The sequence below is a fragment of the Pholis gunnellus genome (genome assembly GCF_910591455.1).
Source record: "Pholis gunnellus genome assembly, chromosome: 3".
NCBI classification, from domain to species: Eukaryota; Metazoa; Chordata; class Actinopteri; order Perciformes; family Pholidae; genus Pholis; species Pholis gunnellus.
Window position 1 is genome coordinate 18,898,212 of NC_136529.1, and position 144,179 is coordinate 19,042,390.

A 144,179-nucleotide genomic window follows, 5' to 3' on the forward strand; every position below is an offset into this window, starting at 1 on the left:
TTATGGTGAGGATTGGTTGTTCACAACTGTGGCATCAATCCCAGGTCTAAGTTGCACCACACCTGTTGTAAATTCTTCTGTAAGCCTACAATGACTATTAAAAGTTAAGTATTCTTCTCCATCTTGATGACCGTAAGGAGGTTACCGATTGTGCATGCCAAAATACCCTTCTCAAGGCAGATGTTTTTACTTGTCAAAGCAGGAAAAGTGTGTAAACAATAGAACTAGCGTTTCCATAAACGATGTCAGTGAGTGGTCATGCACAATACCAAATCCCTGGAACTGGCTCACCTAATTGGAAAGCAGCCATCGTCGTGCTTTTCTTGCTTTGTCAAGTCAAAATGTCTGCTGTGACAACTGTCTATGGGAGTCCCCCTAACGCTCACATCAGGGTTAACAATCCTGTAGGATAATTATGCTGGGAGAGACGTTTATTGGCACTGACATTGTAGATTTTCTCTCATACAGCAGCTGTTTCTGCATTAAACTGTAATTGTTACTTCTATTTGGTATTTTACTATAATTGACTTATTTAAAGGAAGAGCTTGTCATTTTGGGATATACGCTTATTTGTTTTTTTGGCTGAGAGTTAGGTGAGAGGATGGATAACGTTACCACTCATGTTTCTAAATAGCTGGCAAAAGCAACAAGTTAGCTTAGCATAAAGACTTGAAACGGGGACCCAGCTAGCCTGGGTCTGTCCAGATGTAACAAAATCTGCCTATCAGCACCTCTGAAGCTCATTGATTTACACATTTTACAAAAGTAGGATGACCATTCTGTGTATTATTGTTGTTTATGGCCTGAACTGTTTCTTGGCCGGGGGCAGTAACTTCCTGGAGTCTCCGCTGGTTCCTGAAATAAGGTCTGTGGTTAACACAAGTGGTGGACTGTGGTCGAGTAGATACCCCTTTGGGGAATTTTTAAGCTTTAAATATCTTTAAAAAGACAGTGGTTAACAAGTGTCTTAACAAGACTACAAAATGTCATCACATCGTCTAGTCCACCTTTGCTGCTTGGTTGCATATTGTGAGTTTGTGACCATGGAGTACTTCATTCATAGACAAATGTTAGGTTGTAATCCTTCCACTTGCATTCACGCTTCAGAAATCATAAAAGTGTGTTCATTTGTTACGATTAGCTGCAATATTCCAAAATCCAATGTAACAATTCCTGTGAATTCTTGTAGAGGGAACCAGTGCGATGCTAACTTCATGCACACACACACACACACACACACACACACACACACACACACACCAGAGTAAAAACGTCTGAATATGAAGATTTTAGTAACAATGTTAGTCAATTGTAAAGTAAAAGTAGGCTACTTCTTAAAATGTCGTTAAATAAAAAGTAGAAAGTTAAACTGCAGGCCAGCACTGAGTAAACAGCTGTGTAACATTCTTTTTTTTTGAAAAGGTGGAAAAACTGCTGTGAGATCCCTCCGCCTAATTGACTCTCAGAGAAAGCCGCTGCACCTGCCTCCACGCTGCTTCTCCCTCCGCCTCTGCTGGCCGCATCATCTGCTCCCGCAGAGCCGAGTGGAGCAGCAGCAGCGTCTCTCCCCTCCAGCTCCAGATAAGATCAAGATAAAGATGATAAAGAGGTTTTTATTGTCATTGTAGTGATACAACGAAATTTCGTTTGGTAGCCCTCAGCCAGCCAGCAGCAGCGAACAACAACAACGATAAACAATAGACAAGATAAAAATACACAAAAATAATGTAAAAAAAACGTTACTAAAGATAATACAAAATATACAAAAGGAATGAAAACTTTACTAAAGTAATAATACAATAACATGTATTATGTCTGTGACGGCTGCTCTGTGCCGGCGGGACCAAAGTGAACTCAGCAGACACTCAGATCTCCGTGGTCAACTCAGCAGACACTTGAATTTTAGTGCACATATATGCTGAAATTCACGGTAAACGCATTCAAACGGAACAGATCGGGAGCAAGCGAAGGACTTTGACAAGTTAGCGGAGGGATTAACGTGAGACAACATCCGGCTTTCAAAATAAAATGTCAACAAAGCGAGAAAGATTTACGTGAGACAACATCCGGTTTCCATAATACGATGTCAACTAAGCGTATATACAAATTTCATTATGTGGAAATAAGATTAAATTAATTATATTTACATTAAGTATAAAACGTGTTACCTGCATCTCGTGAGTTAAAGGGAAAATACAACTAAATTGTGGATGAAGTGTCTTTATTCCTTGATTTGGGGCGACCTTGGCTAAGTGGAGAGCAGGGCCGCCCTTCAATCAGTGGATCGGCGGTTTGAAGACCGGCTCTGCCAGTGGCATGTGTCGATGTGTCCTTGAGCAAGACACTTAATCCCAAAAATTGGTCCCGTAGCTGTGCCATACGGTGTATGAAGTATCTGAATTGTAAGTCGCTTTGGATAAAAGCGTCGGCTAAATGACTGTAATGTAATTTGAGGGTTGCTGGAAAGATAATTAAATGACTAATATCTGACTGACTGATATGTATGTGTTCAGGACATTTCTGACCACATCCAAACAAAAATCAAACATGTTAACTGTACCAATTAAAATATTTTATGACGTAAAAAACTGAACTGAAATTGTACCTTCAAATAGATACATTTTGAAATGTTTAAGGTGCTATAAAGTATTCTTGTCAATATTTCCATACAATGACTGATTTATGTCTTCAAGATTTCGTTGACTCAACCCATACTGAAAATCAGACATTTTTACTGTACCAATCATGAGATATTTCTAAGTAAAAGTTATACATCTGTCCCGAGAAAATATCTAATAAGTGAATATTTAAAGTGTCAAATGAGATTTTAGAGTAAATGGTGCATCGTTACAAAATAATTTCACAACAGGCTAATATATATATATCATTCAATTCATAATCTTTCCAGCAACCCTCAAATCAAAGAATAAAGACACAATTTAGTTGTATTTTCCCTTTAACTCATGAGATGCAGGTAACATGTTTTATACTTAACGATAATATAATTCATTTAATCTTACTTCCACAAATGCAATTTGTATATACGCTTAGTTGACATATTATTTTGGAAACCGGATGTTGCCTGACGGTAATCTTTCCCATTTATTTGACATCTTATTCTGAAAACCGGATGTTGTCTCACGTTATTCTTTCCGCTAACTTTACAAAATCCTTCGCTCGCTCCCGATCTGTGCCGTTTGAATGCCTTTACCGTGAATTTCAGCATATAGGCGCACTACAATTTAAGTATCTGCTGGGTTGACCACGGAGATCCGAGTGTCTGCTAATTTGACCGCAGTCCGGCGGGGATATTTTATCGATGCTCCTCAGCTAATGTGACAATTTTCATACAACCGCTTTAAACACCAGCTGAAGCAATGGGAGCCTTTGGAGTGATGATAAGGATTTTACAATACGTGGGACTTTATATTCAACTTAACGCGGCTCTCAACGTCGGACAAGGCGAGGTGGATAATCGCATCTCTGGAAATGGTTAAGTTGTTTTATGTCCGTTTGTTGGTGGTTTACTGGAAGAAGAACTCCACAATATTAATTATTGAAGAGGATTGACTGGGTGGGGTTCAGAGAACAGTGGTTGTTATTTGAAAGTGTATTCCTGTTGTTCTGAAGATAGATGTAGACTATTATTGCAGACTTGCTGTTGTATGTGATTATCTTTATAAGGTAATGGTTCGGGGTAAATAAAACGTATGAAGATCCCACTTTTATCATCTTTTATCTGTCCACGTGAAAGTGGAATATAACCTAGTGCAAGTTCCGGAAGCATTTTTTAAATTTAAGTGATTAGGAAAGATCACTTTTACTAACTTATAAAGAGCTGGGCACAAGCCACATTCAACCCCTACATTCAAATTGATTAAGAATTAGTTTCAACACAACCTATTTTGTTGGACAAAATCAGGTAGGCCTACAGCATATATATCCTTTGTCCATGAGGCTGTTTCAGCATCAGTTAAAACTAACTGCTGACCAAAATGCCTTCAAGGTTATGTTGTGTTTAATTATTTCTGCAGAAAATCCTTTATGAAAAACAATTGCTGTATATCTGTGATATAATAGTTAATACAACTCATTCCACATAACCGCAACATCACAGGTTCAATTTCGGCGATTGCAATGGCCTAAATGTCAGCGCAAAATAAACAAGTTTGATAGTATAATAATGTCACTATAAAATAACCAAACTGTGCATTCCCAACACATATTAAAGTGGTGTTTTTGACATGGATCGTGACTGGTATAGTGGGATCAGGACGGATGGGTTTACCTGAATGAGCTGAGGGGGTGGTGAGGTAGAATAAGCTTTGTGTTAGCTACACTGCCATCCTGGCTTGGCACTCGTCCTGGAAAATGTACAGTAAAATTAGTATTTTGTGTATGGCCGGCTGATCAGTTTCATTTATGCATTTCTAAGAATTGAATAGTTAACACTCAACTCAGCCACATCAGAGATTTGAACCCTCAACCTCCCTGGCGCAGACATTCTGCTCTGACCTGAACCCCCCTCAATCTTTATGACCCAATAACAGCAACGATAAATGCTTTTCATTCATGTCTCCCAGTAGCAACAGACGGTAGAGAACGGCAGGCAGGGAACCTGAGAAAAGAGCGAAGATGATGTTCATAAACCTTTCTCATAAGCAGATTGTTAATATTGTGTTTACATGGTATCTGCCTGAGACCGCTAGGATACAGGCATCGAAACATTCTATCTCCTATTGCTACTGTTTTACCTCTGGGCACTGCTAGGTGAAATAATACATCATTAGGTATTGCATGCAAGTAAAATAGTGTGTTTGGTAAAACAAATACTAGTTCAAGTCAGTTGTTTCAGGGCAAACATCCACTATAAACCAAAACCAGAGCAATAGTTCAGTGTGACTACGTGTCCAATTTAACACAGTGATCAGATTAATCAGATTCATTTCTGATAACAAACATTAAGCCCAGGTTTGGCTGAAGGTTTTGGCTGATGGACACAAAGTTGCGAGCCAAGGTGAACCATAAAAAGCAAAAACGAAGAAGCCAAGGGTGTGTGCCTTCATCGTTCTTGAGACAAATTACAGCTCCTGAAGGCACCCAAAGGAGAGAGGGGATCTGCTTTTAATGGAGGTGGGGAGGCTTGGGATGCCCTGTTACTGCACTGTAGCGCCTTTACCATGTTTAATATTCGGTGTGTTCGGTGCCTCTTGTTCTAACAAAAATCCTGGGGTGAGTTTATTATTTTTCAATACTCCTCAGGGGTTGGTACATGACCGCATACTACATTTGACTTCTTGTGACTCTGATTGGTTTGTGATGATCTATATTGGTGGCTGATCTATCGCATCAAAAGCCTTTCATTATTTTCAGTGTTTTTCCCCGCTGATGACTGACTAAAATAGTTAGTGATACCTGCTGTGAGATAGTGTTTAAGCTTTTAATTAAGAAAAGGGGGACCAGCTAAAACGAGCAGTAGAGCTATCTGGATGAAATGATTGTGTGTACAGTGGTATTAACAGGATTCAGACCCAATTACACTACAGTAATGCCGACCTCAAACTTCTAATTAGTGTCTAATTGTGTTTTATGGACTTTCTTGAAACCACTTGTTTTAAGTATATATTTTTGCCTGACCGATTCCACAGTTGCATGCTGTAGGTGATGGCATCCTTAAATATGTTTTTATTTGGTAAGATATAGCATCCAGTCAGCTGCTAAAACAACTTTATTACTGCTCCCAAGTGTTTCATTTTCAGCCAGTAATACATTTTCTGTTACTTTTCTCACTGTCAGCTCTTTTAAGCGTCATTGGCATTGTTTTTCCCTACGAGCAGTCCCTTTCTCCAGCATCTCCAGACATAGATTTACTGTTGTCTAATTAAATTGTGTGATAACCACTTCATCACAGTGTCAACGGTTGTCCCTTGAGCCCTCTCTGCTTAGCATGTTAGCTTTAGCTCGATCGTCATAAATGAATGCAGCGCTCAGCGGTTCCAAATGGATTGGATGTGTTGGACAGGTTGGAAAATCAATTAGTAGCATTTCTCCCCGAGGAGTTAACTAAAAGTGGCTGTAATCGTTGTGTTCTCTTTCCCACTCAGACTGGCCGTAAAGAAGTAAATGCCTCAGGGTGTTGACTCTTTTTAACAAGGGTGAAAACTCTTTTGTTCAGGTTTTTAAAAAGTTGATACAGAAATAAAAAGAAAAGCCTTCCCTTTTCACACTAGGTCCAGCAGCAGAAGCAGTTTTTGTGGTTAAGTAATCCTCAGGAGATTTGTTTTTGTTTTTTGTGTTCTTTCAAATCGGGCTCTTTGATAAATTGCCCAAGCAGAGAGGAGCTGAGCCCTCATGCAGAGCAGAGAGACCGGATGTACTGTTCTGGAGAGTGCTTGTTAGATTCAGCCCCGACTTATTTGTTCCAGATAAGTGCATCTGGCTGGGGCCCCGGTCGGCCCCAGCGCTGAAGTGTAGATTAAATCACCTGCGAAGCAAAATAATATGTTTTGTGGGAAGTCAAGCGACCAGGTCACGTGGATCACTGCCTTCACCGCATCGGGGGCCACATTGTGTCAAAGTGTCAGCGACTCACCTGCCATACGCTCCCAGGGTCGAGTCTCACCAGCGAAGATGGAGGAGTGAGCGGTGTGTTTGTGTGAGTCTTTGTTCATGTAGACGCCGCTCAACACAAAGTGTTGGACAGTGTTCGTGCTGTATGGCAGCGTTGATCCTGTTATCCATCGTGAGCGTACTACTTTCACAGTCTGGGGGCGTGTACCAATTCATTAGGCTTCCAAAGTGTCTGGGATTCTCTGCCAGTCCTCTGCTTGGTGTCCTCTTAATGAGGATGGCCAGCCCCGGCAGTTTGCGTTGGCTTTCAATTTAATGGAGCTCCGACTGTGCGTGGAGGGCAACAGATTGTACAGTCATGCTGTCACAGCGGAGGACGCTGGCGGAGGCCCGGTAGGAGACAGCAGGAGAGTGACAGTATGGTTGAAACAATGCTCACCTCGAGGAGGCATGAGTACATTTTAACATGCTGCAACTTGAAGGGGCCGCTGCTTCCTCTGGTGACGCAGTAATCCCTGGCGTGATGTAATAATATTTGTCATGACCGGCAGTTAAAAGAGTTTGTCTGGGCTACTTTTTTGAAATCATTAATGAAAATGACATTCTCCACAGACAGAAATTGGGATTTTAAAATTAGACAGTAAAAACACTCATACATAGTATTTTCCATTTTTGGCTCAATGCAGAAAAGTGGTGTCAGCCCTGTACATGCGAAAGGCTTTTGCAGCTGCTGCTCATACCAAATCTTCCGCCCTTTAACAACCGAATACTGGTCTTGGATACTAAAATCTGACCGTCTGAAGGCCATACAGTAGGGAGCGAATTTACAAAAATATTGCGCTGATTGTGCGGCAGTTAAACCTGTGCAATAAATTGTGTATTTCTCAAAACATCTGCAAAGGGAGAAATGCACCCCTAACTGCTGCTGCCAAGCAAATAGCATCAGCTGCATCTGTGCTACTTGCACGTATCTAAATGTGTTTAATATGCATACATTAAGTTGAAGCATTGACTCGAAGCTCATATATACTTTACCATGTGGATAATTGCAATCGGACACTAAAAGAGGGCAAATTGCACTCAGCTGCAAAACGTTATGGCCGTGCTTGTGTGGTAATATCATTAGCACAATATCTCTTGTGAAACAGACCTTGAGACAGGGCAGATAGTGGTTGCAAACAATGTGCAATTCATGGCGCTGTCAGTGGCCGCAATACGTTCTTGTTCATGTTATTGGTGGCGATGTGACCCCCCGTCCCTACCAGCGATTACAAACTAGCAAATAACAGCAGGATCAGCTCTTCAAATCTGTTCTGAACCGCCAGAGAGAAGTTAGCAGTGAGCCTGAGAGATTTAGTTTTGTGTTGTGGACCCTTCTCAGCTCTGGTTAAGACGGTCAGCTCTGCTCAGTGAAATGTGCAGCGGTAGTAAATTAGTTTTTTTTAATTGAGAGGATGGAGAATATACTCTACAGGAAATTTGTGACGATGACCTGGTTGTAAAAGCTCACTAAGACTCACTCTTAATTGAAAGTTAAGATTTAATTTCATTTACTTCAATCAAGGTGAAACTGCTTCAACGTTAATTTCGCTTCGTTTAACACGTCGTTCCTATCAGAGTGCTGTAAGCAGCATGGTCACCGCTGTGCTCCACTGTCGCGTCGCGTGAAAACACAGACACCATCGCTTAAAGGTTATCAAGGGCAACATACTCAAGCAGAACATAATGTTGTCAGAAATAGCCTCCGAGTCTTGTGTCCCGTGGGCTATAAAAAAATTCACTCTGGAGTAACGACGGCAACAGGCAGACAGCTGCTGGCTTGATTACCGGCTCCGTTCTTATTTCATTGTTTTACCTTCCACCTTGAATGAAGGCTGAAGGTCTCGCGGCAAGCGATTATTTCCCCAAGGAGACTCCTGTCTGTTTGCACCGCCGCTGATTGTGAACCAAATACAGCATTATTGACTTTTACGTAAATTCCCAGGCTGCTTATTTTTGTTCCTCAGTGTTATTATGGGTTTTTTTCCACAGTCGGTAATCAGTTGTCACTCCAGCCTACAGCTACTGCCGGCTACTTCTAACGGCGGTACAGAAATGTCTTTGCACAGTGAGACAGGGTGATAGTAGTATTCACAACTGCAGGTATAACGTTTGACTCATCTTTGACTATAAGTGGTAGATGATAAGAATACAATACCTTAATAAAACTGCCAAGCAATATATTTGTATCGGTAGCTTCTAAACCAGCACAAAGTGCTGTAACCCTTCAAGGCTTTTCCCATATTCTCTACCCAAACATCACTCCTTCCTCGAGCTGATTATCATGCAGGCAGGATTAAAGCTTTTAAAGATCAAGATGAATTTCTGCAGCAGTTCTCTGTAATACAGGAGCTTCTTGTTATTTCATCCCTGATTATTAAAGCCATTCATCAAGTTAGTGAAATACCTCTTCCCAGAGGGATTCTGTTTACGGGCTATTTACATTCACCTTGGTAATGTTAAGCTGGATTTTTATGTCTTGGTATTTACTGTGGCTGATTTCTCCTCAATTAATCATTTCTGCTCTTCGGTGCCCTACGGATGTGACTCAAATGGAAGCATTAAGTTAATGACCCTGATTTTACTTGCTGTCCCCGGAAGGTGGTAACTTTTTTAAGGTGAAAAATGTTTGCACTTAACCTAGAGAATGGATTTCTACAATTCTTCCAGCTACCAAATGTCTCTTTTTTGTCCTATTCCGACGTCCTAAAACTTTTACATAACAGTTTGGTACAGTTGTGTGCCGACATTCCCACATATCCTGATTTCATGCATGGTGATACAGCTATACTTTGAACTAGTGGAACCCTGTCCAGGCTTACTTCCTGTCCTGTAGAGAACGTTTTTCCTCGTGGAATCAATGCCGACAAGCTAACGTTACTGTGCGGCAGCAGTTGTGTTTTATGTCAACAAACGGTGCAATTAAGGTCCATCCTCCGCTGGAGTTCAAGGAGGATTTAGAATTTTAACAGATGATTGCAAATCAAATATATATGTTTTGTTTCACCAGGTTCAATGGTCGTTAGAATTTTGAATAAAAAGTAGCCAAATCTTGATACATCCTATTCCTCTGTGCCAGAGAGCTCCGTTGTTGTACAAACACTTTTAAAACAAGTCAACGGGCCACATTGATGCAGTGGGTGGCATTTCATTACCATGACACAGGTATTGTTTATTTTAAGTCACTCCCACATATACCATGCTGGTGCTGTATGTACTCAAATAGCATACTAACGCCACAAACTAAATGAACTAAATACTACAGTGCCCAGCTGATTTAGGAAATGATTCAGCTTGTTTTAAAGAATGGAACTTCTGCATATAGTTGTGATTGGTTAGTTAAGATTTCAGTTGTAATGATTGGACTTGAAAGTGATGAGAGACGGAGAAACACAATGTTGGTTTTGGCCTTTTCATGTGATATGTTCAAAATAAGTAAACACTATTGAATAACATGAGCCTTGTCCCTAAATGATTTGGCAAAGAAAAACAAAAACATTGGGTTGGTGCAGTCTTAAACTGCGAGCTTCTGTCTCCGGCTCACAAACAAGCACACACACACACACACACACACACACACGGACCTGCAAAGATACGGTGTCACACTTGCTTCTCGTCCATGCTAATTAGCCCTCTTTAATTTAGTCATCGTCAAACAGCTCAAGCTCACTCCGAAGCAGGAAGGGAGACGTAGAGAGAGAGCGAGAGGATCGATGGATTGACCTCACTCTGGCTCTCAGGCTGGATTTATCCTTCTCATTTTGCCTTGGACCTGCAGTGAGAAATATTTAAGAGTGGTCTCTTTGGGGCTGGAGCAGTGTACATGCATTCGTTCATATATTTATGTCCTCCACCACATTGCTTTTCTTTCATTATTTGCTCTCCTTTTCCTTTTTTAATGAGCCTTTGGTGGATAGCATGCAGACGCCTCTGTGTTCTCGTGGCCTCACTTCTATATTGCTTTCTGAGCAATATAGAAGTAAAGTTAAAAATGCATGTACCGTACTTGCATCTTCAAACAGGGGTCCCCTGCCTCTACTAGAGGGCAGTCCTGACGGTACTGCCGTTATGAAAATCTATACATAGAAAGAGCCAAGCAAAGCAAACTCTTTCTGTGGCATTATAAATGAGACAACCCAGTGTGCTTGAGATTTACCTGGAAGTCAATATTCACGTCAGAAGTACATGAGCTCACACTTGACCGTGAAAATGTACCATTGGCGTCAGCTTTTCTGTTGATTTAGCATTCTACCAAGGCTATGTGATTGATTTCTGGTGACGCTAATGTGATTAAAGGCAGGGAACTTTTGGATGTCTGCAGAGCAGGCTTGTCAGGGCCTGACGTCGCCACAGCGGTCTGTTTGTCAACAAGTCGTGTTTCACAGGCAGGTTGAAGAGGGCGTCTGCATAGCAAACCAAAAGGCAATTTGACAACTGTCTGATCGATAATGCCGAGAGGAGGAGGAGGAGGAGGAGGAGGAAGAAGGACAAGGGAGGCAAGATGGTGAGGCATTAGTTTGGGCACAGCGTGATTTAGTGGTGCTAATGATTAAGGATGTATTTATAGAACTCTAGGAGCGTATCTGTCACGACTGTCACAAAATGTTTGCATTTGCATTACTAGGAATGCTCCAATCAGCAGATTAGGGCAGGGCAACCGTTCTGTGTTATTGCTGATCAAAATTCTCTTGAATCCAAGCAAACTGTGCTTAGTGAAATAAATCTCTGTTTTTATCACAGTCTCTCTGTCCCCTCCTCTCCCTATTCCTCAGGCCCCTTCGTTTCCATGTTGCATCCATCCACCAGGTGCACTGGCACTTTTCCTCCTTTACTTATCACCTGACTGCCTCTACACACATTTTACTTCTTTATGTTCATTATGTTGTATGTTCATTCTCACATTTTAGTGCAACTTGTCACAGTTCACAACCACATGTCAAATTTAGCTCAGAGGTGCAATATCTTATTTTGTCCGATCAACAGTCCCAAATCCCCAGATCTTCGATTTGCAATCAATAATTTAAATCAGGAAAATCATCAAATGCTCAGATAATGTTTGATTCTCTCTTCTCCATCTGGTAAAGGAGTTCATACCGTTGATCCCTGGAATTGCTCTGATATCGTGTGTTTGTGCGTGTGTGTGTGTGCCTTTACAGCTTTGTGGGGACCCATTTAGAGAGATGTTGCGACCAGTCCTCTCTTCAGGGCAGACCTTCAATTGCCTGTTTGTGGGTTCAGACTTGGTTTTAAGGTTCAGCTTAGAATAAGGATTAGGTTTATGGGCTAGGGAATGCATTTTGCCAATGATTTTCCTCACAGAAATAGAAGTGCAAGGTTGTGTGTGTGTGAGAGAGAGAGAGAGAGATGTTACAAAAGGATAATTGGAAAGGTTCTTTTCTGCCTCACATCCATTCCTTTCTTTCATCTACGCTTGCATAAAACATGCAACAGAAACACACAGTAGCACCATTATATGTGACATGCATTTCAAATCCGCACAGCTCCATCTACACACATACACTGTATGCTGACTACAAGCCACAGGGCACCGCACACAGTGAGAGACACGCACAGGGTAAGTCTCCCAGGATGCTGAACACCTGCCAGAGCCAGTGGGCAAGGCTCCAGGAGATGTAGTGAGCTACTCTGAGAGTTGGAAGCATCTCTTTATACCACACACCAGAGAGCCAACAGACACAGATTGCCCACTCAGCGAGAGGGCCACAGAGAGGAGGAAAAAGTGTGGAGGGGAACTGAATTAAAGGAGGAAGGAAGGGGAGAGTACAGAATAGGATTGAGTGGCAGAAGGAACCTCTAATAGGTAGAATGTAAGAATGAAAGGGCAATAGAAAAGGGAGAGAGAATAGTAGCAGTGTCCACAACAAGAGGGGGAGATTTGTGGGAGATGTTACTGAGCTGGAGAGAGAGAGAGAGAGAGCTAAGAAAGAGAAAGAAAGAGGTGGAAAATTGAGAAAAATCTTGCGTTTGCAAAATTGGGGTCTTATTGGTTGGCGGGGGAAATGGGAAAGTGCAGGAATTACCTTGCTGCTATAAGCCTGTTTAGGACTCCCCGTGCAGCTATCTCCTTGACTTGACTTTGACTTCATACACTGGTTTCAAATGACTTTGGCGACTCAGCTAGCGTCATTAATTTTTCACCAGTTCTCTTTTATACTCTACTTTGGTTGAAAGTTGTAGACTAGTATTGTTTCTTACATTCAAAAGGGTATTAAGGGTTGATTTTAGGAGAATCATTTTACAAACAATCATGGTTGGGCTTACGCTTAAGTGGAAAAAACACGAACATTTACGTTTAGGCAACAAATCCACAAACGTTTAGGTTTAGGCAACAAATCTATTACCATCAAATCCTAGTTGACAGTCCCGCCATTTGGACCTATCCACCTCCCCTACCACCCGCCCTTAATCGTCCTTTTTTGGAAATTATTAAGTGCGACTGTTGCTTAGTCACATGCATGCATTTAATACGTGTCTACATCACAAATAACGCTCCTAATTGACTTTCCATTGGTGTTGTTTTCGTGCTGAGCATCACAAAAAAACACAAAATAGCAAGAAAAAGACAAAGCAACATAAATGCAGACACAGCTAAAAACACAAGACACACAAAAGACAAAAGCAAGTCTTAACAATTGGGTCTTGAGCTGCTTTTCAAAAGTGTCCACAGTGGGAGAGAGCACCAAAAAGCACAGTCTCTTTTTGTTTGGAGCCTGGAGTGAACCAACAAACCCCGATCAGAGGACCTTAAGGACCTCCTGCTGCTGGAGTAGCTCTTTAATGAAGGCAGGTGCTTGACCACACACGTTTGTTATCCTGATCACAAGGACAAGTGGATTCAAAATGTGATGGGAAGCCAGTATAAAGCAATCAAAATGGGAGTAACATGAGACCCTTTGGAGGACTTGGTCAAAAGCTTGGCAGCAGCATTTTGAACCACTTGTCGGCGATTTAGGGAAGTCTTGCTAAGGCAGGTTAAAAGAGAATAATATAATCAATTAACTTTGGTCAATTAAGATTAAGAATTGACAAATAAGATAAGATAAGAATATTTTTTTCTGATTTCTTTCCATCATTCTTTTTCTGCTCGCTTGTTTTTGTGTCTTTTACTGTGTGTCCCACGAAGAGCTTTGTGTTTGTAGGAACGCAGCCTGTTCAAAGTGACAGATGCTGCTGTCTGTGCTCTGCCGCTAGCTGTTGATACTGTATCTTCAGGACCAAAAAAAAGGTGCCAGCGCCTGCATCGAAATCTAAGAAAACTCAGATGATTGAAATGCCACCCTCTGTTGTTTTTCTCATATACTTTATGCACAGTGAGGCTCTCTGCTATTCCGGGCTTCAGCTCTGGCACCATATGTTCAAAACACATTATTACAAGGCATTGTGATAGGTTTTGTCATATGCTCTCCATCGGGCATCCAAGAGTGACAGTCTTGAATAATAAGATCTATAGAGGAAGAAAAAAGATGAAAGAAATAATAGAAAAGAATATATCTGAATAAAAAGCCTACATTTTGTACTCATACTGCACCTCTTCAAACACTCTAACAAAGTGCTTTTTCAAACATAAAGTTAGTACTGTTACAGAAACCATCATTATCATTCTTTGTCCTATCAAAGAAATGTGGTAATTAATTGATTCAATTAAGAGTCACCAAGTATTGATTCAGCCTTACTAAAAAATAATTCAATTCCAGAAATAATTGTCTGCGTAAGAATTGTAACATACAGTGCATCTGTTTCTAAAATAACTGCTACTGTGAGCTCCTTCCTTATTTTAAAGGTCACATTACAGTTTTATTTCTGCATCCTTTAACTTTCTTATAATCAGAGCTTTTCCTCAGATGCTATTTCTGAATCTCTTGGACGTGTTCAGTTCAGATTGGGTTGCTTTGTTATCCTGAAAGATTTTCCTTCCATCAGGAAACACATGCATCATCAGATGAAAGTGAGTCATCATGCCGGCTGTGATTACAGTCTACAATGGCGTCGAAGGAACAGTTAGCGCTACAGGAAATTGTCCCAGAAAATATTTCCCACTGTGCAGCAGAATCACAAGACGCTTTTCACAGACCAGCTCAGACATTGCAAATCGTACTCAGAAAAACAAGATAGATATCAAGATATTGAAGCAGATACATGTTTTCCTGTTTTCATTTGTCTTTGTATGTGGTGATAGTTTGAAAATGTCAAAAGAAAACAGTCTGTCAAATCTGTAAAATGCCTAGTTTCTATTTGTACACTCCAGTAGAAGAATTAGACAAGAGATTCTGGCAAGAAGTTTGTTGGTGCATTCATATAAATACACTTAATTCAATAAAATAATGATATATTGAATCTTCAGCACTCTACTGTGGGTAACATGTAAAAGATGAGGCCAGTCTTCCCTGTCACCATCTATATGTGCATATCTGGCACATAACTAAAGATGGGAAAATTAATAAATGAAAGATTTCTTTAGAATTAACTCTGCAGTTAAGTGCACTTATCTGCAGTGTTTTTTTGATTGAACTAAATACCTTTTCTATGTGTTTCATTATCAATCCTTTTTTGTGAATCTTTGTTTCATTAACAAGCCAATAAAGCTCGAACGATACTATTTTTTGAGAGTAAAAAAAATCTGTTATACTCAGAATTTTGGAATACTTATCAGCCTAAATGTACATTGTCTATTACTGATATATATCCAATGTGCTAATATATGCCAATATATCTTTCGGCCTTGCCCTACATTCAAATACCTCTTATGGCATGAATTGATTTGGTCAAACAGCTTTTTTTGGGAGGGGGGTTTAATATAGTTTTCACTTTGATCGCAGCATCATCTTTTGTATTGTTGCATACCATAACTTCAGGCTGTTGTATAGCACACTTCTCTGGACCCGCTTGTAGCTGACAGGTCTGTCTGAATTGTGCGCTCTCTGTTCAGCTGCCTCCTGACATGAGCTTCAGAAACCAGCGAGAGAGTATGTTCTCTGCCCTCGCGTCTGTCAGCGTCTTAGTAAGGACTCGTGCTGTAAGATGGAGATGGAACGGGGCTGGAGAGGTACACTGAGTTTGACTGAAATGTATCCTTATCTCACCTGTTATTTTTCAATCTCAGGAGAATTTGCATGATAGAGGAGAGCTGGAGAGAAAAGTAAAAGAACGAGTTATCATCACGCTGTCTGCTCATACGTAATGGACCTCCATGTTGCCACGACAAAAACGCATGTACATTAGTTTGACACTTTACATAATGAAGGTGACATTTCAAGTAAACAGTATGGACACATTTAGTTTAGTGGTCTATAATTTGTCTTTCTGCTGAAGAATGAGTCATTTAATGCTGTTGTGACTTTTAATAGATGACTTCGTACCTTGCCCGGGGTGTAAAGTGCACTGGTTTGTGAGTACTCTGAATATAGCTGAAGCTTTTAGCAGAGCCCAAACTGGGAGAACATTAACTTAAGTATGTGGTGTGTGTATGGTGAACAATGTTAAGTGCACTTTACATCTCCATATGTCATTCCTTTACAAACAGTTATTTCTAACACTCCTATTTCCTTCGTATCACTGTGTGTGTGTGTGTGTCTGTGGGTGTGTGTGGATCCGGTGTCTCTACTTTACAGCTCCTCTCCCTGCATTTCCTATCACTTTTCCCCACTTTTCCATCCATCAGCTCTTCTCAACACTCTCGCCTCAGTTCACCTCTGTCCTTGTCCTTCTTTTCTCTCTTTTCCTCTCTTTCCTCTTCCTCCACCCTTCTTGGCCCCAGTATGGCTCCATCCCTCCAGTACGTCTCCTCTTGACAAATGAGGACACTGCCTGGCCGCAAGCAGTGGTGCATCAAGGGCACGACAATTACAGAGACGGCGTCGGACTTCTCTCTTCACTAACCTGGTCTAGACATGCTCAGTCCGTGTGTCTCCCTGAAACAGCACTGTTCTGTAGCTCAGAGGTTGAATCCATAGGTAGAACAGACGAGAGATTATTGTCTCATCCCACTTCATGCATGAAACTTTCCACTGTTTCACTAAAGAGACACATTTCAAATCTCCAGAGTGAGTAGATAATAATACTATTTGAGCACACCTGATGCAGATGTAACATTGTGCATTTCTTAAAAATACCTTAAAAAACTAAAAATCTATTTAAAAGATGAGGAATAGCTACTTACAAAATAGACCAATAAAGACAGAAAAACTGAAAAGAATACATTAGCTACATGATGGCTACTCCTGTCTTCTTTATTTAAATATGGAAAACACTCACAGCAAATGTATTCCTGTAATATTTCTTAAATAGTCTTATTTAAAATCAATGCAATCAGTGAGACTAAGAGAGAGGATGTCAGCGACACATGAGTAGGGAGTGTAAATGAGGTGGGTGTGAAAACAAGACTTGATTGGGTGTGATACTGTAAATTTGTATTAAATCAATGCACAGCTCCTCGGATGGTGTGTGTACATTATACTTTCACTATGCAGTATATTAACTATATTATAATTAGAAGGGTCGATACTGTATGAATATTGCCTGCACTTCATTTAACTGACTATGATGAGTTTATATTTAATTTTATATAACCTTAGCGTGGTGTTTGTATTGAATTTTTGTGTAGAACTTAAGACTTCATTTCTGTTTTCAATATCTTTGGATTTTATGTTTATATACCAGCCTTATATATGGTATTGCCGATGTAAATGTATAGTTTTCACTCATATCAATTTGTTCTGAGCACCTAAAATCCTGCTTTTGTGGTCAATTAAATCTCAAACAACGAACATATGTGGTGATGTGGAACTTATGTGGGGTATAAAAGGTTTCGAAAGAAGATCCCTCTTTAATTTAGTTGTAGTTTCATCCATTAACCTCCTGGGTCATGCTTTGATTCATTCTTTCTCTTTGTTTTCAGGTTAGTGGGGTTAACTATGAATTTTTACAATGTGTTTTAATAAAGCTTAAGTTGCATTTAGGTCATTTTGCTTCTTCATCCATAGACAAGAAGGATCACAAAGTGTCCTCCCACACACAAACTGCATTCTGAGTCAGATGATATATGATGGAAAATGTAGTCTTACTTTGAATTATTGACCATTACGGGAAGCCGAAGAGAGAAAAGAGAGAATGATGTTCTCTGTGTAGGTGGTATTACATTATGTGTGCGTGGGATTGAAGTGTTATGACACATCCAAATTACTATATCGGTACAATGTTCAGCTCAGCTTGGGCTGCTGAACCATCGAAAGAAGGATTATATTGTTAAAATATATGAATAGCATATTATCACAGTCTTGACACTTGAGCTTGCAAATACAGCTGTGTGAAACATGCAGAACACTGCAGATAATTGCACTGTAGATTGAGCAACGCTTTCATCTAGCAATTGCCACTGGTTTGTTGAGTCGATACCTTCTCTCTGAATTTCTCGTTGCTATATTTACTTGGCTACCAACACCTTGTACCCGCGTGTCACAATTTCTTCCCTTACTGAAGTGTGATGCAGTAACGTCGCCAGTGAAATGTTGTCACTGAGCTCCCTGAGAAATAGAAATCGTGAGGATTTGTCCTTCTGTCATTTCAGGGATGTCTTAAGCCCGTCATTTCCCCTAAACTTTTGTCTTTTTTTTTAATGCTCTTGCAGCTCTCTTTACAGAGGTGCCACATGACATCACGACGCAGAGCGGTGAGGATGTAGAGATGGCTTGTTCCTTCCGTGGGGCGGGCTCTCCCTCCTACTCGCTGGAGATCCAGTGGTGGTACATCAGAGACTGGCAACAGAAGCCTGCTCAGATCGCTGATAATGTAAGACGCAAAGAAAGCATTTTGTTTGATGTGTGCAGTGAGTAAAAGAGTTTCTATTTGAGCAAATCCATATATTTGTGATAAACATCTAAATAGGATTGCAAACTGGTGTGATGGGATCTTTGATGGGAAATTTACAATAAAGAGCTAACTGCTCTTATACTAGGAACACACATTTGAGCCCCGATTCAATTGTATGAAAAAAAAGAGGTAACAATATTTTAGATAGTGAATTATGATAAGTAACATGCCATTCATGATCCTTTCATGAGAAGAACATATTATGGGTGATGCCGATGAAGGGGTGCATAGGTCAACCAAATAGGGCTGCGAGCCTACAACAGACAAAAAATAGGTTGGGACTAAATGTATTAGTGTAGACTACGGTAAGAAGACTGAGTGCATAAGGTGCTTATAAGACACCACTGTACTGTATATTATACATCATAAATACGGCAAGACGGCCAGAGATACACGTACAAATCACAAGAAAAACAACAATAACATTGTCTGTATATCTTAACTATATAATTTCAGGTAGTGTGTATATATACATATACACTAAGTAGAGGAAGAAGAGCAAGACATTCAACGAGCCCAACAATTATCCTAAAAAACAGCTTCCTCATCTCCCATCTCCCAGGCCTATGGTTCACTAAAGAGTTGATGTGTTGCCTATGGTTTAAAAGAATCAATTTCAGTTTTTATCTTACAAAACAACATGTGGGGTTTCCAGTAAAAGAGGACAATAGAAAACCAAATGGGACTAATTTCCCTTTATCTTTGAGATTCATATGGTTAGTGCTTGAAAGCAGAAAACATCATCTGTGAGAGCTATTTTCTCATACATGAGGGCTATTATTTAACTCAGCGACTCAAGGTTAAACATGTCTTTTTATATCTGTTCAGTAGAGTCACAAAGTCCATTTTCTGTATCACTATTTCAGTCTTTGCAATTCAATTTATTTGGACAGAACTGCTCGGACTGAACCTAAAGCTCACTATATAACAGGCAGGGGGAAATGCAATGTTAGCCACGGCAGAAACCCTCTGGCACGGAAACGAAGGGATAATTGCTGATTAGCATTTGCCAGCACTGGGGGAACAGGTTGACTCTCTCCCGTCACGGGGGAACTCAGGCTCCCCTGTTGTGCCTCTAGACACTATAATTGGCACTGAGAAAGAAATAGATTTTCAAAATATCTGTCTGCTCCATGCATAATTCATACCTATGCCCATAAGAATACCTCTGTGCCTCTGCATACACATCCACACACACTCTCCTGCTCAGAGGCTGACGTGCTTAGGGTTGTAGAGTGTGTGCTCATACACACACACACACACAAACACACACACACACACACACACACATTTAAACATGCACATATATGCATGCCTACCCACGTACATCAAGCTCAACCACCAGAGAGAAAATGGTAACTACAAGGGGGGGAAAAAAATGCTGAAAACATCAGACACTGCAATGTTTTGCTTTTGTGAGATGTTTTTAGAAATGTGCATCTGTTGCTAATGCATCATCCATATTTCTGTGCAGGTTGCAGCCCTGGAGGAAACTTCCAAAGACGCCACCAAAATTAGTGTGAGTTTGATTCTGCGCCAACTGTCAACAAGCACAAACAAGGAAGACGATATCAAAGAAAACTATTTTCTTTCATTATAATGAAGATGAAAGACATCCAAGCTTTTGCTAGATCTATTTCTATTATCCATTTTACCCATATCCATAATTAAGGAGTTTAGAATGATATAGACATGCTTCAAATAAGAATACATAATGTTTTGTCCCCATCAGGTGGTAAAAGTAGCCGGCAGCAACATCTCCCACAAGCTCCGTCTCTCCAGCGTCAAGCCGGCAGACGAGGGCACGTACGAGTGTCGTGTCATTGACTTCAGCGGCACCGTGGCGCAGCAACACCGCGTTCGGGCCTACCTCCAGGTGGAGCCTGAGAGGAGTCAGGGGCCGGATGACTTCAAGCTGCAGGAGCCGGGGCAGCGGTCGCAGGGGAACCACCCTCACGCCCGCCACCAGACAGAGGGCAGGGAACTGAAGAGGAGATCGGCTAGCAGCACCACTGACTGTACTGAGAGCTGCGTGCTTTAGAGTCGGCAGCCTGCCCGTCTGTCTGCATGTCCATGACTTATCTCTAAAGAGGGACTGTCATCAACATACACGTCGCCGCAGAGTCGAGGTGTGGGACGTAACTGGAACGCTTTGTGTTTCACGGTGTGTTTGTCTATCTCTAATATTGCTGTTTGGATGCCAATGCTGTTGAACGCCAATGAAGGGCACAATTTTGTTGAGTGCACACATGATTGTTTTGTTTTTGCTTTGTTTTGTTGTCTCTGTGCTTTCTTCCTATTGTATTAGGTTGATGTTAATGTGACAGTTAGGCTGTATTCACAGATAACTTGTTTTGTTTATTTTTTGTCTGAGCAGGACTTGTTCAATGGCCAAAACTTCAGGCAGTGGAGAGTCAGAATTATCATTGAAATCATGAATACTAAACAAACCATTTCCTTTGCAATGTGCCAGTTTTACTGTCTTTTACCAAAACATGTGCAAAAAGCTGCAGTATTTTAATGCTTTCTAAGGAATTAAGAATAAATTAAGCTTTTTTCATTCATCTGAGAACTTTTCAAATTGCATTTTATTTATGTAATATTTGTTCTAACACTATAACACCACAATGTTTGTCACAATAAAAATGTATGCCTTCATCACATCAAGATAATATAAAATCTTATGTATATTCATGTTTGGCACTGTAGACTTTTGCTGTTATCATTAAGTTGACTCTGTGCATCTTAACCAAATGACTCAAGAAACACAACTAGTACATTAATCACTCCAAACTTTTGTCATCATTTTCTCAACCACAGTATATCTTATATACCTGAATCACATTCTCCTCTTGACTGTGTTTGTTCTAAGTGCTGCTGTTTGGTATCTGTTCTGTTCAATACATCCGTTTGAAATGACTTGGGTCTTTTTTCATTATTCTGGTATTCAGTGTTGTATTTTATTACTATTGTCGGCACAAACTAATGGGTTTGAAGATTCTTCATTTGAACTGTGAGGTAAAAATCACACTTTATTTATTTTAACCTATTACATCTTACGGATTGGAGGAAGACATTTTCTGCGTACCTTTCAAACATGGTTTATTTTTTTTTTTATCTACTATAGGGCTGTAAATGGATAAGTTATTCAGTTTTGTGTATCTTGTTAAAAATGATCTTAACAGTTGAATGGCTGTGTGTTACTCCACCACAGAAACAATGCCTTATACAGAAGCTCTCCAGCCTCGTTTTTAATACTCGCAACTACTGTTTGTGGCCAGAAGAGAGCAGCACTTCCTCTAACTTTAGGAAAAGGCCACAAGAACCAGCAGTACCAACTGCACAGAGTAGCACTGCAGTTTGCCATGACCAAGACTCATTACCTAAAGACATCCACAGGCTTTTCAAATGATGTGTGTCCCAGGTACAAGGAGAGAAGTTAACAGTTTGAATTGAATACAGTATGTCACCCACATGTAGGGTGGAATGTGGTAAAAAAAAACTAAGACCAGCTCTTTTGATCATAGTTGTTTGGCTACAGCTGTCTAAATTGATCTCTTCAGTAAATAATATATTCATGATTGAAACAACTTCACAAACACCACGCGAGATGCCTCATCACCTTTGCTGTTGGCAGATTGTGCAAAAGGTAGATTGTTGCACTAATTTTAAATAAAAGATGTACACGTTGCATTTGTGCTCTCAGTCGAACACATTTTGTCCAACAAGGTCAAAGATTGTGTGAAAAGTCTGACTGGTTGAAACATTATCACAAAATATGTGTAACAACTCTTTTAATCGTGGCACTTAAAAAGTAGAAAAATAGTACATAGTACCTAAAATGCTAACCATCACTTCAGATCACAACACATATTCTGTTAAAAGTTGTGCATGCACAGATTTGATTAGCCTTAATAAGTACAAAGCGTTCACATTAACATATCTATGGTTCTCAGTAAAAATAGATATACATGAAGCAATCAGGATATACAGTGAGATTCTAAAGTATTTGAATAGAAAAGCATTTTATGTATTAAACAAAAGCATTCGCTTCTCTATAGATGGCTAAACGGTTAACAATTCTGACTTGCGAGTAACAGTACTGCCGTCTATTTAACTGTAAAGGTTGAAAGGCTTCATTTTCCGATGATGACATTTCTGTATCCCTTGACGTGACACAACTTGTTGCTGTCGAAGTCGACCACCAGCTTTCTCATCCCAGAGTGGGTGGGTGTGAAGTAAATTTTCACTTTGGCATCTTCCCCAGGTCCCACCGAGGAGCCAAGCCTGTAAGGTAAATATTGAAATATTAAGTTTGTGTCACACACTCGGAGGGATTTATTACAGTCTTCTGATTGCATAAATATTTACATCATCAATTACCACTGAGATAGGACTCAGTTTTTGCCTATTTATAGAGACGATACGAATGAAGCTTCAGTGTTTAAACTCAGCAGAGGACTAAAGGTTATAAAAAACAAGTACAGTTTCACTATTTTCTTCTTTTTTTTTTACACACATTTACACACATTTTACACACATATACAAATTAAATCATAGAGAGATTATTGTTGAGCAACAAGCCATCTCACTGGTATTTCAATGTTTTCTGTCCAGATCTTCTTTCTGCTCCAGTAAACCTCTGTACTGTATTTTTTACTGTAACATCTTGTGATGTTTAGTTAGGCCACAGTAACACATATGTGTAACACATATGATATGTGTAACACAGTAACACACATCTGTGGAAGTCAAACACTTCCATTACACAAATGTGATGATTTATACAACCTCTCAGAGATGACCTGTCCTGCAGTGAGGTTGGCCCCCTCGATGCTGAAGCAGCAGTTCTCCAGCGGCTCAGGCAGAGGGTTTTGGATGGTGATCTCTGCAGCCAGCTTTCGATTCAACTTCGGTTCACCCAGGATCTGCAGAGCGCCGTCACATCCAGGTGTTAGTTAATGAAAGTATCACAGTAAGTATATGTTACAGTTTTGCTTGGGTCAAGCTTTGTTCATGCGTACTGTGGGAATAGGTGTTGGTGTTTCATTACTGTAATCGTGTACCAACGTAACCATGGTATGGCTGATATAAGCTTTTAAGATCAACCTCAGACTTGACCCTTATCATGGTATTAGTGAGTAGCTGGCCTTTTTTCACTTTTCTTTACATTTTCAGGGCTTGTTTTGACTTTGAAATTGCATTTATTTGGACATTATGTAAATGTTTTGGCATCATTAGTTAAAAATAAAAATACCCTAGGTTTTACTTCATAGTACTCACTCTGACTTTGATTTCAGGATTATCCAGGACAATGTTTCTCACTGCCAGTGTTGCATCTCTAGTGGAGTAGTCCATCAACAGAGCTGCCAGACGGATTAAGTTGTCCTCAGTGAGTAGGCCACCATACTTAGAGTAGTTCAGCCTGAGTGGAACTCGCCTCTCTAGAAGAACACATACAACATATTAAATACTCACAGTGAAAGGTGGAGAGCATAAAGCATTCACATATTACATTACAGTCATTCAGCAGACGCTTTTATCCGAAGCGACTTACAATAAGTGTATTCAACATCGGTTTTCAAGAGAACTACTAGTCACCAGAAGTCATAAGTGCATCTCCTTTTTTCAAACAAGCATCTAAGAGCATAAACCAGAGCCAAAGTACAGTGCAGAAACAAACGAATACAATAAGTGCAACACACTAGTATGAATACAATAAATGCTAAGTAAGTGCTAAGTGGAAGGCTCAGGCATAAACGCCACACTGCGACTTGGCTCACCTGCTCCTGGTGAGAGTTCAACATTGAGCAGATCTTTAAAACCACAATTCTCTCCCAGATAGCCAGTGTAGGACACGGCGCAGGATCCAAACACCAGGCGGCACTTCTTCTCGCTTTGAGTGTTGTTCGTAACCACAGCAAATACGTCAAAGTCGCAGCCCTTCCTCATGTCCGATGTCACCTTGATAGTGAGGTGTAGGCCTTGATTTTGCTGCTGCTGGAGCAGCTTGTTTTGGTGGTTAGCCTTCTTGAAAGCCTCCCGCTCTTCATCAGAGCCTGGAAATATAGAAGCAACAGAATCCCACAGTAAACAACTGTAGCTTCTAAAGAATTTGCCATCCAAAAATATTTCTCTATATTTAACATGACAAATTGCCTGTATAAGTAAAGGACCTTAAACCTGACCTCCTGCATTAGGGTAACACAAATACTGACAGGGAATGTAAGAATGTACACAGCAAGTGACCTTGATGTGACCTGCTGGTAGAGGAGGAGGTTTGCATATAGTTTTAGTAATAATATATACTATTTCATATTGATAAGACCAGCTCTTGTGATGTTTAATTAGGTTTATCTACATGTGCCGTGTATCCAGCAGTGCTCGCTACCTTCGGGGTACTTGTACAAATGAGTGATGTCCTCTCTGGCGTCACTGCCGACACTCTTTGTGCTGATCTTCTGGCCCACCACTGTAGTGCTAGTAACTTTCGATGTGCTGCCGTCTTTTTTCTTCATGATGGTGATGACATCAGCGTTGACCTCAGCAAAGACAAACGGGGCGTCATACTTGGACGTGAGCTCGCCCTCCTTGATGGCCCTGACAGGGGTAGGGCCGCAGCAGTACACTCCTAAAAAAAAAACCTCTGTGAGGATATGCCTTGATCAAAAAAACGCCTCATGGGTTCATTGATGCAGCATGTTTGTTACCTTCGCTTTTTTCCTGAGGTGTAGGGTCACTGGCCTGCCAGCCATTAAAATCAGACTTGAAGTCAGGCCGGGTCATCCAGCTCTCCACCCAGCAGTGATAGTTCCTACAGATACACACCATCAGTTGGAGTCATACACTTGATACACTTTCTGTTTTTTCAATAAAGACATCTCATCACTGGACTTGTTCTGAAGACATTACCAAAACTGATTTTTCTCTACTGTGTAAATTTCCACTATCAAGGTTAAAATGTCAAAAATTTCCACTGTAAACTGTATGGAAAAATCATAGTGAATATTTATTCCATAAGAAATATTTCATTTAATATGTGGTCACATTGCCATATTGAGGTAAGGGCAAGATAATACAGTCTCAAATTTCTTACTCTCACTGTCAAATAATTCCCAGAAGCCCTGACAATCTCCTAATTGTACACAGATATCTCTCCTCGTAATGTATCTTAATACACCTTTTATCTTCAGAGTATGCATTGTTAAAACATTTAAAGTACATTGATAGTACAGAGCCCTGTCTCCTACTGTGATGTTAGACACTGTACATAAAAAGTGTTCCTACCAGATCATTTCTTTGGACTGAGTGAGTTCTCCATTTTCGTTGATGTAGCGTTCAATCACCAGGTCGCTGTTGTTGTCGTGGGCTGACAGGAAGTTGGTGACGACTCGGCAGGGGATGCCAAGGGCTCTGAAAACTAACGGTATAAAAACAACATACATGAGTTTTGCGATACAAAGAGGATGAGCAAAATGTCATAACTGTGTCTACATTTATCGTGTTATGTTGTGTCTGTTTGAGACAAATCCAATGTGTTTTCCAGTGATAGGCCACCAAGCTCCACTGCTTCCTATCTTACTTGAACAGGCCACTGCAGCAAACACCCAGCACTGTCCGTAGCGAACGGGCTGACAGGCTTGTGTGTCCCAATTGCGCAGAATCTCCACACTGCCCCTCCAGAACATGGGGCTGACACCTCCTTCATAGCCATCTGTCCATTTTCCCAGCAACACCCCTTTGTCATCATTACAATTCACCTACCAGGCAAAGGAAAGGAGTGTAAAACATTTATTTTTCATTTGAAATCCAAGCTTTTATATGTTTAGTTTGAAATTAAATCATCGGTATTGCACACACATAAACCTATTTATGCAAATAAAAACAGTGAAGAGAAAATGAATATCACTTGCCATGGCACTAAGCACTCTGGAAACATAAATGGGATTTCTTCTCCCTGAGCAGTCCTTGCCAGGATTCTTCAGACATTTAGGATTCATATCCAAAATCCTCAGACAGATGTCCAGGATTCCACTTTCAAACTGTACACAAATACTGCTGATTAGGTTTTGTCACTGATACAAGTATAGAGATGGAACATAATCAAAAGAGAGATTCAAGGTTAGACATGTCCTCTTCTAAACAAGAAAAACAGGTGCAAACACGTAGTGAATTAGATGTGTAACTCTACCATGCTGTAAAGCTCAATAGCTGCACAAGTATTGCACTGCTAATGCCAAACTAATCAAACTGTATATCAGATGTCAAAGAACAGGCTGGAAATTATAACACTCCTCACACTTCATCACACAGACTGTGTACTGTCAGATATAAATATCTCTGTTAATTTCAGTGCCAAATGGTCAGAAATGATTGCCCGTATGCACTTATGTAGCTCGTCATGATTCACTTGCTAAGTGGATCTTTTCCTGTTATCAGAATAAGAGTCTTTCATACTCCTTCCCGACACAGTGGGTGTAAGATGAAGTGAGGCGGACGGCGTCAGTGTTGGTGTTGGTACCTGGCCAAAGTTCCAGGGAGTTGATGTGGGATGTTTGTAGCTGCCTCGATAGATGATTCCATCCTGAGACAAGACATACTCTGCCAAACTCCGCTCATTGTCCATATACACTACATCTCCTGTTGCCAAGAGAAATTGCGATAAAATTGATACCTCTCCTCCTAAGTAGAACATGGCTGGTAAAGTATCAGCCTTCATTTCTTGGAAATAAATAAACACATATTTTCTTCTCACCCTGTAGTTGATGGAGTTTGTTTTCATAGAATTTTAAACTTCCACTTAAAAGAATAGTTTGTCATTTTGGAAAATACACTTATTCGCTACCGTGCCAAGAGTTATATGAGAAAATCAGTATCACTCTCTTATCTGTACATTCAATATTAAACTGCATCCAGAAGCTTGTTAGCCTAGCTTAGCATAAAGACTGGAAGCGTGAAGAGACTTCTAACCGTGCTTTGTCCAAAAAACAGCCTAACGACATCTGTACTGTAAGTTCACTATTTGCTCACAGTGATGAAGAGACTTCAGGAAGTGACTACTCTCGGCCAAGAAATAGTCTGACAAATGACTCTACGTTTGTCGTTTTTATACATCTCTGTATCTGCTGTTTCCCTCTGTTTCCATTCTTTATGCTAAGCTCAACTAACTGCCTGTGACAGTGGTACCGTATAGATTGGCAAAAGAAAATCTATGATCATATTTCCAGAAATTCTGAAATATTGCTTAAACATCTGATTATTATTAAATCAAACTACTACCATTCACGTATATAGGCTAATCTCTGCAGCACTGTTCCTAAATAGCTGCTGTCAAAAGCCCACTCTGGAATGAAACATGATCCTCAAAGCACTCTGTAGCCTATGATCACTACACTCCACTACATGACAGCTTGACTTATGGTCTGTTTACCCACCTGTGCACCATGGGTTGAAGAGCAGGATAAATTCGATCCGCCCTGATCGCCCCAGGGTCAGTGTGTAGCGGCCGATAGGTGCATCAGGGGGAGAACAGACGGACAAGGCCACCATGTCCCCGGGGGGACTGATGACAGCGGCGCTCCAGCAGGAAGTGTCAATGTTGGCAGACAGACCAAAGGAGGCCCTGGTGCCATACTGCTCAGAGGGTTGAGGACCTACATGTGAAAGAGAATATGGGAAAAGTCCTGAGATTAGATGTGGGGAAAAGCCTAGGGATCTTGGTGAAACATTTGTGTCTGGGGAATGGAAACTTGCAGGGTACATTTATACTATTTTCCTAACCCTGCTTCAATTCAGTTCAAACATCTCTGGAATTTCGTCTCATGCATGGGCAGCATAACTGTGTAATGGCATTTAATTATGACCAGAGTTGTTTGGGACTCAAGTCTTTCTGTGTGACCTCAATTCAGAATTGAACTCCGGTATATTACGTAGAATCCAAACAGTCAATTCCTTCACATCTTCCACCCGGTACAGCCAACTAAACCAAAGGAAGGCTGCTTCCTTCTCATGGGGTGGGATTGAGGGTCCGACTTCGAACTATTAAAACATATTTGTCTTTCAAAGGCTGATAATGTTATCTATGATTATACACATGCATTCCTGTTGGCAAGCAGAACTTCCTGTTTTGGAAGTTCATACTCTGCATGGGAAGATTATCCAAATATGAACTGAGGGGAAGAGGCAGATAGTTTTCAGTGTTTATAGGGTTTACAGCAAATTCATGGTCATACAGTATCTGGGGCTCCCAACAATAACAGCTAAATTCACTAACACCCGCAGAACAATAAGGGAGGAGGTGAAGATAACAATGGAAAACCCAGAAGAACATCTTACAGCTACTGAAAATGTGCTCCTGGTAAAAGCCAGTAGTGGTGTCACTGAAAGCCTAACAAGGGAAAATAACTTCCTTTTCCTTTCCACCAACGTTACCGCTCCCTTCCCCTCTAATCTCTGAAACCACAATAGGTAGCAGAGGAAACAATGTCAGCAGAAACACACAGTGGGTTCAAATGGAACCTCCGAAATCGGAGGAAAGTTTTAGTAATTTACTGCACATTTCCAAATGTCCTGATGCAGTGCAAATGACTGACAGATATATTAACAGAAACCTACATAACATCCAAAAGAACTAAGAAAATTAGTTCTAAAATAGCTCTACCTGTCTCCGCAATGCAGTCAAGAGAGCTGACTCCAGGTTGGTAGCTTCCGGAGCGAAGGTACAGGCTGATTGTGAACAGTTGGCCTCTCCTCACTATCAGACGATCCGCACCGTTAAGATCAGTGCTATGGTCCATGTTGTTGAACTCACACTCCAGGTTCCAGCGATCAATGTCCAGAGCTTGAAAGAAGAGAGACCATTGAAAAAGCACATTAAAACTTAACACACAGCCCTGTCAACGAGGTGTTTATTACACATCTCTGAAATGTACAACATAGACGTAGAGTAATAATTACTGAGTATTTATAACTTACTATCATTTTAATAACACATAACAAACACTTTCAAAACTTCTAGTCAAAACGGACTTTGATTTTGTTCAAGAATTGTTTTAGTTTTTTACAACAAATGTATGAAATCCTACATAGCAATTAAAGGGTGTCTCTTTATATTCAATAGAAAAGTGCATATACATCTATTTTTAGCACTCTTTAAGAAATATTCTTTGATCTTATTTGAATTTAGTAGGAGGATAGTGTATATGTTTATGGTGCACTTTAAATGCCACAACATAGTCTTGATGAAGTGCAAATTGTAACACATAGCTGTGTATAGGATGAGGGATATTTAATTGAATTCACAAGGCCCAACAATTACAAATAACTCATTTATAGCAGACTTGGGGTGAATTAACCAGAAAATGGTGGTTAACTAGAGGCTGGATTTCTTCATGTGGCCAGGTATGTGCTTTTATATATTAGACTGCTTTCCAAGCTACAAACTACAAACTTCTCGGTTGATTTATTGTTTGTAAAGGTTTATTATTATATCCTCAAAGATATTGCAAATTCGGTGGAAACGGCAGGACACTTGCAGCCATTTATGGTCAGATACTTTCTTTCTGTAAGGTTTTATCAAGAGGTAAACACAGACAGAGAGTCACTCCTTGTGAAATGTGTAAACACACAGCCACTCCTTCTCTCCAGGGCGCCTTGTGACTAATAGAAGCCCACCCTTTGATTTCCTGTTGGTAGGAAAAGTACGGGTCCACCTCCTGCTCCATGACATGTCAGGAGGTTAACCTCTCCCCATATATTATTCCTTGGTGTTAAGAAAAGCCCTGAAAACAGGTTCTAGTGTCACAGCTAGACTATACTTGGGTAAACAAAGACTAAGTTGTAAAGACTTCCTGCTGTTTTACATCAGGAAATCCATCATTCCTCCGTATTTCTCATGGCTCTGATGTTTTACTGATCTCCACCTTGGTTCAGGTCATAATTGAAGACATGTTACTATAACTAATTGGGGCAATTGCCAACGCTATGTATTCTAGTACAGCTGGAGATTGTAGACAGTGGATCATGAGGGCTTTGCGGCTTAGCCTGTGTACATTCTCAAGTCCTTTAGCTTACATTTGCTCTGCACAAAATTCAAAGAAATATCAGGATTTGAACAGAGATGAACAGATTGAGGAACCATCTGAAGAAAGAATTACAGTATCTCTCTTGGGTACAATACATTTGTCCTCACTTTTTCCTTTTGAAGAGAGAAGAGTTTTATTGTACTTGCACCTCATGGCAAGAGACTCCAATAAAACAGATCCTCAGCTTACAAAATGTGAAATCTATTACAAAGAATAATAACACATGAAAGTCTGAGACACAAAACCTTGAGCACTAATGGTGCTATAAGTAAACTGACGTCATGCTTTCTGTAGTGATTTTGGAGGCCTTTTGCGGCTTTGTAATCGGTATAAAAGAAACTTACTTTGAATTTGTTCCCAAACCGCATTGCATGTGGCATTGAAGGTAAAGCAGTTGTGGTAGCAGATGGTGTACATGCGTGATGTAAAGCCAAACTGAATGCATTTTATTGCAGCTTGCAGTTTATTCTGTTGGGTTACACAACTTGTAGCAGCACAATGCTCTAAAGCACGGGCAAAAGATTCCTCAGTGTTGACCCTGTACAATGTTGGACACGCCCACGCCTCGGTCCCACTTGACCAACTATGACCCACACACAGAGGGACTGTCTCAGTAAGCAGCACTGAGGCCAGCATAAGCCTTTTAAGGAAATTAAAACAACATCTAGCTGGTGTTAACTGGGAGCATATTTATTTTTCCAGGATTCAAATAGTGTTTACTGTACCAGTGAAATGAATGGATTTCTCAGTCTTGTAGGTAACACCCATGCTGACTTCAGAGCTCCATCACAGACACTTTCAATTTCAAACTATATGCTTTGTTAATACATTTCCACGAAATGCTTTGTAAACTTCCTATATGGAAAACAGGTGATCACTGAACACAGATTTATCACTATGCTGTTTATTCTACAACTCATATTCTTTTTTGTGTGTAGCACATTGACGCTCCAATAGACATCTTCCTCACATCCTGCGACCATGAAGATTAAATATTGCAGATGGCAAAAGCATTTCTTTCATGACTTCAGACTAGCCTGTTCCAGTTCAGTGGGTTTTTTCTGTTAAATACGCACCCTCAAAGTGAAAATTGTATGCCTTTTCTGCCATGTAATGTCCAACAAACCTCAGAAATTTCCGGCATGCTGCACATTTTGCCTACACACACGGGTCAAAGAGATATTTACAATCCTTGGAGGTGATTCTGAGCCACCTGGAGGTTTGACTACTTTCTTGTTTGGGGACTTTTGAATGTCTTTACAAGCTTTTAAGGAGAAAATATTTGTAGGGTGGTGTGTGTGTGTGTGCCTGTAAAGTGAGCAGCAGTTGACTGGTGGTGGCTGCAGCTGCTGTGAGGTGCTATTATAAGGGTCCCAGCAGGGCAACAACAATCATCTGCTCAAACAGGAGAGTGAAACATTTTTCAGATGCTTTGGCTAATAGATCTCTGATAAACGGCTGCTTAACAGAGTTACTCCTGCAGCTTTGAAACCAGCTTACACAGGTTGATAATATGTGCAGGCTGTGATAACTTTACATGTTTACCATTTGTTATTCTCAGACATCATGTCTACAGCATGCTCACAGACAAGACTTACTAAAAACTGAGCATCAAAATACACTGCAAGTGAGATAGACTTGAAGTTGCATTAAAACAAACTATTCCCATATTAGGAAATATCAAAGCAAAGTCCTTGGGGGACTGACCTCTGGGATAAATATGGATTATGTCAAAACGAATCAACATGTGGCCCATGTATTTTTAACTATCTAGTAATAAACTACCACCCAACTTATTTTTAAATGGCAAATACTTTTGCCAAATGTGACCGTGAGTTTGTCTGCTAAAGATACAAGTAGTCCGGATCCAACTTACCTTGAGCCATGACTGCTGCTGTGTTCCGTGTTGTCAGTGAATCTCGGAGGGGAATAGTCTGTCACTTCTCGCCGTTATCTCGGTTTTATTTCTGGGTCTTATTTGTAGGTCTGATAGTGGGCGTGACGCGACGCTTCGCCACACAGAACGCACCCCTTCGCGAGTGTACTCACACTCACGCCAGCGCGTTGTAGCCTCCGTACATCCTCCGCTGATTCATTGTAGACGGTAAAGTTACGTCAGTACGGATATTTTGTATAATTGCATGGTTAGCAAAGAAAAAGTCTCTGAACGTTTTGACCCAGAATAATAGTGCAAAGGCTGTAATGCTTTTTTTATATGGAGCTAATGTTGTCCAAAAACTCATCAAAACGCATACATGAGCGGTTGACATGTTCCATCACATGAACATGGAAGCTGTAGTTGATTTAAACCCACACAGTCATAAATGCTGTCATGAATATTCACTAGCACTTATTAGTTCATTAGTCTTAAAACTATTTGCTCCTGTTGCAGTAAACTACAGCCCCCAGCTGTTATATAAAATACCTTCACTTTACTCATTTAGAAAAATATTTTTAAGCCTTTTTTAAAAGATTTACCATCATCAGTAGGAATTAATACACATTATTAGTTTTGATCTTTTCATTGTATTTTTTGACAATGAAATGAAATATAGAATTATACCAGCATTTACTTTTATGAAGGGGTTACATCTATAGGTCTTTTCAGCTCTCAATCCCAGGTGATGCACCACAAAGAAAATGTGCACTGGTATAGGCTACATGATGAGGGGGTGAGGGAGGTATATATATAGATCCAAGTGCACAAAAGGACATTGTTTAAACGGCTTCTAAAGTCACTGCTAAAGTTTTGTTGTGTCTTCTTATACACATGAAGAAAAAAAATCAATATCAACTTCCCTTTTTCCACTATAACATTTTAAGTAACAATTATGCATCAAAAGTAAAGTGAATAATGAATTATAATTGTAACAATATCAATAGAAATAGAGGATGAAGCCCGCCGTGTGGTTTGAAGCGTTCTGGGCAGACTGGTATTAACTGTAAACATGAGTCCTGGCTCTGGAGTTGGGCATTACATCAGGAAAGGGAATTCAGGGATTATCAGAAGTGAAACCAAAGCCTGAGCTCTGTCCAAACCCACAGAGTGGAAATGGCTGAATGCCCTCGCCAAGGCAGGCTGGGCTACTTCCAAGAGACTGTGGTATTCATCACCTGGACTCACTTCCAGACTGGCGGGCTCTTTGAAACTTGTACTTCCAAAGAACGTTCCACAAAAATGGTTAAATGTAATTGTGACTTTTTCTATATTGCAGAAATGATGGACTTGGATGTAAAGGAAGGTATCTTTTAAGAGCAATTTTGTATATGATTTCCTTTTTAAATACTATTGTGAGTAGCTGGTAATGTCTGTGATGCAGAAAATTGTGGCTTTGTGGCCACAGTGTTTAATTTTCTTCATTGCATTTTTTAAAAAGTTACTATTTGTGTTTTTGGTCTTATATATGTGAAATACTCTCAGAACACTTGGATGATATGATGTTCTGATGGCTCATTTGCTTTCATTTAATCAAGGAGTTCCATTAGTATTACGTATTCCAGCATATATTACATCCATATTATATACTGTATTACATGCTCAAGTATATCAATGCCTCACCTGACAATCGTGCTAGTAATGGAGCTATGTAGCAAATGTAAATTAATATTTGACCTTAGAAATGTCAGTCTGACTGTTAGCATGTTGGGTTGAGTTTATTGCAAAAGTAAATAGTTGTGGTGCAAATAAAAACACAGATAAAGCGCCAAAACATTCATCATCACGGCAAATGTTCTGTATTTCGTATAAAAAAAAATACAGTTGTTACATATCTCGATTCCAGTACAATATGACTTTATACAAAATTGTTATTCAAAAGAAAGGACAGAGTGAATGTGTTTTACTTTCAAGGAAATAAGTAAGACACATACATATGTTGTGATTAGGTTTGATAAATCTGCACAAAAGGCAACTTTGGGACATAAAAGATGGCATTATGGCATTTACTGCCTTTGTGACACAATTCTTTAGAGACCTCCACAAGATTTTATCAAATTGCTCTGGGATCAGGATGGTGCCTGCTTATTAACAGTCTGAGTATTTCACCAGGATTATTTAGCCACATTCATTGACTACTGTAACGTTTAGTTTATTTATGTTATAAATAGCATGTAAGCACCGACTCAAAGACCGCAGCAACTCTATGAACCTTTGCATGAGCTATGAAACTAGACTGAGTAGACTACAGTGCACTATGCAAAGCCATGCCAGTTCAAAATGTATCACCGTTTCAGTACAGTACATTAACAGACATTTTTCTGACCTATTGTTTTAGTGGTGCGATTATAAAACAACATGTATTTACAGAGTGGTAATGGATTACAGTAACAGCTGGTATAAAAGGATGTCTGTTTAAATAGTTTCATCTTCAACGCTGACACCAACAGACGGCTTTTCTAGGGTTGCCTCCAAATCTGTAGAAAAAAAGAGAAACATAACTTTTCCTTTCCACAGCAGAACAGTTTATAATGAATATACATGTAACAGTAGTCGTATTATATACAAGTTTAAGAAAGATGGGTACTGTATAATAGCGCTACACTCACCTTGTAGCGTATCACAGGTCAAACCTCAGTGGATTTTCCAACACTAGTGTTCTGGACCTGTGACATTCATAAAAACATTGTTAATTTAAAATGAATAACAACAGATTAATCAATGGCATAATAAAACTCACCGAGCATGCAGAAAGAAATAGAATTTTCAGTGTAAAGAGTTTTTTTTCGAGTGAGTGATTTACTTTGAGGTTGAATTAGTTATTTTGCATTTAATGTTTTTAACCACATGAACAATTAACAAACCACTGGTTATGAGCTTTGTACTGCACCTTGTCACAGAGCAGATCCTTGGCCTGGTGTTGTGGTGTGGTCGTTGGCTTGTGGGCAACTGGTGGTTGGGTTTTTTCTGGGGATCCTGCCAGAGCATTTGGTTTGTGGAAGACTGCAGAGGCTTCAGTCCCGGGAGGAACCGCTGCCTCCTGAACAGTGATCATGGAGGCAGAGACCAAGGAGGTGTCCTCCACCTCTCCTCCAATAGCAGAGTGGTAGCTGTGACTGGAACTGCTGAAGCCACTCACACTCTCTCCGGATGACTCCGAGCTGTCCACTGGAACAAAAAGAGGACTTGATTATACACATGATCAATGGATGGATGTATGGATGGGTGATTCCAAGCTAAAATGTAATTACATGAAAAGCCACGGTTCAAACACTGTGTTAGCAATCAAAGTCCTTTCTGACATGTCCTTGGACACATTTAAAAATAATTGAGCCAGACCTCTGACCTCTGACCCTGTTGGAGTGGAATAAAACTGAAAAAAGGCTCGAAACAAAATACCCAGCAGCCTCAGTGAAGCTGTTCAGGGGCCATTAATAACACACTGTCAGAGCAGTGGGAGGTTCCTGGGTGTACCAATGCATCTGATCTCCCAGTCCATTTGCAATAAATCATAAGCCACATTTAGGTCATACATGATCATTTTACACACTCAACTCACACAATAAGTTGTGACTCCCACTCTCATGGTCCAGGTCATCCTCTTCCAGAGCTCCAGGAGGTGGTACGTATCCTCCAAGGCCCCCACCAACCCCCCTCCGCTTTGGCCTACACATGTATCCCACAGGGGACAGGGAACCTCTTCCGGAGGAAGAGGAGGAAGACGAACTACATCCTGAACCAACAGATTTTGGACGATCCCCGGGAAGCCTTTCCTGTGAATCACTTTGTCCTATACAGGACAGCACCCTGTTTTCTGCACAGACCAGGAGAAAATCATGTTTATGAGAGGGAGCATGACAAGCCAACGAGTGCTAGAAAGATATCACAATGTTTTCTGACAAAAGTTGATGTAATAATCAACTAAACACGTTTTACGGGCAGTGTTTGCTCACCTCTTCCCATATAGTTGACGGCTCTGTCATTGATAGCTGCATCACTGGGCTTGATGTCCATGAAGGGCTTGTTTCCAATACCCATGAACACTCTCTCCTGCATACGGACCTCTTAAAAAACATATGAAATCATAGTTTAAAAACATTTTGTATTTAAGAAATGACATTTTCATACAAGATATTGTTGTCTCTATACTGCATCATGTCTGCTGGTTTTTTCTTTTTCATTACACACAGTAATCCAAAAGTGAGCACTGTTACTGTTCATCCCATTATTACCAATATTGAGCCAAATATATTAATATCTTTACACATTGGCAGTACAAATGTTATTATATCATGAACAAACCAGGCTCTGCTGTATCAATTTGCCACTATCACATTAACCGGACACATGCCAGTGTGTTTATGCATTTTTGTGCATTTGTTGGTACCTCTGTTGTGTATTGCCTGCTCCCACAGGATCCGCTCCAGGTCCTTGGTCCAGGCATCCTTCACCTCCCGGCTGACTGCTTGAAGTGTGTACGTGTCTTGGGTTTTCCTCTTCCTGAACCAGATCTCAAAACACAGCCCACTGTCACCGCTGTTTTGGGTCATTCCCACATCTGACGTCTAAATTTAAACAAAGACAAACCGATTATGTAAGACAGTAATTTAAAATACGGCAATCAGTTTGACAAGACTTCAATACTATTGTAATTGGACTTTTGGAGTGTTATGCAGTGTTTTAGAAGGGAAAGGAAAGGACACAATAAAATGAATGTTGTGTAAGTGTTGGGCAAAGAATGAATCTCTTAGTCAGGGGCAGACCGACCATCTGGAGTACAGAGAATTTTCACAAATGGGGCCAAAGCAACAGTGCCACTTTAATGTAATGCTCTCTCTCTCTCTCTATATATATATATATAGAGAGCATTACATTAAATTGGCTAAAAGTGATTTGGAAATTCTTCCCAAATTGTGACTTATAATGGAAACCAAATTGTATGTGTAAATGATAAGTCACTTATTGAGTGACTGATGAAAGTAATTATCATTTTCAGCATGTGTACGTGTAAGTTTCAATCTTGTACGTGATTCGTGTGAAAGAGGAAGTGGGAACAACACTGAGGCCTTCTTTTTCTGATATTGCATAATTATTGCTCATTTCACTGGTATTTCTTGAACACATTTGACGTGTGAATTTGGGTGTGAAACAATATGTGTACCTTGAACGACTGTTTGTAGATATATGTCTCATTTCCTACGTCCGTCTTCCTGGTTTTGCTAAAGAGAATGAGCTCTTGGAAGAGGAATATGTGGCGTAAACATTTTTTCTTCCTGAATGTTACCAAGAACTCATCCTGGCGTATCAGCTGCCCCTGCTCCTTCAGATTTACCTGCAGAAAGAGATTCTGGGGGTCATGTACTGTAGTCAGCAATAATGAACCAGAAAAAAGAAAGTCCTTATTGTAACTGTTCAATTTAGCAATAGAATATTCAAGCAGCCTTAGCTTCTAAATTCAGCTAATGAAGATTTAGTCAAACAAACCGACTGAACACTGAGTATAATGGCAGATTTAGAATAATTTACTCACACAATTACAGTGAAACATCAATACAAAACGGTATGAACTTTCCCATTATTTCTGACTTTCCTATTATTTCTAACAGAGATCATAAAGTTCATAAGTTAACCAACAAAAACGAATGAATCCAACTCCATTCCCTCTATCTCTGCTCCCCAACTAACGGAGCTCCAGACCATCATCCCCCACACAACACCTCCCTTTACATTCCATGGAAAGGACGAAAAAACTATCATCCTTTCCCTGTAATCTCGTCATCCATCTCATTACTACCATCCCAGATTACTCAATGCCAGTGGCATTGCACAAATCAAAATCACAATGATGAATGGTTTCATCACTCCTCCACATGCATCATTCCTAATGGCTGTAGTCCTGCCTGTACTTGTTTCTCTACTGTGCTTTCCACATTACAGTAGAGTTTCCGATGACTGTTGCTCAACGCTGAATGAGAGAGTGATAAGTCATTCTTATCACAGTATAGTACGCACTATGTTTGCACAGTATCCCTGTATATGCATGTACTGTATATAAGTCATGGAAATCCAACGTTCTAATAATCTTGCTTGACATTACCAAGAAACAAACTGTCTTACGTCACAGTGGTGGATGGCGTCCATGGCCAGCAGGTTGTTGCCGTGGTGGAGCTGGAAGTGGATGACCTCCAGGGCAGCCTTAACCTCGGCCATCTCTCTGGTTTGTCCGGGGCCACACTCCCTCATCATGTCCTGCAGCAGCAGACTGTACTTACTGATCCGCTGCACGGGCTTCAGCAGGTACGACCACAGGTCCATCTTATCGCCCAGCTTCAGCTGCTTTTGCTGGAGTGTGAGGAGAGGACGGCAAAAGCTATCAGGATAACGTCAAAGCTGAGTTGGAGAACACGCTAACATTAAGTGGGTGGGAAGACATCCATCAAGACTAAAATAATGTTTAGAGATGTGCTGCACATTTGTTTTCGGCCTTTTCTTTTTATTAGCCGTACTAGGCTGTATATTAGCATGCTAATGTTAGGGTTAGTTGAAAGCACTGCTATTCCTACATACAGCCAAGTTGTTCGCAGAGACTATGATCTTGCTAAAATACACCAAATATCCAACAACATAAGAGAAGGAAGAGCAACAGGACACTGGCAGTGGTTCTCACCTTGAAGAAAGCCTGTCCATGATTGATGAGAAGACTATCAGATTGCGGTTTGTTCTTGCTGTAAAGGGCGTACAAAGCAAAGCTCTCTCTCTAAAATAAAAGGAAGAAATAAAGACCATTAGTCACTAAAATGCAGCCTAAGCAGTTCACAGCTGTGTGAGCTATGTACTCCTTATTTCAAATGATTGTGTTCAATGGTATCAATACGAAAGCAGTTGATTCCATGGAAGCTAAAGACAGTCTACAGCTGGGACTCATCTGGAAGGGCGTTTGTTACTTAATCAGCCATATTTTGGTTCAAAACAGGAAACTACTCTTTGACATTATGCAGACTCACATCTGCCCAAACCTGGTTGCGTCATGGAAACGACAATAACTCAGGTGCACCCCACAGACTGTCAAAGTTAATACTTTTGTACTTTTGTGTCATTAATACTCGTGGCACCTACATGTCGTAGGAAACAGCGTCCCACTCTGACGGGTTCATTCACGCAGCTCTCCAACTCATTCAGGAAATGATGATGGTGGAAGTCGTGGAGTTTCTCTAAGTTGCCGAAGACGCTCCCCCTCTGGCCCCTGAGGTCCTGAGGAACGTCGGGCCTCTCCAGCTCAGAGAAGTAGTGCTCTCGAACGTAACCCAGAGCCTTCACGTACTCCCTCTCTGTGGACAGCAGCTCCTCCATGATCATCCGCAGTTTCCTGTTCCACACAGGAAATGAAAACACATAACCGAGATGAGCTTGGGATCATACTCAGTTTTACATTAGTTATTAGAGGGTATGATAGTGTTGTTTAACTGGAGAACAATTGTGCCATTCATGGAAATAACCTATGTAATTTGCTGTAATGTCCTGGACACCATCTCACTGAGCGTTAGATTACAGCTAAAAGGAGAGAGGTATTACTTACAAAACATTGCTGCCATTGTTTTCCGTTGGTGTGAGTAATGTCTCTGGGGTCCTTAAATCTTTAGGGCCCTGGGTGGAGACTGTGCATCCTCCACCCTCCTCTTCATTGCTGTCTCTTTTTGACTCGCAGCTCAGGTTTCCTGACCGTAAACTCTCGTTATGGGAAATGGGCAGATTTTGGACGGGCTGCAGATTTTGTTCCAGTGGCTGTGTTATGCTCTGACAGTGTTTGTGTCTTACGTTCAAAGGTGAAAAGCCAGAGATGATAGTCAAACGAGAGCATACACTAGAGCCCTCGCTCAGGGACCGACCCAAAGGTTGGTGCAATGGAAAATCGGCGCCCCCTTCAACTGAGTGTGTGCTCCTCAGTTCTACCTCACTGTGGTGCTCTCTTGGCCTCGGCTTGGTTTCTGGATAACAGTCAATGTTTTGTGGAAAATAATTTGCAATTTTCTCAGTTATAACTGCTGCTTCAGATAATTCCTGCACTTGAGATTCTCCTTTCAAGTCAGGTTTTAAATGATGGTTAAAGCATTCCGCAGTGGTGCTTTCTCCCTCACTTTCTGAGATATTGACTGCCTCTTTCTGAGAGGTCGGCTGCTGGGTCAAGGAGCATTCATCCTCCCCCACCTCACTCCTTTTCTCCTCCTCCTCCATTCCTCCATCTTCCCCTTGAGGGTTTGCAGCTGTGATCTGCTGGATCTGGTTCTTATCTACTCCTTTCTCTTTCTTTTGCATCTCCTTCAGACGCTGCCCAACTTCTTGGCACTGGAACCAGGCTGCATTCCACACTCTCATCACCCCCGAGGCCCCTGATCCCACGGCACAGGCCTTAGCTTTCAGAGCCTGGAAGTGTGGGGTGGAGAATTCGCCACCTAATCTTTCTTCATACATCTGGAGTGTTCTCAGGGTCTGAGCTGGGTAACACCCCTGCTCTACCTGCTCCAAAAAATGACTGCATTCCTTGGCAAGGGCTGACGCCTGGAGAGAAAGAAAGAGAAGGGTATTTTAAATGTAAAGGTCAACACAAATCAGTTAGAAATATGTTGACAAAGGGCAAGGAAAGAAAGAAATAGAGTTAAATTAGAAATGTCAGATTGGTGAAATTCCCGGAGCAATGACAAAACACAAACCTGTTCACAGAAGCGGTGCACATACACCAGTGTGTCCAGTTCTTTGTGCCTTTGTTCTGCCCGCAACATAAAGTCATCCATATTGGATTTGAAGGTGCTGACCAGAGTACGAAAAACATCTGTTGCAGGACTGGGATCGCTTGTGCCAACAACTGCCTTTGCCTCCATCACTAGGCTCAAGGCGCACTGTTGTTTGTCCTGGAACAAATGATAAGATGTCATGTGGAACTTATTATTTCCTTCCCCCTCTAATCTACTAATCACTGTTGTTAACAGTATGGTAATCTTAAATATTTTTCAACTCAACATCAAAGAAAACTAGAGAGACACACATACAGCCAAATAAGGTAGCTTGTCTTTTTTTGTTATGTGACTTCATTGTTATACCTTAGTCTGAGCGAGAAACACATCAAAGTGCTGCCAGGCCTTTTCAGTGCACACAAGGGTGTCGTCTGTTGTGTAAGAGTCCTTCAGTCTCTGTTCGCCTTCTGCATTAAACCATATCCCAGCCTGCAAAGCGTAATTTAGAACTGAGTGTCAACTGAGTGTCATACAAGGGTCTTATTTTTGAGATACAGCCAAAATAATGAAAATGTTCGAAAGGAGACAAACTTCTATCTTCCTTTGGAAAAAAAAAAACATGTTAATGAATGTCAGCTGTTTCAACACATAATGTAGATTTTAAAGTTGTGTTGTATTACCGTGCTAACTTTGCCCTCCATCTCTCTGAGCCGGAAGAGGAACTCGAGGTGCTGCAGTGACTCATTTGATCTCATCACCAGAATGTGAAGCTTCTCCTCCACCTGGTTGTACAGACTTGTCACCGACTCCAGAGCATCTCTGGACAACAAAGTCACACAAACAAATTGTTATACATAGTCATGCGACAGCATGTAATACCCAGCACGTAATACCCAGCATAATCTAACACCTAATTAGAGGTATAATCGCAAATGTGGTGGTGAGAAAAGTTAAATACTGAAAGTGTTTAGCTAAGATAATACAATTAGTCATGGTAGATGCAAGAAAATACAGGTAAAATGGTATTTAAATGCTGAGCAATGTTGCTGTGATGTATGCCTTACAGTGTGCGGATTGGGACAAGAAGAGAACATAAGTGGATTTAGATATTATCTGATACCTGTAGTCCTCAGACTGTGGAAATCTGAACTCCTCTCTCCTCATTCTGGCCAGAACGGCCCCTCCTTCTCTCTGCAGAGTAACCAGTCGAGTGTCTTCCAGCACCTCTTTCATTGAGGCCTTCTGTTCCTGAATGCACTGCTGCACTTCCTGTAGCAGCCACGGCAAAAAAAGCAAAGTCAACACGTCTGCCCTGCTTCAGAATGTGCGGCGCACCAATCACATAACGTCACACCATGAACATCTATATTCTACCTCGGTGGAGTCTGTCTTCTTGCTGCCATCCACTTTCCTGATGGCCTTCTGCAACAAGCTGTCTGCCCCTCGCAGCTCAACCAAGAAGGAAACCAGTCTCTGAAATGAATTAAAGTTAAGACTTAGTGGGAGTTCAACAATGATACATCGTGATGAACCCAAGAGCTTTCAGTTGAAGAAACACTACATTTCTGCCATCTGCTGCCTACAGAGAGCACCACAGACAGCGGCATGCTGACACTGGAACAGCTGCTGTACATAACAAACTTAAGCTGCTTCCCTCTGACCTGCAGTTTATTAATGCCCTAATGTGAAAAAAGTTAGAGAAAATACATACAGACTCTGAGTCTGTCATAAAGTTTTGATTCAAATGATGCCGACATATTCCTATGACATTCTGCTGTATATTTCGTATGACCGTTCTTGTCACATAATAAACTTTACTGATCAGTGTTGCATGACCAGCATAACATATCTTCTTAACGGTCAGTAATTTATACCATAATGAATAATCTAATGAATCATTTAGATACGGCTTTGCACTTTGTATGTGTGACCTCCTCCCTCCACTCAAAGTTAAATGTGGCATTAAAGAACAACAGAGATAATGAATGTTTGGTGTGGGTGTGTGGATAATGAGTCATCCCCAGTGGGTGAACAGCAGTCTCCTCTGAATCTACGGGAAACTCCACTGTTTATCAAAGTCACTGTGGGATGTGAGTGAATATTCAGTACCTGATGGAACTGCAGCCAGTCGGTATGACTGTAAGTAAAGGTGCCTCCCAGGTCAGAGGTCAGCTGCGAAGCTTCAACTGTCTTGTTCAGGGCTTTCATAGAAGTCACCATGTCCATCTTATGGACAAACACAAAGACAAGGTTAGGCAGGAAGGACAAGTACCACTCATCTCTAGCGCAAATCAAGGGAACAAAGGAAAACATGGAAACTCTGATTTCATTTCTGACCTGTAACCCCGGCTGCTTTTCAGGTCGAGGACAAGTGTCTTTATCCACCAGCGTCACGATACTGTGGACAGCATGGAGAGCTTGCTCCTGTAGCAGATAGTCAGTAAGTTAAAAATGTCCTGCATTTTAATAAATACGATGCAATAGTTCCTCTGATCATTTAGATATGAGATGGAACTGTACTCTATCACTGACCTTCTTTCACAATTGACAAGAATGTGTGCAATAGGCCTACAGTTTGTGTTACTGTGTCTTTGATAAAAAAAATAGAGATTCCGGTGCATTTCTTTATTGCTAAAAAATCAGAAACTTGCACAAACTTGAAATGAACTTGTGTTACTCAGTATTTGTGTATTGTATATTCAAACACACAATGACAAATCCATCAGTTTCCTAATCAGCGAATCAAGGAATTTGACATCTGGCAGCATCTGGTGACTGCATGTGTGAGGGGTTTAGTGGGTGAGTGCACGCATTGCTGATTCTGACTGGAGCATGCAGGTTTGTTGTTTTAACCTGGGCCATCAGCAGAGCTTTGTAGAGGTGAAGTGAAGGAGACTTCTTCCTGGCATTGATGACCAAAGTCATTCCCAGCTCTCGAACCTCTTTCCTACAAACACATTGGATCATGTTAGGGCACATTCAAACATTATTACCTTATCACAGTGGTCTTTATTTCATAAGAGGCTTTTAGGCTTATTTACTTATTCCACTTCTCAAATCTCTATCTTTTTATCTCTCTCTGACAGACACACACACACACACACACACCCTCTTCTTCACACATACTATTCCACACGTTGACACCTTAACACACCCATCACAATGGCCTCTTCTTGGGTTACAGCTGTGTGAGCCTACAGAATACATGGCTGCTAATTCTAGCAAGGCGCTGCATACCAGACAGTTGGCAGCCAGCCTGGCCAGAGACTGTTGTGGTGTGTCTCTTTAGTGGGGACAGAGGAAGGCCAAGCTATCGACTAGAATGGCTTTTTGAACTTCAAAAGACTCCGTTAAACCCGGTGTAAACAAAAAACACCTTTAAAGTGATCACTGGTAAACCTTTCAGTGGGAGTATTTACAATGCTTTGGCAGAGGGTCAGCAGAGGTCAATGTTACTGCCAGCTAATCTTACAGTACTACATATAACTCAGAAATATTCAGAGATACTGCCTAAAATATAGTGTTTTCTTAGTTGTAAAACAGCCGCTATACAAAGGGTTGACCCATAAGGGAGAGTCTGGATGTAAGTGCATGCATCATATTATTCAAAGCCCGCAATGGACACTTGAGATATTCATATGGTATCTGTTGCCCTCTTGTGGTCAGACCTTTTGTTACACACCATCATACATGGGAGATTCCCAATAAGCGTTTCTCTGCTGAGCAACTGAGGAGCTAACCAACCAATATTGGCCCTCTCAATTACAAATGATCAGTCTTTTTTGGGACAGAAGTATCTAATAGTCATTGTTTTCAGTACCTTGGTATGGAGTGTAAGTAGAGCAGTAGTTCACAGACACTCTGGACTGACACTAAAGAGGACGTCCACTCCTTTCTGCCACCATGGACCTCAACGACTGCCCTGCCTGTCCTGTCCCTGCTGCCTAAGGGTAGGGCAGAAAAAAAAGTTAGGGATGTATCATCTGTTTTTTCAAAAAGGTGCAAAGAGTGACTGTAAGTAAATGTTTTAATGGCAAATGCTGTGAGAGTAGAGAAGAACATGATCTGGAGAGTGACTTTTTGAGATACAGAAATCATACAGACAACGTTATTTGAGTGAATGCTCACACATCAAGTACCTGGCAAACAAATAATGCCCAGTTCAAGCATCCCACCAATGCCTCTGTAACCTGATGCCTCGGTTTGTGGAGGCTGTGGAGAGTCAGAACTTGCAGATAGAAGTTGAACTTGTGCAGGAGATGACTTTTCTATCTTTGAGTTATGGAGTTTAGAGTCTGGTCCATCTGCGGTGGAGGGAGTTTCACTCCTACTTGACTGGGAGTCTGCATGACAGTACACACAAACATAATTATATTCACACAAAAAAGCATAGAAAAACAAAGAAATTATACAAAAGTACAAAGTATATTGCAAGAACAAGTGTGTGTATTTTGTTTCTCATAATCTGTTATTTTTTATTGTATTTAATCCATCACAATCAAGACAATATTTCTTAGTGGACAAATCAACTTTTGTCAACTTTCTATTCAGTCCGACAACCTTTTCCCTTTTATACTAACAGTAATTATTCTGTGCTTCATTCATAAATCTAAACAGTCCTCCTTCAACATGGACCCAGCTGCACAGCTGTGTACAGACAGCCTTTAAACATTGGACATGGTCTCCGTAACAAAACACTGCAGTGGCCTGGCTACTAAGCCTGGCTTTGATTTCAGACATCCTAATTGGCTTCTCCTTAGGGCCAACAAAGCCTCGCCTGTGTTCTCTCTCTTTGCTGATTTAATAGTCTATGACAAGCATGTCTCCAGTCAAGATCTCAACATGCCCCTCTGAGGGCATGAGGGTGCATGCCAGCGGGTGAAGGGACAGAAACCTCCTTCTTGCATGTCATGCTGTCTCTCTGCATTAGAGGAATGCTCTGCTCTTTCTTTTTGGGTTCAGGCTCTCCCTTTCATTGGGGTGCAGCATGCTATTTCCGTTCACTCCCTCGGTAATGGGAATAACGCGAATGTAGCCGAAGCACCCAGACAGCAGTGGGAGAAGACCGTACTCTAGCCCGATCTTTGACCTTTAAACCTTCTTTGTGAAGAGCCTTTATGATCTCAGTGGAGCGCATTCCCTCAAGCACGCGAGGTCACGGTCGAGTTTCAAATCAGTCTGTTTGGTGTGAATGTTCAGTGGCCCTTCAAGCACTGAGCAACAGATCATAACAGAAGGCTTTGTGTGCAGTAATAACAAAGTATAAACTTTGTGCGCGGAGATTAAAACAAAAAAAAGAGGAGAGAAAAGAGAATGAAAGTAGTCTGAACGTTCAGCCTTACTCGCTTACCTTTTTTAGGGGACTTCAGTCTTTCCAGCTTTAAAGTCACCTGATCCAACAGATCGGCTTTCTTACACTGCATTATGCTGGTGATTGTTTCAGGGCAGATATCACTGTGGCTCCTGTTGTTGACTTTATAGAGAAGTGGACTCCCTTTAGAAGTCTCTGACACAGTGGACAGAGACCTAACTTTGACTTTGTGTTTCCCTGATGGTTTCACAACCTCCACCTTCTGAGGTGGTTTAATGTCGCCATCTGACCCTGGATGCACACCAGCATTTTGTCCTGGTTGGTGGGAAATAAGTTTCATTTGAACCTTGTGACTCTGGCTCAAACCAGGCGTTGATTTCAAAATCATCGGTGATTCCTTCATGAGGTTTTCTGATTGAGAACTCGTAGGAAGGTCTTTGAGGTGAGATACAAAGCTTTCCGGTGTTGGTTCACAGCAGTGTCTGTATTGGCAGAGCTCGTTTCTTATCACAGGTTTATTACAGTGGTTACAAAAGTTTCCAAGTTTGTCTCTTTGAGCTTCAAATGCACCCTTGGCTCTTAACTCTCCGTCCTCACAAAGGGGGACCTCCTCCAGGGCAGTCAGGAGATCTACACTGCCCCTCTCAAAAGCGACTGGGTTTCTCAGTGCTGCCACGTACGAGTCTCTGTACCTACACTTCAAGTCTTGATCAGTGGGCTCATGCTCCAGACTTCTCTGGCTGCATGGTGTGCACGGCTCCTCTGCAAACTGAAGGGTGTGTCCACAGGGAACACTATTCCCAAGTGGTACCGGTGGCGGTGGTCTGACGGGTTTGAACAAAACTGAATTCGGTGGATGTGGATGTGGATGGCTGCTTCTCTGTTTATCCACAAACTCCTTGCCTGTGGCAATATCCACCAGGTCTACATAATCACCCTCAATATCCCGATAGTTACGACTGTCCCAGGTATTAGGAGAAACCCAACCAACAGGTTTGATTAAAGGTCTGGAGCATGATTTGGAGGTTCGTCTTTCATGATCCATTTTGACAAGTTTAGAGGAGTAGTCCACAGATCTCAAAGATGCTGGCAACCTGTCTTTTGCAGGACCTAAAATGGCTTCCATCGGCAGGGTGGAGGAGTTAAAACGGGAGGGAACTGAGATCTGTTTTGGCTCGGGAGGAGCTTCCCGATAAGTAGGCATGATCTTGGGCTTGTTTAAAAACTCTGGGATGGCAATTTTAGCCCAGGGCAACTTGATTACTCCTTGATCTGTGCAAAGCAAGCAGCGTGACAGAGGTGTCCCTTGGCGCCCTTCATTGATGTCCTGCAGCCATTCCTCAGTGAAGATGCAAGGGTAGGAAGTCTCAGGGACGGGTGTCTCCTCCACTTCTCGACAACCCTCCTCCAGAAGACTTTTGAGGACAACGCGAGCCGCTTGGTCCCCGAAAGGCTCCACCTGTAGATAGAAGTCTCCAGGACGCAGCAGCAAAGGGTTCACGGGTGCTAACTGGATGACGGTTTTGTCATGGAGACACAGAGGCCAGCCCTCACAGCGGAAAACCACATCAGAGTATCCAGCCTAGAAAAAAACGAAGTTTTCAATGTCATTTTGGTTACATTTGCTCTACTTTCTCGATGTTTCATTGATGCATTTGTTTCTGATTTCTAGAGTTTTCTTGCCTCCTATTTCAAAATCTCAGTAATCTGTAAACTTTTATCTGAAGATACTGTTAAATTAGATTTATTACCAGTATAATTTGAAACATGTATGATTTCAGGGACATTTAAAACAGCACAAGAAGAGCTGAGTTATCTCAGTTGCATTTCTGTATAAACTGTAGTATACTGCACAAACAATATAAACAAGCTAAACTGTATATCTTATAAAAGTACCATGGTTTCATATAAACATTATGTATGGGATGCACACAGCTAACCCACCACCCCAAACTGTATATTAATGGATAGAGGCGAGTGTCAGTGCTTCAGTATAAGAACAATGTCAAATTTAGTAATTAAAAAAATAAAATATTGATATGAAAAAAAGTTAATGTTAATGTAGCATGCCACTCTCATTATTCTTTGTTTAAGTCCTATTTGGGGGACAATAATGCTTGTTTTGGAACAACATCATTTTAAGCTATAAGCTTATTCACCCTTATATGTACAGACAATTATCACTGGATTACTTTGATGCTGAAGAAAACTTAAAAGCGCGATGACTCTAAGGGAAGTTCTGTAGCGTTTTCTTACTGGGATTTGTAAAATGCACGTTTATTTGCAATGGACATGAAAGATAGTGATCTCTCGAAAGCGTAATTCACACCTAATCTACATATAAGTGTAACATGATTCATGTCTGTGTGTTTTATTATTGCAACAAGGAAAAAGAGCTCGAGTTCAGATGTATCCACCGAGATATATGTAATACTCACACATGCTGCCTGTTGGACGCTCTCCAGCAGGTGTTTGGAGGGGATGAGGAAGTCCAGCAGACAGTGTAACGCATCGCCGTGGTAACGTTCCTCAATGGTGCGAAACAGCTGGCTGAGTACGATGGGTGCTGTGGCATCGAAAGGTGGGAAGAGGGCCGAGAGGGCACCCTGGATGGACGAGTCGAGAGATTCTGGGTTCTGGAGGACAAGAAGAGGTACCGGTCAGTGACATGAGGTCCGTGTCAAAAAAACACAAAATAAGACTATACATCAAAGGAAAGTAAATTAGTTGATGATACAGTTTTACAAACCGTTCCTTTCTGAGGAAGAAATTATTTTAATTTGCATCTAAAAGCCTGTGTCAAAGCCACAGGAACTCTTAAACTAGGATTGCAGAGAATAAAAATATATAAATGAATAAAAAACATTTAACAACAATATGCAGTGCATATAATGAAGGCTTAGCAGAATATCAATGCCAGTACATGAATAAAGGGGTGGTGTTATCTGCACATTCTTCTCAAATGAGAATTGTATTGACCTGTCAACCAAAGCACATGAATCATAAAACATTTAATTCAGGTCCAATAAATCACCCATTACAGACATCTCGTCTCATATAATTAAAAAAAGCTGCCCTCAAACGGAACTCCTGGCATTGCAGTTATTAAATACTATTAAATGTTGTTTCAATCTTAATACAATAGCCTTTTTCATGTCATGTACTCTGCGAGTTTGGGTGAAATGCGTATGAAAATGAGTTCCCTTGGTGTGTAATATGGACTACGAATTTCAAAATTAGATGTCTATTCTAACACTGATATATTTGAAGAAGGTCGACGTGGCAAAGATATGCCAAGACCGAATGCTCTGCAAATACAAAATGACAGGACAAATATTTTTTCTTGGCGTTTTAACCCTGGGTGTGGTTGTTTGGATTCCCTCAAGGAGTTTTGGGCTTCAAAGTGAGGAAGAAAAAAGAAAAAGTGTTATGACGGTAAATTATCATCACCCTCACAGAGGGCTATTTTGGTTGAGCCTAATAAAAGTTTCTCAACTTATCTGGAGATGATTAAGTCTGTGCTGCATGAGTATATGCAACTTGTTTCATGACTGGCCAGGATTTGCTAAATTTAAACTGGTGTGTTTGCAGAAGACCAGCAGGCCTAAGAAATGCACAGTCCTGTCAAAAATGCACATAAAGAAGCAACAGCGTGAATTTATGACACCAAGAAGCACACTTGGTGTTTGTGTTTACTGCATGTACAAATGTCTGCATTGGACACACAGAAACTTTTCAGATGAAAAGAAGCCATCTTTAAAGCATTTTTGGTGAACCGACCCGGCCGCATGAAGTTGAGGGGATGTTTTAAGACGTGAGGGCTGTCAACATAGATTAGTAAAACAGCCAAGCATTTAATGCAATGCTTTGATTTGATCATGCAATATAGTAATTACTTCTGGGCCTTGCCTGTCAGTTGGCTGTAAATTGTCATATGGATCAAAGAATTATTTTACAGTAATATCTTGTAGCACGGCTCTTTTAACAAAGCGTAGCGGCTCTGTGAGGTTGGGATGCTTTGAGCTAAATGCTAACAACATACAGGTCAGCATGCTAACATGAACACAGTGGCAGTGTTTACTATATTCCCCATGCTAGCAGTGTAATCAAGCCAACAATTTGCTAATAAGTACAGCTAAGGCTGTTTGAATGTCATTACTATTGACACATTATAATTTCAGTATGATGACCGGTGTGTCTCTTTATACAGTATGTCCTTTCTTTCTGTTTCTTTTAAATCCTTTGTGAACGCCTGTCTGTCTTATGTAAAGCAGTTTGAATTGTTTAAAGTGCCGTACAGATAAACTTGCCTTGCTTTGCCTTACAATTTAGCATGAAGAGGACATGAATATCTGTACAAAACTTCATGGCAATACATGAAATAGTCACTAAAAAACAAAAATGTGAACTTTCAGTCTCTCTTCATAAATGTTTTTTTGCTTTCTCATTTAGCACCTATAGAGGGCTTTGAAATGTACGGTTTTCTTCTTTCATCCAGTACAGTCAAATAAATGTCTCTTTGTAATGAAAAGAGTTGAAAATAAGGACTTGACGCTCACTCTGGATCAGGACCGCTAACCACAGCAGGCGTGCTATTCATACAATCGGTTCTCAGTACCCTGCTGTGTCAATCTCCCAGCCCCACAAAGGACTCCGTTTTCAGCCCCCACTCCTCATTTAGCTTGATGGCCGGACTGAGACCAGAGACCAGCCCAGGGTAAACACAAGTGCAGCAGCTTCAAAGACCTCACACTGGCTAGCAATGGGACTGTGCTGACTGCTTGGCTAGTGGATGCTTATGTGAGCACCTTGGACAGTCTTCAAACATCAGAGAACAGAGGTCATAAAGTTGTTTCATGTTTCACTGAATAATTCAGTAAATCATTCAACTTTGTGTGACTCAACCGAGTGTTGCATTCCCTGTTCGCTAAATCCTTTTCGTTCAAATTAAGTGTACAGCATTAAATGTGGGCTGTTCGGTGTAAATCAATGTCAATATTTGACCACTTACAGTAGGCTAAGTCCTTGTATCTCTTGTAGACATTTCATGTCCTCAGTAGAGAAGAATGCTTCCTTTTTTTTCTGATTGTGCACATCTGTCACAACAGATTAGGAAATGGAGAACAGAATACCTTCGAGGCTGGCTCTTGAAGGGTAATGCATCACAGCTGTTTTAGACTCGACTGCAGCCATTCAACTTTGGGTTCTACTATTTTTCCCGAAGCTAAAGATAAACCAGAGGTCATATCTCATACAACACAGCTCTGGGAAGTCACTGTACAGGGCTCGGACGTATAAATGGAGTTTGGCTGATTATAGACTTTTAAGATTTCATCGAGCGTTCCGAAAAATGATGAGAGCGTGTTCACTCTTCTGTAGTCATGGCCTTTAATCCACCCGTCACTGAAATCCAACCCTAAACAAAAACACAAGTGACTTATTATCACAACGTTATTTCAGAATCATTTCAGATTAAACCTCTTTTTGCCAACACTCTGAAATGACAAAATCTTGTGCCTGGATAAACGTCTTCTTAAAACAAAAAAAAAGGCTCTCTCTCTGTGGGTGGTTTGGCTCGCGATATATTTCGATGAGTGAGATCCTCTTGAGATTTTACAAAGCATTGCTCAGCTTGGACCCAGTTCAATCCGGCTAGCCAGCCAGTCAAATGAACCGAGGGTATAGGGAGGGTAAGCTGCCGGTGTTGTGAGTTCTTCTGTATCTCATTACATTTGACAAACGGACAACATGCCAAACAGGCCTGAACTGTGAAAGATTCAGCAGGAGACAAAGCAAAGTAGGAGCTGTCGTTTTGGTATTTGAATGCATTAATTATAATAATAGAAAACTAAACTTGTTAAAACAGTTGGCCACATACTTTATAAACTTTTTATTCACAACCTCTCTGGACGATACAGAATACATGTGACACCGTGACTGGCAAACATGCAAATACCCAGCATCTGCTGCTGTTACGTTAAAAATACACATTGAAAACTTAGTTACTTTATCTTCTCTAGTCCTCATGATGTAGTTTTCTCTCATTCTCTGTGTTGTACGGATCATTATTGACTCACATGACCTTTCCTTTCTCAAGATGTGTGTTTGTGACCTCCCAATATCACAGCTCTCCCAATTTATAGTAGGGCTAGTCTGGGCAAGTAGTGCAAAGAGTGATGTCAAGGTGTGCCCTCTATAAATGACAGTCATACACCTGAGGTTCTGAGATGTATGCTGCAGTTTCCTGGTCTTTCCATGCAGTCTCATTTTGGCTGAACACACCCATAATGTATAATCTCTGCTGTGTTATCTGCACCCTACCCATTCCTTTTGTGTTTTTAACAGCTCCTCCCATTGCTAAAAACCCTGGTTAACAGCGATTTGTTCGGTCCTGAGTGAGCAGACACAATCAGTTCCCTACATCCTTATGATAACACAATTCTTCACTGTATATCAGTGCACAGTGTCTAGCTCTGGTTTCCTTATGCTGACAGAAACAGAGTTGCTACTTCTTTTTGCAAAGTATTTTTACTCCCACAATCAGCCAGCGAACAACGTTCAATCAAGCTTAAATCCCGAACCTTTATCTTGGCCTGCAGAGACAGTGTGGTTTGATCGATGTCCAGCTGACGACCACATTCCACCGCCGCCTCCTCTACACATTCAGCACAAGGGGATTCCCTCTCTGCCCATTATTGTCCAGTGCAGCCTGTGATTTAACTCTTAAGAGCTTCAGTCTCCAACAAAGATCATTGTTTGACCTAAATTGGCATGCTAGTGTGGACAACAGGGTTCTCTCTTTATCTTATCCACCCCTCGGGCCCCCTGGGAGTTTTTGCAGTGTTGAGTATTCAGCACATAATTACAGGTTTCCTCCATATTGCCTTGGGCTTTGGCCAAAAAAAGTCAGGACCCAGGTTTGAGCCACAGTGTAAACAAGCTGTCAATATGTGTAATGCACAATGTGTATCTGTGTCATCTGCCACAAAGGCTCAACAGATTAGAGTAGGTAAGATGACCAGAATGTGATTTTAAAGAAGATTACCTTCAACTAAATGGACTCGGCTCCTGATGAAACAAGCTCTGTCTCGACTGGTCATCACATTTGTGTTTAAATCCTCGTACGAAATTGACAGTCTCTGAACCTCAGCGCTAAACCCAAAACATAAGCAGACCTGAGAGTCAAGAATCAAGACCTGGCAGTGAATCCTGCATGAACGGACATGCAGATGTGTCCAAGAGTCTCAGATGACACACCACCACCTCAGCCATGATGCCAGACATGAACTTAGCCAATCACAGCGTGGGCACAAAGGGCTGATGGATTAGCAGCTAGTTTCATGCTCAAAAACCTAAAAGTGGGAAGATGCTGAGTCTTGGAGCAATCAGTCATATGCTAATCAAAACATGTAACCAGTATCTCTCAGTGATTACCTATCTTTATCCTCCTTAAACATTCGGTATCTCCTATTTAGCGGTGAGACAGTGCTGTCTTTGTGTGTTATCCACTCTTGTTAAACTCAGCAGAGGGGCAATCCATTCAGCTAAGCCATCTTGAATCCCTGGAACCAGTAAAAAAAAAAAAAGGCCTGTTCAAGACAAAACCTCTACATCATTTCTTAGAGCTGCCAGGAGTAAACATGGTGTGTGTGTGTTTGCTATCAGACCTTTAATATGGCATAGTTCCTATTATTTATTTATTTTGTAGTTTTGAAGAACTCAAGCTATGTTTGTAAAGTGAAGAGGCCGCATAATAGTGCGTCTGGTTTCTGGTTTGACCTGTTTTTTCTCATCACATGACGTCAACCGGATGAGCTGAGATTTGATTTCACAAGTGACTCATTAATCCACCCTGAAACTGTAAATGATGCACAAAGGCTGTCAGACTTCTACCATGTAACTTAGAAGACTCAACACTGCTGATAATATCTGTCTTTTACGATCTTGTAGTGCGATCAACCAAGTGTGTCTCAATCCGATATAAATCACTGCTGTCGTCTCTTTTGGAATCGAGAACTGACTCACAGCCACATTTAAAGATCAGTGCTCTGAAACAATGCCTGCATCTGGTTTGGGCGCACTTAACAACAAAAAGACGGATTAAATCCTTTCTGTCGTGCCAGGTCAGCATATTTTTAAAAACTTCCACAGCATCAGACAGGTGTATGGTTTAAAAAATGTTGCCCAATGTCTGATGAAGTGATTGGCAAAGAAGTGCAGCTGTGTGTGTAAAGCGACAAATGTGACTTTAAAATACAAAACTTATAAAAACCTGGAAGTCTTCCCCAAAAGATAAAAAGTTCCCCATGTACATTTAAAACCAAAAACTGACATGTAACAACTGAAAATGTCACATGTTGCCATTTTTTTTTTCTGGAATGTCCATGACTGATTCATGATGAACCGCTCCCATTAAGCATGACAAAACATATTTCCCAAAGCTTGCACAATCCAGAGACTGCAACACACCGTAATAGTTCACATTGCTCATCTGAAAATGGTAAAATAGCCAATAAATTAGAAAGGGTTAATAATACAAGTAAAGGACAGCCTTGTAAAATCCATTAAACCCGAACACAAGGGATTTGTTAGTTGGTCAGCATGTGTGTGTGTTTATAAGGAGTGTACTAAACACTGACATCTGTTGCTCTTCGTCCTTGAGCTTTGCAAACAACCGAGCACAGCAGTCTACATGGGATACAAACTCAAGGTCTTATCCTTCTCCTTCAGTAAATGTTGCCTCGTCGTACAGCGAGTCACCTCAGATTTGCCCAACAGCTTGAAGTTGTTCAGCCGGTTTTGAATTTAAGCAAGCTAAAACTTGAGACGGATGTGTCATGATCACTGCCGCTACAACACAACTGTTATCTTCCTAAAAATGCAACCAGAGGAGCGACAACAGTGACTTTCAAACACAGTCTGGGGAGGAAATGACATCGCAGCAGTGACTGTTTTCTAGAGACAATGCATGCTGAAAATGTACTCATAGCCGGCCGATAGCTGCAACAATATTTTTCCCCAAACACTCGCCAGCAGCTCTGTTTTGAAAATACACAGCACAGCCTCTCTTGAGATTGACCCAGTTTTGTGATAATAAACACACTGAAAAATATGGTTCACAGCTCCGTTACAACTCTCAGAAACTCGACTCGTTGATTGAAGCAAGATTTAAATAGTTTGGCTCAAACAGCTCCACAGGGCAGATATTTGCAATTATACATATTTTCTCTATAAATCACATCGGTTTATTGTTTTGAAGTTCCCTGTCTGCCTCTGTGGAAATTTGGCAAAATCACAATGAGTGAAGCAGAGGGCAGGAATTATTATCTGTCGGCCAGAGGGAGAACAGATGATAGTATTGTAAAGATACTTGTTACAGGCAGGGGATGGAGCTACTGATGGCTGTTGCGAGAGACAGAGAGCATCTGTGATCCTTTAAAGCTCGGCCAGTACGTATGAAAATCTGGATACCCTACCCACAGCATGTCCACAGTGTTTCTAACAGTTAATAGATTGAGGTATATGCATGCATACTCTAAGCTAAGGGGTTGAAAAAATGCACTGTGACGGATGAGTATATCTGACTAATGATGTGAAGCAGGCATGTGTTAATCTGTGAGAGTCTGAGAACGTTGATGTCGGTAATCAAGAGACTTAAAGCTGCTATAAGAAATATCGTTCTGTAAACAATGGGTCAAATGAATACATGTGTGTGAAAGATGGTTGCTTGTTATCACAAACTCAGAGAATTATCCCCCGACTGCAGTTTTCCTCGACTCTGCTGAGCGTTTTTGCATCTTTCAGCTCATTGTTTTGGTTTCACGCTCACAAAATTAGCATTAGCATTTCTAGATGCAGCTAGCATGTAGTTTATTAGCAAAAAGCTCAACCAAATACCAAACTGCAGACAGGCAAAGTTAGCAACAAGCTTGTGAACACAGTGGAGACTTTAGCAGCTAAAGCGCCTGATATTTTTTATCCAAGGGGTTAGTGAAGAACAAGAACAGTGACTACGGGACTTATAGTCATCAGATGGACACAAACACCAGATGAATGCTAATATTACTCTGCGTCTGCTGGATGTGTAGGCAACTGCTTGCCCCAAAACCAATTAATGCAGGTTTAAAAAGACCATCTCCTTGTTATGAACTCAGAAAAACAATCTAATATACGTGTTTCTCTTGAGAAGGCTAAATCCGCCATTGTTGACTTGTTCTTAAATAACCCTTGCTAATGAGAGATTTACCATTTCGAGTGAATCACAGAACACTAAACATGTTTTGGTACGACGAGATAGCATCCAAAACCCAGGAGTAACTACAGGCTTTGATGATTTGCATTAACTTTGAATATACTTTGAATTCTGCAACTGACACTTTTACTGCAAATACATGTTTACTGTACAATGAATGAAACACATGCTGCAGTAAGGCCTTAAGAAGAAAGTGCTTGACCTTGCTGGTGAATGAACGACTCTTGGCTATCCTTGTCACACAGTTACTCCTGTAAAGGTAAATAAAACTCACACCAACAAGCCAGGGCTCTGGGTTATGTATTACTGCTGAGTGTTTACCCAAGATTGAAGCTCCTGGTCACGCACGGTGCAGTAATCTAATAATTTAGACTCCGCCGGCTCATGACTGGAAGTTGGAGGGTGGTCACGTAAGACAACATCAGTCATGCAATAAGTAAAACAAACAGAGGGGGCTGTAAAAGCTGGTCAAACAAGTGCCGCAGTGCATGTGAAGGGGGGACAAAGTACAGTGGTGGCCACAATGAGCAGCCAAGTCCTGCTCTCTTGAAAGCTATCATTTATCTGGCATACTTTGACAGATGTTAGGGGTCTGACTGCTTTCCATATAAAGATACAAATTACACTGAATGAATAGAAAGCTGATAGGATAAGCAAAATATGCAAGTTTGTGATCTTTATCGAACCCCAACTCTTTATCTGCATTGATTTGACAATTTGCGCAGCAGCAACAACCAGTTAATGCAATTTCAAAGCTGTCACATCTTCCAACAAACCCATCATCAAACATGTTTCCGTCTTGTGGCTCACTCTTTGTCGTTAATTAGTTGCTGTTGTGACCGTAAACAGCCCTGTGGTTTGAATTTATTAAAGTGCCCAACACTGAATTGGAGAATTGCATTATGGGCCCATGCAAAGCAGTCAAATATTTTATACTCCAAAACACTCCCCACTCCCTGAAGAATGTGTCCCATCCGAATCAATTAAGTCCCAATCAAAAGGACTGAAAGATGCAAAACAAGAGACAATGTGCCTCTCTCTGTCACTCTCTCTTTGTCAGTGTGCACACTCTTAGAAAGCTCGAGATGCCGTGGGCTGTTGAAGTGAAACAGTCCCACCAGCTGTGCTCAGGATAACAAAAAGGTTTGAAGAGTGCAGTTACATTAGCTTTTATGTCACAGAGATACGGTTTCATAAAAAGAGAACAAAGAATGTGCATCAATACTGTGCATCAATACTGTGCACAGTATCGTGCAACTGAAAAAAACAACAACCGCTAAAGGCATATATAATGTATTAGTTATAACACATCAGGCTTCCAAAGTTTCAGACACGCATGACTGGCAAGAGAGAGAAACAAAGTCACTAGTCCAAACCAGAGGCTCACGCTCCGTTACTGGGTCAGTGGAGCACTTTAACTTTTAAAGCACAAAGTAACAGCCGACAAGAAGTACAAGCAGGACTAAAACTTGTGTTGTTGTGATGTTACTTTACCATCTTTGCGGACGTTTCTCCTCTTTTAGGCAAAAAGTTGTTTTCATTTTTGGTCCTTATAATCCTCTCGAGACAGCCTCCCTGGGCTCTGTGCTGTGAGACCGGTGCATGTTTAGAGCATCAACAAGAGAAGTCGACTGAAGTACATCCACATGACAGTGAGTTGTCTTGATCGAAAAGTAACCAAAGTAATTTCCATTCTTCATAGACTCTCCACAAGAGTGTGTAGCACAGAGAGCAGCAAATTGTCAGGCTGCCTGTTGATCCTCTTGCTTCACTTCTCTGGCTACTTTGAGAGTTTAGAGGTGAGAGAGAGAGAGAGAGAGAGAGCGAGAGAGAGAGAGAGAAAGAAGGAGGGAGTAAGAGATTTTCTGAGAGGGGGAGGAGAAAAGCTTTCCCTTTCAGAGGAAATCCCCCTCGAGGCTTTTCAGAGTTTCTTCGCTCTCTCTCTCACCCCAGGCTTTATCACATACTCTAGCACACCCACAGTCACAATATGCCACAAATGGCTACACAAAAGCATGCCAGTTGCCACATAGACACTCACCGAGTGTGTGTGATACTGTATGTAATGTAAGGAATGTAAACATTCCCACATCCTACATTGTTATGAATGCAAACACACACTCCTTTGCCCCGGCATCAGAGATCAGAGCTGCTGAAATCCAGCCCCTTGTTTGTGGCCCCTTTCTTTCTATTTTAATCACCGTGAGCTTTTAAAAGGCTAAGTCAGTCTTTCTCCTCTCTCCTATCCCTCCTAGACTTCCACTGTCTGCTCCAGGCGTTCTCATTTCCTCTCCTCGGCAATTGTCTTCCGGCAGACTGCCCAGTCTTTGACTCGTATCAAAGGGAGAGACGGAAGAGGGTGCTTCCCTGCAGAGGTCCGAGCTAAACAGCAGGCATGTGAAGAGTGCTGCTATACTTCCACATTAGTCCTGAGGAATGCAGGGGTTACACCCTCTGGTCTGCATTTTACATCTGGATGTTAGAAGATGTATTGGGTATGAAACCAAAGACCTGCTGCAAGAAGCGAGGTTCATCACTGAGACATTCCTTGAGGAAAACAGATTGACAGGCGATCGTTTATTTCTGTCTGAGAATGAGTGTGAGTGAGATGGTTTAGACAAGCAGCTCACTGTTGGCCTCAACCTCTGTCTGTTTATTCGTTCAAATCCCAGGAATTACATGAGAGTCCATGCATGTTTTCATCACGAGGAGAAAAGGCAGAAGGTGTTTATTTTAATCAAATATTCCTTAATATTCAGCAGGTGAAGTTGCAGCTGGAAATATGAAACATTAACCTTTGCTTCTCTGTCTCGAATTCTCTCGGTGTCTGTGGTTTCCCGCTCCGCAGAAACTGTCTTTGGAGCATTCCTCACATGTTTTTCTTTCACAGAAAGAAAGCCATGCTAATTTATCTCTCTCACCCTATTCCACAGAAATATGTAGGTGACGTTTTTGAAAATGTGGTACACGTTTCCATTCCCCGTTTCTCCTCTTTGTTCCATTCTCTCCATCTCAATCATCCCTTCTTGCCCTCGTTCGTGCTTTCTCGACAAAGTACCTCACAACCATTGATTTTATTATACCTGTATACAAAAGGAGTCAAGCAACAGAGGTTACTTGAAGGATGATACCCAAATGTGCTTGCTTATACTAATTCAACCATGATCACTCCACTTAAAAGTGATTTTTGTAACTAGACCGATACAAGATTTTTTTGGTCCAATGCCAACATAGTAATTACTTTTTTTATTCAGATTTTTACCACAGAAACAAATTGTAAACTCACCGTTGAGATATTATTAAAAGTTGCTTATTGACATCCCACTGTTTTACAGTTGTTTCTCTGGCCACCTGCTGAATATAAGTGCAACATTTACATCTCCTTCAGCTCTGTATTTGGTCTCCACCAACTCTCAAGAAAAATATCAGGTTCTTTAGTTATTAAATGCTAGATGGTTAACTGCGCGCTAGCTTCGTCTCAAAAGAATATTGACCGAAACAATGCGCTTAAAGACACGTAAACGCTCCGTAGAGTCTATGAGTTTGTTCTCACAACATTTGATTCATATAAAAATACTGATAATAGCAGCTTTGAGAGTCTAAGAAATCGGTTAACAGCCAATATGGGTTTGATAAGGATCCTTTTCATTTGAAGTGGACTTGATGTCATTGTGATGCGACATCAAGCATATCTTTGGCAATTTACTGTTACTTATTCACCCACAAATTCAGCAATATAAGATATCTTTGAAAAGGGTCTGCCTATGTATCGACAGGGCTCTACCTCTGACTCCAGTATAATAATATAATAATACAAAATAATCTGCTTTTGTTTTGGTTTCACTCATTGTCAAGGTCCAGACTTGTCCAGAATGTCGCCCCAGCAGAAACGTGACGGTGAAGCTAAGGGCGGAGAGGATGAAAGCGTGCTGACACTCACTTTTGATCCCTGCCTCATGAAAACCAGATGGGCTGTCCATCCAAGCCAACAGAAAGACGGCAGAGGGGCTGCTGTGTTCTCTGTGAGTCAGTGGATGGGGGGTTTTGATAGGACGCTCTTAAAAACGCAGACATAAACACACAGAGAGTGTACGCACAGAGAGAACCAGACAAAACTAGACGCAGAAATGTACACAGAGATAGAGAGCTCCGGAGATACCGCTCAAGTCCGGAAGTTTGGAGCACACACGCCCGCACGGGTTCATTAAGTACTGCAATTTCTTAAGTACAGGCATAAACACAGGAATTCACACACACACACACACACGCAGCAGGATGAGACCCTGAGCCCTCTGTCCTCCCTTCCTCCCTCCAAGTCTAATTCCTTTCTAGTGGGTGGGAGACCCCTGAGGCGAGTGAGCAGGACCCCTTCAGTGATTTACTTCAAACCAGCACTCGCCCACATAACCTCCCATGTAGGCTTAGACACAGCAGCCCACGGTCTTGACGGTTTATAAAGCATGACTCATAGTGAGTGTACACACTAATATCGCCATTAAGGAATGGGAAAACACAAACTCTCCCCTTGGCAGACCGCCCCCCCGCATCACTTCTTGGATCAATTACCTGACTCCATTTGCTCTCCAGGTCTATATTCATTAGCTTTATGTGGCGCAGGTTGTTTTGATTTAACACAAAGGGGAGAAGAGCAATCTCAGCATTGGTAATTCATATCCTGCTCTTGGATCAGTCCCAAACACTTCCAGCATGTCTGAGCGACATTATTATGAAGTGCACTGTCTCAGTGACGAATGCCTGAATAGCTTTCGGCTGTAATCACTCATGTCTTAATGGGACAAGATGAAAGGAAGAAAGAGAAGACAAAGGGGGCCGTCTCTCTCTTGTTTCTCGTTCCCAGGGACAGCGACCTTATCAGCGTCTGGAGATCTGCCTCTGTGACTGTGACATCATTTCCTGCCCGACCCCGGTCTATCAAGATCAGGGGCCTGGCCTTGTGATTTAGACATTTGGTTGTTCGTTCAACAGACAGAAGGGATAGAAGTCCGACTTCTTCTGAGTCAATATCTGTCTACAGCACAGATGCTTTTTTTGTGAGGTATTTCTGGGTCTTTAACAGAGGATTTAAGGCATGTTTTGAGTAGCATGTCACTTCTGTGTCGTGCTAAAGAGAAAATAAGGGTCTTGTGGAGGAAAGATGTGCATTCAAGGACATTCCAGAGTGGGGCTGTGTACATGTGTGTGCATGTGTGTGTGCTCGTCTTTCATTGTTCATTCAGGTGCCGACGAGTGATGCATCGCGACATTAAATGTTCCCAAATGTTCATTTCCCTTGTAATTGTAAATCTTTCAAGTTCTGCATATCACGCTCTATATTTAGTGCTAATGAATAACAGGACAGAGCTGCTTGCAACACTTTAAATTGCTTTCCATCTGTCCCACTTTAACGGCTTTGATCCTACTGAGATTTTATAAAGAGATGGGTCTCTCTGGGATGGAAATACATTCTTTTGTCAGTGTAGCTAGTCTCATTTTTCAAAGATATCTTTCTTACTAAATATTTAAAAAAAAGACAAAAGACAAAAAGTTTCGGACAATTCCGAAAATATTTTTCTCATTAATTGTATTATTAATTTATGGCAAATTATGGCAAAATATGAGCAAACCATCCTGCAAACATGCTTCAATGTGTATGTTTAGTATAGACAGATGCATTATAATCCTCTGGTGATACTGTCCTGATGTATACCACAAAATCCTGTTTGTAGCAAATCCTCAATATGAACTTCAATCCCTTTTTGGACAACAATGCGCTTTGCAAGTGAATCCCACTCAGCTGCAATCTAGGATAAAGCCTGAATCTATCTTTGTGTGAGAGCTTAGCACATCAAATGCTGGGAATAAAAGGACCATGCATGCTCTGCAAGAGAGGAATGATGCATTAAAGACTTCCCAAACTAGAAACATCTTTGCCATAGCTGGAAAGAACAAAGCACATTTGTTCCATATTTTTTCTGTAGGCTTTGAGTGGACGTTCAAGTGGGTAATTGTATGTGAAGTGTTTGTGGTTTAGTGATGTCACGTCAGTTAACAATATAGTATAACAGGACTGTTATTGTTTCTACAGACACAGTTTTGTAAAAATCAAAGAAGTTTCTATCTACTATCAAGCTTTTGCTTAAGAAAAGGGAAAGGATTAAAATGTTGTTTTGATTATAATCATACGCGAAACTCTAATGGTACACCCACTGAGCAGTTCCACATGTCTTTCTGTCCTGATGTGTTTTCCACTGAGAGGCTCTAACCTCAGCTGGAGACTGATGGGTGCTGGTCCAGTGTAGGAAGCAGGTGCTAAATTCACAACAGCAGACAAGTCGGAGAAAAAAGAAACGGCTGCAAGCTGAGGCACAAGAATGTGTGAAGCTTGAGACTTTGGCTCAAAAGTTTGTTTTCCCTCCCTCCTAACAAGTTACTCAGAATAAAACAAGACCGACAGTCTGGGGCCACGCTAGCGACCCCGTGAGGATGTAATGCACATTACACACAAGAAGCAAAGTGCTTCAGTAGATTGGTGAAAAATGTACAGAACTGAAAATGTTCAACTTCAGCTGAGCAAAAAGAAAGCCATGAAATGCCGTTTTAGGACATTTAAGACTCATCTTGTCATGCCCAGCTCTTAATTATCATACATACTAAAATTCATCATTATCTTTGTCTATTGCTGCATACCCACAATACAGGCAGAATGGAAAGAACTGGAAAACATCCTGTGGTTGGGAATATTTGCAAGATGGTTACCAAGTTAGCTTTGTCATCATTTAAAGGTAACTATCTACTATTCTGTTATGGATGTGAAGTGGTTTGTCAATGAGCTAAATGCTTAAATATCATGCTAATATGCCTTTCATTAGCATGTTTAGCCTACATGTTAACAGCATGTTGCTATGGCCGGGTTAGCATGGCACAGTAAATACAAAAATAGCATTTTAAAACGTGCTAAAATTGGCCTTTTTTGCATACAGTTAGCATGTTAGCAAGTTATAACTGTTACCATGTTTGGTAACATGCTACAGTTTAGTAGGTTAGCATTAATATAAAAGGACAACCGAGGCTGAGGTATTTTTAGAGACATATTATCAAGGGTTCATAGATGAGTGCACATTTAAAAATATTGGTGGCACTAGATGAAGTCAGGGTGTCAGTCATTGAGATTCATAAGACAACATGAATGTATGCACCTAATTCCTGGCAATCCATTCAATATATTTCATGCGGCACCTATGTGTCCAACAGACTCTGTAACCTTGCTATTTACAATTGTGCTGGCATGGCTAAATATTATTAAAAAAACATGTAAAGACTCACTAATGGAGTAAAGCTTTTTAAGGAAGTCACCGCTGGACTGAAGTAGTCATTAGGACACACCAAGACAGTATTTAGCGGCTAACTCTCAACTCTACTTGCTTGTGTAAGCAAAGCTGTCGACACAATGGTGTTTTGGGGATAGTGGTATATGAAAACAACTCCTGCTGCCGGGCCATGGGAAACAGGGAGACTCAAACACGCCGCTGAGTCAGAGATGCACTGCTGCACACACAGACAATGTTGTTTCAGGTGAAATGGAGGACAACAGGTGTGTGTGTGTGTGTGTGTGTGTGTGTGTGTGTGTGTGTGTGCGTGTGTGTGAGACAGAAAAGAGCAGCTTCTCCTATCCTTCTCCTCACACAGGACCAGTCAAGAGCGAACATAAAGTACTGGTTGTAATGTTTGGTTCTCTCTACACCCTTCCCAGTATCTGCCTCCTCATCTGTCTCCTTAGTGTCTCCTGGGATTATTACTCTCCGACTGCCTCTAACTGCTTTACCTTCCCTGACGCGGATCTCTCAACACTCTTTTGTGTCAGCTATTTCCTTTCCGTCTCTGTTTTCTCCTTAACATGTCTTGTCTTCTTGCATTAATTCCTCCTGCCACTCACCCCTTATTTTTCTCTAACTCTGCTTAATTCTTATCCCAGCTGGACTCACTCCTTTTAGGTCTTTTGTCCGTGCTCTTCTCACCCTCTTCTCCTCCCCCTTGCATTTTTTTGACAGTACGCCTTGCAGAAGTAGCTGTCCTCAACTGAGACACATGAGCATGAAAAACTCTTGTGCATTTGTGCACCTTGTTCCCCTGTTTTTCCGTCTCTTTCTAGTCATTTCTGCTTTATTTTTTTACTCCAAAACCACCCCAAATAATGTATTTCCCTGTGTTAGACAATCACATTATTTAGTTTTTTCCCTCTCCTTGTCTTATTTGATACTATTCCTATTTCGTTGAGGCGTGTCCCCTTACGTAAAACTGCATTGACTGTAGTTGTTTTTGGTTTACTTTGGGTTGTGGTTGCAGCAGATGTTTTGGCTAACCATAAAGCCACGCCATACAGCGGTGGGCCGAGAGATACAAGACCAACCCAATGCACAGCAGAAGGAAGATTTACTGTTTCTCTGATACAGATCATAACTGGAAGCCAATGGTAATGGGCTTCACATGTTTCTTTAGGCTGACGGTAGGGTAGTAGACCTTTTTAGGAGAACAAGATGACGTTTTATATTTTTTACTTTCTAAATGTGTATTTAATTTCATCCTTCCTTTGCAGTATAGCTGATTATGACATTAATAGTTTTTTCAATATAGAATATAGAAAAAATATACACATATACTTGGGCATCTGCAGTGCATTCACACAAACACATCAGCGAAGCCTTGTATGGACTTCCTTCTGTTAACTTGCAGTGTAAATGTTAGACCACTAGGTGTCATGTTTCATCAACTGTCACAATTGTGTTGTGACTGTAATTTGAGAAGTATCTGCCTCTCAACAAGACCACAGAGAGACCAAAGGCTTCTCTCAGCACTCTGTTTAACATCTACATATCATCTCTTGACTTCAAAAAGCATCTGAAATGAGAAAGACTTAAACACAGTTCAAGTGCAGGAGCAGCCTTTCCTAAAAAGGACAAGATGGTCCACTGAAACGAGCCTGGATCAAGCAAGCACTCATGATATGCGTGTTCCTCCCTAATGCCAGGTGAAGGCAGTCATTTCCACCGGCAGGATAAATTGATCCAGATGGCATGTGGACTTACGAGCATTATGACCCTCTCCTCACCTGCCTCCTTGTAAGGTATTATTATCCCAAGACAAGAAAACATCTGGCTCGCAGAGCTGTGGGATGCAGGGTTCACACACACACACACACACACACACACACACACACACAAGCATACTTTTCACAGCTTATTCCCCTGGTTTTATAAAATGGTGTTCGGCTTAAAATCTGTATTTGTTCCCAATTACTGTGGAGGTCATGTGGTGGACAAAAGTGGAACTCAGTGCGTCATATTGTTTATCATCTCAGTGTAAAAACACTTCTGGTTTGTTGCAAAGAGAAGTACTTATTGTCCAACATAAGGTCTTTCTGGAGCATTGTGCACAAAAAGCTACAATGTCAGTTTGAAAGAGTGTGTATGTATGTGTGTGTGTGTGTGTGTGTGTGTGTGTGTGTGTGTGTGTGTGTGTGTGTGCGCGTGTGTGTGTGTGTGTGCGTGTGCGTGTGCGTGTGTGTGTGTGTGTGTGTGTGTGTGTGTGTGTGTGTGTACAAGTGTGCAGCTGTTTAAGCAATCGGCCTGAAAGAGACATTGGTAGCAAACAGCCTAGTCTTTGAACACATGTTTACCTACGTGCACACAAACACACACAGGATGTGCTCTTAACAGGTCACACAAGATGCGTGCTACTCATGCTAAGTAGCGTGAAGATTCTGCAGTCATCAAACACATTATGCTGCTTAGATCTAACCTCTTCACATAAAGATTGAAAGTTTGATTCTCAAACTGTCAAGAAGAGCAGCAACCAAGAAGATCGCTTATTTTAACCAAGCATGTTATGTCACACACTGTTATTTAACAATTTGCATACATTTCTACAAGTCTGAAACATAAACACACAAGTTTCAAACAACTATGGGTGTGTTCTTGTTTTTTGATGGGTTTATTGACACACAGATGTCTGTCTGTTCCTGTGTTTGCCCGGGATTGTAATGCTTTCAGTTCTAGGAAACAATAAAAGCTTTTATGTGGGAAATGTCACGGTGCATCAGTGGGAAAAAACAACTAATAATAGAAAAGCCAGGATTAATATAGCCACCGCCTCAAAAATAAGCAAAATGCACAATGTAGTGGGTTGTATTCAACCCAGGGACAGAAATAAAGATTTTGTATTTAATGATTGTTGTTGTACTGCGGTTCAAATTTGAATTTGGTATGAATCTTTGTTGAAAGCTTCTTGTCTGATGCCGATTCAAAAGTCAAGAGCCGGGCAATTTCACTTCTGTGCACAGAGATAAAAAAGAAAAGTAAGTATCTATCTTTGTTCAGTTTGAAAACATAATAATTAAGGAGCACAAAAGGAGTGAAAGCTTAATTACAGAAGCGACCCGGTTAACAGTTTATGAACACCCAATAGATGGGTCATGTTGCTCAAGTTGTAATAGCCTATGACAGCTCAGCTCATTACCAAAGCACTAAAATTAAGACCCAGGCATCTTTATGTGCGACTGAGGCAGCTGAACCCGAGACGGGTCACAGGACACTATTAAGAGGTTGTGACCTTCAGTCTCCACGACTCAATATATCCCACCAAGTCCAGAAAAAAAACAAAAAAAACACACACACTCACACACATCAATGTCTGTGGCCAACAGGTGGGACTCCTTGATGGAAGACAGATTCCTGAACAGGAAAGTCAGTGAAACTACCGTCTTTGTGTAGGTTGACAGGCACACAGGTAGGAAATGTGACCTCCGGGATCCATTGAATGGCTTTTACCACCTTGAAAAATACTCCAACCTACTTTGTCCTGTTGCCTTTTGTCTAAACATCCGATCTCACCGCTACGCCTCTAGAACAATAACTTGTATCATCTTTCTACCCCAACGTTTCTGACAGAATGTTTTGAAGCTTTAAAAAACATGTTGAATGAATTAACTGTTTTTCTTTTCTTTGAGGATGTGGAGCTCGTTCTGGACTTGCAAACATCCGGACACACAGAAAAAAAGAAATGGAAAGAAGAAAAGCAAAAAGAAAACTTGCTTGCCGAGATTCCCCCACAGGATACGAAAAGATCTGAAACCCGCACACAGACAACTGAGCTGAGACAAGCTTCAAAGCAAAGCCTTGGAAAGAGCATTAAATACATTTCTATCACAGAACATGCTTTAAACTAGAGCCAGAAATATTGCTGTAATTGGCCTCCCCACTGGAAAAAGATGCTGCATTGTTTTAGTGGCAGTTTGGTAACAGCTTTTCAATTAGAAGTTGTGTCCCAATCGGCCAACCCTCACTGCCACTGAAGACAAACTAAAACTCCAATAAGAGTCAAGACGAGAAGATTACTAAATCATGATGTTTTGATATTCAAACCACTTGAGAAGATTTGGTTATACATCAAGTTAACCGCAATAATCAGCAAATGAGAGGAGTAAAAAGTACATGTATAGACAATAGACACCGTATATATTATAGTGTAGAAGTATTAAGTTGCATTAAATGGAAATTTGAATTGCCATAAAGGGTTCATGCTCATGGGAAATCTTTCCTGATTGCGAAATGATTCATGAAGATTTATTGTGCCTCTAACAACACCACACTGCGGAGATGTGTATCAAATATTAACACTCCCCTCCGAACCAAAAGCACAGAAAGTGTAAGCTTTATCTGCACAGACAAGCCCGGAGGCATAGTGTTTCATAATCTCCCGCATTGTTCCCCTACACACCTGGAGGCCAAAATATACTTCTCGTATCTTAACTATTGAGGAAACTACTCTAGCAACATCCTACAAGTTTAATTATAATATTTGAGTCACACAATATCACAAGAAAAGAAACAAAATGGATAAATAAAAGAGTTAGCATACCTTTTTATGTCAATCCAAATACCAAAGGAGGATCATCTCTGGGCTGTTTGAAATCAGCTCATCTTTAGGGCCGAACAGTGGAGGGCAAGCTGTGACAACATACCATATCACAACAGGTGTAGCCTTGGAGGAAGGGTGGAGGCAAAGACAGGAGGAGGGCTGGAGTTGTTTTGGGGGGCGGAGGCTACACACAGGCCTGCTTTGGAGAGAACCTGCAGTCATGCTTCAGCAAGTTTTCAAAATCCATTTGATAGGCTTTTATTCTGTTTGTCGAGTTTTCAGCTGTTGATTGAATACACTAGAGGGACGTTTAAAGGCCATGCTTTAATCCACAATTGAAAACATCATCATACGGACTATAAAAAGTCTCCTTTCCTCTGGAATGATAAAGAAAAACATTCACATAAACCTTTAACGCTGAACAAAGTAACGGTGCCCTTGTTGGAGACTCCACAGAGAACACACTGGCTTTCATAAGAGATCAGCTGATGATAGAGGTTGCTGGAGGTAACCTCTTCTGAATAAATATAGCTGTGTACTATCTCATGCAAAGCCCGACCCTGTTCTCGCTGCGCCCAGTGTGCCTGCCTTCCACCCGTCACACAAAATGGAGCTCTGAATTTGGGTCAAGCGGCCCCAGGAGTTGTTGAAGCTTGCAGCATCATTGCGTAGATTATAGTATGTGTTCTGCGACATTTATCATAATCACAAGCTTACTTTTTACCCCTACGCTCACGTGCTTTGATAACCACGTTACTGCAACGTCGCAGCGAAGTAATGGGTTATATTTTAGTGTATTTATTAAAACAAAAGATGTGATATATTTGTCTCCGCATGCATCGTTGGTCTCATTTTTGTACAGTGCTTATAACACTGCTATGTTAAGACTTGTCCATTCATAGCAGTATTTTGTTTCCCCAAAGACCCAGACATGTTATCCTTCACATCACTACAATATCCTTCTTTAACTTAAATAAATCAAATGATATATCCTTTTTAAAGCTTGAAAGGGCCAAATACTCGTCAAATACTGATTTCTGATTAATTACTTGATCCATGACGACACATAACGTCTTAGAAACATGACTTCACCTTCTGATCTAATGTAACATGTTTGCTTTCTTTCCTTTTCCCTCTTTATTTATTTACTTGCGTATATGCACAAGTAGATATAGGTGGATGGATGGATGGGTGGATGGATGGATGGATAGAAAGATCGATAGATCTGCTTCATGTGTTAAGCTATAGACTACTGCATACACTATACCGCCCACTGTACACAGTGAACTGCATGCACTTCCAAGACTGTCTCAGCATGACTACGCCTCCTCCTATAGAGAAGATGTTATCACCAGCTCCCTGCTGTGTTGTTCATGCAGAGATGTAGGCCAGTTTAAGTCTGATCCAATCCTTCACTCTTTAATTATTGACAGTGCTTCACAGACAATCCGCAGACCTGGTGTGTTTTTAGTGGATGAGTACAGAAACACAGAGCTGCCACAATGAGAAAAAAAGTCTTATAATACCGCAACAGGATATCTTCTAGTTCCAACTAGATGGCATGTGTCATCAGAATGAGATAATTAGAGCTCGCTTGCTTGTGATAGTGAGGCAACTGAGGGATTTGTCATCACAAAATACTATTTGGGATTATGACATTAGAATTCACTCCCTAATAGCGCTGGAGTGTAAACAAAAGAACTACTAAGCGCCCTCATGTAAATTAAAGTGTCATAAAAATAATAATTCATAATATTTTTTTACAGCCCCAAATCACAAGTTTGTACTACGGGGCTTTACAGCAATCATTACAATATTTCAGGACAGACTGACACGCAACAGACTCAATCAAATACACAGAAGAAGCAGTCGTAGAATTACAGGAACCACTAACAAGCAAGTAAACAAGAACCGCAAAGTAACAAAGCAAGATTGTTTTTCACACGATATTTATATTTGTATTGTTTGTCATAACAAAAAACTCGATGTCGTAATGGGAGTGAGAATTCTCGTTATAATAGCAAAAAGCTCCCCATTCACAAATACATGTATTAGTTAGCTATTATGTGTTTAGCAACAATTGGTTTTCTTCCGGATTGATGATTAGGTTTACAGTGTAAAGTGGCAAGCAGTTGCCTGTTTTCACAGATAAATTTACTCTTGTTAACTTTTGCTCCCAGATATGGAAGAGCTTGCTCCAGGCATTCCGATAATTCCAGCATAACTACTAATGAAAGCAGTTGCTTGCAAACAGAAACCCTAATGAGTTCGGTTTTTGATCTGCCGAAGGAGCTGCAGGTCCGAGACCAAAGCTAAATATTCAGCATTTATTTGTGTTGCCTTTTAGATCAAATTGATGAGATATGCGGTGTGCGCTCAGTACCACACAAGTCTACACTCTTTCACAGGAATACTACTTGTCCTTAGGCTAACTCTGGCTTCAAAGATGTGTATTTTTGGCAAACATGACTCATTTCCTCCTGTCAACACGGGGGCATACAATCGAACAGGCATGTTGTTTGAGGCAGAAATACTTTTATGTGTTGTATGAATGAAAAATGAATCCTGGGCCTTACCTTACAGAGGAAACCCAATGAAGAATCATTGTTCAGTACAGTAGAAAACATACTGATTATAGTCTATTACGTTACAATCCCCTGCATTATAGCAATACATTGTTTCAGGATGTTGAAATGTGTCTGCAAACCATCAGCTTAACCTTTGAGCAGCGTCTCATGAGAGCTATTTGTGTTTGCATGGAGTTCAACTTTACCTCCGTCTTAGACGGTATTAAAAGCCTCGCCACAGGCCCAATCAATGGAGGCAGTCCTGCAGTGCATTGTGCCCCTGTTGAGGATAATATCTGGTGCGTATGGAGAGCTGAGTAATCAATCAGTACAGCTCTTCAGATGCTGAACACGTACACAATTTCAGATGAAAACAAACTTATCAGTAATAGCGCGCTTTGCCAGGACGCTGTCAACGATTTACCAATAATTAATTTAGCAATCGATCAAGCCCACATACAGATCGAATCACAACCAGACATATTTTTATGGAGAGAGCATTGACTTAATCGTTGAGTATAGTGAAGCACTTCCACAAACAATTAACATTTCAGCATTCATTCATCTTCCTGTGCCCTGAAATACAACCACACCAAGAGCAGTAGCTTGCCGCCCGACTAAAACAATTTCTGCTTCGGCCATTTCAGATGATCTGAGTTCATGAAGGTCCAAATGTAAATATCACAGAGTCTCTCCCTAGAGCACCACAACTGTGCTCAGCTAAATGCTCCAAAATGGCGTACTCGTGCAAAACAGTGCATCCAGTCATGGAGCATCTCTTTAAGTCAAGTACTCTCACTGATTATTGAAACAGTTGATCCTAAGCTTCTAGCATGCGAACAAATACAAACACACACATTCACACTCTTACACAACAAGACTCCGTCTTCCCACACACGCTCTGATGCAACCCTGGAGGACCCTGTCTATATTTGTACCACTTCACAACTGTTATCCAAACAATAACAGGAAGTTATAAATGGAAGCCAGTTTTATTTTTTTCCCCTTCTGATCTGCTGCGTTGCTTTAAGAAAGTGCTGAAAAGTTGAATGTTTGTTTTCAGGGACTATCAAAGTCATGTAATTGCAAAGGAAGGCCATTAAAACTGCACCGGCTAAGAGAAAAAGCAGGTGCTGAGTAAATCACCAAGAGGGTGCTTCTATATTCCTGTGGCATTTGGGACGCTGCAAAGAAGCTCAATACATGAGCAATAGCAGCCTCTAGTGGATCACAAGGTCTGGGTGGGTGGAAACACCTGTGATGGGGAGGTTATTGAAGATTGTGTGAGTGAGTAAGTGAGAGAGGGAAAAGCGAAGGAGAGAGGGTATGGGGGTGTTCAGACATCCACTTTATTGTGGAGTCTGCAGATACTGTAAAAGCGTGGGCGTGTGCCTGTAGAGCTCAGAAAGTTGTTCAACACAGAAATGTGACTGCCAGCAAAAGGTGCGTGTGTGTGGGCTCGAGGTGGGGGGTATGCAGCTCGTCTTGTTGTGTGTCTGAATAAAGTTTGAATGTACTTGATTCGATTTTGCACTCATCTAAAAGATGTCGTTGCACGATGGTAGCAAAGCACGGTTCTGCAGTTGCTCTGTATCGCAGAGAAGCAGCACAGTCGACGCCCGCCAAAGATCACAACATATCTGCCAAGTTTCATATGTGGCAGCCTGGATATAACTTTTTTTAGGAATACTTCTCAGCAAATGCAGTGTTAACTGCTGTCCATGACATTTACACATGCACAAGTTTTATGAGGAATCCGACGAGTGAATGTGTTAATGTACTGTTTGCCACATCTGTGTGTGTGTGTGTGTGTGTGTGTGTGTGTGTGTGTGTGTGTGTGTGTGTGTGTGTGTGTGTGTTTGATCAGTATTCCTCCGCAGCAGAGACAGCAGAGCATTGAATGATCTCATCTACAGAGACTGCCAGCTGCGATGCTGTGTGGAGGGATGAACGATGCCCTGAGATTTCACTTCTATCAGATGTCTGTTCCCTTTTTCATCTTTTATTTAATCTTTCTCCAGACAATCTTTCTTCCAGAAGTCAGAGAAGCAGACAAAAAAAGACATCAGGGCAGGTGTAAAGCAAGGCAATTGTATGAATATGGCACGTTTCCTTACAAGTAAACTCAACGTTCTTTACATTAAAACTCATGCAGCAACATGCTCAGAAAATAATTAAAATACAAGAACATGCAGACATACACATTCACATATATACCGCACAAACACATTCATTTTTTATATTTTCTGTTTTTGGTTTATCTGTTCAGGCGAGTAAAATTCCTTCAAATGAAAGAATGTAAAAAGGAAAAATCCCCCTTTTGGTTGCTCACAACTCATGTCCAAACAACGGCCATGAACGGTGATTGATTGGCTTCACAAGTAAAAACAAAACGGTGACATTTCTGAGCAGGCTCAAGTAGCTACTGCTGCTGTAGCAAAGCCATTTATAACACAAGCACAGAATAAAAAAGTGACGTGATTAGTGTCATTTGGTTATTTTTAAACTAGGCAAAAAAAATATTTTGGAAGAAAAGATGAGTGTAATCTTCCTCTGATCAACTCACAAGATCACAGATATATGATGGGGTTTGTCACTTCACTTTCATTTGGATGTACAATTACCATTTGTCATTTTAAAATGAAGAACTGAGGATGACCTAATGACAAGAGAAAACGGAGAGAATGACATGAATAATTGAGTCCCCGGTTGGCAAGGGGCTAAATTTATCAATATCTGGGCCACTTAATCAGCCTCACCAGAGATGATCACAATATCATTTTGTGAAATGATGTTCACGGACAGCGACACTCGCCAAACTGGCATTAGAAGAAGAAGAAAGTCTCACACACACACACAGACAGACATACAATTAATCAAACACAGATGAGTGTTTCAAGATACTCTCAGACGCCAGTAAATCTCCTGTCCTCTTGTCGATTCTAGGTGACAGGGTAAAACCCTCATTACGCTCCTCATATCGAGTAAGAGTCATGAGTTATCACTCTGTACTGAGCAGACTGTCCATGAATGTCACTTAGGGTTAGCATGGCAGTGAAGGACACCGAGGAGACGGAGAGGGGGTTGTCGTTAATGTCTCGGGTGCGAGCTGTGTGTTTCTATCAGAGGTCAGGTAAAAAACTGATACTGATAAATAACCTTAAAAGATAATTGAGTTCAGCTAAATACTGTAAAGTCTCTTCTGATTTAAGCAAATAGGAACTAAAAAGCTATTATTGAATCAAATCAAATACAGGAAATGAAAAGACCAACTGCAAAAAAATGACCAATGCCAAAAGAAATAGAGCATTTGATAAGGTTAGTCGTAATGCAGTCAAATATTTCCTCAAATCTGAATATATATATACAGTATATATATATTTATGTGCTTGCATGTTAGCTACATACCCTTAACCCTTTCTAGCAGGTCAACTGCTAACTGTAGCTAAGCTAATTAGCACAGTTACTGAATCTTCTGATGAGTTCTTTAAAAAAAAAAAATACAGTTTTGTTCTTTTTACAAATCCAAACAAAGATGTTTAGCTTTTTAACTACAGATGGCATCTTCTTGCTAAATATAAGTACAATGTGAACGAAAATTCTGAAATTGTATTAGCAATTATATATGTTACGTTATAATTTGTCTTTCACAATAAGATATTTACATTTTCATGTAACTACAAAACAGCGGTTCATGAAATGGGATACTCTATGTCTGAGGGGAGGAAAAAGAGACAACATTTAATTTGTGCACAGGAGAAATAAAAAATATCATATTTTAAAATATTACAACATATTTTTAGATATCATAACAGTACAATGCGCATTGTTTTCAGGATGTAGCACAACCAGAGAAGATAAAACTGATAACATTGCAAGGCAGTATGCACATTTTTTTTAATGTAAGTTTGAGACGTTTAGATGTAACAGCTGTTCGAGCATAAAGCAAGAAGTAATTTCGTCTTTAGAGTTTTGATTTTTACTGTTAATGCTGTTCTCTCACTTTAACTGGATTTGGCTCATTTGCATTAGATGCACAGTTGGGAATCCCTTAGGGATACAGCAGTTTTCAACATCTTTTGAAAACAGAGGAAAGGATGCCTGGGGAGAGATGGAAAGATAAAGACACAGGCAGCTACACAAGCATACATAAATGCTCAGGCACACACATACAGAATATACACACACTTATCACAGTCTCTCAGATTCTGCTCAACATTAACATTAACGGACACCCTTGGCACAAACATAAAAAGCAAACATCTCTGAAGCAAAACCAACATGTTTTATTTCCAGTGTGTTCAAAACTTCTGTCAGGAGACACAGGCTATAATAAACAACACAATATCACTAATGATACCACCTCATACTGCAGTTATTATTGCAATTACATGACACTTCTGGAGATTATGAAGTTTGGTAAAGCTGAAGTTCTTGCTTTGTTATTTCCCCTTTTCATTTTGAGTCACATGCATAGCACGGGAACTGTAGTTCTCCCATATGTTACGTTAAATTTTTTATTTTTTCTCAACAAAAACAACCCTACATAAAAGTAGCGCTTATCGCAGCCGTAACAAAATCATTTTTTTAACAAGCTTGAAAGTGCTCTATATGACACAACTCCATTACATTAAGGTTAAACATATATTCTTAGGTTAAAGGTTTAGGGATGTCCCAGTGATGGTTTACAAGATCATTGCTTTACATTTACAGTATTTGGCAGAGGCTGTTTTTGAATGCAACTTAAATATTTGTAAACTTTTACACAGTTTTCAGTGTCTTGCTCAAGGCTACTTCAACATGTGTACAGGAGGAGATTGGGATTGAGCCACCAAATATACATATATAACGGCCACCTGAGCTACAGCCGGCAGGGATAGACTGCAAGTCAATATCCTTCAAAGTTCTACAGTCCAAGATTATGTGTGTGGGTCATTAACCATCGCTGAACATATGTCCAAGCTTATTAACACACAGACAAGGTCGTGATAATCAACATATCATGTCAGAATTCAACACTGGTTTTGATGTCCTGCTGTCCTCATTCATTCGATCCTTCAATTTGTCATTTATGCTGTTTAACTATATCATTAACAATCAAATTATGAGTGTTGACATTTACTGCAAAGGCCTCGTACAATGAATATGTATTATGTGGTATTTAATGGCAGTGGTTCAGAGCTGAAATGTAGATGTGGTATACATGCACACAGTGCAAAGAGGCTGTGAAGACAACTAGATAATTCATGTCATATTCACCTACACGTTCTTTAGCTTTCCTGTACACTTAACATTCAACAGTGTCCCTGCTTCTCTAGTGTTTAATGTAGTATTTCTACAAAAGGTATAGAAACACTTTGCATGAATGCACAGAGTGTTTCCTAGGCCTTGTAGGTCTGAATAATGTATTAATGCACTAGTGCAGAAGGAATTCATAGTAGCTTGTGAATTTATAATACAAAATAGCCTGTTCAAAGAATAAACTGGCAGTTGACGCTGGTTTTCCCAGCAGAATCACGACTGGCAAAACCACATTTTAGTGGATTTTCTCCATTTTGGACATAGTATATATGCTCTATTATTTTGCATGGTTAATACCAATTTAGATTTAAGGCTTTCTTAATAGTTTGGTTTCCTGAAAGTTTGATAGTTTTTTTAATCTACGGAAAAGCATTTCCATTCTTTTGCCAGATCTTCAGGAAAAGGTCTGTCACTATTTGACCAGAATATTTATCAACGAAAACATAAACACATGACTTAAAACCCACTTTGACAATAGATACTAATGCTCTTCACATATGATCTTAGTTTGACATATGCCATACAACAATTATTTAATGGCCTCCATGCTGGATAGGATTTTTCACATCTGGTCAAAGATCCGTTCAGTAATCTTCCCTTAGACCACAGCTAATCCTACAGTGTTAAAGAAGAGACTTTTCTTGTCTCTGTTCTTTATAAGGGTCAAAAAAGCAGTCTGGCTTAACAGTTAGCATTGCACTTTAGCAGTCATGTTAATCCCCCAGCCTCTACCTTTTCCGCAAAGCTGCTTCTGCTCCCATTTGGCTGATTTCATTCTTTTCCCCCCCATCTCTAAATGTCCACGCTAGCATTAAGGAACCATCTGTGGCTGCGTTTCATTGGCCACTGGCTCAAGGCTCTGGTTTTTAAATAGACGTAATGGAAGGGTTAGCCCAAAATGGAGCATGGCCAGGATTTGGTGCATGTGTTTAAAGCATGCATGTTGTTGAGTGTATTAGAGGATTCAGATTTTCAAATGGATACACACTAAAAACAGGAAACGGTGTCGTGGATAGTCCACCAAGAGCATGTGATGCAAAGTGAGTAACAAATCCTTCACTCCGGACTCTTATCCTGACCACCTACACCTCTGTTACTTTCATAACCTTTCAATGCATACGTCAACACCGATATTTCTTACTGTCAGCAGAAAAAAACAGCTCAGTCCATATCGAGCTTTGATTGTATACCCCGACGTATTCTTTTACATTCTATTACTTTGTGATATAGAGGCAAGGTGGGCTGCAAACAAACTGACACAACTGGAGTTACATCCAGATAACTTCACCTTGACCAAGTATGTCACTGTGTCTCTGAATAAGAGAATACTGCCATGCAGTCTTTTAATAACTGTGATAGAGAGTGGACATTTTGGCAAGCAGACGTTTTGCTGTGGATACGAGTTTGCTAGATATATGCGCTCCTGAAAAGGTGATGTTTTCATCAACAATCTCCATCAGCATCAGAAACTTGTCGGAGATATAACAAGAAGGCCATGCTGACTAATTACAGTTCTCGTGGCCACTGTAGGCCAAAATCCACTTGTAGAGAGTGGCCTTCCAGAGGTTGAACTTCTGCCACAGGGCTACTTCTAGTGGCAGGGCGCTAGGGCCAATCAAGCAGGGCGCTAGGGCATGCAAGTGCATATTCCTGGTAGACCGCATTGTGACGCGATTGTGGTATTTTTACAGTTTACCTTGGAATTGATAATACTTGCTGCCATGATAGCTTTCCAGAGTCGTAAAATCCTGTCTCGGAGTATTATAAACTGTTTTGTGGTGTTTTGATGTTTTATGAGCCTATAAACACATTAATCTATCAGCGGTGGACTGGACTTAATGGATTGTATTTCATTGTCTCATCGGTACCATAAACAACACAACTTCACAAACGCAGCCCCCTCCTGTTGTTTCTTTTCCAGTAGAGGATTTTCCTCAGGATAGAAGGATAGAAGGATACTCACTAATGCTTATAACAGCACATCTAAAAGCTTTTATAAACCGAGAACTGAGTGGCGTGAGTGTTATTATTTGTGTGTGTGTGTGTGTGTGTGTGTGTGTGTGTGTGTGTGTAGGTGTGTGTGTGTGTGTAGGTGTGTGTGTGTGTGTGTGTGTGAAGGAGTTGAGGATGTACAGTATGAGGGATGAATGTGGGAGAGGAAGAACTCAAGGACAGAAAGAATTGAGTAGGAAATTAAGGTCAAAACTCAATAACAACATAAAATAACATAACTCTGCAGTTTTTCTCCATCAAAATATGAGCTTTACATGTGCTGGTTAACCTCTATCTAGCCCTTTCTTTCCCACACTGTCAGCATGTGCATGTGTATTCATGTGGCACTGTGAGTATCTGAACTTTTGTTCCCCTGTAATGTGTGTATAGACCAGTGGCGGGCCGTGCATTTTATACCTGGGCCTTCTGTGCTGTCCTACTGTGCTGTCCTACTGTGGCGTCATTATGCAGAAGCCTAAATTGTGGGAAATATGATGTTTTCGGTGGACTGCGCTCACGCAGCAGACAACGGGCTGTGTGACTTTTTGAACCCGGAACAATAACAAAAAACAGCTGAGGCGCCTCACGTGTCTTCAGGGAGGCTAAGCTAAACTAGCTTAGCAGGAAACAACAGCAGTTAGCTGTTCCCTACTGATTCAAACAGAGAATCAAATGTCCGAACCTAACCCCGCGATGACGGGATGCTTCGTCATTAACGGACAAGTCAGAATCAATGTAATTAACACAATGAGAAGAACAGACTCACAAGAACCAGTCACATATATATATTTATATGACAACATGTCAAGCATGACAAATCAACCCAGCAACACTGCAGCGCTAGAGCACGAGCCATTCATATTATTCATAAAAATGAAACGATAGACAAATGAACACAGTAGTAACGCTACTGCAGATGTAAAAAAACAAAAGCAGTTGACTTACCAAAGCTGCCTTCACTTAAAGACAAAGTCCATCCTCCTTTCTTTGTTAAAGTCAGTACGGGGCTGAATCTGATTGGATAACAGCTCTCCTTAAAACAAGCTGTGCTGGAAGCAGCGCTGCAGGCTGGAAGCAGAGCAACTGAGGAAGACAGGAGCTGTGCAATGAGAAAATAAGCTAATGGGGGAAAAACATTATAATACATGTAGTGTATTTGTGAAAAATGATAAAATGATAAAATAGCTAAAACTTTGTGATTCTGTTTAGGCCAGCAGAGAAGGCTTAATTGGCCATGACGGTCCACCACTGGTATAGACTATACATTTATGCCATTGCATGTGTGTGTGTGTGTGTGTGTGTTTCAGTGTCTGTTTGGACTTGAGTCACAGATCATGTGACCAGACAGATTTTGACGTGGTTCGTCTGCTGATGAGAATTGAAAGAGAGACACAAGCTTGAGAAATGTAAAGAGAAATAAACCGCTTTGGTTTGGGCTGAGTGAGAGGCGGTGCATTTTTCTGACATTTCTTCTGGTGACATTTCCAGTCTGAATGAGAGAAAAGAGAATACTGGGAGAAAGAAATGTAAAAACAAAACAATGCAGCAGGTTCACTCCTTGTCTCATGGAGTTGGTCTCCCTTTGCTCGGAGGAAATAATTGGTGTGACCTCTAGGAGTCTAACACAGATCAATTATCTGTGTTTTTGTGTCAGAGCTGTCTTGTTACAGCCTGACTGAAGCAAAGGTCAGAAAGGCAGCAGATTGGGTAGGTACAACCCACTTGATGGTGTATGTATAGGCTAGTTGGTGTGTCTGAGCAGTAGGTGAAAGTAAAAAAGGGTTACAATATGAGAAATAGTTTTGGGTTTCAGAATTGGATTACAGCATGGTCTCTGTCAGAGCACCGCCTCTTTGGTTTCATTTTAATCGGAATAAGAAATGTGCCGATTGTGGTGGCAGGTGAGTTACTGATGTACAGATACTGCTGAAGATGAATTGTGCAATACGTTGCTTTAAAAAATAGAAGAGGGAGTTAGAAGAGACATCTCAGCACAAGTAAAATGGTCTACATTAAAGATGGTGTGGAGTTTTCATTTATATGTTGGCTGAAATTAAATTGGTTTGGTGCTTGGTGTTATAAAAAAAGATTTATCAACTGATCTGCTGTCTGTTTCCATTTGTCTTGATCCAAACAGGGAATGTGGCTGCTCTATAGAGGCAGAGAGAGTAATTCATTTCATTCTAAATTGGCATTGGATAAAGAATACAAATCACAATTCATTATAATGCTATACTGTATCATCACCATAGGGTAAATCCTACAAAGGTTATTTTAAAGAGGGTAATGAGCACTTTAGCCTGATTGCACCAAGATAGAATTCCTGCACTATAATGCGGTTCTGATTGCTAAAAGCGAAGGCATGGTTTTGTCTGAGGCAGTAACCTCCACTAGGCATCATCAGCTATCGACTTCTCAGTGTCTCATAAACTCCCCCATGTCCCTGTCACCGGCTTCACGTCTCATTTTGTCGGCATTCACCCAAGGGACCAGGGTCATGGAAGGAAGCCTGGCTAAGACCAGAATCAAGGTATACACATGCTCTGACATCCTGAGCTCTGAAAAGCTCAGCCATTGGGCTTTGGAAAACGGCAAGTCTATAACTAATGTTTAATATATTACTGTATTTCATGTGTTTGCTGTTAAAGTTGTCCAACATGAATGAACAGTAGATTTAAACAGTGCAGATTCAGGCTGAATCTGAACAGTAGATTTAAACAGTGCAGTTTGAACTGTGATTGTTGGCACTGAAGGTTAAACAGCTTCAAAGACACAGCACTCATCAACCGAATGTTGGCAAAGAGATTTCTTTTCAATGCTCACCGTGCATGGTTTCACTTATCCTTGTTTTGTCATTTTGTGTGTGCAGGAAAACTGCATGCAGCAGTCTCTTTTTTTCCAGTATGCCAAGAACAGACTTGTGTCACTAGATTAGAAGGATGTTTTTTTAGCCACGCTAGCAGCGTGATTCTGTGGATGGCTATATCCGTCTTAAGGACGTTGTGTGTGTCGGTGGTTCAGTTGGTCCAACACTTTGGTTGATAGAGTGCCATGAAATTTGGCGCAAGACATTCATGTCCCACTCAGGATGAACTGTAAGCTCTTTGGTAATCCCTTTACATTTCTTCAAGCGCCATCATCAGGACAATGCTAGTTCGTCAAATAACTTGGTTTATGACCAATAAGTGCAAAACTAATGACATGTTGTTGAATGTTAGCATGCTAACGTGATAAACTGAGAAGGTAAACAAGGTAAACATTACCTGCTAAACATCACCACATTAGCATTTAAGTCAAAGCACTGTGCAAACTCACAGGTCTGCTGAAGTGGCTATCGACTGTGTAAAATGTCATGAATACATTCTGTAGAACTTGGAGAAAACATTAAACAATATACTTACATAAATATAGTCAAATATCAATTGGTCATTTATTTGCAATAAGCTGCATAAAGCAACTGTTAGCATTCATTGTGATAATAACATTTATTTTGTAGCATTGCCCTGTATGCGCTTAATCAGGATTTAGAGACTGTTTTCATTTGATTTGTTTTTCATCTGTAGATCTTTTGCATGGGAGTCAGAAGATACTGAGGCAATTAGTTCTAAATAAAGACAGTTTGCTATATAAGTGGAGGTTATTTTAGGTGATGTAAACATGCAACAGGAGCAACAAAATGACCTACTATTCTTTTTGGGATATTCTAAGTTAGCACAAGACATGATCAAAATATATTTTGACAACATTCGCAAAGTCCCTATTCCAACATTAAACTTGGTCGTTTTAGTCTTTATTGAGTGATACAACACTCACACAAGGAGAACACACAGCACACAATCCTGGGTATTTTTTGCCACTCACTATTGAATGTGGATCCTTCAACCAATATAGACTTGTTTACTATATTTTACAAGTGCAGCACTCGAGGGGATAATTAGTAAATGACATTTTTAGAACTCATTTGTATCACGATTGAGAGGTGTTGACGGGGCAATATATAGTACTGAAATCCCACTTGGTTGAAATCTCACAGTGTGATTTGTACCTTACACATGCTGTGAAATTGTGTAATGTGCTCATTATAGGCAGTGAGGGCTTATCTTATCCATTGAGAAATACTCTTAACAAGAGAATTTGTCTTAAAGACTTTTGTTTGTGAGTGGAGATGATGAGGGAATTGTACTTGCACGTATAATAAATATGTTGAATTACCATTGTCGTCTTCCTTCATATTACAAACAAATCAAAGGTGGTTTCATTCTCACCAGCTAAGTTGGCCTGAGCGCGTTGATTACCTGGCCATGTCCTCTCCACGTTGCATGGAAGCTCCTAAATTTTAAATCCAATTACCCACTGAGCAGAAAAGCCTTGCAACTGACACCAGCTGACAGCCGATTCAGATGGTAACATTTAGCAGAGGCGGACAGGTGCATCATTGTGTGTGTGTGTGTGTGCTCTGCTCTCTTTCTGTTGACTTTTATTAGGCATTCAGCAGTGTCTGCATTAAAATGAGCGATCTGACAGGAGGACAGGTGTTTGGCAGGGATAGATGCTCGAAAGCGGTTGGTCATAACATTATCAGAGTGCTGGCAGGTATAGGGCAAAATTAGAAATGGAGGCTGGTGCCGTTGTTTATGTTCCCAGCATTCCCATTGAGAGCTGCTCGATATGCAAGCTTTTGTTTCATCAAAGCGATTGTATTCCAGATAAAACAATGTATTATTAACTGGCTGCAGCAGTGAATTCAAATCAGGTGTAGCTCAAAGGTCTAAAGGTATGTTTAATTTGTCTTGTCTGTCTTCAGCTAACAGAAAGACAAAATGACACATTTGAAGAAAGTGCTACGTGTGTTGTGTTGAAGGGATTTATTTATTCATATCTAGTTTTGTAAGTTTATTATTTTTAAGAACCATTTTAGGAGCCATTTGCCATAGTTGATCGCTGATGCCTGTGATTTGCTCTATTCAAGAAAAATAGAGACATTATATGATTTTAGACATTGCTGATACACCACACACTAATAGACAAAATAACTCATAAGAAATTCAGTTTGGAGCTATAACATGGCCCTTCAACTTTTGTTTCTTTGGTTAATGAGCTGCCAAGTCTTCTTTTACACAGCATGCTATTAATCAATGTTGTCAGGGATGTTGATGAGCAGGTGCAGACATCACACATAAACAGGACTATTTCCTTAATTAGTCCAGGCCATACCAGTGTTCATGGAACACAGTGAAAGGTCCTTTTCTATCTGCGAAATGTCACTACTAATTTTGACATGCAGGTTTAACCGGCAATCTCCTGATCATTTCCTGATTGTGTGAAACTTTATGTTCTTCCCCAAAGAGGAGGCAAGGGCTTTACACGGCTTTGATTATGTGAGTGTGTGTGTGTGCGTGTGTGTGTGAGAGAGAGAGCGAGACCATCTGTTTATCAGCTGAACCATCACATGACCTACTGCTCTGCCACAGTCATTCTTCGCCCTTGATTTCAATACATTCATGAATTGCAAACTAACGCATATTTACTTCTCGCACCAACGTGGAATATATACATGCTGTGGCAATTAAGCTAAATGAGCAGAAATCTAAATGAATTTTTTTTATATATTGGGTTATGTGGTGTAATAGACGCCACTATCTTGTAAAGCAAATGTGAAAGCTCAAATAGATGCCTATTAAGGTGTTTGATTACATGTGATTACACTGCCTGTCTCTCGTGTGTGTTGTGCACATAACACCCTCACAAAACTCAGCTCCCCTACTAATTAAGCAGGTAATCCTCCCCTCATATTCCCTCCTCACACCGCACAGATGCTGCTGAAAGACATGCTTAGAGAGGGGGCGAGCAGGAGAGAGCTGCTTTGATTCAAATGCACATGAGCTGGGCTTATCTGCAGGGTTCATGTCGCAGCAGACATGATCAGAATACATGCCGAGGTCCCTGCCATGCTTTGTGGGTTCAAGTCTGGATCCTGAGGGCTTTTTTTTTTTTTTTACCATGAGATTATCTTCTTTAGTGCCTTTCAGCTGCTCCTCTGCATTTGTGTAAGACAGCAGAGACTCCAGAAAAAAATGAATGTGAATGCTGAGTCACAAAGCTGGTCATTTCTTGCACTTTACTCTCAGTGTGCAGAACAGTGAACAGTAGCTGAGCGGAGTCACTTCATTACCAGACCAGTTTAAAAAGCCTCAAAGTACTTGAAGGGAAGTCTGATGGAAGAGGGATCAATAAACAAGCACTCGCCCTGCTTTGGAGAAAAGTGGTTACTGTAGTTTGCAGAAATTGATTGAGAGAGAGAGAGAGAGAGAGAGAGAGAGAGAGAGAGAGAGAGAGAGAGAGAGAGAGAGAGAGAGAGAGAGAGAGAGCTGGAATATATCCACATTGCATTACTTGCACTAGCAGCCTTCCGACCCACTAATGATTATTTCACTGCTGAGCTTAGTTTAGGGTTATTACATCTGAGTTAGAACCGGCCAAAAGATACAAAAACTGTCACAAAAAGTTTTTGGGCAATCGCTAATAAGAATTATGAACAGGGTTATTCTCACTTCCAGGGAGTGTGCATGCAGAGAAAGAGCTTCTGTGTGCGCCCAGCTTTGTAGAACATCAAAGTAAATGTCGACCTTTTAAGAAATACTTGTATTTTCTCCCTGGCCTTCACCTCACAGGGATGAGAGCGATCAACTGTGACAGGTGGAAGAAGACCTACAATAAAGCAATAAACCTGTAGTCCTCCTGCTGCATTAGCTAGACTGAGCCTTGTTTGATGTGTCGCCACACTTCATATGCCTTCCTGTCTTTTTCAGTCAGTAGACAGTGGCGTGTGTTTCCTGTGTGTTCTGTCCCAGGAGTTTGTGGATGTAATAGTATTCAGTTAATCTTTAGCCTGTTCCAAACTGAATTTAGATTGACATGATAAAAGAGGTGGCAGCAAGAACAAGAGCAAAGTGTTTGGCCTAGTTAGGACACCCAGTGAGCTGTCCATGGTCCTGAATCCATTCCTTATCTCCCCGTCTTTTACTCGCTTTCAGTTCACCTCAGTCTGGGCTTTATTGGCATGAAAAAAAGACTTCATACAGCGCTAAAGCAGAGGGTGACCAAATGAATTACATTCCCTGTAAAGAAAGATCAGTCGGATAAGAACAGATGGGCCGATGTGCTGTTTTGTATTCAGTACGGTTGCCTGTTTCCTTTAATGTGAGACAAAAATCAACAGATCTTGTAGAGAAAGAAAATTGGACCAAACGCATCTGTTTTTCCCCCTCTGTCAGTTCACTTTACTCCATATTATGCCTTATTGGCTTTGCAGGAAACAAACTGAAGCAATGCACCCATGGTGTTAAAAGTGAGCTGAAATGTACTGGATACTCTTCTCTCTTTTAGAGATGATCATTTCGTTTAAGATTGTTATGTTTTACCCGCTCAGCTATAAAACATGTAGCATTTTTCCTGAACATTTTTGAATGCATGTTGTGCAGTTTTACATATCCCCTACCCTACCTAAGCATTCTGCTAGATACTCTATTAGCAGTCTCTTGAAACACGCTGCTGATGTGTAATCTATCACAAAGAAGCTGTCAAGACTGCACAAGTCGCATGATCATTACCAGTTGTGGTAGTGCATTCTATGTTGACATTCATAATGATAATGCAACTTGGACCAAAATTAAAGGGGCGCTCCACTGATTTTACACATAAAGGTCCGTTTATTTGTCATTAGGAGTACTACTCAGCCTGCGGGAAAAGATGTAAAATGTCCTCTGTGGCTCTGGATGAGTGTTAACGTGTTTGAGAAAATAACCCTGATGATGTCACCAGGGTTTTCACAGGAAGCCTTTGTTACAAGTTTGGGTGTGGGGTCTGAAAGGTAATATACCCACCAGGGAGGGTCTGACGAGATAATGCTATTGAGTTGCATTATGGGAAATGCAGAATTTTTGATTTTTGGGAGTTTGACTCATACGAAGGATTGTAAATCAGTATAGGCCTCTGCTGCATCAATTTTTTAAATTTTTTTTATCTGTCTCTTATGAGTCCCCCAATTGTATTGAAGTGCAATACTACATCGAGTATTAATGCGGACTTGATGCTCACAGCATCACAACTCAAGCAAGTTTCAAGAGTTTGCCAATAGGTTTTTATATCAAACTGCCTGATACACATTTATAAAACTAAATGTGGTTTGCAAAACGGTTCAGTACAATAAAATAAATAATATTGGTGAAGTAATTTAATTGAAATCGTCTTCGTACAAGTCGACACAAATAAGTAGGCTACAAATGAAAGATTGGTAACCTAAATACACTGAAGCCTTTCACTTGTGGTTTGTCATCTCTCTCTCTCTCTCTCTCTCTCTCTCTCTCTCTCTCTCTCTCTCTCTCTCTCTCTCTCTCTCTCTCTGGAGTTTGTTGGTTGGATGCAGCAGTGTCTCAGTATCTATCGGCTCGCTTGACATACGGAAGCAGTCCTCCTCTCTCCCTCTCTCTCTCTCTCTCAGTCTGGCTTTTGAACTGTCTGTCGTCTCTAAACGTTCAGGTGAATATAAAGCTTGGTAATGGAGACAGCCGTGTACCGCAGCTCTTGTTTTTCTTCCCGCCGGTGACACACAAACTAACCGGGCAAATAAGCCTTCAGAGGGGAAAATACCGGGTATCAACGGGAAACGGCGCCGTGGCTGTTCATCACAGTGACGCTTGCAAGTGTTTCTTCTTCTTCTTCCTCCTCCTCTTCTTTGCTATCTGCGCGTCTTCGGAAACAGATGCCCTGCTCGGGAAGTTACGGACGAATCACGGATAAATCCACCAAGTCGTCTTCTCCAATTTCCAAGAGGCGCTCTCACTCGAAGGTAAACCGGCTCCACGGAGAGCAAAACTGTGGAATTGCTGGTGGATGTTTGCGTCTAGCAGGCAACGTATCGCCCACTCTGCGTATATGTGTGTTTTACATATTAAGTCTGAGTGAAGATTTCGTTCAAAGTGGGTGGGAAGGTGACTCATGCTGATTTCAAAAGCTGTTTTGGAGTCAGTATTTACGCTGCGCCTTTTGCGGGGTTAAAAGACACGCAGGCTATTTCTTTAAACAAAATGTCACAGGCACTGTCACAGGACGTCGAGTTTTGCCGGTGTGTAGGTGGTTAAACATAGCAACAGTGGGCGATCTGTCTGTGTGATGTTGTGATGTGTGTCTGAAATGATGCAGCTCCTCCTCCACGGTTCCTCAGCAATATTATTCGTGACAGGTAAATGCATGCGTAATAGAGGTTTTGGAGTCTTGGGTGTTATTGGCCAAATTACATTGTGACTTGTCAGATTGGGTTAATATGATGTTTATCACACACTACAGGGTTGGTTCCCTGCCCCTGTGTGTAAATGAAAGACAGCATTTAGGAGGAGAAAGTAGTCAAATATGAGTTTGAGAGCTTCTGTGTCAAAATAACAGGTAAACAGAAGTGATATGGTGCCTTGAGCTTACTAGTGTATTCTCACAAGTATTATTTGTTGATCAAATAAAAGATATCCTGTCCTCCCAAGATTTGAGGAATCAGAGCTCGCTCTCCACCACAATGGCAAGTGGCCCAAAGGAACCCGAAGACTTGTTATGTCTCCTCTGTTCACTGTTGAACATCAAGAGGCATCATTCTGCCGGTTGAAAACACTCCAGCACAGACACTCTTGAGAGGAATGAATCAAGTAGGTTTTTGCTTTACCCTTTTTTGTTGCACTGAGAATCGTGACAAACAGAACCGCCACGTGTTTTACGGAGGGGGATGAAAAGCATTGTATTAAGTGGAAGATTAGTTTTCTGCAAATAATGATTAATTTGTGTGTCTTGCAAGTGACAAAAAAAGAGAGAAATGGCTGCCATGTGGCCACTGGTGCACCCTTATATTTAGGCCATTTGCAGAGATGATGATTTAGCTCAGACTACCAGTCCCATGCTTACAAGGTCAGTTAATCCACAAACTCAAATGAATCACCCAACCAGCTCTGTCCACTCAGCCGTCACTCACGTCACCCACAGCATGTATGAGTAGGGCCAGCTAAAAAATATTGAGGATAGAGAAGAGGTTCCCAGATAAAAAAGATACTGTGATGAACATAAATGGACTAGTATCAATAATAAGAAGAATCTGTTTGTCTCTGTTTGGCATTTTAAATGACGCATTACCATTAGCTGATCCAGATCCAGCTGTGCTCAGCCCGGGATACTAATCAAGATAAATCAATAGTATTTTTCCCAACAGTTTAATGAAATGAAATCCAGTGTGGCTAGATGACATGAGACAAGTTGTAGTCATTTGATGTACTACAACATGTGTGGATCCTTTGGTAGGTTGCAGTGTCTCTCATTCCATCAAATTAACAATGGATTTAGGTCTAGCTACCCTCTTAGCACAGCTTTTTGTGTGACCTGAAAAACAGCCTAACTGCTGCGTTAGTGGCCTCAATTTGCTTCGGCTGCAAAAAAAAAAAAGAAAAACTAGCAGGCTATGCTAACTCATAGCCATTCATGTCCATCTTCCCTCTTTGGCTCGCTCACTCTCTCGTCCACTTTCACACACTCTACCTCTCTCTCCGTCCTGCTGGTATGCACTCACTCAAACTGTGTCTCATCGCATCTCGTCACTCACAGCGGCACTCTGCCCTCTCTGCCTGTCTCTGTCACACACGCACACATGTGCGCACACAAAAAGAAGCGCACCAGCCCACAGCCATGTTGGATATTATTTGATAAAATCTGTGATCTTTGCACTGATCTCTCATCTGCATCATCTTGTTTCACAATTTGATTGTTTGTGTTTATTTTATTTTGAAATGTGTTGACAATCTGCACTTCTTCTTGAGTTGTTGTTTCCTACTGTACATGATGACCTCTGTGATGTTAGAACAAGGATATCTGTTTGTTTAAAGGGCGCGTCCATCTGCGTTCATTCCCTGGTTTTTCAAATGGAAACATCCACTCAGCCGGAAAAGCAGTGATGTAGGTTACCAAAGTAAGCTAATAAATATGGTTATTAACAATGTGAACGACAGCTGACTCAACGTTAGTTGTGCTAAGTTTGGAAATAACTGATAATTCAGGTTTTTTGAAGTGATGTCGTCTGTAGCCTTCTGTTCTGCAAGGTAGAGTTACAGTTTTTGTCAATGGAGTCTGGAGGCTTTGAAGAGAGAAATATAGTGGTTTCAGTTCCCTGTTGGAAAGCGGCATATGACGGTAAGCCAAAGTGTCTGTGGACGGGAGCAGCAGAATAACGTATTTAAATAAACCTAAAAAAGGCCCGACCTGAAAAACATCACTGTCAATTCAAGTATATTTACTGTATTTTTACCGCTTTACCTTGCCATTAAACAGCAATTTTTGACAGGGACCTGGAAAACTATTTGAATGTTCAGAATTGAGTACATAAGGAACACTGCTGGGAAGCTACAGAATTATATAAAAACCTAAAAAAAACAAAAAACTGATGGACCCGCCTTGATTTATGTTATGAATACGCATGCGTTTTAAGTGACATATTTTAAGGACAAAAGGAAAAAGGCTCAGAACATAATGTCCAAACCCCGGCGATTTTCCAAGGGCAGGCCATTTCTGTTTTCTCTGTGCAGTGGCTTCGTTTTAGAAGGATGGTATATTGCAGAGGGACATTTATAATGTATAGAGCAGTCCTGTATTAAATATCTGCAGAGTCGGAGGTGTGTGTTCCACTGCTCAGTCAGAGGGGCTAGATTACACCATATTGCATCAATGAAGGGATGAAGGTAATATGGGGAAATGGGAAAAAAATCGTCTCCCTCTTGTGTTTCTGCAGAGAGTATGCCATGGTGTTGGGAGTATTTGGAGTGCTCAGTCATAATTCATATTTAATTGGATGCTTTAATGCTGCTGCAGCAACTATGAGTTATAATGTTGGCGTCTTATAGAAAAGGTTAAAGAAAAAAAGTTGACGTCACACAGGTGCTGAAGCTCAAGGATGAAAACATAAAAGCAAATCTGTGATCATGTATCAGCAGACTGAGGCTGCAGAAACGGATAAAGTAGCAGAAATCTATATTTAAACGACCTAACTAGAAAGATAAGATGTTGTCATTCTCCAAAGTTAGAAACTGCGTCTGCAGAAGAAACCAAATCTTTCATATCTCTTGTGTCCTTTTTCTACTTTGTTCTATTGCTCTTTAGAAATAGATCACAGCTTTGCATCTATTTACGATATTGTTATAGGTTGTTTTAGAGGAAGAGCCTGCTGCTGTTTTGGATGACAATGGCAATTTTATTCATATATTCATATACAAAGTGTTTTGCATTTCAAGAGAAAATATTGAAATGTAGTCATAAACATAACAACATAGGTAGTTTAAGCAACATAAGTATAAGAATATAGCATACACGAGCGTACACCCAACCACACAGCAATAAAACCTCCAGATTATCAACAGAATTAAACAGAAACCGCTGCATATCATATAGCTGCATGTAACCAACTGCATAAGAAACAAGTGCGACCATACGAGTACACACACACACACACACTCATACACAGATTGATTAACCGTAAGCCTGGGAGAATAGGAACATTTTGAGTCTGCTTTTGAATGTGGACATGGTTGTGATAGACCTCAAGTCCGGACCACAGTAACTGGACGAACCCTCGCTGGACCTGGATCCACCTCTAGGTAGAGCCAGCAGACCTCTGCCTGCTGACCTGAGAGTCCTGATCGGGTCATAGTCAGTGAGCAAGTTACTTAAGAGTGCTTTATAAACTATTGGATATGAGAGCAAAATATAGACATCACATTTGTCCATTTACCTTCAATAGCAGTTGTTGTGTATATCTAGCAATGGCAAAACTGAATAATTCACGCAGTGAAAGTGTAAAATAAACCTCCTTTTTTGCTCTTTGTTGGTAAAGGATTATTTGCCGTTCTAAAAAAGAAATCCTGTCCTGTGGGATATTTGACAACAAGCAAATTTTACTTATTGTAAGCTATTGAGATGCAAGAAAATCATCAAGAATGTTATACCTAAACCGGATTATGCAAAAAAAAAAAGTCCCCTTCAGTAATTGGTTTAGGAAACTGCAGTGATTGCCATCAAAGATAATAGAACTGAATGAAAGAAATGTTTGTCATTCAAATGAAGTCGTGGCACAATTTGTGCCCATCTGCTGATTACTCAATGTAACACTAACAGTCACAAAACAGTGTGTAATTTTTGAAAAATGAGCAAGTCAGTGTCACTGCTGCAGTTCTTTCTCCCCGTTTTGCTTATTTTCCTCTCCCTTGCTCTTACCTGTCAGGCAGTCACATTTCAGATGTCATAAGCACAAACTGGCTGATTCTATCTTTACTTCAAACTAAAGACTTAGCAAGAGATGGTGCACGCCTCCAACCTCCACCTTTCCTGCTTGAAATCCAAGCAGTGGAGTGTGGCTATAGCTGACATGAAGTAAGACACTTTTGACATCAATTAAATCCTCGTCTACGAGTCAAAAACCCAAGACCATCAATTCTAATAAAGCCTTACGTCTCACTTCCCCGGAGGTGGCAGGCTTCCGAATAGGTGCCAAACCCTCTTTTCACCTACCTTGCAGCTAACAGCCATGCTAGCTGTGCTGCTCCGGGATACTAGGGGTTGGCACAGGTTCAGACTGGCAAAGGGGAGCTTTTGTAATTCTGCACACAGCATGACGTGCTACTATGTTTGGTGTGATGCTTGTTAACGCTGCAAAAATAATCAGTTTTGTGCACCTACAAGTCACGGATTTAGGGAGGAAACACAACCCACTTGTTAAACAGAAGGATTATAAGTTATATTGTTCATTCATTGGCATTGTTTTTCCATCGATTACTTGTAAGCAAGTACAACACTTAAAGTTAGCGAAAGATAATGTTTGGTTCTAAATGTACAGCTCAGTAATGCTAATCATTTCATGAAAATGTCAGTTGAAAACCGTATGAGGATCTTGGTCAGACATGGTAAAAGATCATTTGTACCAAGTTTGCATACTGATATGTCAAATGTTTATCTGCTGCATATTTCAAATGCATGTCTTGCATTCAAATAAGCGTCCACAAAGGAGATTCTTCACACTGTGGCTCTCCACATGTTTTTATTCTGCAAGGCTTAAACTGTGTAAAACCCCAAGGATAATTATGCAACTTTCAAAAAATCTGCTAATGACCTAACGTTATGCAAAACACCCACCTAAGGTCAACAAATGTATACCTGGGAGAAATTAAAATGATTCTCAGGTTTTCATTTCAATGCCAGCTACAATTCAAGAGCGTGTGTGTCTGTGCGTGAGTGCGTGTCTGTGCGTGCATGTGTGTGTGTGTGTGTGTGTGTGTGTGTGTGTGTGTGTGTGTGTGTGTGTGCGTGTTTGATGGACTAATTTATAGTTTGAATTGCTTAAGGAAATGTTGCTTGGTCATGTGCTATCCTCCCTCTTCTTGGCACTGTAATGACACAATGGAACCACACATCCAGACTCAGCAAATAGAAAAAGGATTAAGATGTGTGTGTCAGGTGATTACGCCATTTGTGTTAACAAATGCCATCCATCAGATAGCTCAAAGCGATCAAGAAATACCCAGAAGAATGCAACATGTTTTTGTTACGTCAGCGCCTGGAATAAATTCCTGTGTGCAGCAGCAATTTTTTTGCCTTTGTCGGTAAAGTGATCGTCGGGAGACCTTTTCTTTTTGAGCTGCTTTGGCTGAGAGAAGATCTGCTTTCTTTGAGATGATCGTACAGTAACGGGAACTTAACAGAGTGTGAGAGCAAACAGCCACGACTGGAGGAGACCAATGGAGTGTGAAATGATGTTGTGATGGATCCATGTTAGGTTTATGTTTGTGTGTCCTCATGCAGTATGTCTATGTATAACAGCAAGTGCCGCTTTGTGTGCGTGTTTGTGTGTGTGTGTGTATGAGCCGTGGATTGTGTCTGATTAATGCAGAAGTCCTTTGAAGTGTAAGAAATGTTTTTCTCTGTCAGAGGTAAATTATTTCCTTGTTCCATCAGCCACAGAGACTCTTTTCAGGCATATTGATCACTTTTTAGTTTGTACTGCCTTCGCCTCCATCGGCCGGGAGGTTGGCGAAAGTCTGACACTTCCGCAGCTTCATGTTGTTTAAACGTAGTGTGAATCATTTGATTCGACTCTTGAGCTTTGAATATATGTTCTGAAGGATGTCAGGCATAAAAACAACACAAAAGGAAGTTTGTTTATGCAAAAAATGTGTTTGAAATCTAGTGACAGTAAAGGCATTCTTTTAAACTACTGTGAGAGTGAGAAGAGATGGCATGAGATTATTACATGTTATCACCGGTATTGGAACAAAATAATTATTTCTTGATGCCAAGGTCAGTTAAATGTGGCAATTATAGAATTAAAATAACATCAATGTAATGTGTACTGGTAGTATTAAAAAGAGATGCTCTTTTTTTATACTGTACATGATGTTCTTTTTTTGTACTGTGCATGCATTCTTTTTTTCCTTTCTTCTAACCTTCTTATCCTAATTTTGTTCTGCATCTGCCTTTTTTTTTCCTCACACTAATCCTGCCCCTCCCCTCCCTCCCCCCTCCTACCAGCAGCCACCTACCAACCCACCCAGCCGCTGCATCTCCCTCCCTCTCCGCTGAGCCACCTCATAACGAGGCTGTTCCACACTCAGGCCTGCATTAAGATGCAGACCCCTCTCTCTCTCCTGCTCTTTCTCTGTGGCCTTAATCCTGTCCTCTTCTCTCCTATGAATGATAGCCTCAGCAACTTGCCCCCCCCCCCCCTCATTTTTGGCAGGCACAGGCCCATTGCTAAACATAATGGTGAGGAAATGGCCACAGTCAAAAGATGCATCTTGGTGAGGAGGTCAAGCTGTCAGCCGCTCAATCATAACGGCGGGAGCGTAGACCTGGGAACCTGGCAGAGAGTAAAGGTCCCTGTCAGGCCCACAGCAGAGAATATGGAGAGTTGGATGTAGATACAAGCCACAGTTTAACATCTGTAATTCAGATTATGATGTCAGTTTGTATGGTCAGTCTTTCTTGATGACCGTTAGGTGCCGTGGTTGATTGCATTTTTTCTAACTTACTGGTTTTCTTTGGAGTGAGTGAGTCTGTTTTTGGTTTCAGACCAGATGTGTGAGTCTGCACAGAATGTGCAAGACGTTTGTTCATCTGGGCCTGTTTACTTCAGCTGCCAGAAGTTCTGTATGTGTGTTTGTGTTTATGTACTACTGCCATCTCTTAATGTTTCTTACAGCATAAGTAACGAGATAGCAAGAGACTCCAGGGCCAAGAAACAGTCCAGCACATAACCCTCTATATGCTTTCATATTCCAGTGCTTCCAGTCTTCATTCATCTCCTGGCTGTAGCTTCATATTTAGTACACAGATATATGTATGGATCTTCACACCTTACTTTTGACAAGAAAGCAAATACGTGTATTTCCCAAAATGCATGCTTTTCTGGCTTTTCTGCCCAACAATCCTCTGAGCAGTGGCTATATGAGCAAGAGGGTCAAGGTTTAAGGTGCAGTGTTAGGACAAAGTAGTATGTCCAAACTGAATGCATACTGTATGATGCAACAGTGCGTACTGTGTAAGAAAAAAGAAAAGTATGCGATTTGGAACGCAGTGTGCACGCATCACTCACTCTTCCCTGATAACGCTTGCCACCGCTGCCCCCCCTCCTCTAGTATCAGTTTCCAAACAGCGCGAGGGAATTGTTCATTAGTAGGGAGACCACTTCCCAGCTGGACAGAGAGCCGAGTGGAAAAAATGATATCAGAGGACACAAGAACATGCAGAGAGGAGGCCCACCCATGTGTTCAATTTCTCTCTCTCTCTCTCTCTCTCTCTCTCTCTCTCTCTCTCTTCTCTCTCTCTCTCTCTCTCTCTCACAGTGTTGAGATGAATAGATTCTATAAGATGCTGTCTGTGAATACTGCATAATAATGTGTGCAGTGCAGGTGGAGAACTTGTCTGATAAAATTCTTTTGACATTTAGTTTCACTTGTTTACAGTTTATGACAATAGTTAGCTCAAAAATCCTAATGTAACAACAGTTTAACATATAGGCTACTCAGATCAATCTTAGTCAGGTTGAACTGGATCTCTTCTTTGATATAGAAAAGGTGGGTGGTAACCGTAGAGTGGGTACTTTTTGATGGTTTATGTTACCGTTCTCATTCTCCTCACACTCACAGTAACCCATTAGTGGCCTGTTGCCAAGGTTTGTCAATTTTAATATTTCTATCTGTATATTAAGAGAATCCCTCGTAACAAATGGTACCTCTAGTCTCTTTCCAGGTGCAAAATACAGTTAAGTCACCAATAAAGATTTCTCAGGAAGTTAAAGAAATGACATTTTCTGTAATGTGCTGTTAATACAATTAGTCAAATTCATCATAGTGCACATGTAAGAGTATCATTTCCCTCACATTCTACAATATTTTTTTATTTTTACTCTGTATCTTGTGTGCACTGTCCACTTTGCTGCTGTGATCCTGTGAATTTCTCCACTGCGGGACTAATAAAGGATTATCTTATTTTATCTTATCTTATCTTATCTTATCTTACAAACACAGTAAGCATTTAATCCCATATTTTAAGCATTCTCATAATGTGTCTTTTTGAAATTTTAAACACACACACACGCTCGCCGTGTGTGAAAATCTGTCGCCATAAATAATGATATTGTGTGTTAAATATATGCATACATATTTATTACTACAAGCCACAAACATATACTCGCTCCAAATTAGACTGCATGACTAAGAACCAAAGTCCAGATCAAATGTTTCGGTGGACTTGAGAAGCTGCAACTTAATTAAGCACTGGTCCAATACAATAATAAGACACATCGGCTCTTAGGCAATAGCAGAACCTGCCAGCTGCTTTATCATGTCTGAGTCCAGTGATTTGTTCAAGGTAATGGATGAGTCCTTTTCTTTTGACACTTTTATTTTCCACTGGATACATCTGTTTCTATTTGCCTGCATTTTCTGTTGATGAAGTTTGAGTTGTCGGCAGCAGGTTCTTGCCATTCACTGCCCAACAAATGCAAAGATATTTCATTCGATATTGTGTGTGTAACATTTTCAGCATTGCAAAAGAGAAGTGTGTAAAAAAATGGCACAAATTATTACTTTACAGTGCGTGCCGGGGTAGGCCATGATGCATAATTGCATTGTCACAGTGGGCTGATTTTCTCTCACAAAATGTACATGAACTAATACGGCATGCACTACAGGATAAATAACACAGCGTGGCTCAAACTAATGATACTGGAAAGACTGAAGGAACCAAGCTGCAAACAAATACAGAGAGAGAGCTTGGTTTCCCTCACTAATTGCTCGATATGATGCTGATTTTGATTGCACTCTGCTGTTTGCTGTTTCAAGACCCAGCTAATAGATAGACACATGCCGGTGTTAGTTTTGTTCAGACCTGAGTCTTCACTCATTGATCAGTTTGTGCAGCACTTGAGAGTGTTTAATTGTCCTATCTCTGATTGGAACCGAAGTGCACGATGAGATGGTCAGTTTAATAATGATTTGTTTAGTGTTTATCTATTTGTATGTGAGACTTTGTGCACATACAGTATGTTCACCTGCATGCACGTGCACACTGCATATATGATGCTGGTATAGTGTGGTTTCTATGATTGCTACACTTAGTTTAAGCGATACATTTGGACCAAAAGGGAAACTTTCCCAGTCTATAATTACTTTTAAATGATAAATTACAGCTTTCATGTTCACTACTTTATTTTTTTATTTTTATTTTATTTATCCATCTATGTTCTCTAAGTCTATTGCGATTGTTGAATTCTTCCTTGGATTTGTGAAGCACGTTGATATGGCCTGCGTTTGAAATATAAATAAACCTGCCATGGCTTTCGATATGAGTTGTTTTGGAGTAATTACTGGAGTCCTCCGCAGTGCAGACCTGTAGGTGACTCATAAAGGATATCACAGAGTGAGACGGAAAAACAGTGAAGGAGGAAAGTGAGGATTGTGGAGATGAATAGACAGGCAGGGGAGATGCCAGGTTCAGATGCCAGCTCCAGACAAACAAATAGGCAATGATGAGTCCTAAAGCTCAGGAGACACAAACATACGTAATGTGGTGTATTAATAAATCTATAGATATTCCTTTGATCTGTAACTACAAAGAAAGCTTCTCTCCTCTCCACAACTGATGTCAAGTTCTCACGTATTCTTCTCTGTCACTGTCAATCAAGGCTTTGCTGGCTTTTCTTCCCTTTGAAGTGACTTTTATATACTCACCCACCAAAATTACATGAGATTAAAATCTGATGCCCTTTCAAATTTGTGTTAAATAGTTTCATCCGCCAGATGCCCGACAGTTAAGGAAACAAGGCTCATCATAAGCTTCCAACTGTGTAGCAGTGTTTACATACTGTATACTACATATACACACATTGAGTGTGTGTGTGTTTTCATGGATGTATGTGTACTTACTGTCCATATCTCGTTGAGTATGCCTACGTGCAGGATGAAAAATTACGTAACCAAAATACATCATTATGCCTCCGCGCCGAGTTGTCCGTCCTTTCGTACGTACTCACGTCCGTTCTCGTGAACGTGATATCTCAGGAACATTCGGAGGGAATATCTTCAAATTCTGCACAACCGTCCACTCGGACTTAAGAATGAACTGATTAGTGGTGTTCAAAGGGAACTATGACCTCACTAAACACATTTACATTATACAGTACCTGCTTGATATCCGAATGTTATCATTGTGAGCATGTTATGCTGACATAAACATTTATCTCAAAGCACTGCACTGGAGTACAGCCTCACAGAGCTGCTAGTGTCCCTGCAGACTCGTAATCTTGTTATATAGACAAAACTTGTAAATGATAACCTGAAATACTAAAATCAATACTGAAATCTTGTTACTTATTGGCTAACATATGCACAGACAACGATATGATGAACAAATGATGTATTCTCTTCTCACTAACCACTCTTCAACATATCATTCATTTCTGTTTTTAAAGGACACACTTTCACTTTAAGCTTTCTGATGTGGCCTTAAAATGTCTTCATACATAAAATCATAGTATAAGGAAATACCAACACTTGTTTTAGTAAAAAGAGATCTAGAAAATACTACAGCCGTGAAAGTACCTTCTTAGTAACGTAACATAAACTCTTAGTTTGTAATCATAGCCTTGCATCACTCAGTATTTATCCAGTCACAGAAGATTAAAAAGGTTATCTATGCCAGTCAAACCATGAGTGAGTCTTGATTGAATGGCTTGCAGCGACCTTGGCTAATCTGAGGAGAGTGCTGCTAATTATATCCTTTTTATGCAGCGTCACAGTAGCTTAGCACTGGAGAGCTAATTCATGCTAACCTTCCTCGCTCATTCTCGTCAGGCTGAGTCATTGACGACTTGTCAGTGCATTTGAGAAGTTGCGAAGGGAAGAATAAGCCCTCTTGGCGCTGGAGCACTTATCACATTACACCAGCTTTTTACAGCACCAATGACATGTGAGCAAGAAGGATAGATATTACAATACAATGTGGTCAGATTTCTGTGTGGAAACGATCAACCATAAATCTGATACAAACCATCTGATAATAACACAATATATAGAGTGTTGATTGTTATATTAGAAAAATGAAACCGCTCAAATGTGGTTTGTTCTGTGGAGGCTGTAGAAGTAAACTGTAATAATGTATTAAATACTGTAAATACAACACAGAGTGGAAAATAACGTTCATTTTTACAATGCATTAAAACAACTTGCAGAAACTGATGTTAACGAGAGAATGCTATTTATAAGTGGAAGCAGTAAGCAGACCATGACCAGAGTTGGATTGCGGCTCTCAGCAGTGACAGTGTAAAAGGCCAGACATATGACTGGAGGATAAATGTCGTCACAGAGACAGACCAGCCAAACCTTACTGTGAATTCTAAAAATGTATAGCTAGTGAACTGGTGCCAGAGTTAGAGCTATGTGCTGGTTAACAATTGGCCTGCTGCATTCTGCACTGTGTCAGGAGAGGAAATTATACATGTAACAGCGTCTCCACAGTAACGAGCACTTGACGAAGGTCTAAAAAGTCATGCCCTTTACCTGGTCGGTTCTTCTTCTTTTCTCTGTGGCATTTCAGAAACTAACATTCTCTGCTCCATTTAGATTAAGGACAGCTTTAGTAGAGTTTATATTGACAACTGATGCTGTTGCGCTAGAAAGTTTTGTTTGAATATATCACAGTACCTGAATTCTAAATATTCTATCCTTCCCTCATTGGTGTAAATGAGGCGGACAAAATAATAGAAACACCTTTCTCTGTGTAATGCAACACAATTCAACAACAACACAAACTACATCCTCCAAAACACTTCTCTAAAATGCTAAGCTTAAAAGCTTAACAATAACTTAACTTTATCACATTCATGAAGGTAGAATTTATGCTGCATTAAAACTACCGACCTAATGAATTAGCAACTGGTTGTTCATGCCTCTCCATGTCTACATTGACTTGTTGCCTTTGCTTTTGAGAAACAGATGACAATAAGTGTGCTGTCATGCAATTCCTGCCCACTAAATGGCATTTTGTATGTGGGAGGAGTAAGTATCATGACTGAGCATAGCATTAACCTTTTAAGTGCTGCATGATGCGTGCTTTATCTTTTGTGACAATAACAATGCACCCTGATAACTGTAATTTTAAACTCGCTCCATTCATCGCCGAGGCCCATTTAATGAATCACGTTGATGAAAATGTATTCATTCTTTCTGCATATGACTGCGAGACATTTGCAATAATATTAATGTCACGTCAGTGTATTCTTTGTTACTATCTCATTTGAATCAAGTGACCTCTATATGAAGTGCCCATGGCCTGATTACATTTCTGTGCTCACTGCATGTGTGGGCTTTGCAGGCATACGAGCTGCAAACAGCCAGCTTCAATCTGACCCATGTCAGTTAATGCCATTACAGGGGAGCTTATAATGAAACATATAAGCATTTGTTGATACTATGAAATAAAAACAGACAAATGGCTTTCAGGATTGTAATCTTTATAAATGCCTGTGTGCTTAGGCTGAATCATTCTGCATTTCAAACCATACTCACTGCCACCTAGCTAAATACACGTCTGAATACATTTAAAATGGGTCAGAAATAAGGCATCGTAAGTTGCAGTACTTGCTGCATGGCTGCTGGTCTCTGTCACCAGTCATGCCCGTTGTCCCATCAATGGCACCGAACATTGTTCGCTGACTGTGAGAGGCCAACAAAGAAAGAGGGAGAGATCGGCCCAGGGAATGATGCTAAATCACAAGTGTGGTGAATCAATTGACTTCAGAAGGGGACCAACACTGAATCCAGCTTGAATTGACTGAGCTCTTTGCCTTGGGGGGGGGGGGGGGGGGGGGGGGGGGGTTGTCTTGTGCGCATGTGTGTGTTGTGTGTTGTGTGCATACAATTATTTCTGCTTTTGTGTGTTTTGTATCTCTTTACTCTCGATAAGAGCACACGTCTACAGCCATGCAAACAGCTCTGTGAGGCTGTATTTAGACACAGTCGTCCTTTGAGCTAAATGCTAAAGTCTGCATGCTAATATGCTCACAATAACAACAATGCTAGCATGCTGCTGGGAATGTAATTGGTTTTCCAGTTAATCTTCATAAACCAAGGTATTTGACAAATTAATGTTTTCCTCATGGAATAAAATAGCAGAAACGTATAATATTTTGCTGGCGGATAAAGTGGCAAAGAGACAGACAGTTTTCCCCCATGCTAAAACGTTAAGCACATGTGATTGCTCAGTGGAATACTGTAACAAGAAAGTATTGCCTATAATAGGATGGTCATGGTTGCCTTAAGGCTGTTTTATACTGACAGACATATGTCTTCCTCCTCATTTGGTGTCAAGTACTTATCCTGAAGTGAATTGCCCTGCACTGATTCTCATAATCCTTACCTGCAGTCTTTATCTACAGAAGCCGCAATACCCTAAGATATCGGGTGCAGTATAAAAGGTTGTAATATTGTAAATAATTGAATTGTATGTTGTAGGAACTGACTGCAACAAGTGGGGCATTATGGTAAATTGCCCAACAGCAGGGTAATGACCAATAAGTTCATCACATTGAATACCCAAAGTGAGTGTTTCAATTAACTAAGCCATGCAGTGAAAATGTGGTGCAGTGGACTTTTAAGCTAATTTTAATGGTATCATTAGCCTGATGGATGGCCATATGACAACTTAATAAAGTATACTAGAAGTTGTTTTAATTAGTGACTCAGTAAAGCCTGTTGGGATTTGTTAAGCTGGTTTAAGAGAATCAATGCATCCTCATGCAGAAGCTTGAAATGATAATGTTTAGAAACATTAGGTCACTCCAGTTGTTTTTAGAGCAATGACCCGAACGATAATCAGCTCTCCTTGTCCGTTAGGCTTAGCGCCTTAGTCAATTCCCTGACTTATTTAACATCTCGCAGGTCACATCATGTGACCAAGGTCATAAGCACAATTCACACTTCCTGACATCGCAAGTAAATACATGTGACTTAGACTGCCGAGCCATCTGGACACCCGCTGTGTGTGTCAAAGATACTGTAAGAGATGGTTGACCTCCACAAAGGCAGGACACTCTGCACGTCCGGGACTGTTAGCCGGCCACATGAGACCATGCATATTTGATGCAAAAACCTCACTCGACCTCTTCAGAAGTGCAACAGAAAGTTCGCCTTCTGACACACCTCCTCAAATTAGGTTTATGTTGATGCTTTTGTGTCTACAGCTTTTCATACATGTCGCCTTTGTGCGATTCATGGCAGTGTCCAATGTTGTCAAAAGGGAACATTTGCCAGCTTTTATAAGGGTTTCCAATTAGTGCTGATGGTAAATGTAGTCCACTGAAGAAATAAATTCCCACGTGTGCGCTATATTAAAAGGTGATCTCTCGCTGTTGAGTCATGCCGGCTGTGCCTACATGTACCAGGATACAATTGTACAACTTTTGACTGCAAGTCTCTCTATTACACTTAACTAAGACAGGCTTGATTGCCTTGCCTGACGTCAGGTTCGTGCTAAGTACGTTCTAAAACAGCTTGCTAAACAGAACTTTGTCACTGACGTAAATTTTTTTACTGCCAATCACGAGAAAATGGTGTATGACAAATGTTGAGTCATAATTCTCGCAATACCTACGTTTCCTGAAGGCAACGTGGTTAAGGAAGGACCTCAGCCTTCTTTGTTATACTCTCACTCATGATTGATGCCACTCCCCTCTCAGTTGATGCCACGCCCCCTCACGCCAGATCAAGGCCATAAGTCTGAAACAGAAGAAATACGATCTGGAAGTGAAAAAAAGATCTGAAACTGAAAAAAGAAGATCTCAATCTGAAAATATAGAATCTGCAACAATGAGACCTCAAAAAATATATATGAAAGTGGAACATTTAAATTGGATTCAAAACAATTCCAGAACTGAATCAAAGTTATATTTAAACCCAAAAAACGTTCCTACACTTGTATTTTTCACAGTTCAAGACCAAAACTTGACCTTTCAGTTTAAATTTTTTTCTTCAAATTATTGAAGCTATTGGCCTGGATTTGGCTCCATACCTGTCGGCCATATCTTCCCCGCTGCAGCCTTTCAGCGGCCTCTCTATCAGAATCAGCCAAACACTAAAAAATCTTCACTGTAAAAAATCCTCATCCATCATGCCATTTTTGTTGTTGGAAATGTAAGACAAGCAATGATTACATGAATATTTATAGCGACATTGCGGCCCACACCTACAAAAGCTGAGCGCAGAGCTCTGTAGTTCTTTCCTACAGGTTTTACAGCTGCGCCCCAGAGACGCAGAAAACATTGGTACCAACTGCAGGTTTTTTTCACACTATATACGACACTATATGTCGAGATAAGGTTGAAAATGTATACATTTTCCTTTTTAAGTCACTGAGCAAATCTAGGCCTTGAGTTCCTCATGCTTTAAATAGGCCAACTGATGACCTAATTGCTCGTACTGCTGTCAGTGGAAATAGGACTGGTGCTCCGATGAGGAGAGGTGGAAATATAAATGATGCTGAAAGAGGAATGAAGACAATAATGGATGAAGACCAGTAATGAAGTCCTCCACAGAAGAGAATAGAGACAGAGCTTTTCATCACTATTTCTTTTGTGAATGGTCTGTATGTTATGTACGTCCAACAATACTGTGTCGTAGTCTGATATGCATTTACAGTATGCTTCAGTTGTACATACAAAAAGAGCAGCATGCTATGGGCAGTTTTTTCAAACAGTAGTTTTTTGACTATATTATTCATTGTTTCATGTGTATTACATTTTTTTGAATGAGTCTTACTTATCTCTACTGATGGGTATCTGTTTTTAGCCTTATTTTGTGCCGTTCAAACCACCTTCACTGTGAACAAATCCTTACAGCACACACAGTGTTCAGGGGGTCAACAACACAGCACAATCCCAATACTCACTCCTTGCTGTTCTGAGTTTTAATTAGACTCATTAGAAATTGAATTGCAAGTTGTAAAGATTTTACTCTAATAACTGGATCGTGGGCAGATTTCATAGCTTACCGTGCTCTCAAGGGCTCTTGTGTGTGTGAGTGTGAGTGCAGCTGTATGTATTGATTATCTGTGCTACATTGTTAGCATATAAATCTCATCCGTCTGGTATTGGGATTGATTTTAGCTCACTTCGAATTCAGTGAAGAGGACACTTCTTCTGGCCAAGAGGCAACAAACTGCCATGTCCCGTTTTGTCCAAACAGAGCTGTGGTGTGTAGTGGATGGCTGTCTCTGTTGTCTTGACTGTGGACATTGTCACACACGGTCGCTGCATTCACACATACGGATGTGCACACGCATACACTCAGAGGCCAAATATAGCCGGGCTATTTCGACGCTATCTCGGTAAAATTGACTTGAGGAGGAAACTGTACTCCCGTTAATCTGCAGCCCTGACAGAGCGAAAATGGAAATAAATGTGAGAACATGATGGTGAGCTGGTACCCTTCTGATGATGGACAGGCAGAGTCTACAGTTGTGTGTGTGTGTGTGTGTGTGTGTGTGTGTGTGTGTGTGTGTGTGTGTGTGTGTGTGTGTGTGTGTGTGTGTGTGTGTGTGTATTTCTGGCTGAGAGGGAGAGCAAGAGATGCACACTTGCATGTTTACGTATGTCCTAGCCTGGATGCATGGAGTACGTGTATATGTGTCTGCCTGTTAAGCTTTTGACCTGGCAGTCCCAATTTGGCTGATAGGAAGCTATCAAATGTGGATTATTTTGAAGTGGAAAGCTTTGATTTGATCAAATCCATGCTCTTTTCTGAACAAGCTAATGCCAGGGTACTCTGAGGTCAGCTTCTGTCTCTTTTAATGCTATTGCTTCATTCCTCCTTTGCTCTCTCTGCACTCTCCCTCTGCTTTTCTCCCTATCCTCTCCCTTTCTCTCCCCCCCCTCTTTCTCCCTCCCCTCCTGCAGCTGCCACTGTCCTTGTTTTTGACCTATATAATGACCTGGACCATGTCCTGACAACACAAGGAACCATCAGATTTCGTTTCTACACTAGCTCTACTCTGCCATCGGCAATGTGTTGAACATGTGGGAGTTGTATGGTTTAACAAGACTGGATTCTGTCATTGTCGACTCACAGCAAGACCAAAACACTGATGTGTTCTACGAACAAACTGCTGATTCTTATATAGGCTTGATTTGTGTCAATTCTCCTTCCAAAAACTGACTCCACACTGAGAGTTTAAAAATGATTCTTCTTCGAGTTATTTCAGCTCTGCTGCTCTAACATTTGAAAATGGCAATAGAAGGATTATCGCGGCAATGACGTTGCTTAAGAGAATATATAAACTGATAACACTGATGTGACTCAGTGTTTCTTCTGCAGGATAATCATGCACTAGCTTGCATGAACAATCTTAAATGGCACACACTGCCATACTTGGGGACATTCATGCTAAATATGCAACAAAAAAAATAATTGATTCATTTCTGGAATTGTTTTGGTTAAAATATTTATTTTAATTTTTCACTTCCATATATATTTTGATATTCGAGGTCTTATAGTTGTCAGCTGCAGCTTTGATATTTTCAGATTGAGATCTCATTTTTTTACAGTTTCATGTCTTTTTATTCGGTTTCAAATCTTTTTTTTCAGTTTCAGACTTATGGCCTCGATCTGGCGTGGGGGTCGTGGCATCAATTGAGAGGGGCGTGTAATCATGAGTGACAGCATAAAAACAAAAAGGCTGAGAACCTTCCTTAACCATGTTGCCTTCAGGAAACCTAGGTATCACGAGAATTGTGACTCAATTTCTATACCCCATATTCACATTAACAATCTTAACTGGCATACACTGCCATACCTGGGGACATTCATGCTTAATATGCAACGACAAAAAAGGAAGAGCACTACCAGATTTTGGACTTAGATTTACCTACATTTTTGTCCCTTTTTGTCATGTCTAGTTGATCTATTACAGCGGATCAGTTTGTTCAAATGTAAAAAACGATTAAAGGAAGAATAATTTCTTCAGGAGAGAAGTAAACAGACTTAACGCAGACTCCACATAACAACAGAAGAGGAAGCACTCAAGTTCTCAGCGTGACATCTGCAACAGGATTAGCAAATTGCTGTGACAGTCTGACATTTGAACCCAAGGGTAGAGCTAGCTGGTGCAGATAGGCCGTTGATAGTTGGTGGTGTCGGGGTCCTGACAGTGCCTCTTGGTATTATTATAATTGTTTGCGCTGCACCAACAGTATCCCTGCAAGAGCTTGTGTTACAGTTTTTACGAGGAGGGCAGATTTAAGAAGCATTGGCGGTTAATCCTTCAGGGGTTGCCCATGCTGGGAGATAATAGCTCACTTGAGTTGCAGCAGTGATACTGACTTGATGTAGAAATCCGTACCGGAGATGTGTTTCAGAAAGGTTCACGACCAGGTACTGATATTCTGTAAAGACTTAACAGGATAATGGCTACATTAGTTTACGCACACACACTTCTTGATGAAAAATAAACTGTCTTAGCATTTGCATAAATTAGATATGGTGAGTGATGGCGTCATTTCTTTTTTTTTTTTCATTTTTGTTATATTTTAAAAGAAAGAAGCTGTTTAATTCTCATGGTATACCCCGATGCATGTGCAGCAATCCCAGAATATCAGATCTTTTCATCCTCTGGCCTTTCCAAAGTGCCTGTGAGACTTGAGTGTTGACGGTGTGTGTCAGTGACAAAAGCACCTCAGCCACAGTAACCATGAATGTGCAAAGTGCTTTGCTGCAGGTCTGAGTATGGCAGATAAACGTGAGATTGTTGCACTGTTATTGTATTCTGAGGGGGCTCTATCATTGGCTGGATAAACATCACTCTATTGTGTAGCTGCTTCTATGATGTCTCGAACATTTGAAATGTCAAACACATGCAAAATGTTGAAGCTGCTAAAATTAGCAACGGTAGTTTTGTTTGGATGCTTTAAGCGTACTCCGTAAATTCCAAAAATCCATTTGTCTGATAAGCCTGACCTTAATCACCCTCCTTTGTCTACTCATAAGTGTGCTAATGCAGCGCACCAGCTGTGGCAGTTGCTCGCCAAAACGGTATTCAAGCTGACCAGAAACCTATCTGAGCACAGAGGTCAGTCAGTGAGCGGTCACACTGAGGCTTATTCAGCTCATGAAAATACTCTGCTACTGCTGCAGCAGAGCTGCCACGTTAGCCTGTGGGTCAACTTCATGTAGGTCATTAAGTTCTGACTGAATTTGGGGATGTATGATGTGTGTTTATGGATAATTGTTGAAGGTAACATGTGGCTGAGAAATGAGGCAGTGACATCAGTGGCATAAGTGGATGTCGCTGAAAAATTACAAAGTGACAGGAGGCCGAGGTATATTGCTGAGACGGGACTTTGCGCGCTGAAAGCATTTTGCAGGTACACAGAGAGTTCTTAGTATTCTATAACAGTAAGAGTCCGTGGAGCTAAGTCCATGTAATTATAGTTTTGTCCGCCCCAGGCCCAGCTTTGTGCTTTTTCTGCTAATTTAGTTTGTTCTGTGTTTGCATAGCTAACACCTCCACAACAAACCTGGCAAAATAGCCATGAGCCTTAAGTCAAAACAACTCAAACCGAGGTTCGGCATCTGTGTATGTGCTTGAATTTGTGTGTAGAACACAAATACTGTACATGTTTTTTTGTTATTTTAGTTTTCATTTTCATCCCTATTTCTATTGTGAATGGTCTGTATGTAAACAATACTGTGTCGTAGTCTGATATGCATTTACAGTATGTTTCAGTTTTACATACAAAAAGAGCAGCCTGCTGTGGGCAGTTTTTTCAAACAGTAGTTTTTTTTACTACGTTATTCATTGTTTCATGTGTATTACATTTTTTTTAAATGAGTCTTACTTATCTCCACTGATGAGTATTTGTTTTTAGCCTTATTTTGTGCCGTTCAAACCACCTTCACTGTGAACAAATCCTTACAGCACACAGTGTGCATGGGGTCAACAACACAGCACAATCCCAATAATCACTCCTTGCTGTTCTGAGTTTTAATTAGACTCATTAGAAATTGAATTGCAAGTTGTAAAGATTTTACTCTAATAACTGAATCGTGGGGGAGATTTCATAGCTTATCGTGCTGTCAACGGCTTGTGTGTGCGAGTGTGAGTGCAGCTGTATGTATCGATTAGCTGTGCTACATTGTTAGCATATAAATCTCATCCGTCTGGTATTGTGATGGATTTGAGCTCACTTCGAATTCAGTGAATAGGACACTTCTTCTGGCCAAGAGGCAACAAACTGCCATGTCTGTTTTGTCCAAACTTTACTACTCTGTCTCTTTCTACCTCGCAAACTATCTCCACTTATATTGCTCCCTTTCCCCTCTTACCTCTTCTTTACCGCTGTTTCCTCTCTCTGCGTCCCCCTCCTGTCCAGTGCCCTCAAATGCTCTTTATCAATGATGGGGCAGAGATACAGAGTTGCTCCCATCTGTCTGGTCCTACACAGTTAGCTGCTAGAGAACACTATCTGTCTCAGACACTGTCTCATTCAGCATTGGCACAGGCCAGACATTTTTGAGCATGTACATGTGCTCACACAGAGACAAGTAAGCCCTCACACACACACACGTGCATGCACACAAACTTGCACAATAGGTTATTCGTGGCATACAAAGCCACCCGCTGTCTGTCAAGCTGCCAAAGATGAACAGACAATTTTAATTTTGCAGTGCAAATTAATTATTGTGGAATCATTATTTCTGTAATCCTCGATGCACATATTGATATTCTCAACTACAGATTTTATCATTTAAAGCTGCACTAACTTTGACTCAAATTACTGTGTGTGAATGTGAAGAGGCTGCTTTGGTCATACGGCCTGAAACTTTACTGTTTTGGTTCAGTCTTGTCTCCAGTCGCAGCAGGCGGCTGTTTTCAGTAAACAATCTATAAACCTACCGTACTCGGCTTTCACTGCACTGAATTACAGGCATAGTTAGCGACCAGCTGGTAAACACATAGTGGAGCATTGATGTCACCTACACATTAAACGACTTTCACTCATTAAGAGAAGTGATATGGGAAAAGACGCAAGACGGGAGATCTTTCCAAAAATGGATGTCCACAAGAAGCGATCTATCCCAAGTTGTTTGTTGGCTGAACTGCAGCAAAAACAACAACAGGAAGACAAAGAAAAGAATAAGGAGCAGAGAGTCAGGGAGATGCGGGAAGCAAGGTTTGTCTGTTTTGCAGAGAGAGTTGGAGGTCGATAAAAAACTAAAAAACTAAAAAACTAAAAACTAAAAAACTCCTCCCCCTGATGTTTCAAGATATATCTTGCACTCTTAATTGTCTTTAGGTCGTTAGCGGCTGCTGTCATTGCCGGTCAAAACTATTTTCAGACAGTTCAAAATATTTAAACTGTCTGAGGCCTCTGTGCCGCATCGCTGCGTCTCTCATGCTCCGTCTTCGAAAATTCAAAAATAGGTTTCGTCGCTCACAGAAGTTGGCGCCAATTTGCCTCTGATCTGAAGCTTTTGTCGCTGATCTCCGAAAACTGTTGACGAGTGTAAACTCTGCGTTAGCTGCTAAAGAGACTTGGTGGAGACTAAAATTGAGCTACAAGGGTAGAGAAGGTTGAATGTTAAATGTTGCGTTCGTCAGGGTGGACACAAACACAATTCCAAAAAAATGCTAATGTTGCTTCGTTTCTGCTGGATGTCTAACTGTTTGCTAATACATTTGCCATATGAACTGTACAAGGTCACAACATGTCAGTGATGTATTTACAGCTTGTTCTTCTCACCCTACAGTGGCCAAAAAACATAGAACAGTAGTAATAACTGTAAATACAATTTGATGTATAAAAGATACACCTCTGTCAAACAGCTGGTAGAAAGATGAAAATGTGCATGGTGTGATTTTGGTTTGTTTGAAAATCTGTAATCCGCTATGAATCTAAGGCAAACACTCTTTTCTCGGTCGCAAATTTTGAACGGAAACACAGCAGTTTGCATATGTGAAGTTTTTCTGTACCTGAGGGAATCAATGAAAGAGGCAGCCACAGGAAGTCTTTAATAATGTATTCAAAATGTATTCAACAGGGCTTTTATTTATTCATTCATTTTTTGGAGGGTGGGGGTGCTTTTACATCTGTTCTAGTTTTTTTGTTTTCTTTATCTATTTTTTACTATATTACCAGCCTGAATGTTTTGACATGATGTGTGCAGGCCAGTGTTACCGCAGAGAGTTGAAGTTGTTTATGCTTCCCAACAACCACTAAAACACAGAATGTTGGTGCTTAGGTTTCACATCCAATCTTGTGTTGGACAGTTAGTGTGGTCCCATCCATGGTAAATTATACAATGCAGTGGTTTAGCACAAGATCCAGATGTGTGCGCGTCAGTATGCGATAAAGCCGACACAAACTCTGAGGCTCACTGCACTGAGAGCCTTGACTCAGATCAAACCACCCTATGCGGTCCTCTTGAATTCAGTTTAAAAATGTGATGAATAACAACTGAAGTTTTTATGCTTAAATGTTACACACTTACATTTAGAATCAATGCCCTTATTTTGACAGGCAGCTGTGAATGTCTCTGCCTACGGCTGTGTGAGTGACGCATTGCAGGCCTGATTGCATCTCCTCTACACAACAACTGAGAGCCAACACATTTGCTAGTGAAGAAACCATGTTTTCTTTTTCTGCTAATCCACATAGCTTCCAATTACTGAATGTTTCATTTGCACATCTCTTCCCTTTATTTCATGACGTCCTATTACATGGAAGCACAAGACATTCTTGTAATAATATAATATCCAGTGCCTGATCAATTTAGTTTTGACCTGTTGTGTTTTAGATACGTGCAGATAAAGACAAGAAGGCAATGAATCACCAGCCCAGCGTTCTGCAGGAATAATGACAATATGATGATTGTGAATTACACAATTTACATCCGGTGTCAACATTCAGTGTCAATGCAGAGAGTAGAAAGAAATGAATGTCGATAGGCTGATAAATGGGCAGTTAAGGACTTAGTGTTCAACCCTGGAGGACAGGTTATGTGCTTGTATCATATCAGCAGTAAGCATTGGCCTTTTTATGCCTCCGCACCGGCGATAGCTGTGCCCGGCAGCATTATGTTTTCATGTTGTCTATCCATTCGTACCGTCCAGCCCATTCTTGTTAACGCGATATCTCAGGGACGCCTGGAGGGAATTTCTTCAAATTCTGCCAAACGTCTACCTGGATTCAAGGATGAGCTGATAAGAATTTGATGGTCAAAGGTCACACAAAACACAAGAATTGACATGCTAATGATGACAGTCTCACACAAATGTCTAATAGGATATAATGATGACGTGATGGCGTTTTGGACAGACGTGGATGTAAACCACTATGTGACTGGTTCTGGTTTGAAAGTGCAAACGAGATAAAGCTCTTTCTGTAACTTTTACCAAGTTTATTGGCTGCCTCAATGGAACCATGCAGTAACCAGGTGTATTTGCCATATAGTATGTGGATATTTTAGAAATTAACAGGTGAAAAAAGTTGCCAAGATCAACTTCCTCAAATAGAGAACCAATAACCATTTTGAAATAATGTCAAATGTCATCAAAAGAACATTGAACTAACTGACTGTAGATGTGCGAGTAGCAAAAGTTCTCTCTCAAAATAAACTGCACATATCTGAGCTGCAGCACCATCTGCACTTTTAGCTTTTCTCACTCCATCATTTTTTGAGTCTCCCTGTGCTTACGGAGGTTAAAATCCACCTTTTTCTTCACTATAAAACAGGTTTAAAGGGAGGGTCTGACTTAACCACATAAAGATGAAAGAGGATGTATTAACTTGTTTTTAGCACATTCAGCTACATGAAGGCACTTCATGACACTGCAGATGTGTTTAGACATTATTTATATGCTGCCTGTGTTCCAGAAAGCCTAATTTTACATTGTACAGAGATCAGATCTCTATTTTGACCTAGTCAGCGCTTCCCATAGAAGAAGAGGAGGCGTATTTCGCGTTGCAAATTAGACTCACAGATCTTCTGAAACAGAGAAAGCGGTTGAGAAAAGAAAGGCGTGACACATTGCTTCACATCTGATTTAATTTAATTATTTATTTAACAGGGCAGCTATTCATGTTTGCTCTAGGTTTAAGGAAGAGACCGAGAGAGAGAGAAAGAGAGGGAGAAATATAAAGGGAGGCAGTATTATAGTAATCTAAACCAGAGTGATGGGGCCATGAATCATGGGCTGCAGAAAATAAGCTCAGCATTGCTTTCCCTTTCTTACTCTCTTTCTTTTTACCCCCTCCCCCTTTCCCCTCACTCCACATAAGCCTCACCTTGCTGGATGCTGTCTCCATGGCGATCCCTATGGGTCTTTTTGGCAAGGTCACCTTCACCAGATAGGGATAGTCCCCCAGAGAGGAATGAGAAAAAGGAAAATAGGAAATTGAGAAGATACATTTTAAGTCAAAGATAAGGAGTGTGACTAATGCGCAGAACATGAAGGGTTTGGCTTTAGGGGGGAGCGATGTCAAGAGAGGTGGACGAAGATGCTGAAAAACAAAAGATGCAGAAAGAAGCAGGAAAGGGGGGGGGGGGAGGGGTGCATAAACAAGGAGCTCAAAGCAAACCTCTTGCTCGTGTTGAGGCTCATCTTGGGGAAACATGTTTGAGTGAACGCTGTATGGAAAGAGTCCAGCTCAGGGGTCCACTCCCTCCATCCACACACAGATCAACTGGAAGCAAATCATTGAATGCATGTGAAGAAGCCAGCTGGCAGCTGGGTTAGCAGGGTTTTTACACACACACACACACTCCATCATTTCTCCTCATTTGCCTTACTTCACCTCGCCTCCATCTGCTGGAGTATACCCGTATCATTGCTGAAGTTCACCCGCTCTGACTCTACCTGACCGCGGCCCTTGCCGGTACCCCCTGCAGAGTGTGCTGGAGGTGGCCTTCGCCTGGGGCCATCAATATTTCACACTCTCTCAGCACTCTCGCTCTTGGGGATACACGGGCCGTTCAGAGCCCAGGGGGGAGGTGCTGATGGAGAGACAGAAGAGGGGGGAGAAGGTTAGAGATGGAGACTGATAGGTGAGACAGACTGGGTATGATATGGGAGAGAGATAGATAGTGTGAGGGATGGAGATGTAGGAACACTGAGAGGGGTGAATGGATATGAGGAGATAATGATAGTGTGCATTATAAAATAATGAATAGAGGGGGGGGGGGGAGCACCAGGGTGGGTGAGTGAAAAATGGGTTGTTAGAAGGCGGGAGTTGGTGAAAACATAATTCTTCTGCTTTGTTTTTGGATGGATGGCCGCTGGATTTTCCAGGATTGTTAATCAGTGTGCATGATGAACTGGAGGGAAGAGAAAGAAGGAAATAACTGTCATGATGGTAACGATCTGTGCATTGATGATTCTGAAAATCCATTCACTTGAGGAGAACATTAAGCAGTTAATTATCTATTGAAAACGAGGCAGTTGCATACAGGGACTGATGAGAATACAGTATGGAAAGTGGGCAAGAGACAGATGGACAAAAAAAAAATGGATGGATAAAAAGATGGATGGATTGAGAGGAGGTTCGGCAGACACAGATGCATGACTGCTGATGACAGAGAGTCTCTTGCCCTCTCTTCCTCTTCAGCCTCTCGTCCTTTTGTCTCAGTGTGAAAGAGCTGCACTTGCCAACTGTTGCTACGACTACAGCTGTTGCCACAATGGTATAGTCAGTAGGGGTCGTAACCAAAGCAAGGAGATTCCCCGGGGCAATCAGAGAGAGAGAGAGTTAGAGATGTACTGGTGCAATTGACCGTTTGCTGAGCCCCGCCCCCTGCTGCTACTCTGCCAAGGTGTCAGAGCTACAATGGAGCCCACACTGTCACGAACTGCCCCTCCTGAATACATTATATGTCATTTTTGGAAAAACTAAAAAAGTGGCAGAAGGGTCTACAATGTGTGTTTTAAGGATACATCCAGGATGTCAATCTGATTCAGCAGTGAAACTTGAAGTGGAGCCGTTTTTACATTGTATGGAATGCAATAAGTTCTGGCAAAAGAAAGTCACAAATTATAAGTTGGCAGATGTTTATTCTTAACGGTGGATACAGCTCCTGTTGCGGGTTTTGTGTCCATGTGATCTGATCCGTTTGGATGACTCGCGCAGATGACTTAGCATAACTGTTTGCACATTGCTGTCTTCATGAACATTTGTCATCCATGCTGGACTAGTTAAAGAAGTAAAGTGTGCCAGAGATAACTTATAGGGGACAAGAAATGGAGCATGAAGTAGAGCGAGAAAGTAGTTCTCACAGAGCAAAGCTAAACTTAAGTGAGTCTCTTGTAGTATTCCCCCTGGAGTCAGCTCCAGTTACACTGTAACAATGACTAGTGAGATATCTGAGCACAATGGGGATGACTATGGGCTCTTAAAGGATGAGGAAACACTGACTGACCTCTGACCTGTAGTTTGTGTCCTCCAGAGCAAACTGAGTGTTGTTGTTTTAAAGGATCCTGTCTTACTGCATCCCAATTATTTTAAAGTGTCTCGCATGTGTGCGCGTGTGAACATAATTTGAGGTTGCTCAGTAGCTGTCACTACTTCTGTAAGTAGAGAAGCTGATAAAATATCCATGGGGCGATATGAAATATCGACCAAGTCCTTGGCGCTGCCCTCTCAACCATCCTCTAATTTAATCACACTCTGACACAAAGAGTTCACCCTCGAGCTTCACCCACAGTGCTCTCCAAAACACTTTGGAAGGTGACTGTCCTCATGTATCACAACTGATGCCTGTGTGGTTTTATCGGAGGCTTCACCTCGCCATGAACCACCATTCTGGCTCTTGGCGATTGGTTACCTTTGAGCTCCCCTGCTGAGGCCATACTCCTGCCACTGACAGGAGAGGCACAGTGGCTGAATCCTCCAAATCCAAGGTGGATTATGGAGGCAGTACTCCCCTGATGCACTGCCTGAATCTGTTTCTAAAGGGCCCTGCTGGGAAATAGAAAAGGATGACAACTTGCAGGTATTTGATAGAGAAGTGTGCACGCTTGTGTATGAGATGCTAATACTGTAAGAGAGTAGGATAGAGGGAGAAAGAGGAATATGATGTCATGTTTGTTTATCTCAAAATAGACTTCTTCTCATCGATTTCTCAGCGGAGTAGTCACAGTTTGCTTCATGCCTTTTGATATAAAAGAGTGTGAAAAAGAAAAAAAAACAGGATTAAGGAGGGAAGAGTGTTTTTTGTTGATTTACACAGCAGCTTGGTCAGTCAGCGTTTGATGCCTGTTTGTGAGTGATTTAATGTGAATGTTGGCAAAAAGGAGAAAATCAGACAGATGAAAAGAGATGGGTCCAGGGTTTATGAGAAAGCAATTAGACTGAGTTGCAAAACAAAGATGTCGGCAGGTTAACAAATAGAGAAAGGAGAGATGAATGGGAGATGACAGAGACGAGCGGCTGATCAGCAGCGGTGAGGCTGTGGGGCCTGTAGTGAAACGGTTAGATCCGGCTCAGAGTGGCTGCCTCCCAGCAGAAAGTGTGTCACAGGAGAGCTAGGCTAATGCACCAGGCTAAAGTTGGTTCACAGAGCCCTGCTGCATTCAGGCCTCCCGGTCAGCACTGCTGTTACTGTTTTGAGCAAGTCATGCCCTGAGAAACCATAACAGCGTGAGCCACAATGAAAGGTTTAGCTCGCACATGGGCAAAACAGGCCCGCGGTCAAACTCTGCTGTGAGGATCTACGCTAGTCACTAATTGCTGCTCAGTCAGTAGAAAAAAATAAAATCCTCCTCAGACGACCCTAACAGCACCAGAGGTGGGCAAGGAACCCAAATTCAGAAAACTACCAAAGCTATGTGCACTGTCCAGGATCGATACAGTATTGACATAGTTATCGAGTGTATGCAGTGATACTTACAAAGAATCATATTGCTGCAGAGTTAAAGGTGCCATGTGGACTAAACATACACAGTTTTGTCCAAATTCAGTTTCCCATTAAAACGTATCCTCAAGGCCTAACAAACACGCTGAAAGCCTTTCCTCTCTTGTAAAACATATACAATGTCTTAAATCTTATTAAGTTCAAACTTGAACTATTTGTACCATAAATGTTTACGAAGGGGAGAAATAAGTTGTTACCTAATATTTACACAGAGTAACTGTCAATTGTAACTGTAATGGAGCTAACTGAAATGAATGACAAAGCTAGCGTTAGCGTGCGACTATATTACCGCTGTACCAGAGGTTTTCTGGCAACCGATTTGCACATCACTCACTACAGTCTAGCTCTATCATAACTTGTCTGAAACAACCTAATAGTTACAAAATCAGTAATGGATTTACAAATAGTTGGAGCGACCCATTCTTGTCATGTTTACATTGCCTTGCTGTCCTGTTCCTCACTTTTATTTGTAACATTGTTGCATTTAGGTGCATCGCAGCCACTAGCTGTTACCGCCCTTTGCAGTCAGTTGAAATAGCTATCATGTCATCTTCATGTACATGGTTGGTAGAACAAGATACAAACAGTATGGTGATCTGCTCAGCAACGTTGTTCCACAGCGCCTCTAGTGGTCCAAACCAGCACACGGTACTTTTAATGCCCCCGAAGATGTTCATCTTGGTCTTGTTTTTGCTGTTTGTAACAACACTCTGGCAAAATAGGCCTCATTACTGCTGCACTCTCATGAATACCACAGACGCATTCAATTATGGCTGCAGGCTGCCAATTATGCTTCAGGCGTCACTTTGTGTCCCAGCATAGGTCGTTTCATTTGATTCCTAGCAGCCCTTCTCATATAAAAGGAGGGCGTTGTAATAGCATTGATATCTAAATTGCACACACGCACACACTGTGCAGATCCTCACAAAGACATGCAGTTATAATGTGAGTACGTGAGCCCATTCGACCTGTATGCAAATAGTGGACTTACTGCAGCATGGATACATGGACCACACAGCTGACCTCTGGCTAATGAAAGATGAACCCGGGAGCAAAGCCCAGAACGATGCTCCGAGTGTATGAGATCAGACTTTTAGCCTGCATCAGAGCCTTGAAAACCCTTGGGAGCCCCAGCTTCTCTAATCAAGCAGAGGTCGGGTTGAGGCCATTTAGGGTCACTCATCAGTCTCAGCTCTGTGGCACACATCCAATAACCGTCCAGATATCAACACGCATGCTCACCATGTGGAAGAATAAAAGAAAAACAACAGGCGACTGGGCCACAACCACTTATTTAAACTGTCTGTCACTTACATAAAAAAGCCTTCACAGTGCCGCAATATTTTTTTTTTATCATTACTTATTTATTAAAGTGCCCATGAAATTAAAATCGATGTTTTATCACAAACGTATTGTGTTAATTGTCACCTATACGCCAGTATTGGTCCCAACAATGACAGAAACAAAGTGGTTTTGTAGGTATTTTAATGTTAGGTAATGTTAGGTATTCGTCATTTCCTGGATAACGCTAAACAATATTAAAGACTCAGCCTGCATAGATAGAGAATCAGATGCATCCAAATGTAATCAGATCAGAAAAGAGACTAGAAATAGAAATAGCTAATAAATGGATGTCCTTTACCACTGAACCACAGCAGTCCTCCTCAGGAAATAATAAGTTTGATATTTCTGCTTGTGTCGCACAGACGCAATCACTAGAAATAGTCTGCTGTTTTGCGTCACACCAGACTGCAATGGATGTAGCATATAATATTTAATGACAGAGTGTGACGGCGTCCTAAAACAAGGGTCGGATACGTGCTGTCTGGTATGTTTGCCCCTAAAATGCTCTCATAAATCACTGTATGGTTTGTCACAGAAAAAGAACAACTCTTCCCCACATTGAATTTGTTGAAGCATTTGTTGTCGGAGGGATTAGCTTCTCTTAGTGAAGCTTTGTTTGTGCTGCACTCTAATCGCTGAATGTCACCTCTGGGTATGAAACATTTATCAAGACAAAGCATAAAGCTCAGAGGGCTACCTGTTTTTACTGTGTGTTGTAAAGCTATGCCTTTATACTGTTAGTGAGCAATATCCCAAAATAATATTATGTAAGTGGAAAATGTTCCTGCTGATTCATGATATGGGTTCCTGGAGTTTTACTGCCTCAGGAGGCATTTTCCTAATCTAATCGGTGGGTTTTAATTGAAATGCTTTATCTCTCAAGATGTGCCAGTTTGCCTATCTCGAAACGCTAATTGATTTTCCAAATAAATGAAAAAGTTGTCAAGACAAAAATAGTAAGCAGTTTTGAGGCCAATGAAACACATTAACAAAGCACCATAATAAGTACATATTCACAAATCAAAACTATGCTCGCCAATCAAAATCCACCAATACAGCTTTTGCAGCCTTTCTATTTACACTGTGAGACACATTAAGTGATATTATTGAAGCTGATGAACTGTCTTTGTGTTGCAGGATTTCTTCTTCTCTGAGCCGGCTCTGCGCTGACCTCAACAAGAGACTCTTCAGCCCCTCCAACAAGGTACAGTACATTTGTCCCTGTTTTTTTCTCCAACCCTCAGGACAGTGATAGACATTCTGTCTTCGTTTAATGCCCACGTTAGCGTCTTCAGCCCGGTTGTGACTGGGACTTGAGAGCCAGTGCTAATGAAACAGGGGCCTGCTTGATGTTGTTGCTGAATATATTTAAATGGCTGAACCGCCAGGAGAATTAATTAATAGGCTGCAGAAAAACAACACGCCTTGACCTTGTCTAGATTGAACTACGATTAATCCTCGGGGCATTTTGACTGAAGGCTGTCAAACAGAAAGAAAAGAAGAACTTGTCCTTTGTGCAGACTAATAAAACTCTGGGGGCTTTTGTTTGCTTAGGCTAAAAACTGATCTGAATAGAAATGTCAGTGTATCTGATGTTAAATAGTTTGAATGTAACATGAGTACAGTAAGTTTACCAATGTTGTGTTGTTGCATGGATGAAAAAGGGCATGTTTTCTCATGCAGACGCATGCACGGTGTTGCCTGCAGAGCAATGAGCACTGATGGAACATAGCCGCCATGCTCAGCATCATGAGTGTCCTCCCTGGGCTTCCCTGAGGTACAACACTGGACTTTTGATTTCACACTGGATTAATTCCATTCCAAGCACAAATCTCTTCTGCGATACTATCCATCAGAGCAAACCACCACTCATGTTGAGGAGCAAGGGAGCATATATACTAATATACAGTCAACCATAGGATGCTTTATCTTCTTTCATTTTACTTTAGAGACTATGGTGGTTGTTGCACGTCTAAGTAAAGTGAAGTGAAGTCAAGTTAAATGTGAGTGTATTTTTTTGAGAAGGCGTATGAAGAGAACAAGCGAGAGCGCTGGGAGGGGCTACCGCTGTGGACCTTGTTGTTAAATTTCCTGTGACATTGATAGCACCTCCTTCATTTTCGTACTCAAAGAAACAAATCAATATCCTTTCTGCAGCTGTTGCATTAGTGATTTTTGCTCCACTGAGCTGCTCGGCGTTCGTACAAAACAGAGAGCCATTCATCAGGGCACACTGAAAACATCAAAAGGTGAAAAGTTTAAAACCTTAACTTTTTTACCATCATGGATACAAAACGAAAAACACCCTTTAAGATTTTTTGGAACAAATGCTGACCCCTGCAAATATTGCTTCGATCAATATTACCAAATGAAACTGCACTGTAGAGAGGAATTGCACATGGACAAGTATCTGAGAGCATAAATCCATTTACTGGGTAGCAATGGTCAATGGATACTCATGTTGCAACAGTGAGCATAAGTAGAAATTTCAACCAATCACAGCTTTTTGAAATAACTGTAAAATGATCCCTTCACACATGTTAAGCCTAATCCAAAGCGTTATCAGTAGTCTTTTCATAATGGAAAAACAACACAAACAATATGCATTATCAGAACCTAGACATGTCTGTTATATTCGACTTCAGTCAAATCTGCTTCTACTTAGTTTCCAAATGCATTTTGCTGCAGTAATTTACATAACACAACCATCTTTCATTGACACATAAAGACACTTAGAGCAAACCCTTTAATACTCTCAAAGGATTTGAACCAGCATTTCACTTAGCTGATCACCCAGATGTTCCAGACAGCATTATTAACTGCTGTTAATATTGTTTGTATGTAAATGCATTTGTTTCACACGCAAAGAAGCACCACCATACATCACACTCCATTTAGTGTTAATTAGATATTAAAAACAATGTGTATTTTCTGAGTTTAGACGGTGAAAGTGAACAATGAGCTTGAGTTGTTCAGTGTTCAGTTCACTTCAGTGTTTAATGTGAAGTGTAGCAGCGCATATGCATAAAACATATCATTTGAAATTCAAATGATTATTGTCATGAATACATGCACGCTAATTATGCAGTTTCTGTCTGTCTTAGACAAAGTGCATGTATTTATCTAGCCTTGTTTATGTAAAGCATTTCAGTATGTAAGACCGACGGGGCAGAGACAAATGAGTGTTTGTGTAACGAAGCTGCTATACAAGTGCATCAAATATTTGTGCTTTTAAACCGAGGTGTGTTTGCTGTCAGCTTGCATATTTATCTTTTTCCTTTTCTTCTTAAGATAAATACCATCACATGGTAGTACTGGCTACAGGGAACATTTATGGTTCTGAAAATATGGCATTATAGTAGGATCATTTCTGAAAAGCTTGAAAAGTATTAATCACTACATTTTAGAGAAACATGTTGACCTGGTCTGATCGCTCCCAAAATGAAGTGTCGACGTTATTAAGGTTTTCTTTTATATATCAAGATGCTTGAGAAATGACGGTTCAATGGTTAATCAAATCCTAAAATGATTCTTGATAACATGTCCTACCAGCTAACGCTGATAGATTAATTGATCATTCCAGCACTATTATATTATTTAAATAAGCCTCTATAGGAACCGCTGATAGGACAGGGACATGTAGCATTATGTACACTGACCAGACGGCCACTAAAACAGACAATAAAGCAGGGTATGCTTTAGGGCGGAGCTTCATTGTGATTGACAGGTCACTCACAAGGCATTGCCTGTCTGGGAGTTGTCCGTGTTTCCTTCTCTAACTTTAACCCCTTCACAGTGTGTTTTCAGTTCATGAAATGTAATTAAAATGTTTTGATCGCCTGAAATTGTCATCTCTCGCGTCACCTCTGGTTACAAAAAAAAAGATAGCGACGGACAAAATGCCGAATTGCAGGCTTTAAAACCGTCAAGTGACTACTACCACAGAAATCCCGCACATACTGATAACATTGATTGTTTGTTTATCCAGTACAGGGTTCAACACCAAATAGTCTTTACCCTCTACTGCGTGGCCAGGAATACTTACACCTACCGTAAGCTTTTCCACTAGATTACTCCTCTTGGTCCAAAGTTTATTACTCTGTCGATTGTGACTGAGAAATCCTGTGTCTTACAGCTGTGCACCGCAGGCCAGGGCCGAGGCTGCAGTTCTGCAGGGAAATGTCTTCTCTCATGAGAACACTTTGTTCCATTCATTAGCATTAAGGCATTGGATTGGCTTTAATGAAGTTACAGCGCAGCTCCTCGTGCAAGGAGCTTTTTAAAATGCTAAAGTGCTAAATCTACTGTGGCCAAAAGAACAAAAGTGCTGACACTACTGCAAGACATGTATATTAGATGTTAAATGCTTCGTTTGTTCTCATGCTTATTGGGCCGTATCCTGGAACAGTGAGTCATTAGATTAGATGGGAGGCTTTTGTATGGGTTGTTCTCTTGCTTCATTTGTGAGACCTCCACTGGGGAAAGTAGAGCTCATGCATGACTGGTGCTTTTACAAACAGGTGTATCAGTTCAGTTTGTAACGTTGGGGTCAAAGGTACCATCCCCTTTGAAGGACGCTGATACTTTTACTGTGGCTCATCTGACTCAATTCCAGACTGAATGCAGGACTTAAAGTACCTACAAATACGCTGACATGGTATTGTGTAAATGCTGCAACAACAGTGTTGTGTTACCACATTACCATACTACACTTATTCCTGTCATTCTGCGCACATGCCACCCTCTCCCTGTGTGCTTGTGTGTTTGTGTGTGTGTGTGTTGTGTGTGTTTGTGCACCGTGTCCAGTTTGTTTAGGCATTGCATTAACATGCTTTAATCCTCACATGGCTTATTGGATCCAAATCCCTCCCAAAGCTTTTAAAGCGCCTGCCTTTTCATTTCTGTCCCTCTGTCGTAAACTGTAGTGTTACAGCTCTTTGTGTCAAAATGTCATCACTACTCATCGGTGGTTCGATCCCCGGCTCCTCTAGTCCATGTCTACCATGTTAACACCGAGGCTGTGCCATCGGTGTGTGAGTGGGTATGAATGCTTAGTTAGTCCTGATGGGCAGGTGGCACCTTGCATGGCCCCTGCCATCAGTGTTAGTGGATGTGAATGGGTGAATGACATGTAGTGTTAAAGCGCTTTGAGTGGTCAGAAGACTAGAAAGGCGTTACACTACAAGTTCATTTACACCACATCTGCCTTTTTTTTCCAATTTTGTTATTTGATTCAAGACGCAAGGGAAGATGCAAATTGATTTCATGTGCAATGCCAAAAATATTTCAGAGACATTTTAAGTACCTCAAGTAACAGTGGCTTGACTGCCTGACGGCATTTTATTTGCAACTCTTTGACAAGACTCAATAACACCGATGGATTGAGCTGATGAATAATATTGAATTGTACTGAATTTTTGCTTACAGTAAGCAAATAGACATACATTGTTTTAATTTCTTCACCTCTCCTGTCTGAGAGGTGACACCTCTCTAAAATGTCTCTTTATAGAGCCCACTACAACCATTACTGACCTTATCTCACTAATAGTTATGCCACTCTTTTCCATAGCTAAACACATGTAAACATCATTCAAGTAAAGAGAAGCAACATAATTAACTGAAATAAATTACTACTCTAACTACTCTTTACTCATCATAGAGTTTAAGGGCGTTTGACTTGGATTTACTCCTTCAAAAGTCCGTACTGATGGTTGAAAACAAAACTGGCTTTTGAAGCCAAATGATCCCGTCATCAAGCTTTTTCAGTTTAAAAAAAAACGCATTTATGTATTTTGAATGAGAAAGATCAATGTACTGTATCAGTCTTACATACACACCCTCTTCTGCACAAAGCAATTAAAAATGGTTTATAAACTAAACTAAAGTTGTAAATTGTGTTTGATAAATAGCATTATGGTTAGATTTCTAACTGGACTTATCAATGAACATATTCAAAATAATGCAGCATGTGTTGCCTTAACTCCTCTCTGTCTCTCCCCTCCTTTCCTGCATGCCATGTGATCAAACATAAACTATGATGATATAAACACTGAAAAGCACATACAGTAATACCTTAAGCCTGTCACTCTGTTGTCACTTTGCATATTTTTAACATTAGAAGTGTCTCTCTATCTTTTTTTTATTGTGGACAGCTGGAGTGAATGCTGTTTGGTGACTATCCCTGATTACCCCGTCTTTCACCGGGCACAGCAGAATGTCTGTGTGAGGAAATGTTAACCCATAAAACCGCTAGAGTGCCTACTGTACATCTCGCACACACACACACACACACACATCCATCTATGGCTTTTGTCTATGAAGGGATTGGAACAGAAATAGGAATTTAACGGTGCAAAGGACTATTTTCTGCTCATCTATAGTATGCCGGGCGATGAACAGAGAAAATTGAATTCTGCTCCTCTGTCTTTCCCGTTATTAGAGAAGTCTGACTTGGTTGAAAGTGTTTCTCAGACAAAATTAATATCAGGGTTAATGTGCCTATTATTAACATGTGGGCTCTATTTTAATAACCTCACGACCAATATCCAGCACCACATGATGTAACCTAATTAATGTGACAGAGACAGATGCTTTATTTTCTTACATGTGATCTCATTTCAGATAATATTTGAAAAGAGAAAGTATATTTTAAAATTCACTGTAGCAGAAAGCTAATTGAGAAAAGGCCTGATAAAATGTCCAATAGGATGCCAAGACCTATTATACGAAAACTGTACTGTATATCACCAGTTTTCATTAATGCAAATATAATTGAATCTTATGGAGAATAGAGATGAAACATTGAACTGCATGTTGTCAAGTATATTAGTGGTTTCATGCCTGTGTGCTTTCCTGGTGCTTCATCAAATCCTGCAAATTACATAAGCACATTGTTATTCTTTACCTCATTTTGTGTGGAAATAATTTCAAGGGCCCTGATGAAGTTCTTGTGTGAAGGTCATTTTTTCCACTCGAGTAATTTATTTATAAGCTCGGCCTTACCTGCCACAGGCGGTGACTTTTATGGATATTCCCACAATATGACTGCTCTTCCTGATATTTTTAGCACTATTGAGCAGCTCGGAGTGTGTTCCCATACTGTATGCATTGACCTGAACGATAACCTCAGAACTGTACTCAAAACCGCTTCAGATGCACTTCATCACAATGACAGTTGTGGGTAACCACAGTCCTTTCTGTGTTTTTGTTTTTCCCTACATGTCTTGCTGCTGTTGTCTTGGCGCCCGCCTTATCCAACCCACATACATAATTCAACAGGGACCTGAGTTTTTGCAGCATGTAATGGCAGCAAGATTTTCGAGGAAAGCACTACAACTTAACATCTGAGAGCCGGTGACAGCTGAAGCCATATCCAGTCATTTTCACTGGCTGCCTCCCCTTCTGTGAGTCTCTCTTCATGACGTCTCACTCTTGCAAATACTTCTCCCTTTCTCATTCCCCATTCTATACTCGCTGTGATACATTCTTGCCCCCTGTCTTTCTTCTCTTCATATCGACTTACTGCTCTGTGTTTTTCCCTCCAAACTGCCCTCTGTCCTCCGCCTCATGTCTGTCTGCAGTATCTTTTGCTCTCTGAATCCATTTGACAAGATTAATCGAGTGAACCTCAGACAGATATAAGCTGCTCATTTTGAGAGGGATCGTTGGGGAGATAAGTTATGTGCTGGTCATGAGCAGATGAGCGGGCTTTTTCCTTTTTTTCCCCTCAACAAGTACAGCTCACCGAGCCAATTGAAAGGATTCGGGGTAAAAATATTTAACCTATTTAATATAAAATATTATTCTAAGAGAAAAAGCTCTAATCGCTCTAATGTTAGGTTGTCATGTCTTAACAATGCAAAAAATGTGACCCCTTTTATCTGGCAGTGTCAGCCCAGGCCACAGACACACTGACTACACCCAGCTGGCAGTATAAACGCCTCTGCTCTGAATTGCAGTCAGATTAATGTGCTGCCAGGTGGAATTCGTATAAAGTGTAGAACATGGGGACGCAGTTGAGCTTATTATTTGGTGTCAACTAATATTGTTTAGTCTAAAACATCATAGATCTCTATCATGTCATTTTCTCCTAAAGTGAGGGTGAAAATAGTAAAAAAAACTGCTGTTATGAAGCCTTGAGTTCGGCGATCTTCAAGCTTGGATTGTGGCCGTCGCCTTCTTGACTTTTTGCTTCCAGCGAACGGAGAACGTAGAGAAGACGTACACTGCTCTGGTCAATCGCAGTAAGCCTGCCCCCTAAAGCATACTAAGCATCTTGCTGTATTGAAGAAGATTTGAAACTAGCGATTGACACCATAAGCTCATGTTTATAATGTTTACTGAGGTAATAAATCAAGTGAGAAGTAGGTTCATTTTCTCATAGACTCCCATTAAATCAGACTTCTTTTTACAACCAGAAGAGTCGCCCTCTACTGGTCAGTAGAGAGAATGCACATTTTAAGACACTTCCGCATTAGCTCACTCGGCAGAACCAAAAGGTTGCCGCCTGGGAAAAACTAGCAAATGCAGATAATTTACCTAAGCAGTGGTGGGAAATGTATTTAAATGTTATGTAAATGTAGCATTAGTCACTGTCAGGTGACACTGCCTCCAGTGGCAAAGGGTTGCGTTTGACGTCCACTCGTCTTTGTCTCTGTGGGACTGTAGTGTCCTGGTTTGGCTGCCATATGCTGATCATTACTCCAACAATCAAAAGCATTAAAATGTGGTTTGAAATAATTGGAAGAAACAAACTTCAATACATTAGGGAGCAGTGGTTTGGCAGCTTGTGATGGTACAGTTTAGCTTTCACTGAAATATTTGACAGCAACACGTCCTATCACACACTGCCAGTGGCCACGCTTTACGTAGCAAACTATTGAGTAAGCGCCACTCATTATGGCCTGGCTGAACTAATTTGGCTCTTTTAGTTTTGTGACTGAGGATATGCAACGAAAATAGACACACTGATTGCACACCTGCATGTGCATTATTTAATTATTTAAATAATTATTTAATCTTTGCACTTGTTCTCATTTTAGCAAACAAACTGCTTCTCAGTTTGAATGTACTGCTGCAAACAGGCCTGGTGTGAATGTGTCATTTGCTATTCCACAGTTTAGCAAGTTCAGGCTAACAGTTTGTGACGGTCCTAACCCAGTTTTCGTGCCACTGCTCTAGTTTGTGAACCGATGTTGCACGTAATTTCCTCTCTGTGCTTCTATTCTTTGCAATAATGCGTGAAATTCTCCAAAAAACCAAATGTTTTTATTACATCGCACTCACAACACATCCCCTCCTCTGGGGACACGAAGCGTTGACATTCAAACCCGGCACAAGCACCCCTCATTAATGACATAACACGCACCCTTTGGCCAAGCCCGGCACCCAGGTAAACTACACACAACAGCGATGTGATGATTCATGCATGATGCTAACATTTAACAGTTGTTTTGTTTGTGTTTACTTGCCCAATTATAGTTTATCCCTGCAGACACATTCTGCTCTTTAATCTTCTCCCACACATCTCGACTTAACCTCTTCTCACCCTGCGCTTGCATTTTCCTTTTCCAGCGAACCATATTATCTTGTGCGCTAACTAACGAGGCAGGCCTCAATTAAAGCAAAATACCAAACTGAGACACCTCATAGACAGTTTATTTGTCATCGCCCTATGAAGACCTATTACTATTACTGAGGAAAGCTTAGTTTCGGCTGTGATTTGTACTGGATTTGTTTATTGTGGTAAGATTTGTTTAAAGAAAATAAAGTATGCTTTCTTGTGCAGAGAAACCCTGCATTTCAAATACACTACTGGCCGACACATGACGTTCTGACAGAATTTCACACTATTACTTGCAATTTGTGGAATAAATGTTCGGTGCCAAAAATAGAGCAGTAAAAAGCACATATTTCCTTTGCCACATATTCACACACACCTCCTTCAAGCTCTTGAAAATGGGCAGTTTTGAGAGCAGAGACATTTTGGGCTTGCCTTCTTCTAACATGACACTCTCTGATACTGGATATCTTTGCCACTTGACAGATGAATCTGTCTGGACCATTTCTCTTACATTTCCTTTTCAAATTGTTTAGATTTAGATCTTTTTTTTTTTCTTCCATAGCAGCAGAACAGGTGACACGAGCTAGCAGAAAACATTGGCATGTTATTGTGAATTGGGCCAAGGGTTTCCTAACAAAGGTCTAGCCAGAGGGCTGAAAAATAGCGCAATGTCACAATACCGTATTTATGGAAATGTTCGGAATCAAATATGCAACAAATTGCTTGACAACAATGTAAAGAGGCTATATCTTTTTGTGATTCGTTTGTATGCAAAACTAAAGCAAAGTGACGTAGCACCGAAGGTAGTCACCTCTATCAAACCTACTAGCAGCTGTCACAAGTTGTACACTAAACTCTGCAGCCAAGCAAACTCATTAAGCCGGCCACACACTTTAAACCTGTAATTTTAATTCATCTGTCACTTGAGGGCAGAGGAGCTCCTAAACAAGCTGACAGACACAGAGCCGTGACATATTATCATCGCTGCATAAAGCTGTTACTAACATTTTAACATGCAGTTGCCATCAAAGCAACAGAGACACGATGGGTTTGTCAGTAAATATTAAATATTATTCAAATATTGGGAAACAAAAAAATGGGGATCTTTAGCTTTTCTTTAACATTGTTCTTCACAAGCTAGCAGCTAACTTTGTCTCCTTTTGTGTGGACTGTAAAACTAAAAATGATATAAAAGAAGCTCATGTTTTAATGAACTTATACCCAACTTATTCCTGCATTTTCTTGTTTTCATGGTTTAAAAATGAGCTGTAGGTGATCATGAATATATCCATTGCCACAGCCTGAGCTCAACATCATATTGACCACATGCCCCATTTGTTGCCATATCAGTTAGATGGAGTATGATATAGAAATGTGGCTTTTGAAAGACTTACAGCCCATTGCGGTATTGAGCAAGTACCATAATATCTGTCAACTAAATGGAACCTTTACGCATGGAAGTACCACACTGTTATTCATGGGAAGTTTATTTGAAATCTTATATGATTTTATTATAGCCTTTATTCATAAGCAATGTGTTTCCCATCATTGCTGAAGGATACTGAACTATCCCTTGAGTTGTTACAATGTGAGATACTTCATAAATGGAAACAAGAGAAATGATTTCTCTCATGTACTGTATATTCTACACGTCCATAAACGCAAGCATTGTTAGGCTGGTAGACGACAGGAATGGTGACAAAGACTGTGGCCTCAAGGCTGTGAAGGCTTGCGGTTGGTGTTTCCAGTTCATTCATATGTTAATGTCCTGAAGTTCCAGTTGCTTATCATGAATGATATGGTGCTGTGTTTTCACTTTCTTGAAAATTGCAACGTAACGTGGACAAGGACGCGGATGACATGAGAGAAATGAATTGACATGATATTCAACAACAGCCCCATGAATATCATTTCCCCATTCTTTTCTGACGTGGTACTGTGTTACTGGAACCTCAGCTCGGTCTTAACGGCTCTGCCTGAGAACAGAAAAACTGTAACAGCAGGCTGCTCACCTCCACTGCCCTTCAGGGGGGGGGCAGGTTTTTATAGGCTTTTCTTTTGTTTAACGAGGAGACAGGGACTGTGCAGCTAATGGGCTTTGTTCAGTGGCGGTAATTGAGAGGTGGAGGATATAGTATGCTGTATTAATGCTCCGGTCCTGAAGAATGGAATATAGGGACTTAGCAGTGATGAGCATTGAGAAGTGTCAGGCTCCAGATGTTAGCAGGTGTAGCGCTCATTAGCACTCCCAGGGGAAAGTGAGATTAAGATATGGCAGTTAAAAGTCATATGGGGAGGCAGTAGCTTGAAGGTAAGGGAGGTTGGCTCATGCTGTAAATGGAAGGTTGTGTATTTGTATTCACACACACGCACACACACTGCCTCTTTGAACTGTAGTCCAAATGGACAAAGAACTGAAATACCATGATGCCCCAGTGGTGCAAAAGTTGTCATGCGCAGCAGATAGTTGGCATTAAATCTTAATTACATGTTTTTTTTATGCTCTTAGTCAAGCCTTTTCCCTTCATCAATGTTTAAAGTGATTGACAATGTTGTAATATTCTAGTCTGACAACTGTGGGAGGGAACCAGAGCTGTTTTTCTTTAAAAAGAAAAGACTTGATCCCAGAAACAGCTTGCTGTGAGGAGACGGTACTCCTCAAACTAAACTCTGACAGACTGACAGATGTCTTTGCTGAAATCCCACCATTTCCTCCCAAATATGATGTCAATGCTTTCTTTATACTCCTAAGTCTCACAGCGGGGTTAATGTATGCTGCCACTTACTTGCAGTAAATAAAACCTTCTTGCTGAACTGTACCTTAACTTCAGGAAGTAGAACAAGCCTGTAAACTCATTAAGATTAAGGGGTTTAAAATGTGAGTTTCTAACAGCGTGTTATTATCCTTACCATGTATTTTGTGTTCCCACCTGTGTCAGAAAATGCATGGCCCAGCACTCATTCCTCCTCTCAGGATGAATAAGCGCCTGGTCTGAGAATATGGCTACCTGCTCAAAGCAATGCACAATTAATCCAGAAGGAGGAGGATTAAGATTAAGCCCCCACAGATGCCTTGCAATGCTAATTTTAGTATTATTACCATGTCACTTCTGTCACTTTCTTTTTTTTTTATAATGGAGGGGGACTGATTTGTACCGTAAACTTATTAAACAGCGCTAATGGATTACTTTGCACCAGATTGAACTTCATCAGCACTGAATACACAGAGCTGGAAGTCTTCTGCAAATATAATCAACAAGCACATTTTGCCAAGTGGTTGTATTCTTGTGTGTGCTCTGAGGCTGTGGTTTGCAATACAGCTAACGCTCTGAAATGATAAATAGACCCTGGGGGTGCTGGGAGGAGATGAGATTAAGGCCACGTCAACTGGCCACAACTCCACTTTGGCATCATCAACACGTCACTATACAGGATGTCCACATGTCAAGCCATGCGAAAAGCTTTATTGAAACACTCCTGTCTAGATCATCCTACTCCTCTCCTGTCTGTCTCTGTTACACACACACTCACACACACACACATGTAATCATGTTGCCAGCAGTACCAAACTAAGGTCATTAGGTCACTTTGCATTTTTACAGTCTCAATCCTTTACCGGTTTCTCTTTCATCTCTACCCTTCTGAGCCTACTGATATGTCGTCATCCACCCGATCTCACTCTGTTTTTTTCTTCTTCTGCTGTCCTTCTCTGTGTAACTCTTTCCTCCATCTGTGTTTAACCTCAATTGTAGCATTACTTCTCACCCTTTCAGTAAGCCACAGTTGTCATTGTGGACCCATCAGCATGGCGTGCTTGAGCTTTCCCGGAAGTGTGACGCGTGACCGTGTCTGGCTTAGGATTTTTAAACCACCTGCTGTCTGCTCCAAATCTGGGATAGCTGGTTGGATAGATGGACATTATCATTACGTGGTGAAAGAGGAAGGAGTGGTAGTGCTTATGTTAATGTGTGTGTTGTTCTTTTGTTTGTTTGTATTCTTTCTTCATTTTGTTTTTTTCTCTGAGCAACAGTGGACCATGACCTCCAGTGGTTTGTTTCAAGGGAGCAGAGGAGCACATCTAGTGTTCAGATGTTTGTGTGTATATATGTGTGTGTATATATGTGTGTGTGGGTGTGTGTGTGTGTGGGTGTTAATTGTGTGTAAGTTGAGCATCTGGCCAGGCAAAAAAACAGGCCTGGAGCGTGCTGTGGGAGGAGGCTGTCGTCTACTTCTGTGAAGATGCCCACATCTGTTTCTCTTCCTCACAAACATGGGAAAGTAAATAACAACACAAGTGAAAGCAGCAAAAATGTGGGTAACGGATACTATACGTATCATAAAACCGGCTTTTTTTACATAAACCTCATCTACTTCGGGTTGGCATGCACACACACAGCAGCCTCGTGACACACATATATTGTGCTGTTGAATGCACCACATAGGCCTCAGGCAGGTGTCCAACCCGGAGGAAAAGTGCAGCAAAAATAGCATCATTCACACACAAACTTGCACTCAGACTCTCTCTTGCTCAGCCCCTCAAAAATCAATGCTCTTTCTCAACGTTGTGGATAGTGGTTACTGAACCGTGGTTGAAAATATTGCTTAGAGGACATTAAACCACTATAACAGGCTATATTTTATTATAAATTACAATGTGTGTGTTATGTCTGCCGTATAAATAAGGTTAACATCATAAATATGTTGCGTTTAGATCAATATTAATGCCACAACTGTGTCATTTGATTAATTTGAGTTAATGAGGAACACTATCAACCAAAAACACAAGATCAAAAGTGTAAGGAGAGGATTGATGGATAGACTGTCCGGTTTACCTGCTCTAATATACAAGCTAAACTAAGTTAATATAATATTAAATAAGGTTATGCAGCATTAAAAAAATAAAAGTCTGATCTTAACCTTCACCGTATACTTACATTAGGACTAACTAGCTTTATGCTGCTTTTGTGAAATAATTATTTTTCAAGACAACTTCAGTCGAAGACTTTTATAAATGGAAATGATAAGATGTCTATGTTGAAGAATGTGACAACTTGACCTGATTTTGACTCTTAAAAATCAGAAGGAACTAAATTAGCATTCATGAGGGCTGGTTGGAGGGTTGAAAGTAATGCTCTCCAATGAAGAAGAAAACACAAGATATTATAATTATTACTGAATAGTGTGTTGGTTCAGAAATAGTGTGGTTACCTGCTTGAAGTATGTGAGTCACGTGTCTGTTCAGATTGAGCACCACATGGTCTTCTTCAGGAGAAACGACAGATGTTGCTGCGTGTTTGATGCTTTAAATGAGTAAAGTAAACATTAGCTTTTGACTGCTTTATGTATCCACTGATCCTCAACTACAGTGCAGTCCAAATATAACCATGTTAACAAAGAGAAGAGCTGACATCTTCAAACAGACCCAGTGCTATATTCAGTTCACTGTCAAAGTTATTTAGGGACGAGAGCTCACTCAGACATTGTTTTGAATTGCTGTTAATCTGTGGATTTCATTCAGCGACACCCATTAATGCAGAACATGGACCTTATCGGGGTGGGTGCCAGGAAGAGACAATTTCCTGCATCCTACAGTCGCAACCCCCCCCCCCCCCCCCCCCCCCCCCCGCCAAGTACACAGTGTGTCTCTGGAGGAAGGGGGCCTTCCTCCAGAGACACACTGTGTACTTGGCACAGCAAGTGGTGCTATCACATTCTGTGTCACATCCACACAGTCGTATTATATGTGAGAGGAGGTCCAGCAGTCTGGGAAATATGAGTCAGACTTGGGTTTTTAAAAACTCCACAAAAATCATCACGTCGAGGTTGAGCAGGAGATTTAGAGACTGCTTTTCCCGTTCACCCCTTGAAGATAGAAATAGAAAAAGAAGAAATAAAAGATGTTAGAATAGACTACTGAGATTACCTAACTGTTCTTTGGGGGGGGGGGGTTGTTCTTTGCTGTTCACTGACACAAACACGCCTCCCACCACTTTAGATGTCTCTTTCTTGATATGTCTTCATCATCTTTGGGTATTCAACTCTGTGATCCTCGTCCATTGGCGCCATCGTTTCCTGCTGAGCCTTTGCCTCCAAAAAAGCATTTTGTTCCAGCGCACGAGGCCGCTGAGCAAAAGGCAAAGTCCACTCGAGCTGACAGGTCAACTGAACCCAGCGTACTCTGACAAATATGGACACTTCCAAGAAAGTGACATTTTTTTTATTATTATTAGTTTTTTTAAGTTTACTGTCCTGAAACTTTTGTAGTGAGTGTTGTGTGTGTGTGTGACTGCTGGGCACATTTTGAGTGATAGTCGAGTTGATTCACTTAATATGAAAATACATAAAAGGGGATAGAAGCACTGGAGTAATGAATAGGGTATTTTTTAAACATTTAGGACTGGTGCAGTGGGGCAGAGATGAGCTGATGGTGTCACTGCGGGGATTTTTGATGTACAATTAAAGGTGATTTTTAAGCTGAAACCATCTGGCATAATTTAAACAGATCAGTACGTCAAAAGTAAAACATATTGAAAAGGGAATTCTGTACGCACACCTAGCTACACATTCTGTGATTCACTAAAGTGGTTGTGATGATTGGCTGTCTCTTGATTGTCTGCAGGCAGGGGCTGTGCATGATTGAAGTGACTGAACTTGAAAACTTTTCAATACATAATGAATTAAAAATACTTTAAAAAACTGTAAAAACTAGCAAGGTGTTACAGCTGATCAAAACAATTTAAATTAATGGATTTAAAACATGCATTTACAATAAACAGCGCACATACAGTAGCTACTATGTAAACGAAAGCACATACAGACGCCTGAAGTTTAGCGGTCTTGAGCACTTGAAATATGTGCACTGTAGATATTTGAATTTTGCAAACTACGTACTATGCTGTTTGACTACTACCTTTTGCCAAAAATGATTAAGATTCTCATTACACCCCGGTGACTCACAGCAGCATATATAATGTGCTGCACATATAGAATATTGAACTAAGATTGCCCTGAAGATGCACCTGCTCTTAAGCAGAAATGTACTGTGTGGTGAAAACACATGGACACAAGTAATGCATAATAAATCTCTCTTATTTTTATGTATGTCCATTCGACAGTAAAAATCCATGAATCAGCCGGGTGTGCTGATGAAGTCTACGGTCTGTGTTTGGTCATGTCAGTGGACTTAGGAGCTTCCCTCGTCCCAGTAAAGCTGCTGTGGCGAAGACATAAGCTTCTCAATTGGCTTGGGATTGGTTTGAGTAAGACAGGCTCATGTAATAATGTCAAAGTGGTTAAGCCCTCGGGCATCTTTAAAGAGCTTTCAGCAGCCACACAGGGAGAAAGACAGGGGAGAAGGAGGAGGGAAAGATAGAAAGAGCCAGAGAAAAACAGAGAGTGGAGAGACCTTTTTTTCAGCACACGGGAGGGAGTGGAGCAGATGAAAAAAGGTGGAGGAAAGACATCTCATTAGGCTACAGCAGCAAAGAGGAAGAGGAGAGACAGATAACGGGAATGGTAAAGACAGAAAGAAGAGAAAGCCAGTGATCTCACACACCGGCAAACGCACAGCTTGCAGTCAAAGATGACTAAGCTGTATTTCCGTGCGTTCGCCAATGCCTGAGCACCTCTAAAGCCTCTGGCAGTGTCACAGTGATGTTCCCACTCTTCAAAGGAATCTCCCAACGTCTCTGTGATTTACATTAGAGAGGACTAATAGAGTCTCTGTAGTTATGGTTGACAATTCTACTTAGCATTTTAAATGTGATGCGTGAAGTCTCGGTGGGCGGTAAGAAAGAAAGCAACCGAGTCAAGTCTGAAATGAGGTCTGTTTAGTGGAGGAGTGGACTTCAAGATTCTCTCACAAAGCCTGGACCTGGACCACAGTAAAGGCTAGTGGGCTGGAGCAGCTGTCTTTAGGCTGAACATGGCCCACATCCAAGTTTTGTTTTCCTGCAAAAGTCATTCTTGAACCCGAGAGCCTCCTTTAAGGTAAAAGTAGAGCAGTGCCTGCGTAGTACACTCCTACCACGCCGAATGCCTCTTCAATCCATGCTAATTGCAGTCTTCTCACCTGTGAATCGTGAGCCTCAGCCAAACTCCCAGGAGGTGCACACAGCGGGTTATTAATCAGCCACCGAGGTCAGAGAAATACACCAACTCATCCCCGCCTTGTTTTCTCCTTGAATCAGCTAAATCATCCATTAACTTCAGCGGGAGAACACGTCCTGTGACACACCTGACTGTCAGTGAATCACCTATTCACATCCTGCAGATGTGTTACTGACACTGTAAATCGCTTCAGGAAAACGAAGATACGGGCCGACATCTCTCGGCATTAAGTGAGCCTCACGGCCCGGTAATGACAGCGTGCAGGTGAAGACGCCGGTTGTCCTGATCCTTCTCTGCAGGTGACGCTGGATTTGTTCCGTGACAGGCCGGCATAGTTAGTCATATTTACACGGCTTGACTCAGGATATGAAGTGGAAAATGAAAGGAGAGCCTCGAGCAGCAGCAGTCCTGTTTATTTAAATCACAGGAACAAAAATCTGCTTTTTTGCCAGAGAAGGAAATATGTATGAATGTCTGGATTTGGACAAGAGAATACTAATCCATTAGCTGTTTTGATACAGATGGTGCTTCTGTTTGCCTTCAAACATTTCAGTTAATTATGTATGCTGCATTATTTATGTTTCTATAATCAGAGATTCACAGATTTTATTAACACAAAGCTAATCAATTGTTCTGTCACCTTGGTAGCGGCCGAGTAGTCTTTCTTCTTTTGCATTCTTCTAACATCCTTTCCCCCTTAATGTATGTGAAGAAAATTAATCTACCTCATTTTCATTCCAGTTTTTAAATCAGGAATTCACAGTGTAATGACCGTAGATATATGGGACCATCACGGTGTCCCGTAATTGATTTACGCTTTCTGATTTTCTAATTTGTCCCCATTTACAATTCAGTTCAAAATGTACAGAGTTGTCTCTCTGGTACAAAGAGAAAGCCGCAGCAGAACGGAATGAGAACTCGGTTTCTGTTGTTTTACTTTGTGGAAGTCTCTGTGTGCCTCGGTGTGCATGCAGCTTCGACTGTAGTTGTGGCTAATGATGTTACGTCAGCGCTGCAAAAATCCAAATAACCGCATACTCTTTCAGCCAGTGAATTTCCAACAAGAATAGATCAAGAAGAGGTATATAGTTTAAATATTCATTATTATGTTTATGTTACAAACAATAGAACCTGTTGCAATGCATCAATTGTAAGAAAAACGGTAGTAAAAAATACACATTGTATGTTGTGAAGGATCTTTTGTTGACTGCTTTATATCCATTTTACAGGATTTTGCATGAATTGAATTAAGTGGCTTGATTTCTCAGATATTTAAATGACCAAACTAACCAAAACAGACATTGCCATCTGCCTTCTATGGACCAGTGTTATATTATGATAGATGTGGATATAATCTTTCTATCTCAGTGGTTAGAGAGCTCATTTTAAGAATTCTCCCTTCCACTTGCCTGTGAGAAGCTTTAAACTGAGTTTTTAATTCCACTTTTTAGTGAAGTCTTGCCTTAGTTATTGCTTGTAGTTCCTAGAAGTCAACTGAATTTCAGCCTATGGAAGTGTGTTAGTCTTTGAAACTCAATGTCAAAGCCCAGTTATTTTGCTCCTCTAGCCCTTGTTCATTAGCCGTCTCTACTGTGAGTCATTCTTTAAAGGCACTACGAAGGGAACTGCACTAAAGCACCTTCCTCTGAAGTGCCAATAAAGCAGATGCAATGAATATGTCAATTTCTTCGCATGTATGTAGGGAAACGTCTAATAACCTTTATCATGTCAGTAGTATTATTGATCAGGTTGCCTTGAACAACCGTTAGCAGAGCATAGCCCTCCAGTTGACAACAATTAATTATTAAAGCATCAAGTAGTTTCTTAGAACTTTCTTGATATCTTTACGTACAGTCGTACACAGCAGCTTCCCGCTTCTCGTTTCAAGCATCACGTTTTTGCACTATGGATGCTAAGGCGGCTAGCATCACTGCAGCGCGTCAACAGCATTTGGAGCGTTCCCAACGGGCCGAGTCACAGATGTGGAAATAGAGATCTGGGTCACTTTCTGATACAGCTCAGACTTTCTCAACTAGAGACACAACGATGAAACTGCCTCCAGGAGGAGTCAACATTTGCTCAGCTGATTATGTGTTCATTTAGCACAGTGGTTGTCTGTGATAAATGACCAGTGACACAGGCTTTTTTCCTGGACGAAAGATCCCAACTGTGCAATAGATGTCAGTCCTCCACTCTAGACTATAGGACAGGGGTCCCTAATAGGCGGTCCGGGTCCGGACCCAGACCCAGTATCGGGACCTGGACCTGAAACCGATAGATAATTGAAGATTAATACATTTGATGGAGCGCTTTTATTTGTTTAGCTTTTCCAGCCTTTACGGGACTCGTTCAGCTGTCCAGGAAACACACAAATCACATCACGTGATGCTACTCAGCCAAAGCCACAGTCTCTCAAACTGTTTATAATTAGTCAAACGTAGACTTACGAACTTTTCTTACTATTCTTTAAATTATTTATTTTTTATGATAAATGTATGTATGTAATATGTCAATCGTCAATTCTCATATCACTAAGAAGAAATTTAGGAACAAGGATTGTGTGTGTGTAGGTGTGTGTGTGTGTGTGTGTGTGTGTGTGTGTGTGTGTGTGTGTGTGTGTGTGTGTGTGTGTGTGTGTGTGTGTGTGTGTGTGTGTGTGTGTTATCCTCATGGTATTTCAAACAAAGGATTCAAAAGAAATGTATCACACAGTGCTCCACATTCTCGGCAAAGAAAATAATTCGCAGCTAGTTTTCACTTGCTGGAAACGGATCCAAAGTGTCATCCAGTTAGCCCGATTTCAGTGTTTAATAACATGCTTCGAATTTGATAAGCATAAAATGTACTGTGTATTTAATTAAATTGCTTGATTGGTGAGCAGAGGGATGTGCTCATGTCATCTGTGAGTAATTTATCTCAACATTTTAGCACTAACTTTGGTTTAGGTGTCATAAAGGGAATGAGCTCCCAGGAAAGAATACTTGAAAGCCTTTTACCTTGCCGTTGAACCTTTCACATGAGGGAAAGAAGCAGGGAAAATTGTTTTACGTATGATCAAAGGGTATCGATCTCTTGATTCCCTAGAGGTGACAGTTAGCAGGCAACACTTCAATGGTAAAATACATATTTTCTGCATGACAATAACTTCATTGTGTATTCCGTGGCTAGTGAATCCAGGGATAATAGGGAGATGAAGCCTTGAGAAGCTGAGGGAGTTTCTTATCGTATGCCTTGAAAAAAGATCAGAAGTTTACAGTGACGTCTGAAGGTTTTTTATAGCAGCAACAGTATTCAACCTCAACGAAGCAGCATTGTATTTATTATTTAAGTTATGCATATATGCACATATCTCTGTATCTTATGGATATGACAACACAAATACAAAAATACATGTTTATGGATAATAGAAAATGTTTGTACCATGGTATATATTTGTTGATTGTCTTATGCAACTATCAAAGACCAATAAAACCTTCCATATTAGGTTATATCCCATTACAGTATGTCTGTCAATGTGGTTTAAAATGTTTTGATAGGCAATGTTAACCATACTCAAATCTGCGAATGTCAACCTCATTGTGGCATTAGAGATCAAGTGTGGAGTCCCCAGAGTCAGTAGAATGCATCCTCTGGGAACCACGAATCTCGACAAGATTTCATGGGAATCCATCCAATAGTTGTCGAGATATTTTAGCGCAAATCGTTTTCCCACGTGTCAAGTGAATTTTTTTGAATTAATTTATCGTCCAACATGAATAGCTGGTCGTAATGCAATAGTGATGAAGTAGGGTGTTTTATCACGAGCCAGGTGGCATCACGTGCCTCGCTGTGCCAGAGGCAAGGAAGAGTTTATTGAGAGGTAAAGTGTTACATCAGTCATTGCACCCAAAGTACGGGGACATTTGCACATCCGCATGCTGCTCCACAGTCCTCTCATACAGTGTGACTTCAGTTGCAGTGATCACTGAAAAACAAAGGGCAATTAAAACTGCACAATTATTACAGCAATTCCACGAATACAATGCAAATTTGACTGATTACTTTTAGACGTTTTACTCCGATTTTGGCATACATATCATTTCTGATCACAGTGTCAGCCTCGACATCAACATTTCTTCCTGAATCCAGTTGCCTCAGTAATGGTGGTTACTGCTCATTCGCTTGTCCCTCCCAGCAAAACAACTGACACAAATGAAGTGATTATGTCAATTTCCAGCATGACGAGATCTGCGCGTGTATTCTTGGAGGAACACCTGCACTGTTGCACACACGCACAATCCTGTTGCCGCTGAGCTGTAGCAGATGTTTGAGACCAGTGCTCGAAGACTGTCCAGATGTCTTCTTCACGCTCGTCGTTATTGGGAGGGAAAAAACACAAAGCAGACTGCATGGCACGCGTGGGCCATTTAGAGAGTATTATTCTGGGGAGAAGCACATTGAGACCTTCCAGATTCCTCTCCATGCCCTTCCGTCCCTATTTCCTCACTTAAAGTGGTTTACTGAAGCTGCTTATTCTTTAGCATTATCTCTGTGAAAACGGGAGGATGAATATAATTGGATTTGGGTTTTTTTCTATGAAATCATTGGGTTGGAAGAAAATGTGGCTTTTTAACCCAGAAAAGTTAGCATTTAGCAATTATGCTGTGCTTTTCAGGTCAAGTGAGCATATAGCCCCAATTCTGACACCTCTTGTCTTGTGGGATTTTGAATTGTGATAACCTTGAGGCTGTTCATGTAATTGCATGTCAGCGTGTTACACGTGAATATGTGCAGCCTTTGGTTTAGATATTTTAAATCTGTGACCTCACAGTGTGCAGCCCATTGCTCTCTGAGGTCTCGGTAGTCATTACCACTTTAAATCACTGCTATTATAAAAAGAAAAAAGGTAAATAATACTTAGTTTTAGCTCAAACCTGTAATATAGCTAGCGAGTAATCCATGACTGCAAGCTAATATAAATAGCACATAAACAACCTAAATAAAATCGCAGGCTGCCTTCTTGCTGTCTTAACAGGCCAGTGTTGCGGCTCAGTAGATGCAGCACTCTGCTGTCATTGTGAGTGGTCTTTCTTTATCTGTGAGCATCCCATGGGCCTTTACAGTAGGCCAGTCTGTTCTTGTCCTACTTTCCAGCACGCCTGTCCTCCCTCCTTGTCTTCTGTTAGATGTGACGTGCAGGCCCTTCTTTTACCGACCTCTCTGAGGTATCAGACTGTAGAGCTACTAGCCGTGGCGACAGGGTGGCTTGGTCTGCATCCATCTGTCTTGTTTGCCTCTGTAAAATCCAATTCCCTCCTCTCGTGCAGGCATCCCAAGCGACGCTCATCCATCTTTTGCTTCCCATGAATCTGGGCCGTCTGGTCAGGTGCTGCAAGCCCATCGTTTGTTTCAGTTAGGTTTTTTATCCCTCCAGCCTACTTTCTTCTGTACTCTAGTCTCTCTTTTCAAATGGGCAGGCTGCTGGCCTGTAACTCACAAAGGGCCCGTTGACGCTATGTTAAAGGCTAACAATATCGCAGTGGCAGGGAGGGAATGAGGTTCGACTTTTTGCCATCAGCAGCTGCTCTAAACCAATAAACAGGTTGTTAAATTGAGAATCACTGCCATGGCCAGGTTGTTGGCAGTACCGTCGGCCATATTCCAGACAGCGGTAATAGCATCATTGGTAATGCTATGGGTCTCAGCGGGCTGTAATTGAATGTAACTTATTCAGTTACACGTATATATATCTCTGTCTCCCACTGGGGCTTGGAAAGTGTCTCCTGAGTTTCATCCTGCAATAAAGACAGCAGAGAGTTTAATAAAAGTAATGGCAGCTTAATGGCTTTTTCCTGCCAGCATAATCGAAAATTTGAAGTGTCATATTGCATCTTTGTTTTCATTGATGCTAATCACACCTTGTAGCTGAAAATGAAACTAAATCATAACACATCTCTCTATGGTGATGCTTTTATTACAGTCACACCAAGGGAAATAATCATGTTACCAGTAAGACCCAGTATACACACACAGTGCTTGGCTTGATGTCCCATTTGCCTCAGCTGAATATGTTTTCTGCTAATTAGCAGATATTAGCATGCTAACATACGAAACTAAGATGGGAAACATGGTAAACATTTTACTCGGTAAACATTGGCGTTGTCATTGTGAGCACGTTAGCATGTGCTGACGTTAGCATTTAGCTCAAAATAGTGGCTCGCGTGGCTGTATACTGTTGTCACAACTAAACTGATGTCAATCATTGAAATATTTGCACTGAATGGTTCCTGTGGGGGAAATGTCAAGAAAACATTGTAATGTAGCAGATGCTTTGGAGTTGGACAGAAGGCTGGGATTTGTTCCCCAGTTTATACACACAAATGTGTAATCTGGCATGCAGACTCCTGTACATTTCTGGCAGTGAAACAAGGACCAGTTGTAGATTCTTGGCATGTCTCTCCTACATGTGACTTCACCTGGGACCTCCTATTTTCACATATGTGAGAGATGGCCAGTGGTCCATTTAGCCAGAAAACCCAGAATGTGCAGTTTGTGGGCTGAATTAATAAATCAATAATTCACTGGATGCTATCCTCATTAAACATTGGCAGCGGTTTAAATAAATCCCTGATTAAACACAAATGAGCACACAAACACACCACTCACAAAAAGACACACAAGCTTCTGAGTCTAACATGATAATACACTCAATGCATTATATGCTGCCCACATATGCACTGACATTATTTCTCAGTTACAAAATGGGAAGAAAGGTGGGCTTTCATTCCCATCAATTTCATCTAACCACCTTCAATCGCATCATTTCAGGTACTAAATAATCACTTATTTTATGTACTTATACTTGAACATGGAGGCCGCAGAGATAAAGTGTTACTGACACACAGTAACACTCTGAAGAGATGCTGTGTGGTAATTTAGTCAAAGTCACTATTTCCATCCTTCCCTCCTTCCTTCAGTGTTTCATATATCCATCTGTCAATGGAGTCCCAGAACTATTGACAGATGGCTATTGACCAAAATTAAAGCTTTATTTCACTGTCTCTCTCCTCGACTTTTTTAACCCTGCTGCAGCCTCAGGGAAATGGACAGACAGGCAGAGAAAGAAAGAGGTGTTTTCTTCCCCCTCCTTCTCTGTCCCTGTGTGTGTGTGTGTGTGTGTGTGTGTGTGTGTGTGTGTGTGTGTGTGTGTGTGTGTGTGTGTGTGTGTGTGTGTGTGTGTGTGTGTGTGTGTGTGTGTGTGTCTGTGTGTGTGTGTGCATATTAGCTGAAGGCAGTGCATCTCTCTCTTGAGCCAGGTCCTGCAGAGCTAGCGTGCTGCTTTCACAGTCGGCCTGCATTTTAGCAGCAGTCTCCATTTACACCGTCTGCCACACAACCGTCCACGGCTGAAGCATATATGGATTTCTTTTGGCTATAATAAAAAGGTACAGCTGAGGGCGGCCTGCTACAACATTTATGTAATGTCTTATACTTAACGCTCAGCCGGAATAACACATAGAAGGGAAGGTTCAATGTGCAACACAAACACATGAGACAGGTACACCCGGTGATCAATCGTGTCTCACAGGGCTGAGTAGGACATCGACTGGTTGGTCTATGTGTGTTTGCAGAGCATCTTTAGCTATATCTAGTTTATATTTTACTCTACGATACAAGGCTCTGTCTTTTAATAGCAATCCAACTCAGAAACAATAAGAACAGTCGAAGTGCATATTGATTGCACTAAGAGGGAGTTTTGGAGTACATTGAACCAAGGGCTGGTGTTTCAAAAGTAATTTATTCTAATTAAGTGGTCTCTCTACTTGATTTGGACCTTTTAATGCTAGAAAATAAAAGGAACCAACTTCTCCATGTTAACAACTAGTTTCCTTCTGTTCTAAGCCTCTTTATCCAATAATGACAGCAGCAAAGAATATAAAAAGTTTGACTAGTAGGAGACAAATTTTGTTGGCTCACTTACTGTCAGTTTTAATCAAAATATGTACAAAATATCAGCATTCCTACAAGGGCTAATCTGTCCATATCATATTGAAATGCTGCCAGTCAATATGTAAAAGATGTGATTAGTGCAGGTTTCTAAATATAGTGAAAGTAATTTCTTGATTCATCTTCAGAGGAATTAGACTCTTAGACTAATTAGACTGTCTTCAGTTAGAGCTTTTCCACCATTATTTTCTGACGTTTGGTTGTCTGAAAGCTCAAGCGGGGTTTGATACAACTGCTGAATAAAAACTGGGTCAACAGAGAGTTGTATCAAGGGCAAACTTGACACAAGGTTAAAGCAATTATATTCTTTAATCCCGTCTAGAGGAAACTGCTGGGGATACCGTTGATACATCTGCAGGACATGGAATAAAAAGAAACAGATTTTCCCCAAAATAACTGTTTCAAAATGTTCTCTGAACTGGTCAGATTAGAAAAACCTGCCTAAAGCTACTTTACCTTTTAAACTATCCATTTATGAAATGATTAACATAGAAAAATATTGGTTTAAATACATATCAAGAGGTATAAAATCAAAAGTGCAATAAAGCACCGTGAGTTAGAAGGTCAGGAGGTCAGGAGATGTCAAAGGATGTTTGGAATAAATGTGGTTGACGATGCCGTTGAGGCTATCTTGGGAAGCTAGAGAGTAATGAATACTCTGGTGCTGTTTAATCAATGTATGTGTATGAGTCTTGTGTTGGTTGATTCAAGGTCTAATAAAAAAGATAAAGATTAAAGATAAAGAGTAAGACTAATTGATCGTTGTCTAGCGCTGACACTGCATCCCTGTAGACGTAATGTTTTTTTGGGAACTTTTGAAACTAAAGAGCAAACTAATTAAAGTTGTAAAGATGGGCGAGAGCAGAAACTTGGCATCCACTGAAAGAGTTTTATTTCCAACTTATTCTTGTGTGTGACTTTTTAGCCCGGAGGACGGCCTGAGCTGGCGGTTTTTCCAGTACTTTCACTCTCTCTCTCTCTCTCTGTACTCCAGCCCCTCGCTCAGAGCGTGAAGAAGTTCAAAGAAGGAATGTGAAAACAGGCGATAGTCTGATCTGCTGCAGAGCGGAGCAGTT

The 144,179-nt window shown here is 40.9% G+C and overlaps 3 protein-coding genes across 3 annotated transcripts; 1 reads left to right on the forward strand and 2 right to left on the reverse strand.

Annotated features, from left to right (window-relative positions):
* Window positions 1–3,377: 3,377 nt before the first annotated feature.
* Window positions 3,378–20,536, forward strand: vstm2lb (V-set and transmembrane domain containing 2 like b; the record flags this gene model as incomplete). Its single annotated transcript, XM_079186237.1, has 4 exons — window positions 3,378–3,492; window positions 18,254–18,414; window positions 19,970–20,014; window positions 20,228–20,536. 4 exons carry the CDS (start codon window positions 3,378–3,380, stop codon window positions 20,534–20,536), a joined length of 630 nt encoding a protein of 209 aa, XP_079042363.1.
* Window positions 20,537–21,863: 1,327 nt separating this feature from the next.
* Window positions 21,864–32,508, reverse strand: tgm2b (transglutaminase 2b). Its single transcript, XM_079186449.1, has 13 exons — window positions 32,455–32,508; window positions 29,156–29,335; window positions 27,930–28,148; window positions 27,017–27,135; window positions 26,409–26,537; window positions 26,078–26,255; window positions 25,783–25,915; window positions 25,206–25,309; window positions 24,887–25,126; window positions 24,279–24,554; window positions 23,779–23,939; window positions 23,287–23,423; window positions 21,864–22,782 (listed from the first exon to the last, which is right to left on the reverse strand). The coding sequence occupies exons 1-13, from the start codon at window positions 32,462–32,464 to the stop codon at window positions 22,632–22,634; spliced, it is 2,037 nt and encodes a 678-aa protein (XP_079042575.1). The 5' UTR covers window positions 32,465–32,508; the 3' UTR covers window positions 21,864–22,631.
* Window positions 32,509–34,286: 1,778 nt separating this feature from the next.
* quob (quattro b) lies at window positions 34,287–58,554 on the reverse strand. Its single transcript, XM_079186020.1, has 24 exons — window positions 58,301–58,554; window positions 48,993–49,190; window positions 46,594–48,136; window positions 45,383–45,586; window positions 45,064–45,187; window positions 44,097–44,190; window positions 43,581–43,667; window positions 43,353–43,469; window positions 42,618–42,716; window positions 42,364–42,512; window positions 41,924–42,062; window positions 41,610–41,732; window positions 41,223–41,420; window positions 40,091–41,070; window positions 39,631–39,880; window positions 39,182–39,271; window positions 38,632–38,856; window positions 37,676–37,846; window positions 36,902–37,079; window positions 36,468–36,578; window positions 36,074–36,328; window positions 35,405–35,682; window positions 35,124–35,180; window positions 34,287–34,991 (listed from the first exon to the last, which is right to left on the reverse strand). Exons 1-23 carry the CDS (start codon window positions 58,301–58,303, stop codon window positions 35,142–35,144), a joined length of 5,655 nt encoding a protein of 1,884 aa, XP_079042146.1. The 5' UTR covers window positions 58,304–58,554; the 3' UTR covers window positions 34,287–34,991; window positions 35,124–35,141.
* Window positions 58,555–144,179: the final 85,625 nt, after the last annotated feature.

Coding starts and splice junctions, on each gene's coding strand:
- quob (XM_079186020.1), bottom strand. Junction 45,188..45,382: donor GGGCATTATTTGTTTGCCAG/GTACTTGATGTG, acceptor CCCTACCCTTAG/GCAGCAGGGACAGGACAGGC. Junction 36,329..36,467: donor CGTCAACTATATGGGAAGAG/GTGAGCAAACAC, acceptor TGGTCTGTGCAG/AAAACAGGGTGCTGTCCTGT.
- tgm2b (XM_079186449.1), bottom strand. Junction 26,256..26,408: donor CCAGAGTGCTTAGTGCCATG/GCAAGTGATATT, acceptor TTTGCCTGGTAG/GTGAATTGTAATGATGACAA. Junction 22,783..23,286: donor GGACAGGTCATCTCTGAGAG/GTTGTATAAATC, acceptor TTTACCTTACAG/GCTTGGCTCCTCGGTGGGAC.